General features: G+C 43.0%; 2 protein-coding genes across 4 annotated transcripts; both read left to right on the top strand.

Annotated features, from left to right (window-relative positions):
* The first annotated feature begins 1,084 nt into the window (after nucleotides 1-1,084).
* Rhod (ras homolog family member D) lies at nucleotides 1,085-13,977 on the top strand. Its single transcript, XM_051193576.1, has 5 exons — nucleotides 1,085-1,290; nucleotides 7,473-7,560; nucleotides 8,185-8,294; nucleotides 12,867-13,001; nucleotides 13,390-13,977. Exons 1-5 carry the CDS (start codon nucleotides 1,159-1,161, stop codon nucleotides 13,555-13,557), a joined length of 633 nt encoding a protein of 210 aa, XP_051049533.1. The 5' UTR covers nucleotides 1,085-1,158; the 3' UTR covers nucleotides 13,558-13,977.
* Nucleotides 13,978-44,378: 30,401 nt separating this feature from the next.
* Kdm2a (lysine demethylase 2A) lies at nucleotides 44,379-116,522 on the top strand. Of its 3 annotated transcripts, none has more exons than XM_051193572.1 (21): nucleotides 44,379-44,397; nucleotides 47,297-47,403; nucleotides 74,333-74,471; nucleotides 75,352-75,430; nucleotides 75,831-75,877; nucleotides 79,262-79,440; nucleotides 82,457-82,563; nucleotides 83,049-83,142; nucleotides 84,217-84,370; nucleotides 85,413-85,528; nucleotides 87,937-88,063; nucleotides 90,583-90,977; nucleotides 102,621-102,704; nucleotides 104,522-104,791; nucleotides 105,201-105,332; nucleotides 106,184-106,273; nucleotides 108,106-108,812; nucleotides 110,400-110,563; nucleotides 111,746-111,904; nucleotides 112,566-112,781; nucleotides 113,770-116,522. In XM_051193572.1, exons 2-21 carry the CDS (start codon nucleotides 47,362-47,364, stop codon nucleotides 113,949-113,951), a joined length of 3,483 nt encoding a protein of 1,160 aa, XP_051049529.1. In that variant the 5' UTR covers nucleotides 44,379-44,397; nucleotides 47,297-47,361; the 3' UTR covers nucleotides 113,952-116,522. The 3 variants fall into 3 exon arrangements, with proteins under 3 accessions (XP_051049529.1, XP_051049528.1, XP_051049527.1); XM_051193571.1 differs by lacking the exon at nucleotides 44,379-44,397 and adding an exon at nucleotides 45,127-45,145; XM_051193570.1 differs by lacking the exon at nucleotides 44,379-44,397 and adding an exon at nucleotides 45,916-46,020.
* Nucleotides 116,523-124,123: the final 7,601 nt, after the last annotated feature.

The following is a 124,123-nucleotide window of genomic DNA, read 5'->3' as shown; positions in this document are numbered from 1 at the left end:
TTTGACTTAAACAGTGCAGGGTCTCCAGACTGTTTGTTTGTTTGTTTGTTTGTTTGTTTGTTTTCGAGACAGGGTTTCTCTGTGTGTATCTCTTGCTGTCCTGGAACTCACAGAGATCCACCTGCCTCTGCCTCCTGAGTGCTGGGATTAAATGTATGCGGCACCACTGCGGGGGCCCCCAGACTCTTAGAAACTAAGGACCATCTGTGTTGACTAAATATTATATCAAAGATCCCAGAGGTTAAGATGGCCCAGAGGTTAAGAGCATTGGCTGCTATTCCAGAGAACCCAGGTTCTCCCACGTGGTGCTGCATAACTGTAACTCCTTATTTTCAAGACTTCCGAGGGCAGAGGGCAGCAGGTACGTGGCGCACAGACATACATGCAGATAAAACACCCACACACACAAACATTTTAAAGTAAGTATTATACTAAGAACCACTCGTGGCATCAGCCATATGCCACAGCTTGCTATGAGCTCCATAGTTTTCCTTAGGTCACTGCCTTCCTGGGTGAGAGAGTAGTAATTCACTTTCATTGAATATTGCTGGTGATGGCCAAAGAGGTCTTGTAGTGACCCACAAGAGCATGCCGGGGCTAATCCCTTCTCATCTGACCTACATTTGGAGGAAGCCTGAATTGTTAGGTCCCCAAGCACAGAAACTCATATTCATTCATTCATTCATTCGTAAAAGATCACCTCCCTCCAATAGCGATGGGCCAGGCCAGGTGCTTCTTCCCTCCCTGTCCCCAACTCCTCTCCAACTACCTGTCTACTTATTTTTTTCTCCCAGAAGCCCTGGGTGCCCTTTGGAGGCATAGGTCTCCGCCCACCCCTGTGGCCTGAATGACTGCGCACAGTAGGTGCTCCAAAAGTGTTTCTTGAAAGGCCAGATAGGACGCCAGGAGACCGTACCCTAGGAGCGCTCTACGCCTGGCTGGCCGCCGCACCACCAACCTGGCCAGAGCTCTCACCTGAGCTGGGTGTCCCCCGCCCCCCCCAGCCGCCTCCTGCCCGGGCCGCCCCGCTCCCACTTCCTCCTGCCGCCCCGCCCCTTCCACATTCCTATCCCGCCGGGCCAGCCCCGCGCCCGCCGCAGCCAGCCCGTCGCGCACCTCCCGCTGCTCTGCGCACGGCTGACCGCTCGCCCGCCCGGGATGAAGGCGGCCCAGGCTGCGGGAGAGGAGGCGCCGCTAAGCGGGTGCTCGGTCAAAGTGGTCCTGGTGGGCGACGGGGGCTGCGGGAAGACATCGCTGATGATGGTCTTCGCCGACGGGGCCTTCCCAGAGGTGAGTGCCCTCACCCTTGGCCTTGCGCTGTCCCCGCGCTGGGACACGCCAGTGTGCGGGACTGCCGAAAGCTGCGTCGAAATACCCAATTCCAGCCTCCTGGAGGGTTCCCAACAGAGCCTGGGGTCGAAGGCAGAGTTTTTCAGATCTAGCCAGTAGGATCGAAATGAGACTAATGGCACTTAGGGGGAGGGGTGTCACAGGGACTGAATTAGGCCACTTGGGAAAACAGCAAATCCTAAGAGATCAATTGGTGTCGCAACTTGGCTAAGAGAGAGTGAGGACTTTGGAGCCAGACTGGCAGCAGTCAAACCAAGCCTTTGCCTCTTACAGCTGTGTGCCGTTGGGCAAGTCCCTTACCCTCTCTGTGCCTGTTTCCTTATCTGCATGCATGATAGGGCTGACAGTCCCTTCCCGAGTTCATAGGAAAGCTAGCGGGTAGAGAGAGGTCAAGAGCTCAACTTCAAGTCCTCATGCAAGAAGGGCTCACTGAAAGTAGATATATGATGTCCCTTGTGAGGCACAGCTCTTCTCCAACCCTGGCCACTATGGTGCAAATCCCATGCTTCACCATGGACAGGAAAATGGGGAACACAGACCCTTTTCTGAAGAGCCCTGTTCACCTCAATTTGCTTTGACTCTAAGCCTCAGTTTCTCAGAGCAACCTCATGGGAGGGAAGGGAGTAGGGAAGGTGAGGCAGAAGGCTGATGGACAGCTCAGTGCAGTACCTGGTATGGCCTGGGCTTGTGACTGGGACTGTGGGGTCTCCAGGACAGGCTATCCAGGCAGCTCAGCAGGCCCAGTGACCAGAGCAGTGCCGGAGCCCACTTTCTGTGCCCCCATGAGGAGTGGGATTTCTAGGTGCTCCTGAGTTTGCCTCCAACTGCACTTCTTTTCCTTCCCTTCCCTACATCATTCCAGCCTCTGGGATTGCGCAGAGCTGGGCCGTCTAATGGAAGAGTCCGAGAAGCTGGTTGGCAAATGGTGCCACAGCTTGCTTGCCACTCTATACCAGTTTTTATGTTTTTGGACCTTAGTGGTTTCTGTTTTGTTCTTGAGACAGGATGTTACTGTGTAGGCTTTGAATGCTCAATCCTCCTCCTGAGGGTTGCTGGGATTACATGTATGTGCCACCATACCCAGCTCGGAGCCTTTGGTTTTGTGGTTCGCAAAACTGACATCACCTCCTTTGAGCAGTTACACACTTTTTTGAAGTTAAGGAGATAGTTTCCAGGTCTCTAGGTGCTGCTCATGGAAACCCGACTAGTGTGGTAGCTGGGAATCAGAGGAAGGCAGCTGGAGACAGAGGGTGAGGGCTCAGCATCATTGTCCTGGATTCTAGATTGTGACATTGACTGCGGGGGGGCCACACTAATTTCATATTGAAGAACCTTTGAGCCCATGAACTATGTATGTTTTACCCGACACCTTGGAGTGACAGAAGAGCAGAGTAGTGACCATGGGGGTGGACCAACCTTGTCCTTGTTCTCCTTTTGTCCGGGAGTTCCCTAGCATGAGAGAGCGAACTCTTTTTAGTTAGTTATCAAGCTAGTTTTGTCTTTGAGACAAAGTCTCCATATGTAACCTTGGTTCATCTCAAATCCTCCTGCCACTGCAGTGCTGGAATTATAGGTATGTAACATCACCACATCCAGTTGTTGTTTTGTTTTTCTGAGACAGTGTTTCTCTGTGCATGTAGACCTAGCTGTTCTGGAACCCCATCTGTAGGTCAGGCTAATCTCTGACTCAGAGATTCACCTGCCTCTGCCTCCCGAGTGTTGTTTGGTTTTTGTTGTTGTTGTTTGCTTGTTTTTTTGAGACAAGGTCTCAAGGAGTCCATGCTGACCTCATATTCAATGTGTAGCCAAGGATGCCTCCTAATCTTCCCTCCACTTCCCCAGTGCTGTGATTACATGCAGCACCTTTTGAGGAGAACATGGGGATAGCTCAGACCTGGAGCTCAGGTTGTTTTGCCCTCCCTAGGGCACTTCATGACCTCTGAAGTCACTACTGCTATCTGTTGACCCAGCCTCAGCCTCTTCTGCCTCAGGCAGCCCTAAAAGCCCAGGGAGACAGCAGCCTGGAGGCTTTAGGTCCTGTAGTCTTGTGGCTCTCAGATTGCAGCAAAGGGCAGAGAAGAGAACACGCTGGAAATGTGGAGCAGCCTCTGTGACCCTCACTGGCTGTAACCAAACTTAAAATTCAAGGCAGAAGGGGTAAAATAGAGTTTATGGGTCGCCAGGCGTTGGTGGAGCACACCTTTAATCCCAGAACCTGGGAGGCAGAGGCAGGTTCATCTCTGTGAGTTTGAGGCCAGACTGGTCTACAGAGTGATTCCAGGGCAGGTTCTAAATCAATACAGAAAAACCCAGTCTCGAAAAACAAAACAACAAAAAGCTTATGGGGCAGGGAAAGACATCAGTCCCCAAAAAGTCTCAGCTGGCATTGAGAAAGCAACCATTCCTAGTAGCCTACAAGACTGGGCTAGGAGATGGGAGAGAGCACATAGCCTGCAGAGCCAGCCAAGTCCAAAGTCCTTCTCAGTCTGCTCCTGTTTCCATAGGCGTCCTGCCTGGGGAACCCTATCCTCATTCTATTGTGGTCACCTGTCTATGAACCCCAGGAGGGCAGGCCTGGGGCTGAGTCATCTCCATCCTGGGTTAACCTAGGCCAGCCCTGTGTCTCTGACTGAGCAAAACTGAATAGATAAGATTAAGCACTTCTGCCTGGGGGGGGGGGGGTCAAAGACCACCACAAAAGGTATAGATAAAGTCACATTCCAAAGCAAGGGTTGGGACAGTGACACTTCCCAGTGACTGGTAACACAGCCCCTTCCAACTCTGTATGATGTCAGAAGCAAATATTGATGACCTCAGAAGAGGCAAGTGGCTGGTGTAGCCCCTGAAGGCCAACAGCACTGACTCTGCTGCCCGTGCTGTGCGGATGCCTAGCCCAGCTGGTGCATGGCCCCAGGCAAGTCACTTTCCTCAGAGCCTCTGGAAGTCTGCTGAGGTTGTAGGACTCCAGGAGAGCCTTAGGGAACAGTGGGCTGGGGCCATCTTCACAGGCTTGTGAAGCACTGGCCTGTGTCTCCCAACAGCTTTGTTATGGGCCATTCTGAAGCTGCCTCAGGAGAGGCTACAGTTGGGGGTGGGAAAGGGAACACCCATCCTGGGTGGGCTGGTGTGGATACTGACAACCAGGTAATTAGTGACCATCCATTGTGGACCAGGTCTTCCCTTTGCAGCCTATGGTGACACTCTTTTCTCTTAACCAGTGATGGTGCAGGCCCAAGGCCACACACAGCTGGTGGCTGTCAGAACTGGGAAAAAATGTCCAAGGGAAGAGGAATCCAAGCATGTAAAGAGGGGTAGGAAGGCAGCTTGAGCCCTTGTCTGTTCCTATCCACTCCTGTTGGCTTAGGGGGTGACAGAGTAGCCATGCCAACTTCTCCCTTTTTCTCCCTCTACTGCATTGCCTCCCTTGCCCTAGAGAACATACTGACCCATCACTATGACTGCCCCTCCCAACTGACTAGGGCCTGACTAAGAGCACTGGCAGGCAGTCTGGCCATCAGAAAGACAGGCATGAGGTCCTCCTGAGTCATAGGCAGGTAGAAACCCTGCCTGACATGGAAAAAGAAGAGACTGGGTATCCCCATATTGTGACCCTACCAGCAAGCCCTGGCCATGTGATAGAAGCCTAAGAGGTTCGATACAGGAGGTTAAACCTGGAATGGTGGCTCATGCCTGTTACCCCAGCCCTCAGGAGGCTGAGGTAGGAAAATTGCAGTAATTTCCAGGCCATCCTGGGCTACACAGTGAGAACCTGTCTAACAAAGAAAGAAAAAGGAGAGAGGGAGGAGAAGATGGCTCATCAGGTAAAGGCACTTGTCACCAACCATGACAACCTGAGTTCCATCCTCAGGACCCACATAGTAGGACATCACAGACTCCTGAGGGTTGTCCTCTGGCCAGTGGGTCCTCCGTCATGTGTGCCTTTCCCCCAGTAAATAAATGTAATTAAAAATGAACAAACAAATGGGCTAGGGATAGAGCTCAGTTGGTAGAGTGCTCACCCAGCATACATGAAGTCCTGGGTTCAATCCCCACCATCACATAAACCAGGTGTAAACTAGGTGCCTGCCTGTGTTTGTAGCTTTCAGGAGGTGAAAGTCAGAGGGTCTTAAGTACAAGGTGTTCCTTTGCTATATAAGACCCTGATTCATATAATAAAACAATAACAAGACCAGGAGGTCCTGGGCTGCTCATAGCAAAAGGGTCCAGATGTAGCAGAGGGACATGGCAGGTAGGTGTGGGGCCTTGGGAGGGACAGGAAACAGAAGGGGGGCCCCAATGCCTTCTGAACCAGGGAGGCCAGCCAGTTTCCAGGGGACGCCTAGGATGGGATAAGGGAGTATCGTCAGGGTTTCTATTGCTGTACCAAAACACCATGACCAAAAAACAAGTTGGGGAAGACACTTCCATGTCACTGTTCATCATTAAAGGAAGTCAGGACAGAAACTCAGTCAGAATAGGAACCTGGAGGCAAGAGCTAATGCAGAAGCCGTACTGACTTGCTTCCCATGGCTTGCTCAGCCTACTTTCTTATAGAACCTAGGACCACCAGCCCAGAGATGGCACGATCCACAATGAGTTGGGCCCTCCCACATCAATCACTAATTTTAAGAAAATGCCAAGCCAAGCATAGTGGTACATGGCTTTACTATTTTTGTTTTATTGTTGTTGTTTGTTTTTGTTTTTTTGTTTTTGTTTTTTTGAGACAGGGTTTCTCTATGTAGCCTGGCTGTTCTGGAATTCATTCTACACACCAGACTGTCCTCAGTCTCACAGAGATACACCTGCCTCTGCTTCCCAAGCGCTGGGATTAAAGGCGTGCTCAACCACATCTGGGAGACAGGAGGATCACACTTGAGTCTGAGATCAGCCTGAGCTAGAGTGAGACCCTGTCTCAAAAGGCACAGGGCCTGGAGATACGGCTCAGAGGGTATAGGTTCCAACCATCAAGCCTGGTGACTCCAGTTTAATGTCCACATCACATGGTGAGAGGACAGAATCGACTTCTGTTCCTCAGACTTCTGTTCCAGGCGTGTGTGCGCACTCTAAATGTTAAAAAGAAAAGAGACCGAAAACAGCAGGGTATGGTACTGCACACCTGCAACACCATCAGTTAGGAAGCAGATGGGAAGGTGAGGAGGTCAAGGTCATCTCAGGGACACAGTGAGATTAGGGTGTCCTTAAAGACTACACAAGACCCCATCTCAAATAAAACATAAGCCCCACAAGACCCCCAGTACTCCGTACATGTACATACCAAGAGTTATGGTGGGCACAGTAGTGCACACCTGTAACCCCGGCAGGCTAGTCTGAACTACAGTGTTAGACTCTGTCCTAGGAAAAGAATAACAGGACTAGAGAGATGGCTCAGTGGTTACGAATACATACTGCTCTTGGAGGACAGTGGTGTGGCACACCTTTGATCCCAGTCCTCCAGGGGCAGGCAGATCTCTAAGTTGAAGGCCAGCCTGGTCTATAGGGAGAGTTCCAGGATAGCTAAGGCTACACAGTGAGACCCTGCCTGGAAGAAACAATGAATGAATGGGTGAAATAATTTTTTTTTTAAAAAAAGGGATAGTCATGTTAATTCCAGCACTAGAGAGGCAGAGGCAGATGGATTTACACACTGAGTTCCAGGATAGCCAGGGATATGTAGAGAGACCATCTCGAAATAAATGAATAAATAAATAAATTTTAAAGGAACTAACTGCCTTAGTCACTGTTCTTTTGCTGTTTAGAGACCCCATGACTAAGACAGCACCTATAAAAGAAAGCATTTAATTGGGGGCAGAAAGCATTTAACACATGGGGTGCTTGTTTGTACCAGGCTGTGTGCTAAGTACTCTGCCTGAACCATTTCACTGATTCCTTGTAGCGATATTCTACCCCTACCACAAGCACTTCATCTCTCCCTTTTATAACGGAAAAAAATAAGACCAGGGATGATGGGGACCTTCCTGGCACCAGGCCTAAGCCTTTCCCCAAGGCTGGTCACTGACACTGGGATCCTTCTCAGAAACAATCACAATGAGGGGTTGTATGTACCCAGGGGTCTGTCTGGCACCAGATCCCTCAAAAGTTTCCTAACTGTTCTCTTTCTCCAGAGCTACAGCCCCACAGTGTTTGAGCGCTATAATGTCACTCTGCAAATGAAGGGTAAACCTGTACACCTCCAAATCTGGGACACAGCAGGTAGGTGTTGGCCTGCAGGAGGGGCTGGAAAGAGAAGGGGAGTCCTAGTGCCTTCTGAACCAGGGAGGTCAGCCAGTCTCCAGGATATAGGCACTGGCATCAGAGGGTTCCCAGGAATCTGAACCTTCCGCCTGTATGTGCCCACTCCCCCAACCCAGGGCAGCCTCAAGAGGTCCCAAGCTTTGCATCCTGAATTTAGCTTCTCTAAGACCCCCTGACCTTGATCTGTGCCCTCCAGCCTCCTGGCCTTGCCCATACATGGGGTTGTTAGCTCAAAACTCATGGAGACCCAGCAGCCTCCTTATAGCCGACTGCTAAGACCCCTTTGTTGGGGTCATATCTGTCCCTGCCCTCGCTGCACAAGCAAAGGCAAAGTGGGTTCCTAAGCCTGGCCTCTGCCTCACGCTCACTCCTTGAACAGAGTCTTCCAGAAATTATTTCACCAGGCCAAGGTTGCCACACAGACAAGCCGTAAGAGCCACCCCGAGGGGACATCCACATGCCACACAAAACTCGACTCTACCCTCTAAAAGCCCGTATCTGTTAAGGTGCCTTCCCTGATGCTGGGGAGATGCTGAGAACAGAAGGACTAGAGAGGGTGAGTGACTCCTCTCCTTCACCTAGGGCAAGATGACTATGACCGCCTCCGGCCCTTGTTCTACCCTGATGCCAATGTCTTGCTCCTCTGCTTCGATGTGACCAGTCCAAACAGCTTTGACAATGTCTCCAACAGGGTAGGTGCTGGGGTGAGGGAGTTGTAGCTTCAACATCCAGGCTACTGCTCATCACCTTATGAGTTTGAGAGGCCAGCCTGATTTATGTAGTGAGTTCCAGGGCATTTGGGGATACACAAAGACATCCTGTCTCAAAAGCTGTGTGGTGATAGTGAATGTCTTTAATTCCCAGTACTTAGAAGGCAGAGACAGGCGGAACTCGGTGAGTTGGGCCAGCCTAATCTACACAGTGAGTTCCCGGACAGCTGGGACTGTTACATAGAGAAACCCTGTCTTGGAAAAAAGAAAAAGAAAAGAAGCGAGAGAAAGAGAGAGCATGTGCTGTTTGTACAACCAGTTCCCAGCACCTACTCCCAGCTCAGTCACCTGTGACTCCAGCTCCAGGGACTCCGACGCCCTCTTCTGGACTCTATAGCCACATACATAAGCATTATTTTAAAAAATACTAGAGGAGCTAGAGATGGATGTCTCAGTAGCTGAGAACACTCATTGCTCTTGCAGAGGACCCATGCTCAGTTCCCTGCATCTGCAGCCATCTCTAACTCCAGCTCTAGGGGATCAGACACCCTTTTCTAAACTCCACAGGCATCAGCCATGTATGTGTTATATACATCCAGGCAAAACATTCATACATGAAAGGGGGCAGCATACATCTTTAATTCCAGCACTTAGGAGGCAGAGGCAAACAGATCTTTGTGAGTTTGAGGCCAGCCTGGTCTACTAAGTGAGTTCCACGGTAGTCAGGACTGTTACACAGAGAAATCCTGTGTTGACAAACCAACAACAAAAACCAACAACAGCAACAATCATACATATAAAATATACTAAACATTTTAAAATAAATATATTTTTTTAAATTGCTGGGGCCTGGAGATGGCTCAGAGGTTAAAAGTGCTGGCTACTCTTCTAGAAGACCAGGTTCAACTCCCAGCACCTACACAGTGGTTTATAAAGTGCCAGGCATGGTAGTGCACACCTTTAATCCCAGTACCCAGGGAATAGAGGCAGGTGGATCTCTAGGAGTTTGAGGCCTGCCTGGTCTACATAGTCAGTTCTTGTAGTTTATAGTAAAACCTGTCTAAAAACAAAAACAAGCAGGTGAATCTCTGTGAGTTGAGACCAGCCTGCCAGCCTGGTCTACTAGTGCTAGTTCCAGGACAGCCTCCAAAGCCACAGAGAAACCCTGTCTCAAAAAAAAAAAAAAAAAAAAAGAAAAGAAAAGAAAAGCTTGGCAGGCCATAGATGAGTCTGCTGGGTTTTTATATCCATAGATGATGTGGGGTCCAGAACAGGGCACCGACTTGTCCAGGGTCATGTGTCTTCTGACTCTCTCCAGTGGTCTTTCTCTTCTGACTCTACTGACAATACTGGGTGACTCAGAGGCTATCTCCCTAGCCTGGGCCTGCTCGAGATCACGTGAACTATCAAGTCTAGCAGCTCTCAGCACTCTGCTGCATGTTTTCTACTGCTGATGGTCAGCAGCATCTCATGATGCCCTAGAATCAGGAGGGTTCCCAAGGCTGCCTACCCTCAAAGGTTAAAGAGGTAATACTCTGACCAGCTGTGGCACAGCTCCTCACCCACTTCTTGCCAAGAACTCCAAAGAAGCTATACATTGAAAGGTTCCCTTAGGCGATAAAAGCATTAGCAATGACAAAAATAAAGATACGGCAAAAACATTAAGAACTTGACATGTGAACCAGGCTTTGGTGGTGCATGCCTTTAATCCCAGCACTCAGGAGGCAGGGGCAAGCTGATCTCTGTGAGTTCCAGGCCAGCTTGGTCTACAAAAGCAAGTTCCAGAACAGGCTCCAAAGCTACAGAGAAACCCTATCTGAAAACAAAACAAACAAACAAAGAACTTGCCATATTTTCAGTAAAAGTGGGGAAAAGGACTTGCCAAATAATGGGCACTGTTCTGGCATTTACATGGATTTGTTCACTTAACCTTTGTGACAACCATATAGAGCCAAAACACTGTCACACTGTCATTCTTGGATTTAATCACTTTCGTGTGTGTGTGTGTGTGTGTGTGTGTGTGTGTGTGTGTGTGTGTGTGTGGTTTTTCAAGACAGGGTTTCTCTGTAACTTTTGAGCCTGTCCTGGCTCTCCCTCTGTAGATCAGGCTGGCCTCAAACTCACAGAGATCCGCCTGCCTCTGCCTCTGCCTCTGCCTCCCCAGTGCTGGGATTAAAGGCATGCACCACCACTGGGCAGTGTCTGCATGCATTCCTTCAGAACTGCTTGAGCACATCTGTGAACCATGCCACGTTATGGGCATGAGGGATGGAGAGTAGTAGTGGTTCCTGTGATGCAGTGGCAACAGTGGGTAGGCTCCCAATCCTCCTAGTAGGCAGAGCCCCAGATTTGCTGATGGATGAGAGAGAAGTTGGACCAGAGCAAGCAGAAAACAGAGTCACTATTTCCCCAGGATGAGGAGCAGCCTAGGATGGGGGGGGGGGTGTCACAGGCCTATGGTAGCTGGAATCTTTGTGTTCCCTGGAGGAAGTGTGGGGCTGGCCAGTTGGGTAGGGTACAGCCAAAGGACACGAGGAGGCCACCCAGAGAGCCAGACCAGCTAGGAAGAGAGGAGACCATAGGCTGATGATAGAGGAGGGACAGGATGGGATGGAGCCAAGAGAGCCAGAAGAGCAGGTCCTGGATCTAGTGCAGACTGCTCTCAAGGAGATGCTCCTGGTCTCTAGGTTCCCATAGGCTCAACCTAGCTGAGGCCTCACAGTTGGGTTCATGGAGCCACTCTGTAGCCCCTTACCTAGGACAAACTTGGTGGATTGTAAGTTTTGGAGAGCCTCTACCTGGGTGCCATTAGGTCTTAGAACCCAGAGAATGTTAGGAGCTTTTCCTGAGTGGCCCACCAAACAGCCACGTACTCCTGAAGATGAAAAACCTCCGCATCCCTGATGTGTCAGATATGTGGTCAAAGCTAAAATAACTTAGCCCTAGTGTCTTAAGGGCCCTCCCTCCTGTTGATGCAAACACGAGGTCTTCTATGTAGTCCTGGCTGATTTTAAACTCAGAGATCTGCCTGTCTCTAACTCCAGAGTACTGGGACTCATGGGGTTAAAGGCATGTGTCATCACCACACCCAGCAAGTTTTTTCCTTCCTTCTGTCCTTCCTTCCTTCTTCCCTCCCTCCGTCTCTCCCTCCCTCCCTTTTTTGTTTGTTTGTTTGTTTTGTTTTGAAGCAGATCTCTCCATCTAACCCTTGCTATACTGGAAATTCACTATGTAGGCCAGGCTGGCAGACCAGGCTAGCCTTGAACTCACAGAGATCCTCCTACTTCTGCCTCCCGATTGCTGGTATTGAAGGCCTGCGCCACCATATCTGGCTTACTTACTTTTAAATAAATGCATATTTGGCCCATTTTGGAAGGTAGCCAAAAAAAGCCCTTACCTTCCTAGGGATGGAGGGAGAAGTTGAACTCTGGGCCCCACCTCCTGGGCTCAGATCCCTTCATTTCCAATTGAATGACCAAGGATAAGTTATAAAATCCTCTGTGCCTTACTGACTGCATATATAGAGCAAGCTCAACTACAGAACCTGCTAGTGGGGAGGGCTGGAGGGGCACTAGCTGCTCTTCTAGAGGGTTTGATTCCCAACACCCACATAGCATCTTACAACTGTCTGTCACTCCAATTCCAGAGCATCAGACACCCTCCAAGGGTACTAGGCACACATGTTGCACAGATATACATGCTAACCAAAAATAAAATTATAGCCAGGCATATTGCCACACACCTTTAATCCTGGCACCTAGGAGGAGGCAGAGGCAGGCAGATCTATGAATTCCAGGCAGCCCTGGTCTACATAGTAAGTTCCAGGACAACCAGGGACACGTAAAGAGAACCTGTCTCAAGAAGAGAGAGAAAGAGAGAGAGAGATCCTGGTCAATGGTGGTGAATACCTTTAACCCCAGCACTCCAGAGGCAGATCCCTGTGAGTTTGAGGCCAGCCTGGTCTATAGAGCTAGTTCAAGGGTTTTGAAAAACCAAACATAAATACATACATACATACATACATACAAAGTATTTTGTCATCCCTATGTGTTTTTGTTTGTTTGGAGACAAGGTTTCTCTGTGTAACAGCCCTGGCTCTCCTGGAACTCACTTTGTACACTAGGCTGGTCTCGAAATCAGAGATCCACCTGCCTCTACCTCCTGAGTGCTGGGATTAAAGGTGTGTGCCACAATTGCCCAGCATCCCTATGTTTTCTTGATACAGTGTCTCAAGTCTTGAACCCTCCATGTAGTTGAGGATGAATTTGAACTTCTGATCTTCCTATCTTCATTTCTCAAGTGCTGGGATTACAGGCCTGGTTTATGCAGTGCCATGATTCTAAACCATGGCCTTGTGCATGCTAAGCAAGCACTCTATCAACTGAGCTACATCCCAAACCAGGGCATGGCAATTTTAAATGAGAGACTACTGAGTACTTGCTTCCTAAATGTTAGTTCTGCTCATTGTCTTTGTTAGAGTTTTATTGACAGAGCAAAGTGTCCCACTGAGGGTCAGAACTCCCCCTGGCTCACACACAGCTCTTCCCTCTGTAGTGGTACCCAGAGGTGACACACTTCTGCAAAGGAGTGCCCATTATCGTCGTGGGCTGCAAGACAGACCTGCGCAAGGACAAGGTGCTGGTGAACAAGCTTCGGAAGAATGGGTTGGAGCCGGTGACCTACCACAGGGTAGGAAGCTAACCCTCACTCGGGCCTGGGGGAGGGAAACTAAAGATACTGCTCTACCGCGCTAGGCGTGTGACACACTAGGCAGGAAGTCAGCAATCAGGAACCGCCAGCACTTGGAAGCAAAAGCAGGATACTTTCCAGAAGGTTCTCTCAGGAAAAGGATGAATAGAATATGTATAGCACAAATGGGGCCCCTGAAGTCCATGTTATTTGGTCTTGGGCCCTTCTCTGCAACACACAGGTTAGTTGCCCACTAAGGGTACCTTAGAAAAGCCCCCACTTCCTACTATTATCCTCAAGACTCCTGGCCAGAAGGGCTGAAAAGAGATCAAATGTGAGTTTCACCCTGCACCTCCAACTCATCGTAGCGTCTGTTTATCTCTGGCAGGGCCACGATATGGCAAGGTCAGTGGGAGCAGTGACCTACCTTGAGTGTTCGGCTCGCCTCCATGACAACGTGGAAGCTGTCTTCCAGGAAGCGGCCAAGGTGGCTCTCAGCAGTCGTGGTCGTAACTTCTGGCGGCGGATTACCCGGAGTTTTTGCCTGGTCACCTGACTGCTTTGGAACTCACCTTGCCTCCCACTTCCCTCAGCTGGAGAAAGACCCGGGAGCTGATCTGCTCTGTTGGCTGGGCAGGACCTAGTCCCCAGGCTGAGCCCGTAGAACCGCACCTCCACAGATGGGCTCTACTGAGGCCTGGTCCCTGGTCCCAGGAATTCTGGGACTGAGACAGAAGATTCCTAGAACCTTAGCTCTGGGACCATTAATAGACTCCCTGTGCCCAGTCCTGGACTTGCATCCTGAGTGGGGTTTGTGCAGTCTGGTTTGGCGCCACCTTGTGGCTATTTTGTGAGATGTACCTACAAGACCTACATTTCTTGGGACCATCCTGCCAGGGACAAAACTCTGCCCCTTTCCTGGTCATCCTATTCATCCCATTGATAAGTATAACAATTAAAATAACATCACTTGTTATTTGTGTCCTGACTCTTGCTTCAAAGTATCTTTTCATATGACTAGATAGGGAAGAGCCCACCCTCCTAGACCCTAGGGTAGGACTGCTAAGAATCCTATCTTTATCACTTCTAAGACCTTGTCAAGATGGGAAGCAGACACTGGAAAGCCCCTAGTCTCTTGGAAGCTTAAAGGCTCACAAGCCTGAGTATGTATGTAGGGAGCCTGCAGAAACAAGAGGCAGCCTAGCAAGGTGGAAGAACTGATTCCCCAAAGTTGTCCTCTGACCTCTACATATGCACTGTAGAGCATGTGTGCACGTGCGCACTCCTGTGCACACACACACTCGCACATACACACACACATACACGAGTGTGTGAATACTGTAGCTTAAGAAACCTGCTCAAGCTGGTGTGCTTGTGGGGTCCGGTCTGGCAAGGCTGATATTTGTGAGGCAAATGAGTTGGTGTTGACATGCAGAGTTTGAATTTGCAGGGCTGTGGGCTGGAAACTCGGGCAGGGTTTTTGGATTGCTAACTTGAGGCAGAATTTGTCAGGAAACCACAAGGCCCACACATACTGAGCACCACCTGCTTTTAGGCTACCAATTTAAAATTATTTTCTCATGTATTTATTTGTGTGTGGGGGGCATGCCATGACTCACATGTGGAAGTAAAAAGATAATCCTCAAGGGTCCATTCTCTCCTTTCACTATGTAGGTCCCAGAGATCAACTCAGGTAGTCAAGGCTTGGCAGCAGTTTCCTTTCTCTGCTGAGTCATCTCACTGGCACCCAAAGTCTACCAATTTAAATGTAATTACATCTACTCTTTCTTTTTAATAGAAATGGGTTTTTGGGGGCTGGGCGGTGGTGGTGCATGCCTTTAATCCCAGCACTCGGGAGGCAGAGGCAGGCAGATCTCTGTGAGTTCAAGTCCAGCCTAGTCTACAGAGCAAGTGCCAGGATAGGCTCTAAAGCTACACGGAGAAACAGAGAAATCCTGTCTTGGGATAAATAAATAAATAAATAAAAAGAGGTTTTTGTTTGTTTTCAAGACAGGGTTTCTCTGTAGCTTTGGAGTCTGTCCTGGACTCTATCTGTAGATCAGGCTGGACTCAAACTCACAGAGATACTCTTGCCTCTAATTCCTGAGTGCTGGGATTAAAGGTGGGTGACACCACTGTCTGCCTGTTTGCATTTTTCTAATTTAAAATGTTTGTTTTCTGCTGCCAGCAGGCTCTCAGCAGGTCAGAGAGACAGGATTTCTCTGTGTTTTGCCTACATTATATGTGTACCATGTGCAGGCCTGATGTCCACAGAATACAGAAGACTGTCAGTCAGACACACCACACACACACACACACACACACACACACACACACACCCCCGCCCAGACTGAAGTTACAGATGGTTATGGACTGTATGAGGGAGCTGGGAAACCACTCCAGATGCTCTGGAAGAGTGGCCAGTGCTCTTAACCCCTGAGCCATCTCCATCTTTTTTGATTTTTTTTTAATTCTATATGTGCTTATCAAGTTAATTGTTAACATTATATATATGTGTGTGTGTATGTGGGCACATATTGCCATGGCAAAAATGTGGAGGTCAGAGATCAATTTTGTGGAGTTGGGGCTCTCCTACTTTTATGTGTGTTCTGGAGATAAATATAAGGCAAGAGCTTTTCTGTTACATCATATGCTTATGTTCACAACGACTTAGGAGGCTGGAACAAGATGAAGGAAGAGCTATTTCTGTAGCCCAACAGTGGGTTTGGGAGGAGGATTATATATGAGTGTGCTTAGAACTGAACTTTTGTCTTCACACATTCAAGGCAGTACTCTACCACTGAGCTATATTCTCAGCCCTGAAAGGTGAGCAATTGGATTAAAAACCCAAAGTGGAGCCAATCAGCCCACTGGACTTTTCCACATGAGCCCAATAGTGCTCACCTGCTATGGCTCAGCCCTGTTACCTGAACTGTGATCCCTCACCTGGAGGCCTTTTGAATAGAGCTGCTGAACTGGATGCTGGTGGCTTGTTCTCACTGAGTATCATATATATAAACCCAAGGTTTAGGTTCACTACAGAATGTGATGTTCCAGCTCAGGGCTCAGCAACGTTAAGAGATACGTGCTTGGATTTAGTTGATGGAGCTTACCAAAAGCCTTGACTTTCTTCAGATTACAACAGAAGAAACTCAGATTTCAGCCCAGAGCACCTGGACAGAAAACAGACCAATTTCTGCTCTGACTACTGTTTCATGGTTGGTGCAGAAAAAGACTTCAAGCATGAGAATTGCTCATTCAAACCAAACATGTAGATGGGCCAGAGAAGTGGACAGCAGGGGCTCAAACCACATTCCAGCTGGACTTCAGGCCCTCTTCAGCCCCTTGCAGGCATCTCAGTGCTATTTGGAGAGCACTTTCTTGCAGAATCAATTGTAAAACTAAAATTGAATTCACATTTACTTAAGGCCTTAGCACCAGGTGCCAGACACTATGTACAGTCCTTTTCTACGATATACCTCTTGTAAAGCTCATGGGTAAATAAGATGGAGCCCCTACTGCACCCACCTCACAGATGAGGGGGCAGAGTTGGGCCAGGATTAATCTCAGGACTGTCCAATATACCTGCATCAGACCTGCCAACCCCATCCCTGGGACCCTCAGCTGTCTACCCTTTACCCCAACCTTGGGCCTTGTCTATACCAATGTGTCTTGACCCCAAGAAGTTCACAGTTTAGGGAGAAAAATCCCAGATCTGCCTTTCTTCAGTTGAGAGAGCCCCACCTTGGCTCACCATTGTCACCTGGAAAGAGCAGGTGATTGGGCCCAGATCCCAACCAGTTTGGGAAGTTTGGGGGTGGGCAGAACAAGAAGTAAGGACCTTGAAAATAACATGCCTGAATTTTAAATTCAGCTCCCAAGCTAGGCACTGGTGGCGCATGTACGTTTTTAATCCCAACACAGCACTCTATTCAGGAGCAGAGGCAGGCAGATCTCTGTGAGTTTGAAGCCAACCTGTTATACAAAGACAGTTCCAGGACAGTCAGGGCTGTTACACAGAGAAATCCTGTCTCAAAAGACCAAAAAACAACAACAAAAACACCAATTCTCACTATCCCCATTCCCCCATCCTCCCGGGCACACACCAGGGAGACAGGACTGTCTCAGGTTCAAGACCAAATTTGCTACAGGGCAAGATCCTGTCTTTAAACAAACAAAAAAATTAGAGACCATCTAGATGATTCACTGGGCAGAGACTGTTGCTGCCTCCATGTGGTAGAAAAAGAATCAAGTCTTTGACTGCCACAAGCTTGCCCTCAATAAACGTGTGGACACACACAAAGAAATGTAATTTGAAAAACAACAAAAACACTAAATAAACAAATAAAAACAAAGAAACCCAAAACACAAATAGTTCTAGCCATGTCCAAAGGGTGAGTGGGCTGGAATTTACCAGGATTCTACCAAACCCCAGGCTCTGAGGAGGTGCCTTGTTATATCCCCTTTAGAGAAGAAAGTAAACAGGGTCTTGGGGCCAGAGCATATCAAACTCAGTATTTGGAATCCCCGATTCCTTAAATTCCTGGTCCTCAAAATACCCCATGATACATTACCTTATTTTTGTTTTTCAAGAGAAGGTTTCTCTCTATTGTTTTGGAGCCTGTCATAGAACTAGCTCTGTAGACCAGGCTGGCCTTGAACTCACAAAGAACTGCCTGCTTCTGCCTCCCGAGTGCTGGGATTAAAGGTGTTTGCAACCAACGGCAAGCTTGATATATTATATTTTTGTTTTGTTTTTGTTTTTCAAGACAGGGTTTCTCTGTGGCTTTGGGGGCTGTACTGGAACTAGCTCTTGTAGACCAAGCTGATCTCGAACTCACAGAGATCCGCCTGCCTCTGCCTCCCGAGTGCTGGGAATAAAGGCGTGCACCACCACCCGGCCGATATATTACCTTTGTAAAAATATTTTTTTAGTACTTTATGTGTGAGTATTTTGCCTGTATGTATGTCTGTGCACCACTTGTATGCAGTGCCTGAAGAGGCCAGAAGAGGGCCTCAGGTATGGCAGTTAGAGTTGTGAGCTGCCTTGTAGGTGCTGAGAACCAAACCTGGGTCCTCTGGCAGCACAGCCAGTGTTAATCGCTGAGCCACCAGTCTACAGCTTCTTGAACTTCTCATCCTTCTGTCTCTATATCCAAAGTATTGGGACTACAAATTTCCACTATCACCTGGTTTATTCTTTGCTGGACATCGGATCCAATCCAGGGTTCTTGGTATGCTAGACTAGCAGGCACTACACCAATAGCTACAACACCCAACTCTTGAGTTTTTGGGTTGTTTTGTTTTATTCTAGGCTGGTTCCAAGCTACTTATATATTTTAGGATGATCTTGCACTCTCACTCTCCTTATTCTACTCTGGAAGTGCCAGGAAAACAGGTGTGCATCACCCACCAAGTTTTTTGTTGTTGTTTTATTTTTGTTTATTTTTGGTTGTTTCTTTTCTTTTTCCTGTTTTTTTTTTTTTTTTTTTTTTTTTTTTAATTTTTCAAGGCAAGGTTTCTCTGTGTAACTTTGGAGCCTGTCCTGGAACTAGTTCTTGTAGACCATGCTGGCCTCAAACTCACAGAGATCCTCCTGCCTCTGCCTCCCAAGTGCTGGGATTAAAGGCCTGTGCCACCATCACCTGGCTGTTCCCCCCTGCCTTAGGATTTACTTTTATGTTCATTGATGTTTTACCTGCATGCATGTCTAATGGAGGGTGCCTAATCCCTCAAGTTACAGACAGTTGTGAGTTGCCATGTTGGTGCTGGGAATTGAACCCTGGTCCTCTGGAATAACAGCCAGTGCTCTTAACCCCTGAGCCACCTCTCCAGTACTGATTGGTTGATTTTTAAGATTTTTAAGTTATTATTTTTATGTGGGATGTTTTGCATGAACATATGACTGTGTACCATGTGAATGCTTGATGCTTACGGTACCCCTGGAACTGGACTTACAGATGGTTACGAGCTGCCATATGGATTCTGGGAATCAGACCTGGGCTCTCTGGAAGAGCAGTCAGTGTTAACTGCTGCCTGAGCCATCTGTGCAGGCTGTGGTTGTGCCACCATACTCAGCTGTGTCCCATTACTAATGTCTACTGCATGGTAAGAATGAGGAATGCTGAGGAGCGGCATTCCTCTAGCCCTTGCCTCCTGTGGCCTAGGGCATGCCAAGTCCCTAACCTCCAGGTTCTCACCTCAAAAAGGCAAAGCTACTACCAGAAGAAGCACAAAATCCAGACAGGAAACCATAATGCACCAAGCCATACACAGCCTCCCCACCCAGAGCAGACCCAAAGTCCCCAGCTGTGCCTTGGGCTGTCCTGGGTCTGGCTCCAGCCCACTTCCTCTGACCTTATCCCAAGAGCACCTGACCACACCTATTCCAGCTGCACACACAAGGCCACACTCACAGGGCACTGACCTTTAAGCCATGGACCAGGCTGCCCCCACATCCTCCTAGTGATAAGGTACCAAGGTAGTGTGGTCCTAACTTCTCCCTATCACCAAATTCTTTAGGGTCCAACTCAGACACCATCTTCTCCATTTTCTCCCCCTCTGAGCACCCATGCATAGGCCAAAAAGAGTGGTCTCTGCAAAGCCCTTTGCTAAGGATTCTGGGCCTTTCTTCCCATGCTGGATCCCCTTGGATGACAGCTCTGGCTTCAGGGCAAGGCAGAGTGTCTGGGAGGGTGGAGGAAGACGCCAGAGACAAGCTGGGCAACTGCGGCCATCTAGACAAAAAGAGCAAGTCACTACAAGTCAAAACTTGGTGACTTCTGGGCTGGGAAGCCATCCGTGACAGTGGACTGTGAGAAGGGTGGGGACTGAGAGTGAGGGAAGAATGTGGCACAGGTCAGCCCCACCCCCGCCCCAGTGCTTCAGCTAGTCCCCTATGGCAAGCTGGCAGGACCAGTGGGCCTGACGGTGGGACCCAACCTGAGAGGGTACTACCCCAAGAGCCACAAACCACAGTTCCTCGGCCCAGCCTTGGGGTTGTCTGCTGGAAGGCAGGAGGCAGGGGTAGAGACCTGGACATCTCCAGGACAGGCCACTCCCTGGCATCCTCTGGGTGGAGAAGGCAGAGCCTACACTGAGTCACAAAGCTCTCTGCCCAGGCTGAAAGTAATAGCTGCAGATCATGCCACCCTTCTAAGCTCTCTGGCCTCCTTTTACATCCCAGGATGAACACTCGCAGCCCCAGGAAGGCATTCTGAAGCTGAAGGCCAGGGAGGGAGTCAAAGAACCTGTGATCAGGCCAGAGAACAGCAAGATTGAACATGGGAGAAGCCTACTACACACCTCTACACTGGGAGGGTGGGGTGAGGGTGTTCACCCTGCAGTTAGATGCTTCTGAGGAACAGGTTAGGTAAAAGAAAGGGATTTTCCGAGCTTCAAATCCTGACTCTGGAGCAAAGCATGGTAACACAGGGCTACAGTCCTACTACATGAGAGACAGAAGCAGGAGGACAGCTACAAGTTCAAAGTCTGCCTTGTCTCCTTATCTGTGTAGCAAACTGGAGGATAACTAGGGCTACACAGTGAGACCTGCTCTCAAAGGATGGACTAGAAAGATGGTAATGACCCCAGAATCCCAGATCTCCAGAACTCACATAGAGGAATAGACTCAAGTTGTCCTCTGATGGACACATGAACATCATAGTGCGCACACACACACACACACACACACACACACACACAATAAAAATTAAAGAAGTCATAGCTTCACAACTGACCAACTGTGAAACCTTGCTTGTGTTATTTTGTGCTTTTGTTGTTGGTGGTGCTTTTCTATGCTTTTAAAGATGTATTGTGTGTTCATGTTGGAAATATATGCCTAAGGTCAGACGAGGACATTAGGATTTCTCTATCGCTCTCCATCTTGTCCATTCAGGAAATATCTCTCCTTAAATCTGGGACTTGCAATTTTTTTTCTTTTTCAGCTAGGTGGAAAGCCAGCAAGCTCCAGATAGCCTCTTGTCTCTGCCTCCTCTTAGAGCTGGGGTCACAGATGTGTGTGAGACATCTGGCTTGTTATGTGGATTCTGAAATCCAAGCTCTGTACAGCAAATGCTCTTAACCCGAGTCATCTCTCTAGCCCCTCTTATTTCTTTTTTTTTTTTGAGATACTGTCTCACTATGTGTAGCTCAGACTGGTCCTGTAGCAGTTAAGAACACTGGCTGTTCTTCTAGAGGACCCAGGTTCAATTCCCAGCATCCACAAGGAGGCTGACAACCACCAGTAACTCCAGTTTCAGAATATCAAACACCTCTTCTGGCCTTAGTGAGCCACAGACATACATGCGGTACATAGACTTGAATGCAGGCAAATCACCCATATACGTTAAAAAAATATCTAAGTTAATGCTAATAGTGTTCACTTACTCACCTGGTGTACACTGGTGACCAGTTATGAAATACAAAATAAATGTAATTATTTATTGTGCAAGGTTGCTCTGTAAGCTAGAAATCATAGCAAACATGAGTATGTTCAAGGCTGGTCCTCTCATCCCAGCCTCGGAGAAAGGACACTCTGATGCTTCTGGAGCCTCTGGGAGGAGAGGACATGAGGCCTTGCTTCCTGCTGTAGGTACTGAACGCTGACTGTGACAGGGATGGCAGAACATACAGCAGCACGTGTCCCTTGTCCTCCAAGTCCCATCTTCAGTTCTGCATGACAGCTTTGTGGACAAGATCACCATCGGCAGGAGATTGGCCTGTGACATGACATTTGCTCTGCAGTCCATAGCACAGCTGACTTCTGGTGCTGAAATCAACAGGATGGAATGGAGGCACTTCCTACTGAATAAAAGGACTCCCTGTATCTGCACCAGGGCTGTTCTGGAACTGCTGTTCCTGTTTGTCTCAAGAAGAGTATTATTAGTTGTATCTGGCTGGGCAACCTCAGTGACATTTTGCCTTCCTGCCTCCACTGGTACCCACAATTCTTTACAGATGAGGAAACCAAGATTCAGGGGGACCAAGAACAATATCAAAGGCAGTGTGAGGCCAGCCAGAGCTGGGTGCTTATTAGACTCTGCACAGGGAGTCATAACTCCTCCCCGCCAGTGTAGCTGGATCTTGACCACTAGGGGGCAGCAGGGCCCAGGAAGAGCAGCATTTCCTGGTTACCTGAGGCCAGCCTGTACAGGTGTGATTTGTCCCAGCATTCCATTTCCTAGCATACTATTCCCACTGGTTATCATCAGAGGGGCAAGGCTCACCACCAATAGTTTATTGAAGAAAACTACCCAAGGTCCAGAGTGACCCTGTGAGTTGACTATTTGGTCAGTCCAGAAGAAACCTAGATCCCCTAAGTCTACAGGGCCTCTCTGCATTTGAATCTGAACCCTGTATTTAGCTACTACAGACAGCCCAGGTAACTCAGTGTAGTCTCAGATCTGTCCATGTAAATTAGGGGAGTAGTGACTGAGGGCCACTAGTCCTGCCCACTACCAACTCATCCCAGCATAAGAAACATAGGGAAGATGATTGAAATATTTGTATACTTTTACTTTCTGTTTGTTTGTTTGTTTTGCCAGACAGTGTTGCTCTATGTAGCCTTGGAGCCTGTCCTGGAACTTGCTCTGTAGACAAGGTTGGCCTAGACTTCACAGAGATCCAATCCACCTGCCTCTACCTCCTGAATGCTGGGATCAAAGGGAAAGATTTGTATTAGGCAGGGGACGTAGGTCAGTTGGTAAAATGCTTACTTACTATGCGCTACAGTTTTGGATTCAATTCTCAGCACCACATAAACCTGTGTTGGGAAAGTCCCCTGGACTGGTCCATGGGTGTTCTTTCTTCTGTACTCCCACCAGTGTTGGTAAAGAGCACGTGCCAGGAGGTAATGCTTCTCATCTGGCCCACTACAACTGGCCACTTCAGAAGCCTCCAGGTTTCCAATGCTATTCATTCACCATCCTGCATCCTTCCTGCTAGTCAAAAGGGAACTGCTTGATGAATACTGTTGTCACTGCCATACCCCAGGTCCAGCTCTTATAAAGTCCCCATTCTTCCCCACACCCCTGGCCCAGGGGTGTGAACCTGTGGTCAGATCTCAGGTTTTAGCAGGATCTCAGTAGGGCCCCTATTACCCTGTTTTGTTTTGTTTTTTCAAGACAGGGTTTCTCTGTGTAGCTTTGGAGTCTGCCCAAATTCACAGAGATCCACCTGCCTCTGCCTCCCCAGTTCTGGGCTTAAAGGTGTGCGCCCCCCCCACCAACGCCCGCCTCCATTATCTTGTTATCAGTTCCCAACTCTGTGTAACACCACTGTGAGCCCCACTTGGATGGCCCCAGACCATGATAAAAGATCCTGGTGACAGCAGCAGGTCCACAGACAGCTTGGACCTTTGTTCCTTTCCTTTTGGAGACAGGATTTCATGTATCCCAGAAAGGCTTTGGATATACCCAGAGGATGACTTTGAACTCTTGATCCTTAGTTGGCTAGGATTACTGGTGTGTTCCACTATTCCCAGTTAGACCTACTTGATTTTTTTCTGCTGAAACTAGCCACAGTAGATATATGAAGCCTATTTGTTTTGTTGGTTGGTTGGTTGGTTGGTTTTTCAAGATAGGGTTTCCTATGTAACTCTGGCTGTAGACCAGGTTAGCCTTGAACTCAGACCAGGCCTGTCTCTGCCTTCCCAGTGCTGGGATTAAAGGCCTGTGCCACCACTGCCAAGCCTTGAAGCCTATTTGGGATAGGAGCTACAGGGCTGGCCTTTTAGGATTTGGGATTACATCTATGCACCACCATGCCCTGGTTAGAGACCTGGTTGGGGTCCTTGCAGTAGCCTGATGGACATGTGTGAGCCTGTGGTGGGCTCAGCAGCAACATGCAGGAAAAGAAAAGAGTGAGTTCCAGACCAGCCTGGGTTTCGGTGGGACCCTGTCAAAGAGAAGGAAGAGGAGAGAGGACAATGAACACCTTTGTAAATAATTTGACTTATTTAAAATTAACCAAAGCACTTGACATGTGTTAGAATCTTCCCTACTTGTCAGGCTGTGGTGGCCAAAGCCTTTAATTCCAGCAAATCAGGAGGCAGAGGCAGGTGAATCTCTGAGTTTGAGGCCAGCCTGGTCCACGGAGAGAGTTCCAAAACAAACTGAGCTACACAGAGACACTGTCTCACCACAAATTAAAAAACAAAAACCTTCCTCCCTAAACTCCAAGAGCCTTGTCCAATTACAAAAAGAATTTCAAACAAATCCAGCCCTCTTCATAGCTGTTAAGGTCATCCAAACCAAGTCAGCCAGGTGTGACAGTGTGTGCTTCTAAGTGTAATACTTGAGGAGTGCAGTGTTCAAGGTCAGCATGGGCTACATAAAGACATTTCTCACCACCAAAAGACATGGGGGGGGGGACAACAAGCCCCATGTTTGAGAAATTATGACAAATAAAAGGAACCAAAAAGAAAACAAACAAAAACCATGAATGCAGACAAGTGTGATGTAGTACTGGAAATGAATGATGGAATAGAGAAAAATAATAAGTTCAAAGAAAAAAAATTCAGGTATGGCAGCTTATACCTATCATCTCAAACATGCGAGGCAAACACTCAACCCCTTAGCCACTTGATCCTCTTGTGGCAGCCCCTCCGTCATGGGTGTGGCAACTCAGCCTTAAGGCCCACTCCAGAATAGAGCTCTAGGAAGAGCTAGAGTACAAAGCAGAGCAGGAGTTCAAATCAGAGCAGTTTATTCCGAAGAGTTCAGTATGGAGCCTTGGGGACTGTCCTGCCCATGGCACATGTAGCAGTCTGGATATAACCCTAGGGTTCTGGGCTACTGGCCCCTTAGTTTCCCAACGCCTTCAAAGAGAAGTGGCCCTCTTATTAAATCCAGTCATTAGGTGACTAAATTATGACCGCTATTAAAAGCTTGCCAGAAAGCAAGTCATCCAGACAATCCAAGTTCCATCCCAGGAATGACACACAGCGTAAGAGAACTTCAAGTTGTTCTCTGACTTAGATGTGAAATTGTATGGTGCACACACAAAACCCTGAAAATACATATATATGTTCTATAGACCAGGCTTACCTCAAACTCAAAGGGATCCATCTGCCTCTGCCTCCTGAGATTAAAAGGATGTGCCATCACTGCCAGACATTTTTTTTTAAGATTTATTTATTGTCCGGCGTTGGTGGCACACACCTTTAATCCCAGCACTCAGGAGGCAGAGGCAGGCAGATCTCTGTGAGTTCAAGGCCAGCCTGGTCTATAAGAGCCAGTTCCAGGACAGGCTCCAAAGCAATACAATGCCCAGCCTGATTTTTGTTTTTTGAGTCAGGGTTTTACTATGTAGTGCCTATGTATACCTGGCTGGTCTCAAACTCAGAACTCAGGGGTCTACCTGCCTCTGCCTCCCCAATGCTGGGGTTAAAGGCATGTGTCACCATGCCCAACTTTCAAAAAAAAAAATTTTTTTTTTAAAAAGGACCCACTGGAGGGTAAAGCTGGTAATACAGGGTAATAGAGGGTGAATGTAATCAAAATATATTACATGCATGTGTGAAAATGTTACAATGAAGGTTGGAGGGTGTGGCTCAGTTGTTAGAGTGCTTGCTTAGCCAAGTTAGATCAACACAGTTACATCTGAGTGTGGTAGCACACACCTGTAATCTTAGCACACAAAAGCTTGAGGTGGGTACCTGTGTGCCTCTGTGATGTCTACAGTCATCTGTGCAAAAGTCAGGCTCCAAGACTGTGGTGGGAAAGTGGCTATGGACGTGAGATTACTGACTGAGCCAGGAAGGAGCATGCAGCAGGGACTGTGAAGCAGGGAGAGGATAAAACAGGGTAACCACGTGTGTGTGTGTGTGTGTGTGTGTGTGTGTGACGGGCAGCAGAGCTGGGTGGAGGAGATGGACACACCTCGAGTCTTGTCCAGATGGAGGATGGTCAGAATCCAGAGCATGGAAAGTTGCTCCCACAGAAAGGGAAGTGCCTCACTTACAGAGGAGGCTGCTAGGGTGAAAGAGAAAGGTAACCACCTTCCCTTATGAGTAACTTGGGGTTCTGTGTGGTTATAATCTGCTGGAATTAACTCCTGTGAATGGTTACCATCTAGCACCTGCCAGATGGACAGCCTGCCTTGTCTCCTGCAATCTCTGGCCCATCCAGCTGTGATCTTTGAGTGGGTTAGAGAAACGGTGTGTGGGCTGGTGTGTGGGGCTCCATTGCTAGAGCAACCAGAATTTAAGTTGAATAAAGTGGTCTCAGGGCCTTGTCAAGGAGATTCCAGGTTTTTCTGAACAACTAGCTTTCAGAGAGGAAGCACTGTTATCTCTAGCAGTCATCCCAGCTTGCTCAGGGCTGTGGTCCAGTTGAAAAGGCCACACCTTCCTGCTCTTTACAAACTTAGTGCTGGCTGTGCCCCATACAGGATGACTCCTGCCCCTGTGCTCCACCCTTTCACATGGGGCAACTCATTTCCTGGCCAGCAGCTGTGCTTGTTCCCTTCAGCTCTGCTCTGTCCCAGTCTGGTGCCCAGAAAATCTCCTTCCGTGTGTGAACTCTTGCCCTCAACTTGCACCTGGCCAACCAGGTACTCAGAACATTGGCAACACAGCACCAATCAGCAGCCCCAATTCCTTCTGTTACATTTTTCTTATGTCACTTATTTATTATTTAACACACATAGCCTTCTTATGTTCATAGAGGAAAGACATAACCCTCCCCCCCTCCTTTTTTTTTTTTTTTTTGGTGGTATTGTTTTTTCAGACAGGGTTTTTCTATGTAGCCCTGGCTGGCTGTCCTGGAACTCTGTAGACCAGGTGGCCTCAAACTCAGAGGTCCACCTGCTTCTGCTCCCCTAGTGTTGGGATTAAAGATGTGTGCTACTAAGCCTGGCTATGATGCCCAGGCTGTTCTTTTCTTTTCTTTCTTTCTTTTCTTTTTTTTAACTCACAGAGATCTGCCTTCCTCTACCTCCCGAGGGCTGGGACTAAAGGTGTGCCCCATCAACGCCCGGAGATGCCCAGTTTTTATATGCAGTGATGAGGATTTAATCCTAGACTTCATGAATGTAACATAAGCACTCTAATTTGCTAAGTTGCGTTGCCAACCCCTCCAACTGAAGTTTTAAATAACTTTCTGGGGAGCACACTAGCTGGACTCAAACCCTAGTTCTTCCTATGGAAGTCACATGATCTCAGGCCCTTGGTAACCTCACATTTCCTCAGTCTGAAATGCGGAGAAACAGCAGCAGCAATGATGGAATGGTGGTGGGAGCATCAGAGCGGGCATAGGCAGAAAGCCAAGGACTTCTGTAGTTCCAAAGCTAATGGCTTAGCAAGATCAATCCAATCATGAGGTGGACAGGATCCTTGTTGTTCTGTATGTACTTCCTCTCAGTTCACCTGCTTGGGAGTTAGTGTCCAGAAGGAAGGGACTGTTGGGTCAAAGCAGTCACAAGCTGGGGCTGGAGAGATGGCTCAGTGGTTAAACAGCAGCACTGGCTGCTCATCCAGAGGTCCTGAGTTCAATTCCCAGCAAACACATGGTGGCTCAGAATCATCTGTAATGAGACCTGATACCCTCTTCTGGCCTGCAGGCACACAGAACATCCATGTACATATAGTACATAAACAAATCTTTAAAAAAAAAAAAAAAAGTCACACAGGCTATACCTGATAAGGTCAGGAGGAGCTAGCTTCCTACCATACACAGAGGGAGGTGACTCTAAATTCTGCCCAGATCATCTTGGATTGGATCTGCAAGAGAGACCTGGGCACAGTTAGGGACTACACCACCAAATGAATGGCATTGATGGGAACCAAGGAACAAGGCAAATGAAGCAAATACTCCAGCTTTGATCCTTTTTTCTAAAAATTTCAGTGTTTGTTTTGTCTGCATGTATGTCTGTCACTATGTGTGTGCCTGGTGCCCCTGGAGGCCAGGAGGGGGTTTTGATTCCCTGGGACTGGAGTTACAGACAGTTGTGAGTTAGTTTCATATGGATGCTAGGAAAGGAATCTGAGTCTTTTAGAAGGCTCTTCTCACCTCTCTGTCTTTGTCTCATTCTAGTTTCTTTCAGCCCTGCTCATTAGCACCTCTTCCACCCCAGCAAAGGTCTGCCAGGTGGCCAGCATTGGGCCAAGACTGTCACTTCACCTACTTCTTGCCTTCAGTTTGAGACTGTCCCTTCTAGAGACTGCGGAGGCCATTGGTGACCAATATGTTCCCATCCTGAACCTCAACTCCCACCAGCTTCGACTTTTCAACCTTTTCCTCTTTTCTTCCAACTTCATTTCTGTTGGTTGGCCCTTCCCAGCAGCGGCCCAGAGTTAAGCATTCCAGCTACTCAGCATTTCATTCAGCTCAGATGCAAATACTTGGTATGGGGGCATATCAAAATTTGAAGGAACAAGAGAGGGCTGGAGAGATGGCTCAGCAGTTAAGAGCACTGCCTGCTCTTCCAGAGAACCAGGGTTCGATTTCTAGTACCCACATAGAGGGTCACAACTGTCTGTAACTCCAGTTCCAGGAGATTCAACACCCTCTTCTGGCCTCCGTGGGCACTGAGTGCAGATGGTACACATGCAAGCAAAACACTCATACATATAAAAATAAAAATGAATTAACAACACTACCAGTGCTCGGGAGGCAGAGGCAGGTGGATCTCTTGTGAGTTTGAGACCAGCTTAGTCTACAGAGTGAGTTCCAGGACAGCCAGCCAGAGACACACACACACACACACACACACACACACACACACACACACACACACCCCAAAAAACAAAAACAAACAAAAAAAACCACAACCCTGTCTTGGAACCTCCCCACCAAAACAACAACAAAAAATAAAAAAAGAAAGCAGCAGCAAATGCCACGAAGGAGAATGGATCTGCAGGGCTAGGAGAACATAAAAAAGCAGCAGGGAGGCCTAAGGGCTGATGTTTGGAGATAGAGGAATAAATGGGTAGAGAATGGCTCAAGCCTGTTTGAAGATGGTGAAGGATGAGTGTAGGTGAGCCCATGCTTCACAGAGACCAAGGTGATCTCAATCTGACCATGTGGTGACTTAATGGTGGGTTCAGGAGTCAAACCCACAGAGAATCATAGTATTTCATTGGACTAAGAATATAAAGATGAGAACCAGATTATGCAGAAAGCCCCTGCAAAAAGGTACAGGTTGGCTCAGAGGGAGACATGAATTCCTACTCATCAGTTGCTAAGAACTAAAGAATCCTGCTTTGAATTTGGCTCTCCTTCCTGTTTGGGGTCCCTTTGTACAGCCTGGACCTGCCCAAGCCTTCATGAACCTCTGACACTAGCAGTTTCCTATGACCCCTTATACTGAGTTTCAAACCTACCCATGCCTTTCACTTCAGCAGGGTCCACAGACTATGGACCGAAAGTGAGAAGCTACCAAATGTGATGATGACATGGCTGTAGAGAACAGAATTGCCAGAGCTGGAAAAACAGCTCAGCAGTCAGGTATTTACTGTTGTTGCAGAGGTCTGGATTTGATTTCCCAGCACCCACATGATGGCTCACAGTTTCCTGCAAGGGGAGTTCCACGAGACTTGAGGCTTTCTTCTGACCTTGGGCTTCCATCAGGCACAAGGTGAATATGTATCACTCAGGCATACACAAAGAATATATATTTTTAATAGAACTGCATTCTCCACAGGGCATGGTGGCACATGCCTTTAACCCCAGCACTTGGGAGGTAAAGACAGGTAGAGCTCTGAATTCAAGGCCAGCCTTGTCTACAGAGCAAGTTCCAGGACAGCCAGGGCTACAAAGAGGAACCCTGTTTTGGCCTGGGGCTGGGAGAACTTTGTTCCCTTTCTACCTCAGTCTGTTCATACTGATTTATGAAGAACAGGAAGTTATTTCCTCATAGCTCTAGAGGACAGGAAATACAAGATCAAGGTGCCAGCACCTGAAGGCCTTCTTGGCATGTCTTTTCATGGCAGAACAGGGAAAAGAGTAAGTTCACTCCCTTTTTCTGACACCGATTTAGGAATATTCCAGGCAGAAGCTTCCAAGGATAAACTCCTTCAATCTCCCATGCCATTACCTTCAAAATGTGCTAGCCATGGCAACTTCCTCCCAAGCAAGGACAATTTGTCTATTCTTAGTTGGTGCTGCTCTTGGCTCTCAGGGCTCCCAACTCTTCTGTATGCTCAACAGTGACTATCTCCTGCCCTATCCCCTGTTCACACTTCTCTTCCCTCTGCTTTTCACAGACAAACTCCTCTTCCCACTCATTTGATTCAGACTTCTCTTGCTACTGTGCTCCCCCACCCCCTTTCTTCCTTTTCTTTTGGAGAGAGTCAAAATAGCCCTGGCTGTCCTGAAACTCTATCTGTAGACCAGGCTGACTTTGAATACAAAGATAAACCTGCCTCTGTTGGGATTAAAGCAGTGTGACACCCACCACACCCAGCTTGGGGAATTTCACAAGTGATATCACAATCATTCCAGCCAGACTTGGTCTTCTTTATCTACCTGACTCTCCTCTTCCTCCTATTGCCCTCTAGGTACTTTTGTCTCTCCTATCTCTCTGGTCATTCCTTTTTAGCTGTTTCACAGGTTTCTCTTCTCCTGGTGGCCTCTTTGTATAGCCATTATTTCCTGAAGCAGTTACAGGGCATCTGTAATTGGTTCTGTAGCCCCACCCCAAGGATTCTGGCCTGCTTCCTTTATCCATACAGGTCATATTTCTCCTGTGATTTTGATCTGCTTATGTTGTCTCCAACCTCCTACTCTATCACAGACTATTCTCTTTTATTCTAATCTTTGTAAAACCAGCAGGTGTTTCAGAGTCCCTCAGATATATATGGGATCTTGTCCTTTGGGTAGAAATTGTTGCTCATGTTCCTTCCCTCTCCTTCACATTTGATACAACATATGTGTGAACAAAAAAAAAAAATTTTTTTTTTTTTCGAGATAAGGTTTCTCTGTGTGTAGTCATGATTGTCCGCAATCTTGTTCTGTAGAACAGGCTGGTTCCAACTCCCAGAGATCCTAAAGGCATGTGCCACCACAGCTGTCCTGTGTGGACAAATCTCGTTGAGCTCTTTTCCTTCTCTCTTTCCACAAGAGAGGATCTCACTATGTTGCCTAGGCTGACCCTAAACTCCTGGGCTCAATGATCCTCCTGGCACTGGTCTATGCCAGGCTCTTATTTCTTCCCTTCTCCTTTTACTGTCCTGTGTGAGGCCACTTTCTGGCTTCCCTAGTGGGAAGAATAGGAGACCTTTTATATCAGAGTTCTGAGACATAAACTTGCCCTTGTCGTTTCCTTGTATCTAAGAGCATAGGTTGTTCTGCTTTGAGGTCCACTCTTAGCTGGCTGGCTTCAAGCCTCCTTCAAGCCTCCTTCAAGCCTCCCAGCCTCATGGTCAGGCCACATGGCAACTCATAGGAGTATTCCCTTTCAACACTTTACTCCCACCGCACTGGACAGCTGCTTTTTGAGTGTACCAGTATCTTTTTTCTACTTGGAATGTTCCTTTTTGTCATACAGTTTCAATGTCTTTGCCTCAGATAAACTATCAGTTCCCTGGTAAGATTTATAGACCCAATCATTTGCTATAGTTTCTCCAAGTTAAGTAAGCTCAGTTTTTTTTTTTTTGTTGTTGTTGTTGTTTGTTTGTTTTTTGAGACACTGTGTAGCCCTGGCTGTCCTGAAATTTGTTATGTAGATCAGGCTGGCCTCAAACTCAGACATCTGCCTGCCTCTGCCTCCCTAGTGCTGGGATTAATGGCCTGAGCCACCACCTCCAGGCTTTTTAATATTCTTTCTGAGACAAGGTCTCACTATGCAGCTCTGGCTGGCCTGGGAATCAGGCTGAATTCAAACTCCCAAAAATCCTCCTGTCTTTGCATTCCAAGTACTGGGATTAAAAGTTTTGTACTACCACATCCTGCCCAAATGAATGTTTGATCTGTGGGTGAGAAAATGATATCAGTTTGAGGAAGAGCATAAGTGCAATGCACCAGGCAGGTATCAAGACATGGTTTATGGTTACAACTGTATCACTAACCTAGCTACATGACCTTAGCCAAGAGTCTTAACACATTGGGCCTCAAACTGTAAGTTTTAAAAATGAGCAAATTGGCTAGGTGGTGGCGGCTCACACTTTAATTCCAGCACTTGGGAGGCAGAGGCAGTGAGTTTGAGGCAAGCCTGTTTTACACAGCAAATGCCAGAACAGCCAGGGATACACAGAGAAACCTTGTCTCAAAAAATAAATAATGCCAGATCTAGGCTGGCATTTGTGAAATTAGTCTTTTTGCCTCTCTCTCCAACACAAATGTACATTCCTTAAGGACAGGATCCACATGTTGTATGTCTTATATTTTAAATCCTGGGCGCCTGATAGGCACTCAGATATTGGCATGTACTGATGCTAATAGTCATTAGTTTTCCATCAAATGGTAGTCAGTGGCTAGCAGATTTAAGTGAGGTACCCTAGGGAACAGAGAGCCAGTCCTGGGAATTGGGCATCACTATACCATCTGCTGTACCCAGAGCAGGTGCCTGCAGTTAGGAGCAACTTAAGTGCATGGATAGGAAGAAACAGTCTCCGGGAATGACTAAGTCATTCCCGGTTCAGAAAAGAGAAGTTCCACAAATTCTCTCAGTAATTTATCTGTGAATTCTATTCATCTACTTTTCTGACAAAAACTGGGGGGAGGGACAGCTGGAGAGGACATTCAATTCTTCACATGTTGAACAAGTGCTCCACTACTGAACTAACATCTCCAGACCACTTTTTTCTGCTTTTGTTTCTTGGGACAGGTTTCTCTATGTAGCCCTAGTTGTCCTGAAATTTGTTCTGTAGACCAGGCCGGCCTTGAATTCAGAGATCTGACTGCCTCTGCCTCCAAAGTGCTGGGATTAAATGCATGTGCCACCAAATCCCAGCCTCCAACCCATTTTTATTTTACTTTGAGACAGGGCTTTCGGGGTTAGCTTTGAAATTGCAGTTCTCTTGCTTTGGCCTCTGGAGTAGCCGGAATTACAGATATGCACCACTACATTCAATACAAACTTTTCTGGATTTATTTATTTAATTTTATTTTTTTTTAATTTTTCGAGACAGGGTTTTTCTGTATTGATTTGGAGTCTGTCCTGGAACTAGCTCAGTAGATCAGGTTGGCCTTGAACTCACAGAGATCTGCCTCTGCCTCCTGAGTGCTGGGAATAAAACAAAACAAAACAAAAACAAAAACAAACAAATAAAACTCTTAAAATAAGACAGGAGATGGTGGCACACGTCTTTAATTCCAGCACTTGGGAGGCAGAGGCAGGTGGATCTCTTTTAAGTTTGAGGCCAGTGTGGTCTACAGATCGAGTTTCAGGACAGCCTCCAAAGTTACAGGGAAACCCTGTCTTAAAAAACAAACATACAAAAACTCTCTTAAAATATATTTTAGGTAGGCCAGAGAGATAGCTCAGAGATTAAGAGCACTGGCTGCTCTCCCAGAGGTCTTGAATTCAATTCCTAGCAACCACACGGTAGCTCACAACCATCTATAATGAGATCTGGTGGTCTCTTCTGGCCTGCAGGGATACATTCAGGCAGAACACTGTATGCATAATAAATAAATCTTTTTAAAAAATAGGTGGTGATGGTGCATGCCTTTAATCCCAGTGCTTGGGAGGTAGAGACAGGCATATCTCTATGAGTTTGAGTCCAGCCTAGTCTACAGAGTGAGTTCTAGGCCAGGCTCCAAAACAATACAGATAAACCCTGTCTCGAAAAACAAAACTCTCTCTATATATGTATGTATGTATGTTTATACACATATATATTGATTATATATTTTAGGAAAAAAATAAAATAAATACTAAGATGAATTAGATATATTATAGAAATCAATATTTACATAAAGCATATATTTTCATTCACATCTTCATATATACTCTTACAAAATTGATAGGTTAATCCTGTAATTAGCTCTAAAAATAAAAAAAGTGAGGTATAGCAGGGCGGTGGTGGCACACACCTTTAGTCTCAGCACTCGGGAGGCAGAGGCAGGCAATCTCTGAGTTCGAGGCCAGCCTAGTCTATAAGAAGTAGTTCCAGGACAGCTTCCACAGCTACAGAGAAATCCTGTCTTGAAAAACAAACAAACAAACAAACAAAAAATAGTGAGGTGTAGAAACTATGTAGCTCTGGGTGGCCTGGAACTCTGTAGTCCAGGCTGGCTTCCAACTCCCAGAATTCCATTGACCTCTACCTCCTGAGTGCTGGCTTTAAAGGCCATGCCTGGCCTCTTAATACATTTTTATAACAAATTAACTTTTTTCCTACATGAAGGATTTTCATAGCCACTGAGTACCTTATACTCAACACTAATTAGTTGAGTGGAGAAAGATTTAAGAAATGAGTAGGGTGTCATGTAGCCAATTGTGGTCTAGACCTCTAGGTCTTCCTGCCTCAGCCTCCCTATGACTTAGGAATTCTATTGCTGTGAAGAGACACCATGACCACAGCAACTCTTATAAAGAAAAAACATTTAATTGGGGTGTCCAACATTTTCAGAGGTCCATTAACATCATGATATGACTTGGTGGCATGCAGGCAGATATGGCGCTGGAGAAGTAACCAAGTGTCCTACATCTTGGCTTGCAGGCAATTGAAAGTGGTCTCAGGATACCTCAAAGTCCACCCCCACAGTGTCATACTTCCTCCAACAAGGCCACACCTACTTCAACAACCTCTTATACCTCTTAAAAGTGCTACTCCCTACAGGCTTATTGGGGCCAATTACTTTCAAACTACCACAGGTATCATGGAGCTAATAGTGGTCTAGAACTCTAGATTCTCCTGCCTCAACCTCTATAGTATTAAGATCATAGATATGTATACCACCTAGCAGAAGGCTTTTTGTTTGGTTTGGTGGTGGGATGTTGTTGTTTGCTTTATTTTTGCTTTCTTTTGAAACAAGAGTTCATTGTATAGCTTTGGCTGGCCCAGAACTCACAAAGATACACCTCCTAAGGCCGTCCAAGCCCTGGGATTAAAGGTGTGCACCACCATGCTCTGCTTAAGATTTTTGTTTTAAATGTGCATTGGTGTTTTGCCTGTGTGTAGAGGGAGTCAGTTCTCCAGAACTGGAGTTACAGACAGTTGTGAGCTGCCATGTGGGTGCTAGGAATTGAAGCTGAGTCCTCTGTAAGAGCAGTCAGTATTAACTGTTTACCACTGAGCCATCTCTCTAGTCCCCAAGACCTCCAATCTTGGAGACTTCTTGTCCTGGAGAAGACACTATGAATATGTGACATACTTGGAGAACAGTCATCATTGTAAGGAGTTACTGGAATCTGATGTAATCAGTAAGAACTGGACTGAATGAAAGCCGCATGGTGGGTAAGATGTTTAGTTCATGGGTGTATTCCCAGTACCTGTTACCAGTGTCCAGCTGAGCAGACACCTATTCCTGACTGTATAGTGAACAAATGGCACCAGTGAGAAAGAAGGAACACAAAAGTAGAGGGATTTGAATATCTGCCTGCAAGGAATGTCATATGAACCTGATACAATAAGAGAGGCACTTGTGTTCTAGAGCAGAGTTTATGCACTACTATTTCTCCAAAGAAACTGTCCTCTAGTTCCCACTGCAAAAGGAGGAGAGCTGTCAGCAACCAAAAGCCCCACTCCTATAACCCAAGCCAAGAGGTGGGCTTGTGAATCTTAGGCCAGCCAAGGTTTGTTTTCCTAATGAAAAAAATTGGTTTTGCCAGGCATTGGTGGTGCATGCCTTTAGTCCCACCACTTGTGAGGCAGAGGGATCTCTGTGAGTTCAAGGCCAGCCTGGTCTACAGAGCTAGTTCCAGGACAGGCTCCAAAGCCACAGAGAAACTGTCTCGACAAAACAAAACAAAAAACCTCTTTTTGTTTTACCTGCAAGTATATCTGCACATACCACATGCTTGTCTGGTCAGAAGTAGGTATTGAATGCCCTGGAACTGAATTGGAGTTATGGATGGCTGTTTGGCTGTTAGCCATCATATGGATGCTGGTAACCAAATCTGGGTTCTCCGAAAGAACAATGCTAATAACTATTATGCCATCTCTCTATTCCCAAGCCCAAGTTCTCCACTGTCATTTTATCTCAGCTTCTCAGCTTTTCTTCTGATGTAGTCTTTTTTTGTTTGTTTGTTTTTGTTTTTGTTTTTTGTTTTTGAGACCCTGGCTTCTCTGTGGCTTTGGAGGCTGTCCATTAGCTCTTGTAGACCAGGCTGATCTCAAACGCAGAGATCCGCCTGCCTCTGCCTCCCAAGCGCTGGGATTTAAAGGTGTGCACCACCACCATCTGGCTAAAATGTTAATCTTTAAAATCTACACCAAAGCCATTCTTCCTTCTGTCCAGGGAATAAACACAAGGCCTTAGGCATGCAAGGCAGGTAGGTGTTCAACTAGTAAGCTAGTCTCCAGTCCAAAGACTCAACTTTGCTGTTTCTGAGTTTTAAAATAGGATCTCAAGTTACTCAGGCTGGCCTCAAACTGGTTTGTGAATGAGGACACCTTGAATTTAACCTCTTCCTGCTAGTATTACAGGTGTGGGCCACCACACTTGTGTCATATGCAGTGACTCAAAATGCTAGTCAGCACTCTACCACTGAGCTACACCCCAGCACTTTAGAGCACAGCTTTCACTATTTTGTTTGAGACAGGATCTCATTATGTAGCTCTGGTTGGTCTGTATCTGGCTATGTAGACCATGGTGGCTTTGAACCTCAGTGATTCACCTGCTTCTGCCTCCTTAGTAGTGTGATTAAGGCATACACTATCATGCTCAGTTTTGTTTTTTGAGATAGGGTCTCATGTACCCCAGTCCAATTTCAAACTCAATAGATAATTGAGGATGACCTTGAACTTCTAATCCTCCTGCCTCTACGTCCTGAGTACTGGGATTAAAAGTATGTGCTACCACATCAAGTTTCATGAAGTGCTTTATAAAGATGGAACACAGAGCTTTGTGCATGTCTGGTAAGCACTCTTCCCAACTGAGCTCCATCCCCAGCCCAGAACATGGCTTTTACTATGGTAGTATAGACTTAATATCTCTATAGTCATTTGCCCCCAAACTGCCTCTTTAATTAATAATATTCATTATATTTGAAGTATATAAAATGCCCCCTACACACACACAATTGCTTGCTAAATGATATAACTCTGGAATTTTTTTTTGTTTTGTTTTGTTGAGACAGGGTTTCTCTGTGGCTTTGGAGGCTGTCCTAGAAATAGCTCTTGTAGACCAGGCTGGTCTCAAACTCACAAAGATCCACCTGTCTCTGCCTCCCAAGTGCTGGGATTAAAGGTGTGTGCCACCAACATCCAGCAAATCTGGAATGTTTTAAGTCTCCTTTTTTTAGCTCAATCTCTCTTTCCCACTCTCTGGAGTGGGACTGTAAGTGACTGAAAGACAGTATTGACTATGTTTAAGATGAAATTTTTGTATTATGGTTTTTGCAATTATATGTGATTTGCTGCAGCTTGGAGCTCATATTCTGATTTTGCCTTCCTTTAGATCTGTTGTCTTATTGGTGAGTTGCATCTCCTTAGATTTCCATTTCTTTCTCAAATAAACAAATAAAATATGTTAGAGGATTGGTCTGGGTATGTGTCAAATGTAGGCTGGGGGTGTTTCACAGCTGCCTAGCATGTAGGAGTTCCTAGGTTTGATCCCTAGCATCCAAAAAAGGAAAAGAATACAAAAGCACCAGCCATTCTTTTTGTTTTTTGTTTTTTTTTTTTTTTTCTTCTTCTTCCCCAGAAACAGGGTTTCTCTGTGTAACTAGCTCTGTAGACCAGGCTGGCTTGGAATAGAGATCCACCTGCCTTTGCCTCCTGAGTGCTGGGATTAAAGGTGTATGTCACCACCACCAGGCAGAACCAGCAATTCTTATAAGCATGCTGTTTTCCAGATTCCAAGGGACAGTTATGTCTTTGTCTACTGACTCTACAATGATACTGAAAGGAAATGGCAAGCATTAGAATCTGTTTTACTGAAGAGAACTGAGGCTAAGGCAGGTTAAAAACACAAAGCTGGTAGGTAGTCCTTGAAAAGCAGCTGAAGCAGCCTTAGCAGAAGCTGAGGACAGGTGGTTTGTTCCCTTGAATGTACACAAAGATCTGACCTGCTAGGAGGGTCTGGATACAGATAAGCACTTGCACAAGTAGCCTTTAGGGGATATGGCTGAAATGGGAAGTAAAGGTAGCCTCGCTCTAAAGCAATGCCAAAATTGTAGAAAGGACAGGTGGCTCTCAGATGCTGGCCTAGCAGCTCCAACAGCCAAAGTCAATCCACTTGTCAAGAGAGGCTAATCTGTAGAAAAGGTCAAATGCCAGGAGATAGTAGCAGAGAGACACTGGACCAGGGAAAGATGAAGTCTCACGATCCCATGTAATTTATGAGTTTCATGTATGTCTTAGGGTTTTTATTGTGTGAAGAGATACCATGACCAAGGCAATTCTTAGAAAAGAAAGCATTAATTGGGAGTTTGTTTACAGCTTCCTAGTTAGTTCATTATTATCTTGATGGGGAACATGACCATGGTGTCAAGCACTTGGTAGTGCAGATGTTGCTGAGAGCTACATACTGACTGGCACACTAAGAGAGGGACTCTGGGCCTGATAAGGGCTTTTGAAACCTCCAAAACTACTCCTAGTAATACAAGTCCTTCAATAAACTCACCCCTTCTAATCTTTCCCAGACAATTTACCAACTGGGACTAAGCATGCAAATATATTAACCCATGGGGACCAGTCTCAAACCACCACAACGTGTCATCCACATTCAACAATACAGGGCATTTTGGGCTTTTTTCTCCCCAATCCTTTTAGATTCTTTTTCCAGACACAAAAGAAAATTACCCATCATTCCTTTAGGTCACGCTCATCCAACATCCAGTTTTTATTCCTAGTGTCAATGCCTCTGAATGATACTCATGTGGCTCAGTTCACCTCCAAAAAGAGCTTGTCTGCTAGAAAGAGATAAGAGGGGGAGGTTCACTATGTAACAAATCTAAAGAATACTTGTTTAAGTGGACCAAGTAGTAAAAGAGAGTAGGCACACAGGCCTGTCAGATGACAGAATGATGGAATGAAGGATGGCAGGGAAGAGAACAAAATGGAGACCAGACACAAGATATGGGGAGGAAAGAGAGACCGGGACTGACTGAAGAGAACAGCTGTCTAGAAAGGCATCATATGAACCCTCTTCAATTTGCTTAAATTCTAAACATCTTTACTCATCACTGGTTTTCTGTTTGTTTTGTTTCAAGATAGGGTCTCATGTAGCCTAGGCTGGCTCTCTATATAGGCAATACAACACTGAACTTCTGATCTTCCTGCTTCTATCTCCTGAATGCTGGGATTATAGGTGTGCAATACCTTACCCTGTTCTAACAGTGCTAATATGGATTCTTGAACTTTGTGCTTACTAGGCAAGTACTCTTCCAAAAATTCCCAAACTATTATTAAATTTAGATGTCAGAAATATAATGCCTACTAGATGACTAAGTGGGTAATGTTGTTTACTATCAAGCTTGATAACCTGAGTTCCATACCTGGGACTCACATGATAGAAGGAGAGAACAAACAGACTTTTTTGTTGTTGTTGTTTTGTTTTCTTGAGACAAGGTTTCTCTGTATCTTTGGAGCCTGTCCTGGAACTTGCTCAGTAGACTAGACTGGCCTCAGACTCACAGAGATCCACCTGCCTCTGCCCAGTGCTGGGATTAAAGGCATGCATTACCTCCATGTGGCTGAGAACAGACTCTTTAAGCTATTCTTTGACCTACACACGTACACAGGCATACACTTGCATATACACCCATGAAATATAAGACCTCTTCCCCCCCCCCAAGAGGAAAGAAAAATAGAAAGAAGCTGAGTGTGATGGTGTATGCCTTTAATCCAGCACTCAAGAGGTCTATGTAGTCAGATCTGTAAGAGTTCCAGCCTAGCCTACATAATGAGGTCTAGACCAGCCAAGGTTGCATAGTGAGATCCTGTCTCAAAAACGAAGGAAGGAAGGAAGGAAGGAAGGAAGGAAGGAAGGAAGGAAGGAAAGAAGTGCTTGCCTGTGACCACTGAGAAGGCACAACAGGTAAAGATGACCTGTACAAGTCTGTCAACCTGAGTTCCATCTGTGGGAACTACATGGTGGGGAAAAAGAGAATCTTCTTCCACAGGTTGTCCTCTGATAAACAAAATCTAATTTTAAAAAAGCACATGCTTGTTATAGTTTCTTAGGAAGCTGAGACAGGAAGATGTTTTGAACCCAGGACTTTGGGGCTAATCTTCGTTATATAATGACACTCTAGCTGACAGAGAGAGATCATGAACAGTAGCTATTATGTGGCAGACACTACACTTTAACATGTGATTCATTTCACAGCTGAGACCTAGAAGGACTCATTAGGAAGGAGTATCAGAAACACACAGGGTGGCCATTCTGTCTCTGAGCTGTTCAGCCACTAATGATCATGTTGCCTCCTGGGGAATCCTCAAGACCACCTCTGTTCTAGAGCAGATATACTATTTTGGGAGCAGCCTTCTTTAAAATTTAAAAATAAATTGGAAATACCTTAATACAGTTAAAAACAAAGCTTTTGTTTCATCCTTAACCCCCCCATTTTCCCAAAACACACAAAAAAAGTAGGTGGCCTTCCCCCCCCCCAAGTCAGGGTTTCTCTGTATTGCTTTGGAGCCTGTCCTGGAACTAGCTCTGTAGACCAGGCTGACCTTGAGATCCTCAGAGATCCACCTGCCTCTGCCTCCCCAGTGATGGGATTAAAGGTATGTGCCACCAATGCCCGGCTTGGCCTTCATATTTTTAAGATTTTTTTTTTAAGTAAAATAAAAAATTCTCTGGATGCCTCTGTGTCTTGGGAGGTTGTATGTGTACATGAGTGCAGTTATTGGTAGAGGCCAAAAATGGATGTCAAGATACCCTGAAGTTGTAGTTACAGGTTGTCATGAGGTAGCCAACATGGGTGCTGGGAATCAAATTCATGTCCTCTGCAAGAGCAGTACATGCAGTAATGCTCTTATCAGCATTTATTGGACATTACTTTTGCAAAAACAAAACTGTGTGGTGGAACACATCTGTTATCCCAATACTTCACAGGCAGGCGGATCTCTGAGAGTTCGAGGCCAGCCTGATTTACAAAGGAGTTCCAGGTCATCCAGAGCTCTGTTATACAGAGAAACTCTGTCTCAGAAAACAAACATGCAAGCAAAGAAAGACAGACAGGCACTAGAGCGGGCAAGACGGTTCAGTTGGTAAAATACTCACCTGTGTTTGACTCCCAGAACCTATGTAAGAAGAGATGGGTGTTCAAAGTGAACACATATTTATTTATTTTGAGACAAGGTTTCTGTGTGTAACAGTTTTGGCTGTCCTGGAACTTCCTTTGTAGAAGATCAGGTTGGCCTCAGACTAACAGAGATTCACCTGCCTCTGGAGTGTTGGGATTAGAGTGAACCATCAATGGGCCATAGTGGAGGGGCACAGACAAGCACATCCTTAGGGTTCCCTGGCTAGCCAGCTTAGCCTACTTGGGAATTCCAGGTCAATGGGAGACTTTGTAAAAGAAGAAAGAGACAAGGTAGATGGTGTCTGAGGAATGACACCCAAGACTGCCCTCTAGTCTATATATTTCCTGCCACTATACACAGGCTCACAGGTAATTGTGCATATAGATGTGCATACTTTCTATGAGCAAATGTAGACACAGACACTGGCACACATGTGCATAAATAGCAGAAATGAATTCACAGATTAAGACACCAGATTATTCCAGATGGACTGTTTTCTCAAGGCTTCTAGATTTTTTTTTCCTCTTCCTTCCCATAAACCACTTATCTCCTCTCCCTTTAGTTGAAGCTGAAGCTACATAGTTCAAAGGTCTTGTGGCCTTCTTGGGGGAAATGCCCCAACCCTATAGACTTTCTGGAATGGTTCTTTAAAGCCAAAACAATAATCCTCATAGATCTGCCCCTACCCATCAAGTCACTATGATTTGGGGTATATGACTAGCTCTTTGCCTACCTGTTATTGCCTATCTCTATCTTCACATCTGCTTTGGTAGAGAAAGCCAGCCTGTAGAGAAATTATTAGGTGTATTTGTTTAAATAGTCAATTCCCCTATTACAGAGTAGTTAACAAATGGTTTTCAACTGGAAAGAGTTGGGATGCAATTTGGCAAAACTTGTTCTCTTTGTAGTTCTGTTCAAAATAAATACTATGGGTTGAATTTATTCTGGAGCCTTCCTTGGTTTTCTTACAGTACATCTGAATTAAACTTGCAAAAGGTCCCTTACAAGGGCAAGGCAACATTGAGTTACATCTAGAGATCCTAACCACCTCTGAGGCAGGATCTTGCTTGCAGCCTGTTAGTCTTGAACTCATTATGCAGCTCAAACTGAAGATCCTTCTGCATCACTCACCTCCCAGTATTGGAATTGTAAGTTGTATGCACCATGTGGGGTCTTCCTTCCTTTCTTCCTTCCTTTTCTTTCTTTCTTTCTTTTTTTGCCTCTAAGTACTAAGTATTTCTGTATAAAGAGAACTAAATAAAGTGACTCTGCACCCGGGAGGCAGAGTCAGGTAGATCTCTGTGAGTTTGAGGCCAGCCTGGGCTACAGAGCAAGTTCCAGGACAGGCAACAAAGCAACACAGAGAAACCCTATCTCTTGTAGACCAGGCTGGTCTAGAACTCACAGAGACTCTGCCTGCCTCTGAGAAAACCTATCTCAAAAAACAAAACAAAACAAAACAAACCAACAAGTGGCTGAAATTTTTGTTTTATAACACACAGAAAGTCAGATGTCTTTAGGGCTATACCTGGCATTGAATGTAAAAGCCTTTTGTTGAGACAAGGTTGCACTATGTAGCCCAGGTTGGCCTGGAACTCATTATCTACTAGGTTGGCTTTTAACTCATGGGAATCTTTCTGCCTCAACCTCGGAGAGTCACCACACCTAGGTAACAGTACTACTTTTAACACATATTTTACTGTAGCCTAAAGACTGAAAGAGGCATTAAATCTGGTAAAGTTTCAGCACTTATCTCTTAGTGGAATATCCTAAAAAATTAAGTCTTAAAAGCAACTGGTATCAGAATAAAGAACAATTTTGCCCAGTAACTGGCTGCAAGATGACGAGTGAGTCCATACTAACCAATCACTTTTCAAGTGAGAGGTTTCTGTTACAGTTGCAAAACGGTGGACCTCTTTCTTCCAGTAATCACGCACGCGGTTTAATCTTATATTCCAATTATCTATCTTTTAAAACAAGTTTAAAAACACAAAGCTCTTTCCCTTGTCTACTAAAGATGTGAAACAAAGCAGAGAATGTCTGTGAAACTCCTCTGTGCCTTAGCAAAACCTTGTGTTTTATTAAATAATACTTTGGGTTTAAAGAGTGTTTTTACCTCAGTACAAACTGTGATATGAAAAGACAGTATCATTTTTCCAACTGTCGATCACTAACGTCTTCCTAAAAGACCTAAAAGGCTGTTTATGAACGTTTTTTGATTGATACACCGTGCTCTTCCTCTTCCATTCCAGATTCATCAGGATCAGGGTTAAGAATCGGAAACTAAGGCTGGGAAAAAAAGATTTGTGTGACACAACTCAGCAAGGGGAAGGTGCCAACCTCAAACACTTGGATGTGTAGCGTCCAGGCCACCGTCCTTTGTGGGATTTACAATTTAAACGGGCCTCAAAGCACGAGATTGGCTGGGGAACTGCCCTGAGCGCAGTTCGGCTGGCATTGCTCTGTTACCTCTGGCTGGGCTCCGTCGACGTCCGAAGCCTGCTAGCCCGTCGGGCAGCTGTCGAGCCATGGGAGCCCGTTCGTGGGCAGGGCCGGGCAGCTTGGGCCGCCGCTGCCCCATCGCTGACCCTCGCGCGAAGCTGCGCGCACAGACTGGAGACATTTTCCAGGCTGGGCCTCCGTTCACGCCGCGGCCCTGGGGTTAGGGGCGGCCCGCGCCCCTCTCAGTGGGGGGCGCCCCGACTCGCCGGGGGCGGGGTCACGTCCCACCCGGGCCGCCGAGGGCACCGGCGTTACGGAAACCTGAGCGTGGCCAACAGCAGGGGCTTCCTGGGCCACCTCCCCAGGCGCCTGCGGCCCGCTGTGGGTGCGCTGGCCGCCGCCGCCCCCGAGCCGTCGTGGATCCCACTCTCGCGCACAGCACCTGTGGACGCCCTTGTCAAGCGTCTGGAGCTCCCCCGAGGGAGCCGAGCCCAGGACAGACATGCTACTACTCCCGTTTCCTGCCCCTTCGGAGCGGCCAGGAGTGGGTGAGGCGGAACCGGGTCGCTGCACAGAAGAGCCCCCCGTGCTAAGGGCGGCCAGGCCCTGCAGCGGGGGTGCTGGGGCCTACTCCGGGATGGCGAGCAGGTGGGCCTTGGTCCACCGACCGGCGCGTGAGGGAGGGCGCCCGGCCGGAATACGCCGCTTCTATACGCCCCTTCGGGCTGAGCAGGCCCGAGCGCGGCGCCCGGGTCTAGCCCACTCCCATGGCATGACCCCGGGGACCCCGCGTTGAGGCGGCCAACGGCTGCCCTGGCCCAGGCCGCCTGGCCCTCAGTTGTCTGACTGACTGGCCGCCTAGGGCAGAGGTGCCTGTAGGGGAAGGGGAGATGCTTCCGACTGCTTGTGGGGGGGATGTTGTGTTTTGTGGGGGTCGGGGGTCACAGCCCTCCCTAGAGTGGTGGGGGAGGGCGGCTGGCGCAGCTGGCCGGCGATGGGCGGAGTCATAGGCGAAGTTTTGTGTGTGTGTGTGTGTGTGTGTGTGTGAGAGAGAGAGAGAGACAGACAGAGAGTGAGTGCGTGCGTGCGTGCCCGCCCGCGTGTGCGTGTTGAGTGCGGGTGTGGGGGAGGGAGCTCGCGGAGGAGGCTTGCAGCTTGTGCGCAGGCGCAGGCATCCAGCCGTGCTGGAGACCTGGAAGGAGGCGGGCAGAGAGCGGGGGCGGTAGGCCGGCCAGAGGGCTTGCGGGCTGACGCGAGGTGGGGAGGGCGGGGAACCGCGTCGGCGTCGCGGGGCGCGGGCGATTCGAGGCCGACGCATCCGCGCGTGCGCGCGCCGGCGGTGTGTCCGCGTTAGAGGGGAGTGACGCGTGCGCGTTCACGTGTGTCCCGGAGAGCGGTAAGAAGCGCTGGGAGGCTTGAAGGAGGTGGGGGTGGAGAGACGACGGGGTGGGGAGGGTGAGGAGACGGCGCCTGCGCAGTAAGCTCGGAGGAGCTGTGTGTATGTGAGAATCTGACGGGTTCAAAATGGCGGCGGCTGCTCCAGCGGATCCTCCTGTGTGAGGGAAACAACACCCCTCCCCAGCAGCAGCGGCGGCAGCGGCGGGTCGCAAAGCACCTTTCCAGCTCCTGGGCCTGTCGCAGCTGTTTCTCTCCCGGGCAGCGGGCTCTTCTGGTGGAAGAGCAACGACAGGGGGCCCATCCCCCGGAGTCCCTCCTCTGCGACTGGGGAGTAGCCGGGGGGTGGGGGGGATCGTCCCGCAGCGCGGAGCCCCGGCTTAGGGGAGGACGCAAAGGCAGCCGGGGGCCCCCAGTCAGAGCACTTCGCTGCACCCGCCCCCTCCGCCCCCCGGGGCCGGGGCCCGCGTTCCGGGGGGCCGGGCGGCGCGGGGAGCGTCGGCCGGGTGGATCTCAGCTGATCGGCCGCGTCTTCTGGGCTTCGGAAGCGTCTGTGGTCCGCCGGGGGTACCCGGAGGAGGGTGTTCCTCGCGACCGGGTTGACCCGGGTCTCGGGCTGGTGCTGCTGACCGCCGGCCTGGGGGAGTCGCCGAGTGGTCTTGCTCTCCTCCACTAACGCCTCGGACGCCGAGTCCGTAAAAACAGAAGAGGTGGTTTGATTCAGTAACTGTTTCCTCTTTTTCGGGTCGCTTTGACCCTTCTCTGGATACTGGGTTAATACACAGAAAAACCGAAGACGACGTTAGGGATTTAATTTTTTTTCTTTCTGTTTTTGGATCTTCTCTCTTGGACAAGAACTCAAGAACAAAATCCCCGGTGAGATTTCCCCTCCCCCCTCCCCCGCCCTGGGAAGTTTGGTTCCCTGTCTTATCTAATGACTTGGTGTAAAGTTTTTATTTCTTTGCAAGGGGTGAACCATAGAAACGCCTTTTCCCTTGGGGAGCAGTCGAGATTTGCCGCTTTCCTGTGTCCAGCCGTAGCGGCACTCGTCCAGGGGGTCGAACTGTGTCCCTCGCGACGGAGGCAGAGGAGGGCAATACCACGGACTGCTCTCGCAAACTATGTCATCGGGTCCTCTGAAAGGATTCCGTTAACATGGTCGTAATATATTTAAAGAGAGAAAAACATTTGCATTCCCAATGGAAGCCATTATCCAGGAGAAAGAATATTCAGAGAACTGAAAATCCTTTCTTGGTATTATGGATTGATTGACGCGCCAACCTGTCTTTAATAGGTGTTTTGGTCGTTTGATTTATTATTTACCCATCTAGATCAGATGGTGTTTTTGCCTCCGCATTTAGCAACTCTCAAATTTGTTTCCGAGTTGTACACCTTGTGTTGAAGTGGAGGTAGTTCTGGATAGGCAACAATTGTGCACAGACTTACTAGAAGGATGTGGGGCATTGGTTTGGAGTCTTTTTGTAAAACCTTATTTTTCTTGCCCTCTTTTTATGAAAGTAGCCTGACCTTTTGGCTGGTATTTTGTCATTACTTGTTTGAGAACTCATTTGTTTAGTAATCGGATTAGTTTTGTTCGTATTTTCAACTGGTCATTCATGCTTTAGAAATGAAAGTTCTTGCTTGGTTTGGTAGCCAGCACCTATGATCCCAGCACTTGGAAGCAGAGGCAGTCAGATCTCTCGAGTTTGAGTCGAGCCTGGTCTACATAGAAAAACAACTTAGGCTATGTAGAGAGATCCCATCTCAAAAAAAAAAAAAAAAAAAAAAAAAAAAGTCCTGAGTCTTTATCTCTTTTCTCCATTTATTTATTTATTTCTCTATTTATTTATTTATTTGTTATTGCTAGTGTTGCCAGGAAGGAGAGTTCTGCTAACTACAATCTCATGGGCAGAAACAAACGATGTGGCTTGGTCCTAAGGAACTGATACCAACGTGTCCTTTTCCTTAGGCTTCCTATAGTTGTGATGTGATGATGTGATTAATGTTGACAAGACATGGCACCATTTGCCCAAGAGGGTAAAGGTTCCAAATTCATAGAAAGTATTCTCAGCCTTTAACTTAAGGAAAAGAAAGGATAAATTGGAGAATGAGTTCTTATTTCTGTTCTTTCCTTTGTAATTTGGTTCCTAAGGAGGAAGAAGAGGAAGGCACCCCCAGAGTGGTTTCTTTACAATACTTTCATTTGAAGAGTAAGAGATGGAACCTGAAGAAGAAAGGATTCGGTACAGCCAGAGATTGGTTAGTATTTTCAACTCTCTTCTCTTGCAAGTAATTATTTTAGATGGCTTTTCTTAGAGGAGGGGAGGTATATTATCTTTCTTTTTTCTTTTTTTGTTAAGTAGTTAGAACTTTAATTCATCCTGTTTTGAAATGGAGTTACAGCCTAAACTTTATAGAAATCATTGCAAATATTGAAATCAAAGGTTTTTGTGGATTGCAACTTGACAAATATTAACTTGGAATACTGATATTATAGTAAATTTAATTGAATACGTTATATTAAAATTAAATTTTAGGAGCAAACCAAAAGTTAGTTTTATTCAACATATTAGTGTTACTTGACTATTAAACATTTTTGAGGGGAGGTGTTAATAATTAGCTATGGAGTTTTTTTTTTGGTAAGTTAGCAGTAGTTATTTTAATAAGTTAACAGTTTGGACATTTGGGGATTGATTGAGAACAATACTGGATGCTGATAAAGTTCTGTGTCTTAATATTTTGGAAAGAATTTATGAGACATGTTACTGAAAGAAAATTTTGTCATAGTTTGGAGGGATTAGCTTGTACATGCATTTGGATATTTTTAGTTCTGCTTTCCTCTCAGGGTTTCTCTGTTGGAGTTTAAGAAATTGCTTTTTTTTTTTCCTCCTTAGTCATAGAGACCTTTATTAGTATTATTCACGATGTATTTATTTTGAACATTTGAATTTGTTTGTAGAGTGGGATTGGAGGAGAGCCACAAAATGGTATAGAAATCTGCTAACTGAAAGGCTTAGAATATTAACTGAAGGATTTATGTGGTTTTATTTGGCTCTATGTTTAGACTGTGTTTGGAAAAGTGAGTAAATAGTTCCCTGATCTATTTTTCTGGTGCTCTTCACTCTTAGAGAAAAGGTTATAGCTTTTTTTTTTTTCTTTTCTGAGATACTTTCTCACATTGTAGCCTAGGGTGACCTGGAATTTGTGACAGTCCTCTTTTCTCAACTTCATGAATGCTAGGATTTAAGGTGTGAAACTACCTTGCTTGCTTTCTTTTGGTTTTTTCTTTTGTTAATGTTCTTGTTAAAAAGGTTTGATACAGAAGACTGCTTATACAGAGGACCTGATTTAATTCCCAGTACCACATGGAGACTCACAACTAACTATAACTCAGTTCCAGAGGCTCTGATACCTTCTTCTGTTCACTTGGTATCAAAAAGGCAAAACACTCATAAAAAATAAAATATCTTAATTTTTAATGGTTTGACCTGTATTGGCAAGTATATTTAACATATGTATGTTTTGGTCAGTTATGTTTTAGGGATTTGTTTTATATCCCTAAATCTATACCCCTTTATATGATTTTATGTTGGGTGGTGGCGGCACACACCTTTAATCCCATAGCACTTGGGAGGTAGAGAGGTGGATATCTTGAGTTAGAGATAAGCCTTGGTCTATAAGAGTAAGTTCCAGGACAGCCAGGACTATACAGAGAGGAAAAAAAAAAAAAAATCTATCTTATCTACCTACCTACCCATAAATAAGTATTTGTATAATATATAGGTAAATTTTTTTTCTCCCCCTCCCCAGACAGGACTGGGTTTCTCTTTGTGGTCTTGGCTATCCTGGAACTCACTCTGTAGACCAGGTTAGCTTCAAACTCAGATCCACCTGCTTCTGCCTCTTGAATGCTGGGATTAAAGGCGTGTGTCACCACACCCAGTCAAATATTTGTCTATAAATACTTATAGTTAAAATAAATATGTATGTATGTGTATGTATGTATGTATGTATGCGTACTGCATGCATTCAGATGGCCACAGAAAAGAGCACTGGACCCCTGGAATTTTGTGAGCCACTGTGTGGGTGCAGGTTTGTAGTGATCCTGCTTCTCCCATTATGAGTCTTGGGATTACAGGCACTATACCTGGGGTTTTTGTTTGTTTGTATATTTAGTTTTTCCAGACAGGGTTTTTCTGAATTGCTTTGGAGCCTATCCTGGAACAAGCTCTGTAGACCAGGCTAGCCTTGAATTCACAGAGATCCACCTGCCTCTGCCTGCCGAGTGCTGGGATTAAAGGTGTGTGCCACCAAGCTTGTCTTTTTTCTTGTTCTTAAAGAATTACAGATAAAGATAAAAAAGGTATCACTGTGATAGGAAATATGGCTCATTGTTACTAGCTAATAGCACACATTAGTTGAATGTGCAGTTGATCCTTCATGAGTTCCTAATTCAACCAGCCATGGCCCACTAACACTTGAAAACAGAATGTATCCATGTTGACCATGTACAGACATCTTTGTTAATGATTACAGTGATATGTCATATAATAACATTGAGGACAAACATACTATGTGTATTGTATACCTGTCTCATGAGTTAGTCATGTAGTAAGTTGTCTAGATTGTGTGCTCTGTGATGTTAGCAGAATAGTGAAATTACCCACCTAAAGGTGCATTCTCAGTGTATCTCTGTCTTTAAGTGATGCATAATGATTTGCTAGTTTGTTTTTCAACAGCCTTTAAGCTGGAATCTCTTTTTTTTTTTTTTTTTTTTTTGACAGAATTTCTCTGTCTTGTCCTGACTGTTGCTCTGTAGACCAAGCTGGCCTCACACTCAGATCTGCCTGCACCCTCCCCCACCCATTGAAAGCATGCACCACTACTGCCCAGCTAAGGTGGATTCTATGATTCCCTTTTACAGATTTGGAAACAGGCATAATTAATGCCTTAAGTAATTTCTCCTGGGTTATCTAGCTAAGAAGGTACAGAGCTACAATTCAAAGATGACAGTCTAGTTAAGCTCTACTAAACTGTTCAACTTTGTTGGTGGTACTTTTATGTTTTGCTGATGAATGAATTTCAGGTATTTATCAAATTATCTTTCCAACTTGAGAGATGCATTCAATTAAATGTTTGTTGAGTTCTTATGCTGAGCTAGACACTTAAATTTTCAAATACTGTAGTGTCAGGTACTGCTGAATACTTTTGATAAGTTATGAGGGGTGATGAGATGCTTGTAGACTTGGAATGCTTTTCTAGATTGGGTAGTCAGTGAAAGGTTCTCTGAGAAAATGGCATTTTATATAGAGACTTAAAGCTACTCTTGTGGAATTAGCTAATTCGAAGTCTTAAATAGGAATGAGACAGTATCAGTAACATTTAGCCATGTATACAAGGCTCTTAGGATAGAGTAATATAAATTGTTTGCCTTGGGATTTCTACTTTGGTTCAAACATTAAGCAAATGTATGTACTAGTCATGTTAATTATGGTTATGCAGAGGGCTACAAAGAAATGCAGCACATAGTCAGTGTATATAATAGTGACATAGTGTAGTCTACACTTAGTAATGGGGCTGAGACATCAGAAGACACTTGCTAAGAGTGTTTAAAGTTGAGACCTGAAGCATGGGCGAGAAAGAGGTAACTAGGCAAAATGGAGGAGTGATGTTGCACACGCAAAAAAATCCTGAAGCTGGAAAAGATTTGACATTTTTAAGAAACATTTCAAGCAGTTAAATGCTAACTAACAAGGTCAGTATAACTATAGAGATGTAATTGATGGAGTTAGAATATTGACAAAGTATTGTGGATATGGTGGGAAGACAGGGACTCAACAGATTATGGTATCTTACTGAATTGCAGAAAGGATTGGAATTCTATACTTAGACAAACCCAAGGAGAGTACAGGAATGGATTTGTGATCATTTAGGACAGTGGTGGTTCAAGCAGTATGTTGGTATGGGATTGTTGAGAGCTTATAGGAGATTTAAAGGGAATGATTTGAAAAATACTTAAAGAAAATGTCATAGGCTTTTCATTTTTAGATGTTTTGAGGATGAATGTAAAGGAGGTAGGTGTAGCTGTGGCTCCTAGGTTTTCTCCTATGTGGCTTATAATGTAGTGCATTTATTAAGGTAGGGCACACTTTTTTACCTTCCTTTGTTTTCTGAGACAGTTTCTTTGTGTAGCCCTGGCTGTCCTGGAACTCACTCTGTAGTTCAGGCTGGCCTTGAAATCACGGAGCTCCACCTGCCTCTGCCTCCTAAGTGCTGGGATTAAAGGTGCATGCTTCCATGCCAGGCTCTGTTTTATTTTCAGTAATTGTATATTGAAAGAAACCTCTTAGATCCTTGTTTTCCCTGTGCCTCATGATATCTAACTGAATATAAGATGGAAAATTCAAGTTTTGTCTGTGTAGTATATTCCTGCAGCCAAGTATGATTCTTTTTCATGGCATATACATAGCACGGTACCATTTATATCAACTCTCATATTACTGACAACTGAATACACCAAGGGAAAACTAGAATGTAACACAATTAATTTAATCTGTTCTCTGGTAAAGTGCTTGGTAGTAGTGCTACCAAAGGGAGTGCCATGGAATGATAATTTGTTGTCTTTTGCTTCATTTCTGATCATTAGAGAAGGAGACTGTTCATGTTGTTTGAAGCATTGAGTTACTTTTGCTCTGTTATTATGTTCTTCAGTTTACTGTCATAATTAATTTGGTTACCCTGGTTCCTTGATGCTGGAAAATGGTTTCCCTGTAGAGCAGCAGGCATGACTGAAGTACAAGACATCCTGAAGATATTAATATGGCAGTCTTTTGGTCTTGCAGAGCTGAATGCTAGTCTACCAAGATCTTTCCTTTGTACTTTATCCATTGCGCCACAGAGCCCACCTTCCTGTGTATTTAAAAAGAGAAAATAGTGTCAATTTAACAATAATTTAATCTTTAAATACTTTTCTTAACATGCAAGTATCCTCCTGTTTCTTCAAAGACTACTTGAATTTGTATATGGACTACTAAGGGATTATGCTTACTTAACTTTTTCTCTGGAAAACATTTTACTACTACTGTTATTTTATTTAACTAAAGTCTATCTGTGTATCTATCTATCTATTTTTGCTGGGCTGTGGTGGCCTTTAATCCCAGCACTAGAGAAGGTCTCACTGTTTGGTTTTGGCTGTCCTAGAAATGACTGTGTTGACCAGGCTGGCCAGACTCTGCCTTCTGCTTCATCAGTGCTAGAATTAAAATTGTATATCACTGTGCCTAGTAAGCAATTTTATTTATGTATATATTTTGGGGTTTTCGTTTGTTTTGTTTTGTTTGGAGACAGGGTTTCTCTTTGTAACAGCCCTAGCTCTCCTGGAACTCACTTTATGGGCCAGGCTGTCCTCAAACTCGCAGCAATCCACTTGCCTCTGCCTCCCAAGTGCTGGGTTTAAAAAAGTGCTCCACCAAGCCCAGCTAAGCACTTTATTTATTTTGGTTTTTCGAGGCAGGATTTCTCTGTATTGCTTTGGAGCCTGTCCTGGAACTAGCTGTCCACCAGGCTGACCTCAAACTCAACAGAGATCTGCCTGTCTCTGCCTCCCAGGTGCTGGGATCAAAGGCGTGTGCCACCACCGCTCTGCTAATTTTTATTTTTTTAACAGATACAAAAGAACATACTTGGTAAATTCACAAGAATTGGCATTTTAAAGCACAAGTGTGATGGTACACGCCTTTAATCTCAGCACTGGGGAGGCAGAGACAGAAGCAGGTAGATCTCTAGGAGTTTCAGACCACCTTAGTCTACATAGAGTTTTGGGATAGCCAAGCTAAATAGTGAGAGACCTATCTCAGACAGGCCCCCTAACATCTTAGAGAATGTAATTTAATTATGTGTATGTGCATGTAAATTCAGGAGGCTCACAGATGAGGCTGTCATCCAGAGGCCCCAAATTCCTCTGGAACTGAAGTTACATATGCTTGTGAGCCACTCAACATGGGTGCTGATAAGCAACAATGCTCTTTTTGTTTGTTTTTGTTTTTTTGACACAAGGTTTCTCTGTGGGATAGTCCTGGAACTCACTTTGTAGACCAGGCTAGCCTTGAACTCACTGAGATCTGCCTGCCTCTACCTCCCTAGCGCTGGGATTCAGGCTGCAGAGTGCTCTTAACCTCTGCTTTCTCTCCAGCTCCCAGTAGTTCTGGGATTAATGGCATGCACCATTACCACACCTAGCTGCCTTCTTTTTTTTTTTTTTTTTTTTTAAGATATGAGCCCTCTCAGTCAAGCAGTGGTGGCAAACGCCTTTAATCCCAGCCATTACTTAAGAGGCAGAGGCAAATGGATCTGAGTTCAAGACCAGTTCTATCTACAGGACAGCCAGAGCTTTTATTCAGAGAGACCCTGTCTCAAAAAACTAAAACAAACAAACAGACAAATATAAATGGATTTAAAAAAAAAAAAAAAAAAAAAAGGTAAGAGCTCTCTCAATAGCCCAAGGTGGCCTAAATTCATGGTAATTTTCCTGTCTCAGCTTCCTTGGTGCAGGGATTATAGGCATGAGCCACCATGCCTAAATTCTGCTTCAGTAAACATTTTAAAGAATGTTTCATGTGTATGGTTATGGTATTTTGCCTGTACTTGCTTACAGAGGAGAGTATTAGATACATTGGAACTGGAGTTAACAGCTAGTTGTGTGGAGTTCCTTGGTTCATTACTGCTGTGTTCCAGTTTGACTCAGGATAGCACAGACATAAGTAGGGACTTTTAAAAATGTATTATTAGAATGAACACATGGATTCCATAGAAGGAAATGTTTAGGGAACATTACTTATTTATAATTATTAAAACAACAACAACAACAACAACAACAAAAAAACAAAACAAAAAATCCAGAACCACCTGGAAGGAACCTGAGCCAGATTTGCTGGGTCCCCATTTCCAGAATTTCTGATTTAGTCTGGTATCTGGCACAAGATTTGAAGAGTCTATTTCTACCTATTTTCAAGATAATGGGGTCAGGGACCACATACTGAAAACAACTGGGTATAATGTCACATACTTGTAGTCCTAGCCCCTGGGAGGAGATTGAGGCCAAAGGACAAGATTTGAGGCCTCTTAAGGCCATATGAGAATGTGGGAAGACTGTGGGGAGGAAGAGAAAAAGAAGGGAATTTTAAAAAAACAAGAGTCAGTTAAATGGTTCAACAGATACTTGCCACCAAAGCCTCATAACCTAAGTTCCATCTGATGTCTTATGAGGCAAGCCTATATTCATTATAATACAAATCTCAAAAGTCCTGGAACAGGAGCTGGAGAGATGGCTCAGTGGTTAAGAACTCTAGCTTGTCTTAACGAGGTCCTGAGTTCAATTCCCAGCTACCATGTGATGGCTAACAACCATCTGTAATGAGATTTGATGCTGTCTTCTGGCCTGAAGGCATACATGCAGACACAACACTGTATACATAATAAATTTTTTAAAAAGTAGAAAAAAAAGTTGGGAACGGAGCATATACTTGAGATGAAAGCCTGAGGAACAGGTGTTCAAAGGGCATTCTTGACTACATAGTGATTTCAAGGCTAGCGTGGGCTATATGAAACCCTGACTCAAAAAAAAAAAAAAAAATTAAAGTGTTTTTGTTGGTTTTCTTATTTTACTGGTTATGTTTTTATATATTATTTTTGTTGTTGTTGTTTGCTTTTCCAGACAGGATTTCTCTGTGTAGCTTTGGATTCTGTTCTGGAATTCACTCTGTCAACCAGGCTGGCCTTGGAATCACAGAGATCCACCACTGCCTCTGTTTTTCAAGTGCTGGGATTAAAGACATGTACAACTGCTACCCCGTTTGCTTCTTTTTAGTTTACTTTTTAAATTCCCCCCCCCCAAGGACAGGGTTTCTCTGTGTAACAGTCATTGTTGTCCTGAAACTCAGAGATCTGCCTGCCTATGCCTCCTGAGTGCTGGGTTTAAAGAAAGGTATGGGGCATTTCTCCCTCCCTCCCTTTCTTCCTTCCCTCCCTTCCTTCCATCCTTCCCTTGCCCTCCCTTCTTTTTCTTTCTGTTTTTTGAGACAGGGTTTCTCTGTGTGGCTTTGGAGCCTGTCCAGGAACTAGCTCTTCATACATATTTACTTGACTCTTTGTTCTATTTACTTCTAGTTCTTTCCTCACACTGCTTGTATACCCTTGTTCTAGTTTACCCTGCTTTGCCCCTACTCTTTGTGTTTCCCTTCCCTTATTGATCTTTCTACCTCTAAATTATATCCCCTTCTGCTTTCATGTCATGTCAGATTCTATTGACCTCTTGTTTCCCTCCTTTTAGACTGTAAACTCCGTAGTTTTTTTGTTTTTTAATTTGTAAAATTTATTTGTTCTCTCTCCCCCCCCCCCCGCCCCCCACAAAGACAGGGTTTCTCTGTGTAACAGCTTTGGCTGTCTTGGAACTTGCTTTGGAGACCAGGCTAGCCTCAAAGAGATTCACCTGACCCTGCCTCCAAGTGCTGGGATTAAAGGCGTGTGCCACCACCACCTAGCTGTCTTTCTACTTTTATGCTGTCTATCTGGCTTTCTACCTAAATTTAAACTATAGATTTTAAAAATGAGAGAAAACATGAGATACTTGTCTTCCTGAGCCTATCTTATTTTTCTTGTCTGTTATAATTTTATTGTTTTGTAGCTGAAGAAAAAGTTTATGTGTCAAATCTTTGTCTTTCAACCTGTTGATAGATATCTTAGTCTGCTTCTGTATTTTGGGTATGTGAGTTAAGTGCAGCATGTTGATGGTCTTAGATTTGAGAAGCCATTGTGTCTAAACTACTTGGTTTATCTATTCTATGTATAAATAGGAACCTTGGCTAGAGAATGGTTCAGTGGTTAAGAGTTTTTACTTCTATTGCAGAGGACCCAAGTTCAGTTCCTGGCACAGTAGATGGGACTCTAATTCCATCTTTGGAGTTTGTGTGCAGGGGTTGGGAGGACAGAGGTGGGGGTAGAATCTGATATGCTCCTAGAGTCCTCAACCCTCTGTATATCCATGAGTACATAACCTCACACACATCCATATGCACAAAAATTTTTTAAAAATTAGTGAATAGAATGCTAAGCTGATATATATTTTGTGATAGGATTGTAAATAGGTAGTACTGTCTTATAGCCCCTGTTTAGTTTCTGAGGAAAATTCCTTTAGATATAATTCTTTTTGTATATTGCTCTATTTTAAAGATTATATATTGACTAGTAGTATTACAGAATTAATTTTTTTATTATTTTTTCTTTTTGAGATAGAATCTCATGTAGCCTAGGCTGGCCTACAACTCCCGATCCTTCTGTTTCTAACTCACAAGTGCTATGATTACAGGTTGTGTCACCACATCCAGCCTAAATTAATTTGATATTAAATAGACTTTCTTTCTTAGCATGTGGGAGTATCTTTTTCATCTTTAATTTCATTATGTATATTTGTGTGCTGGAAGGACAGTTTGTCAGAGTCCTTTTTCACCTACCATGTCAGCCCTAGGGTTGAATTAGGTTCATCAGACTTGACAGTTTTAACCAATGAGTCATCTTACTGGCTCCAAAAAGACTTTTTAAAAAAAAAAGATTTCTTATTTATATGTATGGGTCTTTTTTTTTTTTTTCTTTTTGCCTGCATGTAGATATGTGTTCCTTGTAAATTCATAGTACACTCAAGAGATTAGAAGACAGCATCAGATGGATGTGGTGGTGGGAATCAAACCTGGGTCCTCTGCATGAGAGGCAAATGCTCTTAACCATTCTAGCACCTAAAAGGACTATCCTTCAGTACACAGAAAATAGAAAGGACTTCAAAGAAATTAAAAAATATATTCTCTTGGCAATAATTATGTTTCCTTTTTCTCCATGCTCATTAATCAGTCTCTATCTCTTATTTATTTTTGTGAGACAAGGTTTTACTATGTAGCTTTTGCTGGCCTGAAAAACTCTGTGTAGACCTGACTGGCCTTGAACTCACAGAGATATACCCCTCCTCTTCCAGAGTGCTAGGCCTGTGCCACTATGCCCAGCACTGGTCTGTCTGGCTCCCTTCCATTAATTTGGTAAAATGTAAATATAAACATAAAACTGTTTATGGCAACTTAAGTGGATGAAGATTAAAGGATTTCCCGTTTCCAGCATCCTCAGTGATGGAAGTTAGGTAGTTAAATACACTGGTTGTATAAATACTAGAAAGATTGTTGTTTGAATATTTGGGACAGGGTCAGGCTTGCCTGGAATTTTTTGGAGGGTGGGGGTAGAGAGACAAGGTCTTTCTGTGTAGCCTTGGCTGTCTTGATAAAATTTCTATGTAGACCAGGTTGGAATTTTTTGATCCTTTTTGTCTCAGCCTCCTAAAAGCTGGATTCCAAGTATGTGCCACCACTCTAGGATACATGTAAGTTAAAGAAAATAAATCCAAAATGCAGTCATCATTACTATTTTAACCTGCTTCCTTCCAATTATTTCCCATACATTCAAGTGAGTGTGTACTTTTTTTTTTTTTTTTTTTTTTTTTTTTTTTTTTTGCTTTGTTTTTTGAGACTGGGTTTCTCTGTAGCTTTGGAGCCTGTCCTGGAACTAGCTCTTGTGACCAGGCTGGTCTCAAACTCACAGAGATCCGCCTGCCTCTGCCTCCCAAGTGCTGGAAGTAAAGGCTTGCACCACCACTGCCCAGACCATTTCTGGATTTTAAACAAAATGGTGTGCATGAGGGGGTTAATATCTATAACATAGTCACCTATACTGAGATGACTATACTCACACTGAGCACTCTGTGTTAATTCCTGTGCTTAAATCTCTTTAAAGCTCTTCCAGATAAATCCCTCTCTGCTTCATTAAAAACAAAAACAAAAGGCCAATTCAGCCATTGTGGTGGTACACTCCGTTAATACCAACACTCAGGAGGCAGGGCTACAGAGAGAAAGAAACCCTGTCTTAAAAAAAAACAAAAAACAAAACAAAGCAAAAGGCATAATTCTAGGGGGCTGCAGGGATGGCTCAGCAGTTACGAGCCCTGGCTGCTCTTGCTGAGATCTTGGGTTCCATTCCCAGAACCCACACACTGGCTCACAACCATCTGTACTATAGTTCCAGGGCATCAGGAGCTGCCTGCCATCTGGCATCTGAGGGTACAAGGTACGAGGTGTATAGACATGCATACAGTGAAACACTCTTACTTACACACATTAAAAAAAAAAAAGTTTATTTAAAAACAATTCTATTACCACTGAAAAACAGGTAATAGTTGTTCAGATTTCTCCATTTGCCACTTTTGTGTGACTGGTTGGTTCAAACCAAGGGTCAGGGTCTATCTACTTAATCTGTGTGGTTGATAAATGCCTCTATCTCTTCTCAAGACAGGGTTTGGAGGGTGTGTGTGTCTGTGTCTGTGTGTCTCTCTGTATATCACTGGCTGTCCTGAAGCTTGCTTTGTAGACCAGGCTGGCCTTGAACTCAGAGATCTGCTTGCCTTTGCCTGCCAAGCACTGGGATTAAAGGTGTGCACCATCAATGTCTGATACCTCAATCTCTCTTTACCAGTAGATGCTTCCTCTCTTTTTTCTTGGGTATTTGGCTAAGTAGTCACCTGTCTGTAGAACTTAATCTTTTCTGGATTTCGTTGACTACGTATCAGTGGTGTGGTTTATTTTTTAATTTTGAGGCAATATCTTAGTATCACTGTGTAGCCTAGGTTGGTATTGAACTCATGGTGATCCTCCTGTCTTAGCCTTGCAGCTACTGTAATTATAGGTAGATGCCATCATTCTTGTATCTGGTAAACAGAAGAAATCACACTTTTCCTTTTATGGTTTTGTCGTGTGCTTTTAAAAATTTGATCTTAAAGCTGTCTTTTTGAGGGGAACTGTGATAATACTCCATTTCGTTAATCAGAAAATGGCTTAGAGAAGTTAAGCACCTATTTAATGACAAAGATGAGACACTAGGTCTTTTTACTTGGATGAATTTCTCTACCATATATCCGTTTCTCTTTTCCCACTAACTGAAAATGATACTTTATTCAGCAACTTTTTCCTAAAGCTCTCTACCTGGTTTTTTTTGGATCTTTATGTAAGCAATTCCTTCTTATTGACCATATTTCCTTCTTTTAACTGTATGCATCAAGCCTTAGCTAAGATGTTACAGTAGCCTCTTGAGATTTTTAACATCTTCATTCTTACAGATAAAGGTTCCTCTTATTTTAATGTAGGTTTTCTTTTGTCTATTTTTGGTACTGTATATTTAGGCCTCAAAGTGTATTTAACTTTAAAATTTCTGTGTAGCATCATAATGTCCTGATGGGGGAGTACTTCTGGATGCTGTGAATATATGTTTATAAAGTTTTTCATTTAAATGGGGTTAGTTATAAATGGTTAATGATCACGGTCAATCTTTAAAGAAGGGATGCGATATGGATTTTGGTTTATTGATACAAATTTAGGGTCAGTTTTGTTGTATGTACTTTTCTATTCTTGTTTAGGTATTGTTATTCAGCTCATTTAAAAATGTAATGTAGAGCCGGGCATTGGTGGCATATACCTTTAATCTCGGGAGGCAGAGGCAGGTGTATCTCTGAGTTCGAGGCCACTCTGGTCTACAGAGCTAGTACTAGAACAGGCTTTAAAGCACAGAGAAACCCTGTTTCAAAAAACAAAACAAAAACAAACAAAAGTGATGTATAATTAAATAGATTGTAGGTAGTTACCTATAATAGTCAAAACATATATATATATATATATATATATATATATATATATATATATAGAGAGAGAGAGAGAGAGAGAGAGAGAGACAGAGAGACAGATACATTTCAAATGTTATAAGAGTTTGCCTTTAATGTGGCAAAACTGGCCTATTGGGCAAGGAACTGCCCTTGCCTCAACTGCTGTCAGTAGGCATGCTGTCTAAACTGGACAAACAGGTTACAAAGGAAAGTGAATGCTGAACTTGCCAAGAGACAGGATGGTCCTTCAGAGTTCCTGCTTCACAGAAGAAAGCAACTGACGAACTTTGCCAATACAAGACAGAACAGGTCTTCAGATTTCCTACTTCATTAAAAAGTCTGCTAGACACTATATAGCCTATGGACTGAAGATGGATACCCCAACATTACAGGAAACTTTGGGTGGCAGTCCAGGAATTGAGATGTCTCTGTCAATTCTAGAGTTTATGTATTATCTTTCTGGGGTCTTTGGAGTTGAAGACAGTAGAAGATATGGTTTTCCTTAGTTATGATAAAAGATAAGTTACATATACAACTTTAGACTCACAAAAGTAAACGATAGAATATTTTCTTTAAATTTTGCCAAATGTTAGTGAACTAAATGTTGTTAACTATAGTTCCTGCTTGATAACTGTTTTGGTATGTATGATGTTAAAATTAAAACCTTTTTATTTAGACAGAAAAGAGGAGATGATGGGGGATGTCCTTCTGTATCTGTGAATGTGTTTGTCTTATTGGTTGATGACTAAAGTTGTTTCAGCCAATGGATAGGCAGGATGTAGTCAGGCAGGAAGTATAGGCGGGCCTACAAGACTAGGAGAAAGCTGGGAAGAGGGAGTCTTGAGAGAGATGCCATGTAGCTGCCGAGGAAGCAAGAGGTCTGGGCATCACCACTTGAAGATACACAGATTAATAGAAATGGGTTAATAATCAAGAGAGAGCTAGCCAATAAGAAGCCTGAGCCATCTGCCAACAGTTTATAATTAATATAAGCCTCTGTGTGTTTATTTGGGGCTAAATAGCTGCAGGACCAAGTGGGACAGGAACTTCAGTCATCAATGTTCCATATGTGGTAGTTTTTGTTTTGTTGTTTCATCTTTGAGAAAGAGCCACATGTAGTTCATATTGGCCTTGAACTTGTTATGCAGCAAAGGATGACCAAGAATATCTAATTTTCCTGCCTTCACTTCCTTAGTGCTAAAATTACAGTCATGAATCATCATACCTTATGCCTTATTTTATGCAGTTCTGAGGATTGTCTTGCATACCAGGCTATATCTACCCAGCCTTTATTGTTTAAAAACAACTCTCTCTCTCTCTCCCCTCCCCCCTTTCCCTCTCTCTTCCTCTCTCCTTCCCCCTCCCTCCTTTTTCCCCTCCCCCTCTCCCTCCCCCTCTCCTCTTTCTCCCCTCCTCCCATGTGTTCTAGGGATTGAACTCAGGTTGATATGATTGCACAACAAATATTTTTACACACTGAGACATCTTGCTAGACCCTAAAAAGTATCTTGAAGTTTTTCCCATTGATTAATTTTTTTTTAAATTAGTATTCAGTGTAGTGGGTGTCATAATCTTTATGTATGTATGTATGTATGTATGTATGTATGTATGTATTATTGTACTTTGTTTATATCCTTCTTTGTATATCCTTCCACAAAGAAAATATTCTGGGCATGCTGGCTCACACCTAAAATTCCATCACCTGGAAGGCAGAGACCAGTGTGTGTGTTGGGGGGTGAGCTGCCATGAGTCCAAGTCATCTTGTACTACACAGAGTTCCGGGTTATCCTGGGCTACAGAGTGAGTCTGTTTCAAAAGACAGAAAAAGAGCTGTACACTGGCAGATCCTGTTAATGTCATTTCTAGATCAGCCAAAACTACATAGCCAGACCCTGGTTTGTTCCCTTCTATGGTGGCAGAGGTGCTTCTTGACTTTATTTATTTATGTAAGAATGCTCTGCATTCCAGAAGAAGGCATCAGCTCCTATTATAGAGGTTTGTAAACCACCATGGGCATGCCAGAAGAGGACATCAAATCCAATTACAGATTGCTGTGAGCCATCATGTAGTTGCTGAGAATTGAACTCACTCAGAACCTACGAAAGAGCAGCCAGCAGTCTTAATCACTGAGTCATCTTTCCAGCCTCCCCCAACAGAGTTTCTCTGTAGTTTGTAGCCTGTCCTGGATCTAGCTCTTGTAGACCAGGCTGGTCTTGAACTCACAGAGATCTGCCTGCCTTTGCTTCCCAAGTGCTGGGATCAAAGGCCTGTGCCACCATAGACCAGCTGCTGCTTTGATTTTTTTTGACAACAGTAGTTAAAAATCTTTTTCGGAGTCAAGTGGTGGTGGTGCATGTCTTTAATCCCAGAACATGGGAGGCAGAGGCAGGCTGATCTCTGTATTTGAGGCCAGCCTGATCTACAGAGCTAGTTCCCAGACAGCCAGGGCTCCACAGGAGAAACCCTGTCTCAAAAAACAAAATTCTGTTTCTGCAGATTTCTTTAACAGTGCTATATAGTCTGGCTGGTATTTTTCTCGGGCCACATTTTATGTGACCTTAAACTTCAAAATTTGTATGTGTATGTGGAGGGGTGGGGCATGAGACCAGAGGCCAACTTTGGTGTCATCCCTCAGGAGCTATCTGTTTTTAAAATTCATGTTTGTTTGTTTATGTATATGGTTTTTTTGCCCATGGATTCTTCAGTATATTTGTGTTGTTTTTATCATTAAACTATTGCAATTTAGTATTTTTTGTTGCATGCTCACATTAGAAAATGAGTCCCAGGCCACTTAGCAGAAGAGATTGATTTTCAAGTGACATTACTGTCTCTGAAGCTAGCTGTTCTTTCAGAATTTTCATTTAAATAAGGGAACATCAAGTGGAGGCTGGTAAAGCCAGGCATGGTGGTGCACATAGTTAATCCCAGCACTCAGAGGCAGAGACCAGCCTGGTCTACAAAGCAAGAGGAGGCTGGTAAGATGGCTCAATGGGTAAAAAGTACTTGCTGCCTAGCTTGAGGACCTAAATTCAATCTTTGGGCCATAACCTTATAGAAGGAGAGAACCAACTCCTGCAGGTTGTCCTGTGGCTACCACACAAAATAAACTAAATAAATAATGCTATGAGTATTTATAATAACAAAGTAAGGAGCATTAAGAGGAAGAGGCCAAAAAGCTGGGCAAAGGTACATACATATAATTCAGCATTCTGGAGGCAAAGCAGATCTCAAGTTCAAGGCCAGCTTGGCCTACCTAGTGAGTTCCAGAGCAGCCATAGCCAGGGATGTAGAAGGAACCCTGTCTCCAAAAATAAATAAGTGGATGGATGGATGGATGGATGATAACATAGAGGCCTGGATTTCTTCTGAAGCAGATATTTGTGAATTTGACATGGTTTCTTCTCTGAAAAATTAAATCAAAACTGTAGGAAGTTGGTAATAGTAGGTAAATGTGCTAATTCTAATCATTGGAGAGTGAGGATGGCATAGAGCAGAAGATTCAGTAGGGTTTTGCAAGCTGGAGTGGTGCTGAATGAAGCCCCAGAGGGCACGAGTGGAGGGAATGTAAGGTAGCATCATCTTGTCTAGTGATAATGATTTCCTTTGTTAGAGGATACAGAAGTAGGTTGCATTTAATTTGTAAGTTAGACCTTGAAAAGTACAGGTTTGACTCAGTTATTGTATTGAAAACCTTGGAAGATTTAGATATATTTCTTACTTGATGACTGGTTTTATCAGTTTTGGTTCTGTTGTGTCTTTGAACAGTTTAGAATTGTGCTGTTCAGGATATTAATCATTAGCCCCAAATTTTAGGAGATGGAGGCAAGGGGATCATAATAGAGAATTTGAGGCTGCCATTCTGAAACCCTGCCTCAGAATACAAAAGCAAACATAATACAGGTCCTAGAAAGTTTAAAATTGTGGATGTGGTTCCATTGTTTTTCTGTCAAACCCCAGTGGCCTAGAACAACTTACCTTAGAAGTATTTTGCGGTAGAACATCTTCTGGATCCTCCAGAGATGATATGATTTCAGTAAAATTGATTTCAATAGTAACATTTGACTCAGTTGGTAAAGTACTTGTCTAATATGCATGAAACCCAAACCAATTTCTTTTGTAGCCAACTAAGGTTCTTGTAGCCAAGACTGACCTTGACCTCCTCCTGATCTCGTTTCTCCCTCCCAAGTGCTGGGATTATAAGCACTATCACCTTGCACTTTGTCTTCAAACTTTGTGCTTTGTTGTAGAGAAAATCCAGTTGCTACATTTGTGCAATGTTGTCCTCCCTCAACTTTTTCATTCTGAAGTTCATATAGCAAAGATAAGAGTAGTCATTGTATATGCTTTACCTTTACTTCTCAACTATTAGGGAAGCAATCAATATATTTAAATATTTCTTAGTTGTTGGTTTGTTTTTTGTTTTTTTTTTTTTTTTTTTTTTTTGGGGGGGGGAGACATGGTCTCTCTATATAGACCTTGTCCTGGAACTTGCTCTGTAGGCCAGGCTGGCCTTGAACTCAGAAATTTACCTGCTTCTGCCTCCCAAGTTGTCTGATTAAAGGTATGCACCATCACTCCTAACTATGTATTACGTATTACTTTCGATTGAATTGTTTGCAACTAATTTGAACATCATGGTACAATATCTCTATTTTAGCATTCAAAAGTCTCTAGATTGGGGCTGGAGAGATGAGATGGTTTACAGTTAAGAACACTTTTATTGCTTTTGTCTAAGATCTTGGGTTCATTTCCCACATGGTGGTTCAAAACCATTTGTCACTCCAGTTCCTTCTTCTGACCTCTGTGGACACAAGATATGAATGCTGTGCATATAGATAGATAGATAGATAGATAGATAGATAAAGATAGATATAAATATCTGCAAAACACATAAAATGAATGATAATTTTAATGAAATTTCTTTAGATTCTCAAAAAATAAATGTCTCTAGGTTGTATTTACTTATTAATTAAATTTTTGAGATAGTCTCTTGAGTTAAAGCTCTTTTTGGATTTATTTTTATGTATTTGAATTTGTTTTGTTTTTCAAGACAGGGTTTCTCTGTGTAGCTTTGTAAACCAGGCTGGCCTCAAACTCACAGAGATCCACCTGCCTCTACTTCTCAAGAATATATGATTCATATATGAATGTTTTATCTACACGAAAAATTTCTGGGTCACGGAACTGTAGTTACCGATGGCTGTAAGCTACCATGTTGGTGTGGGGACCAAATTCAGGTCTCAGCAAAGCAGCAACCCCTCTGAATCATTTCTCTGGTTCCCACCTGGTAACTCTTAGAATTGGCTTTGTACAGCAGTTTGGCCTTGAACTCAGAAATTCACCGGCCTCTGTCTCCTGAGTTTTGGGATTAAAGTCATGTGCCACCACTATCCGATTCCACCTGGTAGCTCTTGATCCCTTCCCTTAGCCTTGTAAGTGCTGGTGTTACAGATGTATACCACTATGCTTGACTTACTATAGGATTTCTTGCCAAAGAATAAGAACATGATCTTACCAGAAATATATTATCATTGTTAGTATTCAGGCCATCTGTACTGGCCTGTCCTAGGGTTCTGACAGGATACTCCCTCAGCTGCAGTTTTGTGACCATCAATTAATTAAGCATCTCAAAGAGAAACTTAGTATTAAACAGCTACTCTCCATTACTCCCCTAGTCTCTGAAACCCATTGTAATTGGCTTTTGAGTCTATAAGCATTTATTCATTGTAGATGTTTCATGTCAGTAGAGTCGCACATGATCTTTAATGTTTGGGTTCTTTGACACAGCAGGTGTTTGTACTTCACTTGTGAGTTTTGTTCCATTTGTAGTGACTGAACAGGTGCTGTACAGCTAAATCACATCTTGCTTATTCATGTATCCATTGATGGACATTTGAGTAGTTTCTCTTCTTTCTGATTGTCTTTAATGCCACCATGAATTTTTGTGTATATGTATTTGAATACTTTCCCTTCTTAGGTTTTGAAGTGGTTGTGGGAAAATTGGTATTTTGTGGTATGAAAACTATATGAAATTGAAATTTCATCATCCATAAAGAAAAAGCTATACTTGTTTATGTTGTCTGTGCTGCTTTGCTTTTTGGTACAGTGGCTGAGTTAAAGGTTGTGGTAGATATTACATAGGCTATAAAGCTTAAAGTATTTATTTTTGTCTCCTTCCCTTGGTATTGACTTTTTCAAATTAATAAACACTATTTTCTTTGTTGTTTGAAATAGAACCCATGGCCTTACTCATGGTAGGCAAGTTGATATACCATTGAGTCATACTCTCCAGCCTTAAGTTGTTTTATTTTTAGTACATATTTTTAATTTAAAAATTTATTTTATAATTATGGCTGTTTTTGCCCATTTGTGTGTCTGTATATTGTGTGTACATGGTGCCTGAAGAGAACAGAAGAAGGTATCAGATTTCCCAGAACTGGAGTTGTAGCCAGTTGTTAGCTGCCATGTAGGTGCCGGGAATTGAACTCAGGACCTCTGGAAGAATAGCCAGTGCTCTTAACCACTGAACTCTCTCTCCAGTCCCCCAGTAACATTCTTGCATTAGTGTAGTACATTTATTAGAATTGATGGGCCAACAAGGATAACTTTTGTGTGTATGTTATGGATTTGTATATGCTTATGTGTAAAGGTCAGAAGTTTCCCTTGGTTGTTACTCTATCCATTTTGGTTTCTTGTTTGTTTTGCTTGCTTTGTGTTTTTGTTTTTGCTTTTTTGAGACAGGGTTTCTCTGTGTAACTTTCCTGGCTGTCGGGAACCCATTTTGTAGACCAGGCTGGCCTCAGATTCACTGAGATCTGCCTTCCAAGTGCAGGGATTTAAGGTGTGCACTGCCCCCCTTTTTGAAACAAGAGTCCCTCACTGGCCTGGAACTCACTGGTTAGGCAAATACCTCCAAGGATCCACCTATCATTGGCTTCCATGTTGCTGAAATTACATGTTTACACCACTGTGCCTATCTTTTTGTGTATTCTTGACTTCAGTCCTAATGTTTCACAGCACACATTTTACTAGCTGGACTCTCCACAAACCTGATAAAAAGTTACTAACTAAAGTTCACAGTATTTACTCTGTTGTACAATTCTGTGATTTTTGGCAAATGTATTACTGTACTACAATACAGAGTAGTTTCACTCCCTAAAAAAAATGCTTTCCCCTTCCTCTCTCCATCAGCAACTGTCTTTTAAAATATATAGTCTTGCTCTCTGTCTCTCCTTTCTCACTCTCCTCTGTCTTTTCTTTCCATAAACAAAGACATTGTGTAGTTCTGAACGGCCTTGAGCTTCCTCTGAAGCCTACCTCCCTCTGGTTTCCAAGTATTGGAATTAAGGGATTGTGCTACAGTTTCTGTATAGTCCTCACTCTTCTGTAACTAAACTCTGTAGATTAAAAGGTGAGATTAAAGGCATGTGCCTTCACACCTGGTGTAGTGTTGCTTTTTAACAAAAATGTAGTCAGTCAGAGGCAGACACCTCTCAGTTCAAGGCCAGCCTGGTCTACAGAATGAATTCCAGGACAGCTAGAGCTACACAGATAAACCCTGTTTCAAAAACAGTCAGAATCATCCTGTGTCTTTTTTTTCCCCCTATTCTTTTAACCTTTTTTTTATTTGTTAATTATAGCCATACAAATGAATTGATTATACATTAGTGTTGATTGTATCCTGTCTGAAAAGTTTTACCTGTGTTGATGGGAACCACTGAGGGTTTGGTTTGTTCCAAGTAAGGAGTAGAGACAGTACCTTTAATTTGGGTTGGGACTTGGAAAGGCAAGAAGAATTCTTTGCTTAGGGCTGGAGAGATGGCTCAGAGGTTAAGAGCACTAGCTGGTCTTCCGGAGGTCCTGAGTTCAATTCCCTGGAACAACAAGGTGGCTCACAACCATCTATGATGAGATCTGGTGTTCTTTTCTGGCATGGAGGCAGAACACTGTATATATAATAAATAAAATCTTTAAAATTCTTTGTTCATCTCTTTACTGGGTATATTTTTTATACCCATTTCTTTGTATTTTTTCTTAGATATCTAATTTTATATGTGTGTAAATTTGCTGGCCTTTCATTACTCAGTAATGGGGTAAAACTAATGTAAAATGTTAAAAAACAAAAATCACATTTCTTATTAAGTTTGTCTTAACTCCATAGTGGGTGAAATCTTTCTTGGTCTTCTAACCTATAATTCTCATTCTGTTGAAATACCTCCTACTTCAGTCTAGCTCTTTTCTGTTTTCTGCTTCTCTCCAGTTCTTTGTTTTGTTTTGGGGTTTTTTGTTTGTTTTTTGAGATAAGGTTTTCTCTGTGTAACTGGCTATCCTGGAACTTGGCACTGTATACCAGGTTGGCCTTGAACTCATAGATATCCACCTGCCTCTGTTGAGTGGTGGGATTAAAGGTATGTGCCTCCACTTCCCAGGCTTTTTGTTGTTGTTGTTTTTGGTGTTTCTTTTTCTTTTTTCATAACTGGCAGGTTGGTGATGGTTCACACCTTTAATCTGAGCACTGGGGAGTCAGAGGCATGTGAATCTCTGAGTTCCTGGCCAGCCTTTTCTTCAAAGCAAGTTCCAAGACAGAGTGTTATGCTGTCTCAAAAAAACAAAAAAACCCAAATCAGTAAATAAATAGCCTTTTTGACAGTGTCTTTGGCAATGGAAGAAATTGTTGATTTTAATAAACTTCTACTTATCAGTTATTTCTTTCATGGGTCATGCTTTTGGTGGTGTTTCTGAACTAAGAAACAGTGTGGTGGTAGACATCTGTAATTAGAGCACTGAAGGATGTAGAGATAGAAGAATCAGGAGTTCAAGGTGACCCTTACATAGATACACAGCCTGGATTAAGTGATACCTTGTCTCACAAATAAAATCAAAACCCAGACTCCTCACTGTATAGTTTTCTCCTGTACTATCTTTTAAAATTTGCATAGTTATATAGTACACATGCAGGCCTATGGACCATTGCTTCCAGATAACGTAACAGTATTTCAGGTATCTGTTTTCATGTGAATTTTGAGTTCTTCTCGCACTATTTGTTAAGAACACTGGCCTTTCTGTATTAAATTGCCTTTGGATATTTGCCAAAGAGCAATAGACAGTATTTGCATGGGTGATACTACTTCACACGTTCTCATTTCCTCATTGAAGACCTTTCCGTTCGTTTTCTAAATAGTTTCCTTTTAAATTGAAAGTTCAGTCCAGAGAAGACAGAGATGAAAAATAGATTTCTGTTCTTATAGAATGTACCCTTTGCCTTCATTGAAGTCAGTCGTAAGTATGTGTTTATCTTTAAGGGATGAACATTTGCATTTTAAGTTATGTTATCAGAAGAGGATGAGGGACTGGTGAGATGGATGGTGTAACACTTGAAGGAGCATGCCAACCGTGATCATCAGAGTTCCATCTTGGGAATCTGTATGGTAGAAGGAGGAACCAACTTTACAAGTTGTCCTCTTGACTTCCAATAGCTCCAGTGCCAGACATGCTCATTCACTTTCTCTCATCCTGTGCAACATGTACCTCTGTGTGTGCATACTCACACAATGTAAAAATAAAAGGATCAGTGAAAACATACATGCTAGTGAGTATAATTTTCAGTGTGGGTTGTTACAAATAGATATTTTTAGGTTTTTGAGAGATTCTCACTAGCCCAGCTTGGCTCAAATTTGAGTCCCAGTGCAGTGATTATAAGCTTTAATAGGCTTACACTACCATGTTGTACATGAAAAGCAGCTTTGAATATGGGTGGTGATGATGGTTGTATTACAAAATGAATGTACCTAGTACCATTGAACTGTCCACATACAAATATTTGCCACTGTGGTGTATTGTTAACCATAAACCCCGTCTCATTGTCTTTTCTCAGATTTTTTATCAGGCTTTTCCCCCAACAGTAGAATGTGGTTTTGTAGCCTCAAAGGGAAATTGTTGTCTTTGGATCCTAAATTATGTCCAAGCTATGTGATGTGAAGAGTCAGCTGCTGGTAAAGACAGGCTTTGCCTCTGACCATGTGCAGTTTCTGCTTGTTGCAGTTTTCCAGCTCATCTGATGTGAACCTACTTATTTTTGCCAAGATAACAGCAAGCAACAGATCTACAACTGGAGCCACTGTTTAAATGTTACCTAAAAAAAGAAACAGAAGGAGGCAGGGGTCTTGCTTTGTATATCTGGATAGCCTGTACTCATCCTGTAGCCCAGGCTGGCCTCAAACTTGATATGCTGTCTACGAAAGGCTGGGGATTGATTGTACTACACATGTTCTACCATGCCTGGTACTTAAAGTTGCTTTTACCCAAGAAATTTTGTAAGATCAGGATGGGAAGAGTAATCCTAATGCTAGCTCCAAAGTGAATTAGTTGATCTGTTTGCTGGCAAGTCAGGCCCTTCATGTATGGAGTGAGCTTCATGGTGAATAGCAAGATCTGTATGGAGGGGAGGAAAGAATGCTCATATCTGTAGCTGATGGTTTGGACGACTGCATTTACCTTTTTTCCCCCTGAATTGGCTGTAGATGAGATTGTGGCAGAAAAGATTCAATGCTCACATTAATTAGAGCATGATGATATAATAAGGTGAATTGACTTCTTCAATGCTTAATTTTTAGCCTTTAAATTATAGATTGTATATATGTAATTTTGCTTATAGATTAGGAAGATTAGTGTGCTATATTACAATGTATTTCATTAATTTGTTGTAGCAGAAACTTTTTTTAACCCCCAGGTAGTGCTTGGGATGGAACCCAGGGGCATGCCCATGTTAGAGGAACTCTTTAGCATTGAATTACACCCAGCCTGGAAATAGTCAGCTGTAATAAAAGTTTCCAGAAATGGTGTTTACCTATACCATTTTCTGGTTTGATTTTTATTTTATGTGTATGTTTGTTTTGCCTGCATATATGTCTGTGTATTTGTGTTCGTATATGTCTGATGTCCAAGTAGACCAGAAGAGAGGGTGTCAGATCCACTGGAACTAATGTTCTAGATTGTGAGCTGTTGTGTGGGTGCTGAGAATCAAACCTAGGTACTCTGCAAGAGCAATTCAGCTATCTCTCCATTCCTCCTAATTAAATTTTTTACTATTGCAAATTGTAATCAGTACTTTTCTATTGTGATAGAGCATGATGACCAAGGGTTTATGGTTTCAGAGAGATAAGGATTTATCATTATCATTGTGGGGAAATGTGGCAACAGATAGGCATTGTGACTGGGGCATCAAGATAAGTACTCACATCTTAAACCATAAGCAGGAAACAGACAGAGCAAACTAGAAATGATACCAGTTTTAGTGCTTTGACTCTGTATACCAGATTAACCTTGAACTCAGAGATTCACCTGCCTCTGCCTTCCAAATTCTAGGATTTAAAGGTAATATGCTACCATCATCCAGCCAGGGCTTTAAGAATTTAAAAGACTGGTACCATCAGGTGGTGCACCAGCACTTGTCTCTGAATTCGAGGTCAGCCTGGACTACACAGAGAAACCCTGCCTTGAAAACAAAACTCCTCATGAGGCTATACCTCCTAAACCTACCCAAACCCCATTACCAGCTGGAGATCAAATATTTAAGAGCCTCTGGGGACATTCTCATTAAAAGTGCCACATAAATGCATAGCATTCATTTCTGAAATGATTTCTGAGATTCACAGAAGCACGTGCAAGCATATGTCAGTTATCTTTTTTATTCATTTTCTTTTGTTTGTTTTGTTTTTGAGACTGGGTTTCTGTGTGGCCGTGGCTGTTTTGGAACTCTATAAACCAGGATGGCCTCTAACTCAGAGATCTCCCTGTTTCTTCCACCTGAGTGCTAGAATTAAAGGCGTGCTCCACTTCCACTCTGCTATGTCAGTTATCTTTAAAGGCAGGATTTAAAGTGTTCGAAACTTTTAATTTTTGTTTGGTATACCTCTTTTCCTGAAGTAATTCTACCACATAAAGCAGGGTCTTTTTAAACACCTTATCAGGATGACAACTTCATATTAAATCACAATTGGTAGATTTTATGTTTGGATTAGACATGGTACAAGGATACTTTAAGATGCAGCTTCATGGGGCTGGCAAGGTGGCTCAACAGTTAATTGTGACTGCTCTTCCAGGGGACCCAGGTTTGATTCCCAGCACCCACATGGCAACTCAAAACTGTAATTCCAGGGGACCCAACACCCTCACATAGACATACATCCAGGCAAAACACCAATGCTCATAAAAAAATAAAATTTAAAAAAGCAGCTTCATAAAAGGTCTTCACAGAAGGTAAGGGCTTGACTTAGAAGTATTAGAGGCCTACTGGGGAAGGAGAGACATCTTACCTGCTATTTGAAGAGACGATGTAGGGCTTGTTTCTAGACCACTAAGCCATTCTTTTTGCAAAATAGAAGAGTAGTACAATATTGGTTCGTGTTCAGAAGGACAGTTGCTAATATATTTGAATGTTGGGAATTTGTTATATAGATTGAGTTTGTTTTGTTTTTCAAGAAAAGGTTTTCTCTGTAGCTTTGAACCCTGTCCTGGCACTCACTCTGTAGACCAGGCTGGCCTTGAACTCATGGAGATCTGCCTGCCTCTGCCTCTGCCTCTTGAGTGCTGAAATTAAAATTGTGCACCACCACTGCCCAATTTAGATTGGGTTTTATAATATAGCCCAGGCTAGCCTTGAACTTTGTAGCCAAGAAGACTCTGAATCCTGATCCTCCTACCTCTACCTCCTAAGTTCTGGATTGGTTTTATTTGGTGCTGGGGCTGGAACTCATGTTTGATATATGTTCGGCAAGTTACTTTCCCAACCGAACCACTTCTGCCCAAATATATATTTATTTTAACATTGTTTTCCTCATTTAATCCTAATACAACTCTATTTTATGGTCTCTTTTTTATCATCATTATTAAGTAGCTTATTGATAGACAGAATCTAGAATCCAGGAATTGTAGGCCAGCCAGATGAAACCTTATTTTGAAGATAAAACAAAAATTTCATTTTATAAACAATGTAAAAACAAAAAAAAATTCAAAAAATTCTTAGGTTCATTCAGAAATGAAGCCATAGTTTTTACCTGTTTTAACTTTAGTTGGTATATAGGGTGACACAAACACAAGGAAACTGAACTTGGCTGGAACGCTGATGTGAAAGTGAGAGGGGCAGGAACAGGAGTGTGTGTGTTTGCAGGAATAATTTAAAATGCAAATCTTAATTAAATCTTTGTTTGTTTTCGAGACAGGGTTTCTCTGTGGCTTCGGAGCTAGCTCTTATAGATCAGGCTGGACTCGAACTCACAGAGATTCACCTGCCTCTGCCTTCTAAGTGCTGGGATCAAAGGCATGCGCCACCACCGACTGGCTGCAAATCTTAAAAATCTTAAGTCATTTCTTCTAAGGCTTCTGCTTTCAGACCTGAAATTTCACAATTCTTAAGGGTTTTGTTTGTTTGTTTAGTTGGTTGGTTGGTTGGTTGGTTTTTTACTCCAGGGTTTCTCTGTAACAGCTCTGGCTGTTTTAGAATTAGGTTTGTAGACCAGGCTGGCATCAAACTCAAAGAGGTTTCCCTGTTAAGTATTGGAAACAAAGGTGTTCACCAACACCATTAGGCAAAAATTTTATTTTTAATTAGGTATATAGGTGCGTGGCTTTCAGCATGTGCCACTAGATTATCCCGTAACTGGACTCACAAGTAGTTGTTAAGCTACCTGATTTAGGTTCTGGGAATTGAATTTGTATACACTGCAAGAAACAATGCCTGCTCTTAACTGCTGAGCCATTTCTTCTCCTATCCCTAATTTAGACTGTTTTAGATTGTTTTACAAATCTAATTTTAGATAAATTTTTTTCCTAAATGAAGAATTTTGTCTATATTTTAATGTCTTTAAAATTGTGTAGTAATTTATTTTTAGATATGGAGGTATGTGTCTGCATATGAATTTGTGTATGTGAGTGCTGGTGTATGAGGACAGAGACAAGCATTAGATCCTCTGGAGCTGGAGTTAAAAAAGCAGTTGAGCTATCAGACCTGGATAGTAGGAACCAAATTAAAGTCTTCTGAAAGAATAGTATGCAGTTAAACACTGAGTCATCTCTCCAGCCCTTAATTGATTGTCTTTGCCTTTAATCCCAGAGGCAAAGGCATGCCTCTTAATTCTGAATTTGAGGCCACCCTGGTCCATAGAGTAAGTTTCAGGGTAGATTAGGCTAAACAGAGAAACCTTGTCTCAAAAACAAACAAAACAAAGTGTAAACGTAACAGTTTGGAAGCCCAGTAGTAACTTCTTAAAACTTTTATTTTTTATTTTGTGTATCCTGAGAATATTATTTAATCTTGAGCTTGGAGAAAGGAAAGTGGATGACTTATACTAGCAACTAAAACTGGAAGTCATATTCTACATCTAGGGAGCAGTGACTTCTTGGTAGAGAGGAAGGAAAAGTACATGATTTCATCCTTGTGTCCTGTTACAGCGTGGTACCATGCGACGTCGCTATGAAGATGATGGCATTTCAGATGATGAAATTGAAGGGAAAAGAACTTTTGACTTGGAAGAGAAGCTCCACACCAACAAATATAATGCCAATTTTGTTACTTTTATGGAGGGAAAAGGTCGGTATCATTTTGGTTCAGACCCTGAGCCTCTTGATGTAAGATGCCATCGACTGAAAATTTAGCATCTATACAACTTTAAAATACTGCCTGTTGAGGATATTTACTTATTTTGTTTCAGTGCTCATTCTCTGCTAAATTTGAAGTAATCTTTTATTAGAATAAGAATGCTACTGGGGAATTAGGCCTTTTTCTCATGTCTTGGCTTGTGATTAATTAAAAAATAGTACAGGTATTGTAGCACATGCTTGTAATTCTAACAGTTGGTAGAGACAGGAGGATCAGGAATGGATAAAGACTGGCCTGGGGTACATGAAACTTTAGTGAGAGGGAAGAGGGGAAAAGGTACAATAAAATCCCTTTTATGAGGTGGAATTCCTCATGTATTGTATAGTGTTGATCCTTAGCAGAAAGATATTGGATGTATAACATTCAAACTATTTTGACTGTTAAGAGACATGTTGATGATAATTTCTAATTAGGATGTATGAAGTGTCTCCTTAACAGTACTACCTTCAAATGCTGATTTTTGGAATGCTTTCTGTATTTCCTAAGAGGTACTTCTTAGTAACATAAAAGTTATATATGCTCATAGCTGTGTGCAGAGAGTAACAAATGCCATCAATACATTTTTTTTACCTAAAATTTCTTTTACAAGCTAGGTGTGATGGTGGTACACATCTTTAATCGCAGCAGGTGGTAGTCAGAGGCAGGTGATCTTTTCTAGTTTGAAGCCAGCCTGGTTTACAAAGCAAGTTCCAGGACAGCCAGGACTGTTACACAGAGAAACCTGTCTCAAAAAAACCAAAAAATTATTACATAATCTTTTTTAATATTTTTTCAGTGATTTCTCTCTAATATTTTCCCCCTGTGGTTTCAGATTTTAATGTAGAGTATATCCAGCGGGGTGGCTTGAGAGACCCTCTGATTTTCAAGAATTCTGATGGACTTGGAATAAAGTAAGTGCTTTGGTGCTGGCCTAAGATGATTACAAAATGGCTGTTACACTCAGGCATTCAGACAATGGCAATGTCTAGAACCCAGAATGGTAGCTAGTTGAAAATAATTTCCCAGTTACTTTGTGAAGTATGTCTCTTGTTTCAAAAGTGATTCATATATCCAGAAATGAAAAGTGAAGATGAGCTTAAAAGAAGCTTAAATCTGTTGAAGCTATTAACTCTTAGAATTTTTATTGACATTTTGGCTTTTCTTCATGCATGCATGTATGTATGTTTATTTAAAAGCATTTAAACCGAAACATGAAGATTGATGTTTTTGTGGAGTTCTCCATATTTTTAAGAAAAGATCTATACTAATTAGAGAAGTAGTGCTTCGCATTTACTGGTGTTTATTTCATAGGATGCCAGATCCAGACTTCACAGTGAATGATGTCAAAATGTGTGTGGGTAAGTAACAAACTTGGCCTCTTAACAAACATAGTAAGGGAAAAAGGAATTATCTGATACTTGTTATTTTGTGGTATATGATAGTGCTGTTCCTTAGTTTGGAAATTAAATATTGTAGCACCACTTAGACTCTTGTTAGACTGCTGGGTATACTTGGCTAATCTGAGAAGTGAAAGTCACAGACAGCCTAAATTCTCTGATTCCTGCATTTGTATCCTAATGCTCTATCTTATTCTAAGCACCTGTCAACCATGTATTTCCTGGTACCTATCACAACTTGTGTACCAAGTACTCAGTAAATATGTTGAGTGATCAATATCCTTACCACACCTTTCAAACAGAGCTCTTTAAGGAGGTCTAGACACTCTGTTAGTACTTAACCATTATAGAAGTTCACTTGTTATCCCTTTTTACTGTATTTCTAGATAGAGGTTCATGTATACTAGACTAATCTCAAATTCCCCATGTAGCCAAAGGATGACCTTAAACTAATTATTACTTATCTGTCCCACCTTTTTGAGTGCTGCAGTAACAGGCATGTGCTACCATACCCAGATTATTTAGAGCTGGGAATCAGATCCAGGGCTTTGTCCGTGCTAGGTGAGCATACTTTCAGCATCTGAGTTATATCATCAGTCTGTCTTTTCTTTCTTTAATTTATTTGCATTGCTGTTTTGCCTGCATGAGTATGTTGGGTAACCTGGAACTGGAGTTACAGACAGTTTTGGTCTCTGTCGTGGATGCTGGAAATGGAACCTGGGTTCTCTGGAAGAACATCCATTTCTTAACTAACCACTGAGCCATCTCTCCATCCCTTCTTATTTCTTAGTCAACTTTTAGGAAAGTAAGGCAATAGACAGTCATAGCTTTCCTGTGTTAGCTTTTAAGATTTGTTTGTTTGTTTATGAGTCAGGGTCTCTCAAATGTAGCCCTAGCTGTCTTGATAGACTGGCCTCAAACTCAACCTGCCTCTGCCTCCCCAGTGCTGCCATTAAAGGGCTTGTGCCACCACCTCCCAGCTATTCCTATGATTGTTAATATTCTTCATCTAAATGATCTGTACATCAGAGTTCTGAATGCTCTGGTAACACTGAGAGAATAAAATTGCTTTTGTTCTGCCCAGAGAGTTCTTGAAGGAAGACAATCACTTTTATCTATAATGAGAGAGAGTTTTTTCTTGGGTTCGTGCTTATGTGCATATGTGCAAGTGCCCAAGGTGGCCAGAGGCATCAGATACCTTGAACTGGAGCTACAGAGCTGTCCCTGATACATGGTGTTAGAATTTGAACTCAGGTTCTCTGCAAGAGCAGTACATTCTCTTGACTTCTGAGCCATCTCTCCCATCTCATTTTTTTTAAATTGTGATTACATATAACATGAAAATCACCTACTATAATCACTAAAGTGTACAGTTCAGTGGCATTACATCTATTCAGTGCGCATACATTATCACTATCTACTTGCCGAACTTTATTATCATTCAAAACAAAAGTCTATTAAGCAGTTGTTTCTCGTTTTTTAGAGCTCCACTGACAACCACTGATCTGATGCTTTCTAGGTCTAGATTTATCTAATATGTGTATTTCATATAAATGGAATTCTGTGATATGTAGCCTTTTACCTAATTACTTATCTCACATATTTTCCACTTTTATTTGTGTGGTAGTATGGATTAATACTTCCCTTTTTTTTTCTTTTTAAATTTTGAGACAGGGTTTCTCTGTGTAGCGATGGAACTTGTTCTGTAGACCAGGATGGCCTAGAACTCAGATCTGCTTGCCCCTGCCTCCTGAATGCTGGGATTAAAGCATGCAGCTTCATTGTCCAACAGTACTACTTCTTTTTATGTCCCTTTTATTGTATAATTCACCATTTTCTTTCATATTCATTCATATAGTGATGGATCTTAGAATTTAAAAAAATTTGGGGGGAGCACACTGTGTAATTCCTTTATTTTCTTCATGTTAGTGCTTCAGCAACACTACAACCATAAAGAACAATTCCAAGTACTGCACTTTTTAGCTGGGGGAGGGGAATCACAGTCTACAGATTCATTTACTTATATTAGACAAGATTAACCTCATTCAGAACTTAGTAAGTTTATAAATTCAGACAAGCACAGAAATTTATGCTATTAAACAAAATTTTTATGACCTTTTTTTTTTTTTTTCTTTAATTTATTTTTTACATCCCAATCCCAGTACCTCCTCCATCCTCTCCTGCTCCCTCCAATCTTGGAATTATTTTAACCTTTTAGTATACAGTCTCTTTTCTTATGCTACTTGGTGTAGTATAGTTTAGTTTTAAGAACTGGGCAACAAGCCTGCTGTCTTGTCTTTTTTGTTAGGTTCTCACTATGTATCTCTGGCTTGGAACTATGTAGATCAGGTGGCCTCATTTATAGAGATTTTCCTGCCTCTTCTGAGTGCTGGGATTAAAAGTGTTCACTAGTACTCCACAACGTGCTATGTTTTGTTGTTGTTAATGTTTGAGGGAAACTGACATGGAACTTTGTGTCTACATAGCAACTTTATCAGATTGTAAATATGGAAAAATATAAAGAGGGTTTATATTTAAAAAAATATTGACAGGAAAGAAACGAACTCTGTTAAACTGAAGGGTAGAAATTTAAACACTAACAAGAGGATCCGTAGCTCATATTGTTTTAGTTTTTACAACTATTTGGTTTTTCAGAACAGGGTTTTCTGTGTAACAGGCCTGGCTGCCCAAAAACTCTGTAAACCAGGCTGGCCTTAAACTCAGATCTGTCTGCCCATGCCTCCCGAGTGCTGGAACTGAGGGCCTGTGCCACCACCGCCTAGCATTTAACTGACATTCTTGAGACAGAGTAAGTCAGCCTTTGTTGTTGTTGTTGTTAGTTTTTTGTTTTTCCAGTCAGGATTCTTCTGTGGCTTTAGAGTCTGTCCTGGAACTAGCTCTTGTAGACCAGGGTGGTCTCGAACTCACAGAGATCCACCTGCCTATGCCTCTCGAGTGCTGGGATTAAAGGCATGTACCACCAATGCCTGCAAGTAGGTCAATCTTTAAATCCTCCTGAAGCAGTATATATTAATTACTTAGTCTTTTGTCTTGAAAGTTTCCTGATTCTAGTTTTATCACTTATGAAATAAATATTGACATTTTACTGTGTATAATTGTAGGATTATGTGAGGTATTGAATAAAAGATTCAGGACTTGACAGTGTAGTAATAAACAGGGGTGAGTATTTCTAACCTTGCCTGTTCTTTTTCTTATCTGATATGGTTATGACCATCCTCAAGTAATTTCCTTATGTCTATTTACTTTAAGTAAAAAAGGTTAGCCTATTTTGACTTGTATTTTGTATGTGAGTAACTGTGGCTTAATAGAGCTTCTTTCATGTAGGGAGTCGTCGGATGGTGGATGTCATGGATGTGAACACACAGAAAGGCATTGAAATGACCATGGCTCAATGGACACGATATTATGAGACCCCAGAGGAGGAGCGAGAGAAACTCTATAATGTCATCAGCCTAGAGTTTAGCCACACCAGGCTTGAGAACATGGTGCAGCGACCTTCCACGGTTAGTCATTATTATTTTCCCACATTCTCATTTTCACCAGAAGGTCTTTATACTCGGGAGAATTTTTATAGTTTTGCACATGCCAAGATTAAACTAAATGTGGAAAAGATTATTGGATAATGGCAACTTTCATTTTTAAAAGACTTCATTTTCCAAAACCATTTAATTTTTATTAGAATCATTCTGATTTATATCATCAAGAACTTAATTTGGGAACTTGACTTTTCTGAGATAGAGAAGATTTTAAAAATGTTACTGGGGGAAATTTGTTTTAGGAATTTCTGTCCTGGAGGTTTATGTTTGCTAAGAAACTTAAAGGAATTATTGGGTGGGGGTGGGGGTTGTACCATGTGTGGTGGCATAGACCTTCAGTCCTAGCACACACAAAACAGAGGCAGGTGAATCTCTAAGTTTGAGGCCAGTCTGGTCTACATAGCAAGTTCTAGAATAACGTAGGCTTCATAAGACAGAACCTGTCTAAAATTAATAATAATAATAATAATAGAGAAACTAAAGGAAAACTGGCTTAGAGCAAGATAAAATTTGTACTCCCTGCCCATCCACTTTTCCAGGTAAGCTGTTGTTTAAGTAGGTAGCTCGTTTCATTTGTTTTTGATATTCTACTCTCCTGAGTTAATTTTTATTTTTACCTGTGGTAAAGTTGTTGCTTTCTGCTCAATATTGGGACACTATTCAAGAAGTGGAATTGGCTTCAATTTTGGAATGTGTCTATACATAGGCCTTTCACTTAAAAAATAGCTGGGCAGAGTGGTGTGCTTGCTTGTAATTCAGTCCCAGCATGTATGAGCTGGAGGTAGGAGGATTGGAGGTTGAAGGTCATCTTCAGCCAAGTGAGACACAGTCTGAAAAACAAAACAAAACAAACTTGCCAGGCCTGGGACATACGAGGAGGCAAAGGCAGGTAGGTCTCTGAGTTCTAGGCCAGCCAGGGGTACATAGAGAGACTCTTTCAAAACACCAAACCAAAAAAAAAAAAAAAAAAAAAAAAAAAAAACTCACTTAGGTATTCAACCTAGTACAACAGAACTTAGCTGTTTTAGTCTAAGCTAGTATCTCAGTGTTTTAGTCTGTTTCCGTTGAAGTCCTGATTATACCCTTTGATTTAGAAAATTAATACATGTTAATTACGTATAATTATTGTAGGATATTTGATCACATTGTGAATCCTGAGATTTCATTACTTTCTTGAAAAACACTCAACTTTCATCTAAGAGCTTTTATCTTATTGTTATTGTTAGTAGGATCTTATTAAGTCAACCATAGGTCAAGAGCAAGGAACCAGCTGATAAGAAGTGAATATAGGATTATTAAGAAAAAACTATAGGGAGAAGTAGGGGAGTCAGGAAGAGAGACACACAGGAAGGAGAAGGGAGGATTGTTCACTTTTGAGGGGGCTTGTTAAAAGACAGGCCTCTGGGATGTCATCAGAGGAGGAAGGTCAGCTAGGCTCTTCACCCCAGCATCTGGCTCCTGAGAGTCTTTATTGGTAAAATCAAATGATTGAAATTTTCTTAAAAATGACATAAAAGTATCTTTATGTAATATATACCTCCTAATAATTTGCAATATTATTACTGTAGATTATTGGTATGTGGCAGGGTGTATGGTAGCCCTTTATGTATCTTTATGTAGCCTCTGCCCCCCCCCCCAAGAGCTAAGATTAATGATAAGTGCCTGGAGGTCCGTGCCCGTAATCCCAGCATTGCAGAGATAGACAGGAGAGTTGTCTGGGCTACAGAGTAAACTTCTATCTTATAAACAGCAGAAAACAAGTGTTGAGAATTATAGTAGCATTGCATATAAAGGGATTGCTTTAATGGTTCTAGTCTTTTGGTGTGTGGGTGTGTGTGTGTGTATCCGTGTCCGTCCGTTTGTCCGTCCCCAATTCCTTTGTGTATCTCTGGCTGTCCTGGAACTTGATCTATAAACCAAACTGGCCTCAAACTCACAGAGATCTGCCTGCCTCTGTCTCCCAAGTACTGGGATTAAAGGTGTGCGCTAACATGCTTGGTTATTTTAAAGATTTTAATTACTTTGATCTCAACTTGATAAATCAGGAGCATATGATTGATAACCCCGTAGTTTCTATATCACATACTGAATTTCTTTCCTTTCTTTTAGATACTCTGTTTTTTTTAATATTATTAGGTATTTGTTTTTTTTGAAACTGGGTTTTTCTGTGTAGTCCTGGCTCTTTGGACCAGGCTGGTCTTGAACTTAGAGAGCCATGTGCCACTGCCTCCCACCATTGCCTAGTAATACTCTTGGTTTTTCGAGACAGGGTTCGTTCTGTGTTGTTTTGGAACCTGTCCTGGAACTAGCTCTGTAGACCAGGCTGGCCTTGAACTCACAGAGATCAGCCTGCTTCTGCCTCCCAAGTGCTGGGATTAAAAGCGTGCGCCATCAACGCCTGACCTTATTTTTTAAATAAACTTATTTTTCAAGGCCAGTCGGGTGTACAGAGTGTGATCTAGGACAGGCAAAGCTACACAGAGAAACCCTATCTCAAAAAACAAAACCTTATATTTTTATATGTGTTTGTGTGTCTATGCTTGTGCATATCATGGTACATATATAAGGAGCTTGGTTGTCTTTTTCCACTATGTAAAACCCATAGTCAGACTGATGTTGGGATTGGTGGCATGTACCTTTATTTCTACACCATTTTGCCAGCCCAGATCTCTTATATTTTAGCTGCTCTAACAATGAGTTTCCAGTTATTAAAAACTACCCTTTAAAATTTTTATATATTCACACAAGTTTCAACCTACCATACTAGTATTGACAGAAGAAAGTTCCTAGTTATAGTCATGTTAACATAACCATTAGTCTTTGTTCTCATTTTTTATCTCTTTCCAGAATGTTTGTCTTTTGCCTCTAAGGCTCACAGATTTTTAAGTTTTCTTGTGTGCTGTTTATATTTAAAGAAATTGTTTTTTTCTTAACTTTGAAATTCTTTAGAACCCTCTCTTAAATGTCTCTTCCCTTTTTGAAGGTGGATTTCATTGACTGGGTAGATAACATGTGGCCAAGGCACTTGAAAGAAAGTCAGACTGAATCAACAAATGCCATTTTAGAGATGCAGTACCCTAAAGTGCAAAAGTAAGTTATTCACTCTTGTGTACTGTCCCAAGTGTTCTGTGGGGTCTAAAAGTGATAACAAGGAATAGTCTCTCTCCCTTTCAAGCTTTGCTCTGTGCTAAATCATTAGATTAATAGATTATTTAAACAGTGGACTTTGTAGTATCAAAAGTTGTAAGAAATTACATAGCACATGATCTCATAAGTAAGGGAAAAAGCTGTATGTGCTGGAAATGTGCCTTAGAATAGCATTTCTTTAACAGGATATAGTGGTCCATGCCTTAAGGCAGAGACAGCTAGATCTCCTGAGTTTCAAGGCCAGCCTGGTCTCTAAGTATTGAGTTCCAAGACAGCCAAGAAGCATAGTAAGACCTTACAACAACAAAAATCCTACTGGGAGTTTATTAATTGCAAAGTAGGGAGAATTCACTAGGGCGGAGAATGTCATTTTGGTTGGTAGTTTCTCTTTGTCAATGTACTAATCCTGCTGCTTCTCTTTGGGTCAGGTACTGTCTTATGAGTGTTCGAGGCTGCTATACTGACTTCCATGTGGATTTTGGTGGTACTTCTGTCTGGTATCACATCCACCAAGGTGGAAAGGTACGATCATGGTTGGGATTGGAATTAGAAGCAGATTATATGATTTGTGTACTTAATATAATCTGGAAACCATTCTATTAGGAAGCATCCCCCATTCATATCTAAAGAGAATTGTAGATTCAATTGCCTTTGTTGGCTAGTGTATTGGAGTTTTGGTATTTCTGTAGACCAGTGTCATTCCACCAATATTTGCCCAGCACTTGGGAAATCTCAGTAGTACTATTTCTAGACTGCAAAGCAGAATTCTCCAGGTAGAATTGAAAAGGTAATTCTTGAAGGACAATATCCTTTTGTACCAAGAAGAAAAGTAAGGTATAGGAAGGGAACATATATTGACTAAAAATCCAGCAAATTAGGATTCAGTCGGCTATAACTGTCTAGAGATACTGGTCTGAAATGTAACCAAAGGAAACATTTTCTTTTTTGAGAATTTGAAAAGGTACCTTTAGTCATAAAGAGTTAGTTATATTCTACTAATAATAAAATATATTCTATCCTCTCACAAGTTTTTCTAAACATTATTTCAGAATTGAAATCTACTAGCAGAGGTTTGTAGTGTTAGCCTTTCTTCTACTTGGAGTGACTGCATCTATTAGTAGAAGCTGAACTGGAATGAAAATAAGTACAAGAATTAAACTAGGACAACTGGGTCTCTATCCAACATCCTTTTTTTTTTTTATCATTGAAGATGGATCATAAGTTTTGTTCTATTGATTTCAGTTACTACTTTGGGACAGAGCAGTCCCAGGCCAGTTTCTTAGAGTTATTAATTACACCTATATAATGGGACTACTTAAGCCTCTAGCCAGAGATTTTATGAAACTGTCTAGGTAATAAGCCCAAGGCCCTTTTTCTCTTGGTGTTCTAGATGGGTTCTTCTACAGCCATAATCCCAGGAAGTCCGGATGTTGTCAGACCAGGTCCTGAGTTACCCAGATAGTCAAGTCTATTAGGGTGGGGGAATTGCTCACCTGTCTTCAACCTTCCAGTCCTTTTTATACTTGTTTATTAGTTGAGGGAGACGACTGGATCATGTCAATGGCTATTAACAGACTGAAGTTTTTTAACTCACAGGTCTTCTGGCTCATCCCCCCTACAGCCCACAACCTGGAGCTGTACGAGAATTGGCTGCTATCAGGGAAACAGGGAGACATCTTTCTGGGTGACCGGGTGTCAGATTGCCAACGAATTGAGCTCAAGCAGGGCTATACCTTCGTCATTCCCTCAGGTAAGCAAAGTATGTAGCTTTCTAGCCCTTAGCCCCTTTGATTCCTTTAAAGGAAATTAAGAATGCACAAGGCTCTGAATTCAGTCCCCTGAAACACATACATGTATGTGTGTGCAAATCAGCAACAAACAACAATGTGTTTTTTCTATTTTTATGAAGTGCAATGCAGGGAATGTATATTTTAAAACAAAAATAAAATAAAAGCGGTGCTTTTATTCTGGACTACATAAGCCCAGTAATTCAGAATCTTTACGTGTGATGTATCCTTTCTAATGAAGAACCACATTTCCCCACCTGAATGGGGAGTACTGAATCAGTGATATTTTAATTGTATCACTAATTCTAAAATAAATGCATATAAAGAGTACATATTTCGGGTCCGTGGTCTGTTTGAGACTTCTGGCTGTGCAGTTGCTTGCTCAATACTACTTTGAACAAATAATTAAATCTGTTTTTTTGTTGAAAAGACTACATGAGAATATTAATAAACTATGTTATGCAGAGCTGGTACACAGTTGGTATAGCATTTATTAAAAGTTTCTTGAATTGGGGAAGTAACTTTGATGGTAGAGCACTTGCTTAGCATGCATAATAGCATGTGTTATATCTTTAGCAATTAAAAAAAACCCACACATCTAATGCTTAGTGTGGAATCACAATTATAGTCCTATTTGCATGTGTTTGAGACTAGCGTGAACAGCAGCATTTAAGACCCTGTCTTTAAGTAAATAAAACCTGTTTCTTGGTTATATATTCACATTTAATGTTCACTACCATATGAAGTACAATATATCCTAGTTTTAAATAGAAAATTGAGGCTTTGAGAAGTAACTTGACCAACCATTAAAGGAGCCTGGGTTATTCATCTAGATCTTGTTTCAAGAGAGAGAGAGAGAGAGAGAGAGAGAGAGAGAGAGAGAGAGAGAGAGAGAGAGAGAGAGAGAGAGAGAGAAAAGAATATAATCTAGAAGACTTGGAGTGTTCTGAGGAAACCATATTGCAGCATGTTTATTCAGCCCTGCCTCCATTTCCTGTCTTCCAGGTTGGATTCATGCTGTGTATACTCCTACAGATACATTAGTGTTTGGAGGCAATTTTTTGCATAGCTTCAACATCCCCATGCAATTAAAGATATATAGCATTGAAGATCGGACACGGGTGAGTAATTTTATGTAACAATTTTATATGAAGACATTTCCCTGTGTAAGACAGATGTTAGATGAGCGTGGTAACACATGTCTCTAATCTTTGTAGCACTCAGAGACAGAAAGATTGTGAGTTTGAGGCCAGCTTGGACTATGTAGCAAGACTGTGTATCAAAAGGGGAAAAAAAAAAAAAAAAAAACTAGTTTAAAAGGGATTCATGGGGTGAGATAGCTTAGCAGGTCAAGATACCTTGATGCTAAGCTTGATAATGAAAGTTCAAGCCCCAGAACACACATGGTATAAGAATAGAACCTGTACTGCTTTCTTATGTGTGTACTGCTATCATCCTTCCCCCAATACAGTAAATAAATCAGGAAGGGATTTATGGATAATTTGTCAAATTTTCAGATTTTCTTTGCATTTAAAAGCAATTTCCACCTATTTGGAAGGCATGACAAAATTTACTGGACTCTTGTTTTGAAGGGCTTTTAACTCTGAAGTTCTTTATATAGACATTTGTATAATCTTTGGAGCCATGTTTTTCATTTTTATGAATAATTTTTGGAATGTGAATAATCACTTCAAATTTCACAACTTTTAATGTTTCTGTCCTTGTCCTTATTACCAGCTCTCTCCTTTTTCCCTTTCTCATTTTTAAAAATATCAACCCCTTTTAAAAAGTAAAATTTATTTTGTCATGTATGTTGGGTTCCTGTGCCAAGAGATAGGTGTGGAGGTCAGAAAACAACTTGCAGAAGTCAGTTCTCTTGTCACCACATTCCAGGGATCTAATTGAGGTCATCTGGCTTGGCAACAAGCACGTTTACCCACTAGTAAAGGCCGTCGTGTTGGGTCCTTCCCTCTCCATCCTAAGTGTCCTGGAACTCGATTTGTACGCCAGACTGGACTAGAATCTGCCTGTCTCTGCCTCCCAAGTGCTGAGTAAATATATGCACGCATCACCACAGCTGGCTTTAATTTTATTCTTTTAGACAGGATCTCACTGTGTAGCTCTGGCTGTTCTGGAACTCACTATTTAACAGGCAGGTCTCAAATTCACAGAAATTGCCTGCCTCTACCTCCTGGGTGCTAGGATTAATTAAACATATGCACCAGAAGGTAGTAGATATATTTAGAATGGTACCTGGCACTCATCATCCTTGTTCACTGATTTATGGTAATTTTAATTAATCTTTTCCCAGCAATGGTATATCTAAGGGACATTCTTTATATTTCTGAAATAATTTTTAAAATGCTCTGAATGGAAAGATTAATGGTACAAAAGTAGTGATTTGTAAAACCACAAAGCACAAAACAGGGAACCTGAGGGTATATGTTAGACATAGGCTCAATCTTGTCTTTTAAAGAGCATACAGCTTGAGAATGAGTTTAAAATTATACTTTTATGCATATAATGAATGTGTTACTGTGTGTAACTTTATCTCCTGCCTATCTTCCATTAGATTCTTTGTCTTTTATTCTTTAGAATCAGAAAATAACAGCCAAGCAAGAATACTTGGCATGCCTTTATACTCTAAAACAGTTTTTCTGTTTGTGTTTTGGTTTATTGAGACAGAGTCTCTCTAGGTAGCGTGGCTGTCCTGGAACTCTCTTGTGGAGACCTGCCTCTGCCTCATGAGTGCTAGGTTTAAAAGCATGGGTTACTACATTGGCCTAAAATAATTTTGTAAATATGTAGCACCTTTTTGCCCTCTCTTCATGCTCCTACACCTTTCTTCTTTTTCATTTGCCTCTTAACCTCCTGACTGTAGAAATTACAGATGTGTGTGTGCCCTACACGTAGTTATTGTGTCTTACTGTAATATCCCTGTAATCAAACCTTAAACTTACTTTTTTATTTCTTACTTAACCAAGCCAGCTTTTTAGTGGTAAAAGTTTTAACAAATCCTTTTTGTCTATAGTTATTGTCTTTGTAAAACATTGTTTTAAATTGTGCTTTTGTTTTTGTTTGGTGTCAGGTTTTAAGTATATGTCATGGTACCCAGTTGTATGCAGTTCCAACCCTAGCCTCTATGTATGCTAGGCATGCAATTTGCCAGCTGATCTACATCTCAGTCTTTGTTTCTTCTTTTTTTTTTTTTTTTTTTTTTTTTTTTTTTTAAACAGTGTCTCACTATGTAGTACAGGCTGGCCTTGAACATGTTCCTTGCCTCAGTCTTTTGAGTACTGGGGTTGCAGATACAAACTACCTTGCCAGTTCCTAAAATCAACATTCTCAAAATCGACAGATTGACTTAATTTCATGCTTCAAATGCCAGTTTAAATTTATAGATTGACTAACAAGAGTTTTTAATGGGTTAATAATTATCACAGTAGTTGAGATTGTCTTTCTTATTCTCTTCCCTTGAAAATTGTCATTTTTCTGGTTTTCTAATGATTGTTATCGTTATCCTGTATAGGTTCCAAATAAGTTCCGTTACCCATTTTACTATGAAATGTGTTGGTACGTGTTAGAGCGATATGTATACTGCATAACCAACCGATCTCATCTAACTAAGGAATTTCAGAAAGAATCCCTTAGCATGGGTAAGTGTTTTGACTTTATGAACTTTCAAAACACACTTGAGCTGTCACTTAGTAGTTGTAATTTAGGAAATTTTGACTTTTGTACTTGTCTGTTTGAAAATTCCAAGTTGATTTACTGCAATTTAACACTAAATGCACAACAAGATATGAATTGCCAAGCTGAATGAAATACTGTATGTCTACACTTTGACTGGGTTGTTATATTCATTTCCTCAAATTAAGTGATATGATATATTGTTCTGTTTTTGTTTTTTATTATCTACGGGTTTCATTTGATATTTTCATGTGTGTATTGTCCCCTATTACCCTCATGTCTAGACTCCACCACCTACAGATCTACTTTCCTCTTCCTACCTAGTCCCCTTCTACTTTTTTTTGGGGGGGGGGGGGGAGACCGGGTTTCTCTGTGTAACAGCTCTAGCTGTCCTGGAACTTGTTTGTAGACCAGGCTGGACTCAAACTCAGAGAGATCCATCTGTTTCTGCCTCCTGAGCGCTGGTTAAAGGCATGAGCCACCACTGCCCAGCCTTGTTTTATATTTTTGAACATTTATTTTTTTATTATGTATACAGTGTTCTGCCTGCATGTGTCCCTGCAGACTAGAAGAGGGCACCATCTCAATACAGATGGCAGTGAGCCACCCTGTGGTTACTAGGAATTAAACTCAAGACCTCTGGAAGAGCAGCCAGTGCTCTTAACCTCTGTACCATCTCTTCAGCCCCTTTTTCTTTTTTAAAAGAGAATTTAATTTTCATGTGCATTGATGTTTTGCCCACATGTATGTCTAATAAGGATGTTAGAGACCTTGGAACTGAAGTTTTAGATATCTTGTGAGCTGCCGTGTAGATATTGAACCCAGGTCCTCTGGAAGAGCAGCCAGTTCTTTTAACAGCTGAGCCATCTCTCCAGGAGAGCCTCTCTGGGGAGGGGGGGGAAGAGGTCAACTAATATAAATAGACTTATTATACACCAATAAGGAAAATTTCTTTCCTCCCCACCTCCTAACCATGAACTGCCAAAAGATCTTCAGTGAGCCCGTAGCAATAATACTTGACTCGTAGGGCCTTGTTTTTGGGTTTGTTTGTTTGTTTGTTTAATTTATTTTATGTGCATTGGTGCTTTCCCTGTATGCATTTCTGTATGAGGGTGCCATATTCTCTGGAACTGGAGTTACAGACAGTTGTGAGCTGTCATGTGGGTCCTGGAAATTGAACTCAGGTCCTCTGGTAGAACAGCCAGTGCTCTTAACCACTGAGCCATCTCTCCATCCCAGTGGTGCCTTGTGATCCTCTCCTATCCATGGTAGAAGTTGATGGCCCTGTCTTTTAGTTATTGTGTATTATAAATAATAACAGCCATTGATATTTCAAGATTCTATGTCTTTCTTGGAATATAGTATTGAATAACACACTAGCCCTTCCTCCAGCCCTTGTATGTCTGTAACATAATTATATAACCCAGGTTTAATTAGCCTGATTTTACAAATAAGAATTGAGGGGGGGGGTGTTTTTTGTTGACTTGTTTATTTTGGGGGTTTTGTTTTGTTTATTTCGAGACAGGGGTTTCTCTGTGTAGTCCTTGCTGCCATGGAACTCTGTAGATCAGGCTGACCTCAAACTCAGAAATCCACCTGCCTCTGCCTCCCAAGTGGTGGGACTAAAGCATGTGCCACCACCACCCAGCACAAATGAGAATTTTAACTCTTTTTTTATTTGTGGGGGGGCTTTTCAAGACAGAGTTTCTCTGTGTAGCTTTGGTGACTGTCCTGGAACTAGCTTTGTAGACCAGGCTGGCCTCGAACTCACAGAGATCCTCCTGCCTCTTCCTCTGAGTGCTGGGACTAAAGGTGTGCGCCACCAATGCCCGGCTTTAACTCCGTGTTTTTATACTTTTTATGAGCCATACGGTGGACTAGACTGATCAGACTCTAGTATCTTTGTATTTAACCTCTGTGCTTTAATATTTTCCCAATGTCAAGAGAAATGGTTAATTGGATGATTGGTAGGGTTTTTTGTTTTGTTTTTTGTTTTTTAATTTTTTTATTAGATTGATGTGTATGTATGTATTTGTACCACATATGTAATTGATGCCTGCAGAGGTCAGAAGAGCCTGTCAGATCCCTTGGAACCAATGTTCTAGATAGTTATATAATTATGTGGGTACTGAGGGATCCTTTGCAGTAGGAACAAGTTTCTTAATCACTGAGCCATTGCTCTAGCCCCAACATGGTAGTTTTGGTTTGTTTTGTGTTTTTGAGGCAGGATCTCAACTCTAGCCCCAGCCTGGCATTCACTTTGTAGACCAGAGTAGATTGGAAACGACAAGAGATCCTCCTGGCTCTGCTTCCTAATATGCTGGGAATAAGGGCATACATTACCACTCCCAGCCACTCCAGGGATTTTTGTATTTGTAATTATGTTTTTCAGCATTGACCTTGTCTTTTATAACTTTGGGTGTACTGTGTTATTTCTCTAATTAATCAACTGGCCAACTGGCACTTACTTCCTTTGCATTGGTAGATATGGAATTAAATGAGTTGGACTCTGGAAATGGTGACGAGGAAGGGGTGGACAGAGAAGCCCGGCGATTGAACAGTAAGCGATCTGTGCTTACCAGTCCTGTTACTAATGGAGTCAACCTGGATTATGATGGACTAGGCAAAACCTGCCGAAGTCTTCCAAATCTGAAGAAAACTTTGTCTGGAGACTCTTCCTCAGACTCTAGCCGGGGATCCCACAATGGCCAAGTTTGGGATCCCCAGTGTAGCCCTAGAAAGGATAGGCAAGTACATCTGACCCACTTTGAGCTTGAAGGTCTTCGCTGCCTTGTAGATAAGTTAGAGTCGCTGCCATTGCACAAGAAGTGTGTTCCCACAGGGATAGAAGACGAAGATGCTCTGATTGCTGATGTAAAGGTAAGCAGCTGTTGACCTGTCTAAGAGAGTTGTTCCTGGATTTGGAGAGAGAAGGTATTGGGATTAAGGATGCATGAAATCAGGATAGTTAATATATACTTGTGTCAGTACTGCTCAGTGTTTCAATTTCTAGATTGACATTATGTCACCATTTGGAAAATGGAAACATTTGTGTCTTCAGGGTTGATTTAAACTTAGTATTAAAAACTTGAAACTTACCACCAAAATAGAGAAAGTGTGGAGAGCCAAATGAGATGGCTCAGTGTGTAGACCTGATATATAGACCTAAGTATAATTCCTGGAACCTTCATGGTGAAAGGGGAGAATCTGCTCCCATAAACTGTTGTTTTACACACAATGAATCAACTAAAATGTAATGAACATAAATGGTCATTTGGGACCTGAAGAGATGGTATGGCAGGTAAATTTCTTGCTGCACAAGCATGAGGACCTTGGTTCAAGTCATAGAGTCCATCTCTACTCATATATTCCTATTGTGAAATGGGAGGCAGACATAGGAGAACTGGACAGAAGCTGATTCCCTAATTCTCCACCGTACCCTCTGTAATTTCCTTCCTACACCAGATAGTCCCCCTTTCTGCTTTCATGTCACAAATATTTCATTACTCTCATGGTTTCCTTTCTACCCTATCTTCCCACACACAAAAATAGATTCCACATAATTTTTTGCATTTTCCGGAAATGCCATGATTTTATTTTTCATTACAGTTAGATAAAATTTTATTGTGTAATTGTGCCACATTTTCATTATCTGTTTATCTCTTGATACACATCTAAGCTGGTTCCTTTTCTCAGCTATTGTGAATAGTCCCACAGTAAAAGTGTATATTCAAGTATCTGTAATATGATGACTTGGGGTCTTTCAGGTATATACCCAGTGATGTGGCTGAGTTCTATAGTCCCTATATTTTTAGTTTATTGAAGAACTCCCATACTGACTTCCAATATCCATGCCAATTCATTTTCCATAGGTCCTCCATATTGCCATTGTTTTGTTTTGTTTGGTTTTTTTTGGTTGATGATTATTGTAGAGAGGGCACATGTGTGGTTGTGAAATGGGGATTGAATTTATGCAATTAGCTCCAGTCATTGGGTGTTTGTTTTTGATAGCTATTTTGAGTGTGTGTGTGTGTGTGTGTGTACATGTATGTACTTTATATTGATGACTGAGAATTTAGACACCTTTTCAGATATTCATTGAGCATTTGTATTTCTTTCTGGGTTTTTCTTCTTTTCTCTTTTTTTGGGGGGTGACTGAGTCTCATATATATATATAGTTACAGCTGTCTTGGAACTCTGTGTAGACCAGACTGGCCACAAATTCACTTTGATCACCTGCCTTTGCCTCCCGAGTGTGCCACCACCATTGGGTGTATGCAGTGTTCTGCTGGAATATGCCTACATGCAGAAGAGGGACATCATATCCCATTACAAATGGTTGTGAGCCGTTGGATTGAACTCAAGACCTGGAAGAACAGCCAGTGCTCTTAACTTTTGGGCCGTCTCTCCAGCCCCCCAAGTTCCCCGCCCCCAAGACAGGGTTTCTCTGCATTGTTTTTGAGCCTGTCCTGGCACTCTGTAGCCAGGCTGGCCTTGAACTCAAAGAGATCCGCCTGCCTCTGCCTCATGAGTGGTGGGATTAAAGGTGTGGTCCACCAACACCCGGGCCCCCAGTTCTTTTTTTTTTTTTTTTTTTTTTTTTTTTTTTTTTTAAGTATACTATTTGAAGCCAGGTGTTGGTTGCGCACACCTTTAGTCCCAGCACTCAGGAGGCAGAGGCAGGAGGATCTCTGTGAGTTCGAGGCCAGCCTGGTCTACAAAGCTAGTTCCAGGATAGTCACCAAAGCTACACAGAGAAACTGTGTCTTGAAAAACCCAAAAAAGAGTTAAAAATTCTCATTTGTGCTGGGTGGTGGTGGCATATGCCTTTAGTCCCACCACTTAGGAGGCAGAGGCAGGCGGATCTCTGTAAGTTCGAGGCCAGACTGGTCTACAGAACAAGTTCCAGGACAACCTCCAAAGCAATACAGAGAAACCCTGTCTCGAATTAAATAAATAAATAAAAGTATACTGTTTGGTGGGTGTGAGGGTATGTGGTCACATGCATTGCAGCACACATGTAGAGATCCAAACACAACTAGTGGGAATCACTTCTCCCTTTCCACTACATGAGTTGCAGGGATCAAACTCAAGTCCCCAGGCTTAGTAACAGGTGCTCTTTTTTCCACTGAGCCATCTTACTGGCCCTTACCCATATTTTATTCTATCAATTTTGACATTATAGATCTTTGAGCCATTTCAAATTTATTTTTGTGCATGGTAAAAGAGTATGATCTGTCCCATTCGTCTACAGAATCTAAACTAGTTTTCCAGTATTTTGGTAAAGCTTTTTTTTCTAATTTATACTTTTGATATCTTTGTCAAAAATTGGGTAACTGTACCTTTGTGAATTTATATCATTGGTCTGTAGGACTGTTTTTATGCCAGACCCATACAGTTTTTGTTATTATAAATAGTAAATCTCTTTCCAGCGCCGTATTTCTTTTCTCCTTTCCTCCCTCCCTCCCTTCTTCCTTCCTTACCTTTCTCTGTCCCTCCTTCCCATCCCTCCTTTCCTCCTCTATCTCTCTCTTTCTTTGTGACAGGGTCTGTCTACATAGTCGTGGCTATCCTGGAACTCAAAGGGATCTGCCAGCCTCTGTATCCCAAGTGCAGGATTAAAGGCATGCACCACTAAGACTGGCTAATTCCTCAATTCTCATGTACACTAGTGTTTTGCCTACCTGTATGTATGATGGTGCCAGATTCCCTGGAAGTGGAGTTATATAGACAGTTGTAATCGGTCTGCTGCATGGGTGCTGGGAATTGAACCAGGGTCCTCCGGAAGAACAGTCAGTGTTCTTAGACACTGAGCCATCTCTCCTGACCCCCCATTCACAATTCTTAATTCAGGTTTTCTTTGACCACTGTGTCACCTAACTAGGATGCTCTCCAACTTCTGCCACTTGAGGAAAGAATTCCAAAAACTTTGGATGAGTCTTATGTTTTATGCTTTCTTTTCACAGTTCACATTTTAATTACATCTTATATTTTTAATGTATTAGTAAAAAGGGAAAAATTACAGAAGCCAAAGCGGGGTGTTAAGTGTCTTGCTATATAGATAGATGTGGTGGAATTACAGGAGTGGTGACAGTTTGAATTTTAAAGATTTTCCAGCCAATGGTGGTGTCTCAAAGCCTATAATTCCAGTACTGGGGAGGCAAAAGCAGAGGGATCTCTGTGAATTCAAGGACAGCCAGGGCTGTCTTAAAAAATCAAAGAGCTTATTTAAAAAAAAAGAAGAAGAAGGGGGTAAGATTTGATCTTAAGCTGGACATGGTGGTACATGCCTGTAATCCAAGCATTCAGGAGGCTAAGGTAGGATGAGTGCTGCAAGTTAGTGCTAGTTTAGCTACAGAATGGGTTTCAGGCCTGGGCTATAAAATAAGACTTTGTTTCAAATAGGAGGAAAAAACCTACTTTGCTGTTTCAGAAAAAAAGCAGGTCTGTTGTGGCTTTTATATAATGAAGTAAATGACAGGGCTTTCAGGTTGGTGTGGTCCTATTTCTAAAATTGATATTGTATAGCAATATCTTTTCTTGACTCTCAAGTTAGATTGCAATTCACTTTATGCCTTTGAGTAAAGAAAGACTTTTGGATTTTTTGTTTCGTTTTCTACTGTGGTGAGTCTGTCTACCTGCTTTATTTTTTAGGCATCATCTGTATAGCCCTACCATGGAACTTAGATAGAACCTGTCTCTACTTCCCAGTCCTGAGATTAAAAGTTTGTGCCACCAAATGCAACTTCATTTTCCTTTATGGTGACTGATTATGACCTCATTTTCTACAATAGTCTCTTTTTATACACATGATTGTTGTTCACTATAATAACAGCTACTCAAAAGATAGAGGTAAAAGGACCAGTTGAGCCTAGGCTTTTCAGGCCAGCCTGGGCAACAACCACTTTCAAAAGTAAAAAGAAAGTACTTAAGCTAGTGTCAGAAAACAGCAGATTCAGAGCTCAGAAACTGGTGGTCTTATTTCAGAGAAGAAAATGGGTTAATTCTGTATTTCATCAGTTATTTGGAGCTCTGAGCATCACCTTAAAAAAAAAAAGCATTGAGCCAGGTCAGTGTCTATGAGTTCAAGACTAGCCCATTCTACATAGTAAAGTTCTAGTCCAGTCAGAGCTGCATATTAAGATTCTGCCTTTTTTGTTTGTTTGTTTGCTTGTTTTTTTTTTTTTTTTTTTTTTAAGGGATAGATTGCCTAGCATTTAAGACCACTTGCCACTCTTGCAAGAGGATCCAAATATGGTTGTTAGTACCCATGTTGATTGGCTCACTCCAGATCACTCACTCTAGTTCCAGCAGATCTGGTGCCCTCTTCTGACCTGAACTCTATAGGTGCCTGCTTTCATGCATAATAATACATAATTAAAAGAAAAAAATACTTTAAAAAAAAAAAAGAGACTAGCTGGTGGCTGGTGCCTATTAATAGCAAGGTTACAGAAGAAACAAGGCTGAGTTTGAGGCCAGGCTAGCTATGGAGTGAGACCTTGGTCTCAAAAACAAATACCATTAGAATAATTAGGTTGGGTAGGTGTCAAATTGCTGCACAGATAGGGACTCTGACAGTGGGGAATTTAGCACTTATGCTTGTGGTTGTGTTGCAGTGGGAGGACAAAAGGAAGCAGTTTACTCTTCAGAAAGGAATTCTATCCTGTTTATAATCTATCTGCTTCTCAGAAATAGAGTGAGTAGGATAGATGAAAGGAAAAATGATGAGATGAGATAGCCATAATTATATATTTTCCCAAAGAAAAGTCCATTTTAGTGAAGAAAATCATAGAATTAGAATGGGATTACATGGAAAAAAAATAGAGCATTTAAAGAGTATTGACTTATTGGTAAAGTGAATCAGCATAAGTAAGACTGGAAAATGTATGAGTTACTTCAACTGCTTGAGAAAACCTAATAAAGCTCTCCTACTATGAGATATTCATAGTTTCTAAAGTAACTTAATATATACTGAATAAAAGGCAGAGCATGATGCAGTGTGTATAGTACAGGTCCATTCATAGAAGCAAAGTTTGCTCATTGCAAAGGGTTTTTAAGAGGTATATCCTAAGCTGCTTTAAACAGTCAACAGGAAGAATTTAATTGAACTTTATTGCTTTGTTTGTATGTTTTGGTCTATTTTACTGATAAAGAATTCCCAATGTATATGCACATATGGAAGAAGCTTTTTGATCAACTTGCCAATCATACTTTGTGACATTAAGTTACTAGAGACATGAAAGCTAGTCTCTATGGAATTGTTAAAATTAATGATGGAGGCTGGAAGTGGAGCTCAGTGTCAGAGAATGTATTTCCATATCAGCACCAAAAATTGAAACCTTAGTGTTAGTAATTAAAAAGTGGTAACATTATATATTTGTAGTTACAAATCTATGATATTCATTTATTCCAGTGTTGGTTTTGTCCTCTAGAGCCTTCAAGTTCATTTGTAGAATGGGCATTGAAGTAAGCTAAGTACATACAGTCTGCATTTGCACCTTACTTATAGCCAACACTGAGGGGAAGTGGGCTTATCCTAAGTGTGGAGGAGGTGCCAGTCTTCTCATATCCACTAAAACTGTCCTGGTAGATAAAATAAATTGATTATAATGATTCTAATATTTTATCTAAAAATTTACACTAGGTTCCACCTGAAGAGTGTGATAGTACTGAAGCAGAGTTATAGTGGCAAATAACCATAGAAATAGTAGTTTTCTGGGGTTGAAAAGATGGCTCAGGCAGTGGTTAAGATCACTGGCTGCTCTGTTACCCATACAGCAGCTCATAACCAATCTGTAACTCTAGTTCTGTGGAATCCATTGTTGTCTTCTGTCTACTCTAGTTACCAAGCGTGTAAGTGGTATACATTGAGGGAAAACATACATACACACAAAATGAAGTTAAATTTTAAAAATAAAACACCATACAATAAAATTTCATTTGTCATTTTCACTAGCAGGTTATTTGTATGTACAGGGTATGTGTGTAAATTCCAAAGAACAACTTTCAGGTGCCCCCACTTTGGTTTGTGTTTGTTTGTTTTGGGTTTTTGAGAGAGGGTTTCTAGTCCTGGATGTCTTGGAAGTGTAGATGAGGCTGGCCTCAAACTCATAGAGAGATCTTCCTGCCTCTGCTTCCCAAGTGCTGGGATTAATGGTAAGCCCAGCAGGACTTTTTTTTTAAAGATTTTTTTTTTAAAACTTACTTTGTTTGATTGTTGAGACAGGGTCTCACTATGTAAACTTGCTATGTAGACCAGGCTGTCCAGGTAGATCATAAAGGTCCACCTGTCTTTGCTTTCTGAACGCTGAGATCAAACCTGTGCACCCACATGCCAGTCTCTTTTTTTTTTTTTTTTTTTTTTTTTTTTTTTTTTTTTTAACTTATGTTTGTGTGTTTGTGTTTATGTATGTCTTGGGGTGCCCTCAAAGGCCAGAAGAGGGTGCCATACTCTGGAACTGGAGTTTCAGGTAGTTGTGAGCCACCTGGTGTGGTGCTGCTAACTAGTCTTAGTCCTCTGAAGAGTGCTCTCAATTGCTCAGCCATTTCTACAAAATTTAATAACTCATACATTCTTATTGGAAAATAGAAAGTTTTAAATAACTGTTTTAAGCCAAACATGGTTGCATTTAAAAATAAGTGGGGGTTTCCCCCCAAGTTTCCTATGTCATAATCCCTGTTCTCCCTCCTTCGCCCCTTGAGATAGGGTCTCCCTATGCAGCTTAAGTTGGTTCTTCAGTTACATCCTCTTGCTTCACTTCCCTAAGTGCTGGAGTTATAGGTATATGCCACCAAGAACAGTTTACACATTCTTTGTTGGCCATTTTTTATTGTTAATTATAGGAGAGGGGAAAATTAGGCCTGTTTAATATGTAATTTGAAAATCTACTTGTAGTGTGTTTCCTGGTGGCATTTTGTCTTTCTATCTTTTCTGATAGATTTTGCTATGACTGATTTTCCTTGAAGTAGTAATATATTTTTCTAAAGTACTTTATCATATTTCTAGGATGAATAGATAAGCATTTTCTTTTTTAAAGTAATTTATTTAACCTTTTGTGTGCATTGTTGTGAATGTGTCAGATCACCAGAATTATAGCAAGTTTTAAACTGCCATGTGGGTGCTGGAATTTGAACCCCAGTCCTCTGGAAGAGCAGTCAGTGTTCTTAACCACTGAGCTATCTCTCCAGCCCCACCAGGAAAGTTCTTATTACTACAGAAAGTAAAAAAAAAAAAAAAAAAAAAACTCTTAATAGCTACGTCATTGTTAACTTTTCATATGAAATAAACTGAATATATTTGGTCTTTAAGTCTTAAAAATGGCACTTCACAAGCGAGATGTGAGGTCAGGATGGCCATATATGCATCTCCTGGAAGAACTCAATGAAGAGCACAGAAGTGCTTCTTTCCTTCTGTAAGCTACTATGGATATGAGCACATGGAGCATGTGCAGAGTCCCAGCTACTGGTGAAATCTAGGAAGATCACTTGATCACCCAGTAATTGGAATTCATCCTGGGTAGCAACACAGGGAGGGAAACTGACAAAAAGTGTATTCACAGCCAGGTGATGTTGGCACATGCCTTTAATCCCAGCACTTGGGAGGCAGAGGTGGATCTCTGAGTTCAAGGCCAGCCAGAGGGAGTTCTAGGACCACCAGGGCTAGAGACAGAGAAAACATGTCTTGGGGGGGGGGTGGCATTCACAAACACAGCCTTTACACCAGCCCAGATCCTAGGGAGCCTATTAGGCCACTAAATCTATTCCAGAAATGCATTGACATAACTATTCTTGAGGGGACAGCAAGATAGCTCCACAATGATGGTATTTACTGCCAAGCCTAACAACCTCCATTTAGGAACCCACATGATAGACTTATCTTCTGACCTCCATGATTTAAGGGGGAGAAGAGTGGTAGTGGGAGCTAGAGGTTTATGTCAAAGTAGCACTGGCAGTTATGAAGATATGGAAAATACAACTTTGAATCCAAAGTGCTGCTCCTTAGCCGCCTTTTCCTGCCCAGCTTCTCCCATGCTGATATAAAGTGTGTATAAGCCTCTGACCTGTATGAACCTTCCCGTTCTGCTGTAGCCCAGTAAGAGTATATTAACAAATTTTGAACTTCAGCCTAGCTCCAGGCCTTCTGGACAATGTAGAAGGTGTCATTGAAGTGTCAATAGGACTATTTTCTTCTTAGCTATCAAGAAGGTAGTTGTGCCTATAATTCCAGCACTGGGAAAGCTGAAGTAGTAGTAGGATTTGAATGAGGCAGGCTAAGCTGATCTAGAAGGAGAAATTTGGAAGTGGTATCTAGAGGGCAGGAGAGACTGTTGCAGCTGGGATAAAGTATTCTGACCTTTAAGTTGCACCTGGGCACCTTGATTGGGTCACAGTGCAACTGCTAAAATATTGCTGCTTATACAGAACTAGAAGTCAGTATGTATTGGTGTGGTTGATGGAACAGCCATATTTTATCTCAGTTGCCGGTGATTTACTTTTTCTGAAGGTGTTGATAGAAATACCTTCTGGTAGGAAGAAGCTGTGTGAGTATGGACAGGTGTGAAGCAGACAGGTGACTCAAGAAGAGCTGGAGAATATCAAGCTGCTGCCATTCCTCCCCAGAGGCTTGGCTCTTTATGGGGTCCCATAGAGGAATGAAGTCTGTGTACCATTCGTGAGAGCTCTAGTTATAACAGTAACTGATCCAGGGGGGAATGGTGTGGTGCCACTGTAAAGACACTGTAATGCCAAGGTACACAGGCATTAGTTGAAGCGTTCCCTTCCACTGGCGCCTCCTGAAGTCAGCTACCAAGAGCCCTCTGGGGGCTGGCCCTGGGTTCTCTGGTTGCAGTGTTGGAGGGAAGGATCTGGGGCCAACACCAGCCAAGCTCCCTCCCCGCCTGTGCTTCCTCCAATCACAAGGAGGCGAGCAGCTGCCAAACACACCCCCTCCGGGTGCTGCAGCAGAACGGCCAGGCCCTCTGCCTGGCTGGCTCACTCGAGCTGAGCTCCCCCTCCTGCCATCTTCCGTTGCAAAGCATTTCTGGGAGCTGCATGTGGGTGACGCAGCAGCATTGTTCGCAGGCACAGGAAGCCGCGGCTGAGCTGAAGGGCTTTAGAAGGAGCTCAGAGTGCTGCACGCTCCTCTGAGTAGCCAGAAGGGTTACAGCAGGACTGCCCTGCCTTACATGCTCTGGGAGATTCGGGATTTTCAAGTAAATCAGGATTTTCCTAGAAGCAGAAAAGCTAACTCCTTCCGCACAACTTCCAACACAGAAAACAAAACAAAGGCGCTGGGGAAACTTCACCCAAGAGCCTCTGCAGCTCCAGAGCAACAAGAAACGCAAGGTCAGGCGGTCGGTTGGCAAGCCCTTTCTGGTTTGGGGTGTGTTTAACTGTAGAGACTTTGTCTCTTGGAAGAGGCAGAACTGCCTGCTGGGCGAGTCCAGGACAATGCTTGTGTTTCTTGAGCCGTTCGTTGTTAACACTTTTTCTCTATCTAGCTGGTAAGATGTGCTTTGGAACTGGGTTGCTTGGTTTGGGGGGATACTTACTCCTTGACCAGAAGCCCTTAGTTTCTTTCTCTTCCTGTGTTCTCTGGGGTGTGGGCCTGTTTTTGAATGTTTTCCCAAATGCCTGGAACCTAGATAGGCAGTAGCCTTTCCGCACTCCACCCACCCCCACCCCTGCTCCTTGATCCTAAATCCCCACTGGCAAGGGGTGGTGGCTTTTTTATGATTTCTCATAGGGCCTCAGCTAAATCTTTTCTTTTTTTCTTTTTTTTTAATGAAAGCGTGTGGCCCCAGCAAATTTAAGCTGGGAAGGAAATCTGCATTTCCCTCCACACCCACACATACCCCAGTAATTGAGTGGTGTGTATGTTAACTGCCCCCACCCAGTGCAGCCCACACAGTATGTCTCTACCCTTCCCTATGCTCCCCACAAAGTCTCGCAGGTAGAAGAATTAGGCTGTTGCTGTGAACTTAAGTTCCTTTTCTACTCTCTTAATCATAGGTTTTTCTGTGCAGTCTGCTTTGCTGAAAGTGGAAAGTCCCTGTTTGTGGACAGCTCAGTTCTCTCCTGCAGAGGAAATGGGCAGAGTCCTACTCCTCCCCTATGCAAAGTGGGGGAGGGGAGCCATGCACTCCTCAGTGCACATTTTGAATGGACTTAAATTTTTCACCCTAGGGAGATTAAGAACTGGGACCAGAACCGTGTCCCACGTGGTACCACACCCTGCTTCTTCACCCCCACACAGTATGTCGCTAACATGAGGCTCTAGAATAGGATGCCATAGCAACTTGAAGTAAATAAAACGTCTGAAAATGAGATCGGTTTGGGGGAAGGTGTAAGGCATCTGGAGATTTGGCAAAAGGAGATCTTAATAGAGAAACCTTTCAGAATGTAAACAGGTTCTATTTCTGGAATTTGGAGCATGATCTTTAGGTTGAGGATGAAAACAAAAGTTCTGATTATGAAAGTGCTTGTTAAAGATAACCCAAGTATGCTGATCCTTCTAGGTCAAAGTTTAGTTTTTGCTTAAGGCAAGGGTAACCTAGTCTTGCATTCGTTTGTTGTAGCATTGCATTATGCTTCATGCCATCAAAAGGGGGATTTGTTTTACTAGGGGGTTTGGGATTCAGAGTTTCTTTCAAAGACAAAATTATTTGTCTCAAAATAAAGTCAGTCAGTGTGACACACTTAAGTGGCAATTTCTTACTGCCATGTTAATTCAAAGCAGATTCTGTATATGTCTGTAATCAGCCTTAGAACAAGTTTGTTTCTGGCTATATAGTGGTAGAGTAATATCCTAGAATGGGCATGTGTGAGATTGTGGGTTCAATCCCCAGTACTGCTCCCTCATCTCCCAAAAAAGCAAGTCTTCTGTTAAACCAGGACATTTAGCTTATGTTGTCTTGCTTAATCAATATTAGCCACTTATTTTGATGCCCCTTTCCCCACATCTACAAAACAACAAAACCCTGATAGGCCTGCATGGTGGTGTAGACCTTTCTTTGATCCCAACACTAAGAAAATAAAAGACAACTGGTAATAATTGCTGCTATAGAAAAGTGTAGGAGTAATGTAAAAGTTTTACTGTCCTGAATAGAGAGCTGCTTGACAAGTAACACTGTATCACCATAGTACCTAGTTGCTTCAATGTATTAAAAATATAAAGAAGTAGTATTGAGCAAGGAAGTCTTTGTCTGCAGTGGTTTTTGAGATAAGCCCTTACTGTGTAGCAAGGCTGGTCTGGAACTTGCTATATAGAACCTCTTCCTGAGTCATGGAATTAATTGCATGCAGCAGTACAACCAAGCCAAGGTTAAAGTCTTGATTGCAGCAGTCTGAGGTTTCTCTTTTGTTGTTTACTTGATTTGCAATAAGCCGGTATGAAGGGGAAATGCAGCCAACTTGTTCCTCCATGTGCCAAAGGGGACATGGGCTGAATCTAAATGCTGTTAAGAGTTCTTGACTTTTGCTTTCACCATACTTAACCTTTTCCTTTTACTGTTTGACCCTTAGATTTTGCTGGAAGAACTTGCTAGTAGTGATCCCAAGTTAGCCCTCACTGGAGTCCCTATAGTGCAGTGGCCAAAAAGGGATAAGGTAAGAGCCTCTGCTTGATCTTCAAGCCACTTTAGTCTATTTCCACTTGATCATTACCATCCATTCTGGAAAGAAAAGACAAGTAGAGATAGATAGGGTTCAGTGCCTTGATAGAGTTGAGCAGAGCAACACAGAGGGTGGTGGATGATCTCTGTGAGTTTGAGGCCAATATTGTAAGTTTAAGACAGCCAGAGCTACATATGAGACCCTGTATCACAAAAACAAAACAACCCTGGAAGGCCTGCATGGTAGTGAAGGACTTTCTTTGATCCCAGCACTCAGAAAATAGGAGAAAGATTTCAGTAAGTTCCAGACCTGTCTCAATAAATCAGTAAATAAAATACTGATAGTCATTACTTGGTTCTATTCGGACTCATAGTTCAGGGTAATTATCCCTCTCTCCAGGTTCAGAGGCTTTGATGTACATTGATTGACCACAGTAGCTATCTCCTATTCTTCTGAACCAGAAACTCAGCTAAATATGATTTAAAGCTAATTTAAATCAGTATATATGTATCTAAGACTAGAAGGTGGTTTGCATGTTTTTTTAAAATAGTTTCTCTGTGTAACTTGGGAGCCTGTCCTGGAACTTGCTTGTAGACCAGCCTGACCTGAACTCACAGAGATCTAACTAGCTGCCTCTGCCTCCCCAAGTGCTGTGCCACCACTTCCAGACAGACTAGCAGGTTTTTTGTTATGGTAAGAACATGATCCCAAGATTTACCACCTTTCCCTTTTTGATGTGGGGTCTCACAAAAGTATACAGAGCTGACCTTGAACTCATGACCTATCTCTACCTCTTATGTTCTGGGATTATAGGTAGGTTACCATTACACCAAGCTAAGATTAAAAGAATTTCCATCAGCTAATAAAATTTCACTTATCTTTTTTTTTTTTTTTAAATACCCTTGTAGCTTACATCTGTATAACTTTTACCTTACTGTCTGTGACAGAGTTGGTGTATTCTGTCTATGAGCCAAATTAGGCTCCTCTTCAGTATTTCCTAGCTGGCAGTTGCAAAGCCTTCACATTCCAGAGTTGTTTAGGCAGAACACTAATATTCTGGGGTTGAATAATGTCTTTAAAGGACCCTTCTTCCTCAGTGGAGAATTCCCACTTGCTGTGAGGACTTCCTCAAAACAATTCAGTCATTTATGGCTGTTGATTATTTCGTGTTAGAAAAGTGTTAAGAAATGAGAAATTAAAGAAACAGAAGATAAGGTTCTTATCCTTGGAAAGGTCCCTAGCAAGGTAAATAAACACAGGTGTTGAAATTATTAATAAACATTGGTGTTTATTCCACACTTAAATGTTATTATATGCACTATAACAAGTGGTGTGTGCTGCCATTTGGAATGATAAATCAATAAGACTAGTTTTACCTTCCAGGACTTTGCCATCCTGTTTGAGTATATTCTGAGTGATACACTATAGGAACTATAGGAAGTTTGGACCTTTTGATGATTTCAGTTCAAGGTACTTAACCCCTACAGTTTTAGAGAAGGGCAAGTCTTACAGCTCTCTAATTTGAAAAGGGGTATCAATGTGTTCGGACAGGGTTTGGTAGATTTTTCTATCAATTTTGAGATTCTGTAGATTGATATAGCAGTCACCATGTCATAGCTCTATAACATTTAGAAATAGCCATAGATAATATATAATAAATGAACGTGACTGTGTTCCAATAAAAGTTTATTAAAAATAGGCAATGGGCATATTTGCCTACAGACAAGGCTTTGCCAAGTTCTAGATCAGGTACATTGCCATGTAATAGTCTGTACAGATTTGGTTGACCTCACTGCTTTCTTTTTTTCCAGCTTAAATTCCCTACTAGGCCAAAGGTAAGGGTTCCTACCATTCCCATCACAAAGCCTCACACCATGAAGCCAGCTCCACGCTTAACACCTGTGAGGCCTGCTGCCGCCTCCCCCATTGTGTCTGGAGCCAGGCGGAGAAGAGTGCGCTGTAGGAAATGCAAAGCATGCGTTCAAGGAGAATGTGGTGTCTGCCACTATTGCAGGGACATGAAGAAATTTGGTGGGCCTGGACGCATGAAGCAATCCTGTGTCCTCCGACAGTGCTTAGCAGTAAGTGATCTTGGTAAAAGACTTTTCTGAAGTGGTGCTCGTGGCAGAGAGACTGTAATATTCTGCCTATGTAAGTCAGAGAGACTCAGCTGAGATGGAGTTCCTCTCTTTCTGAGTTCAGAAGAAAGGTATCAAGTAGTGAAAGTAATCTAATGTTTTGGCTGTACTCATCTAATGTTCAAACAGAGCACCAGCATTTGAAAAGTATTTCACTGTTTCTGTCCCCTCCTTAGTAAGAAAGAACATGAGACCAAAGACAAGCCAACAAAGAGTGAATTAATTGTCTCTGACAGTCTCTTCTTCTTACTACCTTGTCTTTGTGTGTCCCAGGTGAACCATGTCTCCCATCTTCATTTAAAGGGAACATGAAATTATTAAATCTGGTCTCCTGATCTTTGTCCTCTTGTAGCCCAGACTGCCTCATTCAGTTACATGTTCTCTCTGTGGAGAAGTGGATCAGAATGAAGAGACACAAGACTTTGAAAAGAAACTCATGGAATGCTGCATCTGCAATGAGATAGTTCACCCAGGCTGCCTCCAGGTAAAGAGATGCTTAAAGGCCCTCCCTTGACAAAAGGGTGGAACACCTGTCAGTAGAAGCTGTTACCATCTCTGCTGTGGACTTTTGGCTCCCTGGTTACAGGGGTGAGCCATTTAACATTAGCCCATTGTTCATATGTCTACTTTGATTCGGGCTGTTTGATAGTTCTTGAGTATAGACAAATAGACCAGTTCACATCCTAGTGAATAGTGGTAGTATGTTTGAAGTCTCCAGGCCATTGTATTGAAACTCTCAAGTGCTGAAATTACAGGCAAATGCTGCTATATTCAGCCATAAACATTTTGAATTTAGTTCTTATTACAGGCTAGGGTTTGTGTTACTATATCTCAAGCAATTAAGTGGATGCATTAACATGTATCTAAATTTTACAGTGGAGAACCCTGAGTCACAGAAACTAAACCATTGATCTCTGAATCTCAGTAGTTATTAGTTTGCCCAAATGAGCAAGGTAGGGTCTAGTGCCATTGACATGATATGTTTAGGGAAGGAAAATTCAACCCTGAAAAATCTTTGTAGGGAACCTAGAATCAAGGTGGGTGAAATTTGTCAGTTTACCAGTGGCTGGGAGTGGGTGTTATTACTGTCTTTAATTGCCATGTCGACCAGTATGTTTAGAAATAGGTAAATGGGGTTGTTACACACCTTTAATACCAGCACTTGAGAGGCAGAGGCAGGCATATCTCTGAGTTTGAGGCCAACCTGGTCCACACAGAGAAACCCTGTTTGAGAGAGAGAGAGAGAGATGACTCTTCCAGCTTCTTCCTACCTGTGTTACTGTGTGATATAGACCGCAGAGACGACTATTTTTTAACATCTCTATCTTCCTGTAGATGGATGGAGAGGGGTTACTTAACGAGGAATTGCCAAATTGCTGGGAGTGTCCAAAGTGTTACCAGGACGACAGCTCGGAGAAAGCCCAGGTAAAGAAAATGTTTGGTCTGGTAGGTTGCTGTATACTGGACTTGACAATAGTATCCATGGGCTTTCTCTGACCCAAGATTTTGTTTTGTTTTTTGTTTGTTTGGGGCAGTTTTTTTGTTTTTGTTTGTTTGTTTTGTTTTTAGTCTTGTAAGTTTTTGTTTTTTGTATTACTAAGTACTGTTCCACTTGGGATTCCTGGTGTCTTTTTTTATTCTGTAGGGTACTAGAAAGGCAGGAACCATCATCCCTGGGTTATTGAGTTGGAGAATTAGGTATGCAACTTTGTCCTGAGGAATTTAACTAGTGGGGAGGCAGGCTTTGTCTGTGTTGCTGTTGCATATTGGATTTATACACTAGAGTTTCCAGTTAAGCAGGTTTACTTTTTTGGGGGGGTGGGTCATCTTTCCCTCTTTGTCCTTCCTTACCTGCCCCATGCGCCCAAATGTGTAATTCAGAAGCACTTCCAAAGTCACTCCACTAGAGAGAGAGTGGGGACCAGCTTATGACCTTAGCCCAGGGCAGCTGAGGTTGTTGTCCTAATGAAGACCAGTAACATCAGAGAGCCAAAAGGACTCTTGATTATTTATGCTGGCAAGGCTAGACCTGCTGAGGTCACAGACAGCAGGAGATAGCTGCCTCCTGTCAGTTCTTCAAGGACCCTGCATAGGCATGAAGAAGAACCATGAAGGAAATTTCTTCCCCTTGGGCTCTGGGGCAGTTGAAATTTTAGTCAAGACTTTTTTGTTGTTTTAGTATTTTGAGACAAGATTATACTGAGTAGCTTTTGCTGGCCCAAAATTCAACTATGTAGATCAGGCTGGCTTTGAACTTAGATCCTACTACTTCTGCTTCTCCGATGCTGAGATTAAAGGTTTATGCACCATGTCAGGCTAGTTGCAATATTTTTGAGAATGAGGTTTTGTGGAACTGACTAAAGTTCTCATTCCATGTTCTTGAACTAGGTTTTGAATTTGTCTTCACTGGTGCAGTTGAAGGTAGCAAATACTGTCTCTATCGAATTTTAATATGCTGTAAAAGCTAGCTCCAGAACAAAGATGATCATTTCCTCCCTAGTGACCAAGAATGTAAAGAGCAAAAGAAAATAGACTAGGACTGTTGCTGTTGACAGAATGTCTCCTTATGGAAAATCTGATTTATTAATAGGATATTTAATGGCATGTGTTGACTGAATTTTGTCACAGCATAGCAAAGGTGGTCACAGGAAAGCATAGGCATCTAGAAAGTGCAAGTAGTACAGGATGAGGTAAGCAAATCTCTGCAGTGATCGGATTCCTCATGGAGAGCTGAATTGAGATGCTACAGAATTGACAGCTGAGAGGCTGTAAAGTCTGGTCTCTATGCCCCTGCTTCTTTGTCCATGGTTAAATGAGCTGTTTTCTCTCATCAACATGGATGCATTGTGAAAGAAACATTGATTGTGAAAGAGCTACATTAGAGACATAAATAAAAATGGTCAAGTTACATAAAAGATAAGAGTTACCCAAGAATTACCCAAAATTGAGGTGCAATGAATATGGTAGGGTGCAGAATCAAGAAGCCTCGTGTCCTAGATTTTATTTCTCTGTACTTGACACAAACCTTTTCTTGCAGATGGGTTTCCCAACTGACCATATAAGGATTTTGTTTTCTGAAATCAGCATTCTATGGCCTAGGTGTGAGTTCAGTTGCTGATCTTGGCAGTCTGAATCATAGGCTCTGAGGAAACAGCCCCCTTAGGCAGCAGTGACCTGGCTTCTCTCAGGTTCTCCTTGTTACTTTAGAAGGGTTAGAAAAAGGAAGCACTGGTGTTTCTTTTCTGGGCATTTTGCAGAAGCGGAAAATAGAAGAGAGTGATGAAGAAGCTGTGCAAGCCAAAGTCCTACGGCCCCTGAGGAGCTGCGAGGAGCCCCTCACGCCCCCGCCTCACTCACCTACTTCCATGCTGCAGCTCATCCACGACCCAGTTTCGCCCCGGGGTATGGTGACTCGGTCATCCCCTGGGGCTGGCCCCAGTGACCACCACAGTGCCAGCCGTGATGAGCGCTTCAAACGGCGGCAGTTGTTGCGGCTACAAGCCACAGAGCGCACCATGGTACGGGAAAAGGAGAACAATCCCAGCGGCAAAAAGGAGCTGTCTGAAGTTGAGAAAGCCAAGATCCGGGGATCGTACCTCACTGTTACGCTACAGAGGCCCACCAAAGAGCTCCACGGGACTTCCATTGTGCCCAAGCTGCAGGCCATCACAGCTTCCTCTGCCAACCTTCGCCCTAACCCCCGTGTGCTGATGCAGCACTGCCCAGCTCGAAACCCCCAGCGTGGGGATGAGGAGGGGCTAGGGGGAGAGGAGGAGGAAGAAGAGGAGGAGGAAGATGACAGTGCAGAGGAGGGGGGTGCAGCCAGGCTGAATGGCCGGGGCAGTTGGGCTCAGGATGGAGACGAAAGCTGGATGCAGCGGGAGGTCTGGATGTCTGTCTTCCGCTACCTCAGCCGCAAAGAACTTTGTGAATGTATGCGAGTGTGCAAGACATGGTATAAATGGTGAGCAGGGATACAGGGGGTCAGGAATAGGGGCAGGGGAGTAGGTGGCAGGTCTTACTGTATGCACCTTGGTTAACTGTAGGCATGGCAAAAGTCTTTTAAGGAGTAAAGAGACCTAGTCTGTGGATGCTGTTAAAGACGTAGTCCATTGTACTTCCAGATGTTAGGGGAATTTGACCCTTTCCTGCTTTGTTTCACTCTCTCTCTGCTGGGGTAAGACAAACTGATTTAAGGGATAGATTTGTATGATTTGTTCTCAAATGTAGGTTCTCAGAGGTTGTAAGCCTGTTGTCCCAACCCCTAACTTACTTTGTGCTGCTTGAGAGTGTGACAAGCTAGGTTCGTGGTCCAGTGTTCATGACAGGATTGCTCCAGGAGGAATGTATGGACTTTGCAAAATGAACCTTCCTAGTGGACCATTTCTCCTCCAGTAGGGACAATCCCTAGAGCTAATGATCTAAGAAATTGCTCTGGAGCATTGTGAGGTTTTCTATAAGGGTGTATAATTTTCATTTTGGTCATACTCTATCCTTATTACTGATTTTCCCAAAATCTGGTGTTCTGACCAGCACTATATATGTAGGAACTTTTTAAAGTATGGTAGTACACATATGTAATCCCAGCATTCAGGAGACAGGCAAAAAAGAAGGGTGTGGGGAAGAAAGGAAAGCAGATCCCCAGGCCTGCAGCCAGAGCCTCTGGGATGGGTCTAGCTGTGTACTCTGGCTTGTTGTGTATTTATTTATTTAAGAACTCCTGCCGTCAACATTTGGTGTGTCATCAGTGAGATTTTGTCAATCTAATAACTTTGCCAATGCAAAGCTTATTTATTGAATTAGAATTAATGTGTGATTACCCAAATTCTCTTAATTTCTTTTTGCCAAGTAACTGGCCCTGCCAGGCTCTACTCCTTGGTTTTCAGGCCAAGACACATAAGGCTCCTGTTAAATATTATCTCCTTGTGCTATGCCAGGCAGACTGAGCTCAAGGGCCAGGACTATAACATTGCATGGTGTGGTACTATCTGTAGACTGCAGTAGAAAGGCCTCTGTCATTCAGTTTTTGACTGATCTGCCTAGAAGATGTCAAGCTAGCAGGGAAGCAGATGTGGAAGAGGGCTGTCTAGACTAATAGAGAGTCCTGACCTGAGACAGTAATAGGCTCAAGACAAGATGAGATGTAGTGATGCTCAGTAGCACCCTTCATCTCCCTCAAGTGCAAGTGACAAGGTAATGGAGCAAGCCAAGGAGTTCTAGGCAGTAATAAATTTACAGATTACAAAAACTGTCTAAATCTTCCTGTACACCTTTTGACAGAAGCCATCCTGTTTTAGTATAAATGAAGATAATACAACATATTGTTGTGTGGACTAGCCAAATCATTCCCCACTTAACCGAGATTTGCATAATGTCTAGTTTTTTAAAGAACAAGGCAGTTTTTGCCTAATCCTGAGGCACAGAATGACAGTGATCCTTGGTTTTTTACAGTAGAGGAATAGCCTTCAGGTATTCTGCCTTTATCAGAGCCTTCTAGTAGAGTGCCTGTGACAGGAATATCAAGTTAGTTAAATTCTCTTTCCTCTTACAGGTGCTGTGATAAAAGACTTTGGACAAAAATTGACTTGAGTAGGTGTAAGGCCATCGTACCCCAAGCTCTCAGTGGCATCATCAAGCGGCAGCCAGTAAGCCTCGACCTTAGTTGGACTAACATCTCCAAAAAGCAGCTGACGTGGTTGGTCAATAGGCTGCCAGGTAGGTGAGCAGCCAGACCTAGAGGACCAGCAGGGAACATTAGATTCTGGTTAGCACTGCTTAGAACTGATGCAGTAGAGTGTGAGTCCTATACTATGGCTGTCTTCCTGAATAAAATATCTCCTTACCTAGGGCCACTGTGACTGCCAGTCTAGTCTCTAAAGCATTGCTGGAATGGTGACTGTACTAGATACAGAATGATTGGGTTGCCCTGCACATTTCCTGAGCCCCATTGAGGTCTCAGGAGGACAAGCCACACAGCATCTGTTGCTCTAGTAGAAACTAAGCAGTTAGGTCTTTCTTTTCCTTCTTTTAGTGTATATGAATGTGGGTAAGTGTACACTCCAGAGCTTGCATATGATTTGGCTAGTCTTGATATACAGTTTGTAGAGATCCTGTCTCTTTTCAATGCTGTAATGCAAGCTGCCATGTCTGCCTAGCATTTATGTGGTTTCTGGGGATATTCTGTTCTTGTTTGAAATGGTAACTACTTTTAATTGCTTAACTATCTCCCTCACCCCCTCCCACCACCACCCCCAGCATGTATCTTGTTTGTTTGTTTTGCTTTGAGATGGTCTCACTTTGTGTCCTTAAACTATGCAGAACTCAGAGATCAGCCTGCCTATGCCTTCTAAGTGCTGGGATTACCACATCCAGCTCTAGCAATTGGTTATTTTGTTTTGTTTGTTTTGGTTTTTGTTGGTTTTTTTCTCCCCCTTTCAAGACAGGGTTTCTCTATGTAGTCCTGGCTGTCCTGGAGCTCACTCTGTAGATCAAGCTGGCCTTGAACTCACAGATCCACCTGCCTCTGTTCCCAAGTGCTGGGTTTAAAGCTGTGTGCCAGCCACCATCCAGCTTTCCAGGAGTTGATTTGTTTGTTTGTTGTTGGGGGGGGGTTGTTGTTGTTTTTGTTGATTTGTTTTGAGTTAGGGTTTCTATGTAACTTTGGAGGTTGTCCTGGAAGTTCTGGAGACCAGCAGTTGATTTTAACACCAAAATAAAAGTTATAATTTGGAGGCCTAGACACTATGACAATCTTTAGACTTAATTACTAGATTAGAACATATTACTTCTCTTCCTTTAGACTGGAGAGCTATTCCTTTTTTCCAGAACAACTGGTAACTGCGGCTTTGGATTCTCTATATGCAAAGTATGTTTTATATCTGTTTACATTTGTTGCAGGACTAAAAGACCTCCTTCTAGCGGGCTGTTCCTGGTCTGCAGTCTCTGCCCTCAGCACATCTAGCTGCCCCCTTCTCAGGACACTTGATCTTCGGTGGGCAGTAGGAATTAAAGACCCTCAAATTCGGGACTTGTTGACTCCACCTACAGATAAACCAGGTATGATCTGGTCCTACCTGACTATCTGTGTCTGTCTTGAGGTACTTTTCTTTTTGGACAGACCTTGACACTTAAAGTCTCAGAATTAAACTGTGGAAGAATGCAAGAGTACACAGCTAAAATATAGAGGCTATGTACTACAAACAGGTGACAGTCCATTCTATGAATTTAGTTTGGGCCCAGAGAGTGTAAACCTGAGAAAGTCTTGCTCAGTGTAGGACATTGAAAGCTCTTTGCATACTGGATGGTATACAGAGATTCACAGGACTGTGAGGAAGGAGGGCCCATTCCACACATTACCTTGGAAGTGGGCATACAATCTGACACTGAGAACATAGAAAATAACCTTATTTTATAGAAATATTGTTCACTTGGGTTAAGTGTGGCAGTTTTGCTTAACCCTATCAAGGGGGTCCTAGCAAGCACATACCACATAGCTGCTGCCACCTTGGGGCTTTAGTAGATAATTAAAAGTTTGGATTTAAGCTTCTTAGTTTTTTCTAGATAGCTCTGGCTATCTTGGAACTTGCTGTGTAACCCAGGCTGGCCTTGAACTCATAGAGATTGCCTGTCTGTGTGCGCGCACCCCCATTCCTCCAAGTGCTAAGATTAAAAATGAGCGCCACCATTGCTCAGTATAAGTTCTTTCTTGCATGTGCAGGTCAGGACAATCGAAGCAAGCTCCGGAACATGACAGACTTCCGGCTGGCAGGCCTTGACATCACAGATGCCACTCTACGACTCATCATTCGTCACATGCCCCTTTTGTCTCGACTCGATCTCAGTCACTGCAGCCACCTTACAGATCAGTCCTCCAACCTACTCACTGCTGTCGGGTCTTCCACTCGATACTCCCTCACAGAGCTCAATATGGCAGGTATGCTGGTGTCTTTGTACTTGGAATATTAGGTGATATCCCTTCTTTCTGAACTAAACAGTGCTTACTTATTGATTGATCTGCATGGGACTAGAGTTGGCTCAGTGGTCTCCATCCCCCATGTCAGGGGATTCACAACCACTTGTAACTACTCTACTAGCCTTTGAGCACCTACACACATGTTGGCATACACACAAATCTTTTGAAAATGCACAGCTGGGCATGGTGGCACACACCTTTAATCTCAGTGTTTTGAAAGCAGGGGAAGATAGATTTATTGACTTTGAGGTCAGTGGTGAAGTTTGTGTAGTGAGTCTCTCAAAAAAAATAAGTATTAAAATTTTAGAATTTGCATCTGAGCCAGGCTGTGGTGGCGTATGCCTTTAATCCCAGCTCTTGGAAGGTAAAGTCAGGCAAATCTCTGAGTTTGAGGTCAGCCTGGTCTATAAAGTGAGTCCTAAAACAGCCAGGACTATACAGAGAAATCCTATCTCAAAACAGAAAACAAACAAATAATACCTGGCCAGTTGTGGTGCCACACACTTTTTTTAATCCCAGCACTTGGGGTGGGGGTGGGGGGAAATAGATATAGTCAGATCTCTGAAAATTCAAGGCCAGCCAGAGTGACACAGGCAGACCCTGTCTCAAAACAACAACAAAGAGTTTACATCTGTAGAACAAGAGATTTCTATTCCTTTTTTTACCCAAAAGATCTCTGAGGCAGGTAATAAACTCAGGTGCCTATGTGTATGGCTGCCATCCAGCTTCTAGTCTGGTTAACCAATGGCCCTTGTGCTGCTCACTTGCCCATGTTTCTTGGAGGAAGACAGAGAGCCACAGTACTTATGGCACCTCTGGTCTCTCTCAGTGTGACAAAATGGGCTTTGATTAACATTTTGGAGAAAGGTAGTTGGGTGAACTAAACATCAGAGATGGGCATTTGTGGCTGTGTTTGTGATCCTTGTTCTCTTGGCCATGTTGCCCACAGGTTGCAATAAATTGACAGACCAGACCCTGTTCTTCCTAAGGCGAATTGCTAACGTCACCTTGATTGACCTTCGAGGGTGCAAGCAGATCACTAGAAAAGCCTGTGAGCACTTCATCTCAGACTTGTCCATCAACAGCCTCTACTGCCTGTCTGATGAGAAACTGATACAGAAGATTAGCTAAGACATGCTCAGACCGGACTGAACAGGAAAATCTTCCCCTGCCTTCCCACCAAGGAGAGTCTCTCCCTGCGCAGGCTTGAGGCCAATGACACACTCCCTCTCTGCTCTCTTTTCTCTGAGCCCTTCTCCCACAGGTGGGGCAGAGAGGATGGTGGACACCAAGGTTACTTACCTGCTCCTCTCCCTCCCAAGGAAAAGAGAAGAGAGGTCGATCAAGGAGAAAGCACAGGCTGTGCTGTCCCCGGTGCCTGCTTGCTTGCTCGTCTGCCAGCTGGGAAGCTGGGCTCTCAGTTTTGGTGAATTTGTGCATCTTTCACCTGCACTGGGCCAAAAGCCCTTCCTTTCACTCATGGTCCCCCAGCAGTGCCTGGTTCTGAGCAAACTCCAGGGAGGAAGGTAGCCTTGCCTTCCTGGCCAGGTTCTCCTCATGGTGTCCGTTGCGTGTCTCTCCTCCGTTACACTCTCCCGGCTTCTGCAGGAGGGGCTAACAGCCCTAGGAACACCAGACCTGGCAGGTCTCAATGGTGCTGTGAGATGTCTGAAGCTTTGCTCCGTGTCTATACTAGCCCTTTTTCTTTTCCCTGAGCTTGATGCTGTCCAACACTCGTGCTCATTCACATAATATAGTCCCCATTCTGACACCACCCCCTAAATTTTCCCACTAGTCTCTGAGTTTGTTGTTGCACTTACTGGGGTTATTAAAAACGCTCTTCCAAGGAGCTGGAACTGTACCCCCAGAGATGCTCCATTTCATTGCCACCCAGGCATATTCTAAGACAGGCATCATCTCCCCTTCCCACCCCAATGCCTCTCACCAACTGCCCTTTTCCATGTGTCCTTTTCCTGCCCTAATAGGGCTTTCCTAGAATGTGTGTCCTCAGAAGAAGCAGCCTATTTCCTCAGGTTGGGGGAGTAGAGGACTGGTTGAGTCCCAACCTGCCTCCAGGCCAGCCTTCTAGGCTTCTGGTTTAGCATAGCTCTCTGAGCCCAGGCCTGTGTATAGCCTAGCAGCTCACTGACCTGGTGCCTTTTAAGGGCGAGTCCTGATTGGAAGCTAGTCACCTACCCTCTGCCTGCAGCCTTGGAAGTGTGTGTGTGCATGTGCCTCTGTGTGTCTGGCTGAGTGTGCTGCACATCTGTGCAGGGAAGGAGGGGAGCATGAGGTCTCTCTCTCCATCACCCTTCTTCAAGCCCCATCAGCTGCCCCCTTTTACTTTACATTGAATGGCCTGTCCAAAGATCCTCTCTCTAGGGCAGCAGAGAGCTTTTTTGCACTTTAAAAAAAAAAATGGAAAGAAAAAAGGTCGGAATTATTCTGGGTCAATCTTTAGAGTGTGAGGAGATGCTCAGCAGAGGCCTGTGGCCAGAGTTTGTCAGTGATACATGCAAATTTGCACTCTGCTCCCCATCTGTAGGAGATTGATAGCACAGCCTTGCCCTGCCTTCTCTTCCCCCAGCCATACCCCTTCCCACTTACCACCCCACTTTCCTGTAACCCAGCCTCAGGCATTCCCAAACTCCGGCAGGAGGGGACAGAGCCCAGGTACCATGAGTCTGAAGTATGAACCGCCAAGGAGAGATGCTAACTGCACCCTTGCCACTGCCAAAGCAATAGAGGCAGAAGTGGCCCCTCTTTGCCATTTAACCCAGCTTTGACCCTGGCATTAACCAGACTTCCTCCAGGGAAACTGGGCTCTGGCAAAGGGTGGCATTGTTTCTTCCAATCTGCTGATTCTCTTGTCTGCACCTAAAACACAACAGTCTGTTCCCATGACCCTCTGCCATTCCATTGGTCTTTAGGACCCAGGATTCTGGGGCTGAAATGTTGAGGAAATGCCAGTGACTTATTCCAGAGTGCCTCCGTTAGGGGAACTTCTGTAAAGAACCCTGGGTGTTGAGCAAAAACCTTATTAATATTAATGACCTATAATTAGAAGCTTCCTGCCTTTTCTTTTTTTTTTTTTTTTTTTTTTTTTTTTTGGTTGCTCCTGTGGAAATACTAAAATTACTAAGTTTGTTGGTCGTCTTTTTATAAAAGGGGAGGTGGAGAGACCCCTTCAGAGCAGGGATTGTGCCGGGAGAGTGCCTCTGACCTTTGGGAGAGTTTATCCACAGAAATTCTAAGCTGATGGCTTGTCTGGGGTTTTGGTCTTTGCATTTAGGTTTGGAAAAAGCAAGTGTTTTACACACAGATTCGTCAGCTGTAAAGGGAGCTCAGGGTGGTGGCAGATGGACTGATGCCCTTGCTGGGTGTTTCTTTTCTTTAGGACTATGAGGGAGAATGGTTCTTAGAGGTGAGGGTTGGTCCTTGCAAAGGAGAGAAGTGTCTCTGGGGGCAAAAACATGTAAGTTCACTGTCCTGCCTCAACTCTTAGCTATGCTCTTGCCAGAGCCTGGCTTCCTCAGACTGTAGGATCAGACCTCTGCCTTCATCTTTCCACATACTGGGGCAAAAAACCACAAAGGAAAGGAAGATAATTATATATATATATATATGACTATATATATATAATATAAAATCACTTGGTGATTAAAAAAAATAACTGCTCAATAAATAAAACTCCTAAAGTCACTATGTTTAAAGGGTTTGTTTTTTGGGGGGAAATATTGTAAATATATATTTTTTTGTTGCTTATTTAGAGTCAATCTCCAATGTTGTGCTAAGATTTTTAAATTAAATGTAAGCATTAAGGGAGTAAGTCTTTGGCCGCCAGCTGACACATTGACATTATTTTGGGTCAAGGAAGGAAGGAATCTAGTTGGACTTTGTTTTCTAAAAGTTCCCTACTTGGTTTTAGAAAGAGCAAAGATGTCTTTCTTCTGACACTTGGGAATGGGAGATATTTGTGTAATAAAATTTTTAAAAGACAAAAAAAGAAAGAAATAGCCTCCAATGGGAAATATTTTGATTTGGTTTTTGTTTTTGTTTTTAAATAAAAAGACTTTAAAAACAAAAACTAACCCCTTTCTCCTTTGGTGTATGCGTATGTCTGAAAGGGGGACTCAGAAGGCCATACAGGCATGTTCAGCCAAGGCCAGGGAGTGCTAATCCCACCACTCTGGGCAGAAACAGCTTGTCACTGGTAAAAATCAGTGTGTTTAACTTTCTTCATTTCAAAAAGGCATGCCTGTGGAGGTCAGAGGACAGTTTCAAAAAGTGTTTTTGTCACCATGTGTGTTCCAGTGCGCTAATGCTTGTCAGGCTTTCTGGCAAATGGCTTTACCCAGCGAGCCATCTCTCCAGCCCAAAACAAACTTTTTGGGGTAGAGGAATGAGAGGAGTCCTAGACCCACTCTGCAGACCAGGCTATCCTCCAACTCAGATCCACCTGCTTCTGCCTGCTGAGTGGTATTAAAGGTGTGGGCCACTACCGCCCGACCCAAAGCAAAGTTTTTTGCTTTTTCGAGACACAGTCTCTTTGTGGCTTTGGAGGCTGTCCTGGAACTAGCTCTTGTAGACCAGGCTGGTCTAGAACTCAAGAGATCTCCCTGCCTCTGCCTCCTGAGTGCTGGGACTAAAGGTGTGCACCACCACTGCCCCGCCTCAAAGCAAAGTTTTTAATGGATGTCTATTTTATGTGCTGAGGTTATCCAGCATCCCCAAAAGTAAACAGTCAATAATTGGAACAGCTTGGGCACTTCTCATCTTTCAGCCCCAATAATCAAGACCAACCTCTGCATTGCTGAAGCCACAGGCTAGGCCCCTGCTTGAAGTTGGTGCCAGTCTGAAGCCTCCAGATAGGCTGTGATTGGCATTTATCCCACTCTTCAGCTTAGCCACATGACCAAATCTGTTGTTAGTAAATTATGAACTAATTCTCACCTCTAGACAAGCACTGCCTGATGCCAGAAATCCTCTGTGTCTCAGGAAGATTGAATTCCTACTCATCCTGCTACCCTGAACTGACAGCTAAGCCTGTCTAGGTTTGCTCTATGCTCCAGAAACAGATGGGGCAATGGATAAACTGATCTGTAGTTAAGTTTCCCGAAGATGAGTTATTCGTGTGTTAGAACAGGAAATTGTTAGCTTTGCCTCCATTATATCATGCCCTCTGTTTCATATTCTTATGCTTGTCACCACTGTATAGGATCTCAAATCATCAACAACCTCTAGTCCAGAGGCTCTCAACTTATGGGTTGTGACTCTTTTGGGGTGCTGGACAACCCTTTTACTGGGGTCACCTAAAACACAGGTATTTGGAAAAGTTGAGAACTACTGTGCTAGTCCCAACTCCATTTCCAACTCAGTAGAAGAACATTTCAATGATTAGTCCAGGTGCTAGTTTTTCCTACTTAAAACCTTTGTATAAGAGATGGATGGCACCTGTACCTGAACTGCTTTTGACCTCTGGAGGCCATGTGGGAGAGAACTGACTCCTGCATGTATGTTGCCCACATATAAGCTATGCCATGCACACACATTTTAAAAGTACATTATTTGACTGGTGGTGGTGGTCCCAGCACTCAGGAGGCAAAGGTAGATGGATCTCCGTGAGTTCAAGGCCAGCCTAGACTACAGAATGAATACTAGGACAACCAGAGCTACACAAAGATGCCCTGTCTCAAAAGAGTGACCAAGCTTTGGTACATACCTTTAATCCGAACACTCAGGAGACAGAGATGGGCAGATCTCTAAATTTGAGGCCAGCCTAGTGTGTAAAGCAAGTTCCAAGATGGCTACACAGAATAACATGGTCTCAAAAAGTTTTTAAAAATTATTTAAGTTTTGTTTTGGTTTTGGGAGACAAAGGTCTCTATGTAGCCTTACCTGTTCTAGAACTCATAAATAGAACAGGCTGTGACCTCAAACTCAGATCCACCTGCCCCTACCTCCCAAATTGTGGGATTAAGGTCGTGTACCACTAAGTAAGTGTGTGTGTGTGTGTGTGTGTGTGTGTGTGTGTGTGTGTGTGTGTGGTCAGCTGGGAGGTGTTTTGTGCCAGTGTGTTCCGGAGCCAGAAGAGGACATCAGATCCCTTGGAGCTGGAGTATAAATTATTTCTAAGACTCTTGGCTTGTTAGATACTGAAATCTGAACTCAATGCCCCATGATTGTGCTGCAAGTGTTCTTAACCATTGAGCCATCTCTCTAGCCTGGAGGCTTACTATTTTATTTTCATAGGGCCCTTCAAATGATGTAATACTTTGATGGGTAGATCCCATGTCCCCCCAGGCCAACTTTACTAAGTGTGGCTTGGGTACTGGGTGCAACTTATGCTTCATACCCACTGGATGTACCTCTTCCGTACATATTTCCAGGACACAGATATAGGAGCCCAAGCGAATATGGAGCTCTGTCCAGGTTCTGATCCAGTCACCTGCCTCTCCCTGTCCTGTCGATCCCTTTCCAGAGGCTGAGAGCAGAGATCTCCAGCAGCTGATTCCAATGAATCAGTAGTGTGCTGGAAGACAGTAAAGCATCCTGAGAGACCAGAAAAGGAAAAGTAAGATAGAGGGCAGAAGAGAGGCGAGAGAAAAGACTTTAGAGGATGCCTGGAGAACAAATGAGACCGAAGATTCTAACTGGGGCGGAGTCAGCAGGCTGAGAGTCTACCTTATCCCAAAGCTTTGTGATTTATCCTGGTTCACCAATGCTGACCCAGAATAAGCAATTTGACCAAAGCACTGGACCGAGTTAGTAGAAGATAGCTCTCGGATCCAGCCCCCAAAGCATCACAGCACCACAGCAAATACCAGCTAGAGGGCTAAGAAAACGGTAACTCAAACATTCACAAGCCAGTTGCAAGTGTTAAGTGAGATAAGGGACAGCCAGAACACTATCTGGCGGGGCTGGGTGGAACCAAACTAGGACAGGGCTGACTGCCCAAACGAGTGATGTAGCCCAGGTCCAGAAGATTGTAGTTGGTATCCTGGCCTCTGCAAAAACTCAGAAAAGCAGATTGGGGCTAGGGCGGGGACAGGACTGGACTGAGTGACTTTAAGGGTCCCAAGGGAAGGTGCTGCTCCTTGGAAGAGAGTCTTAAAAATCTACAAAGAAGCTAAGAACCTGTGCCCTGCTGGCATAGATCTCTAATCCCAGCGTTTGTGTAGCTGAGACAGGAGGATCTTGAGTTTGAGACCAGCCTGAACTATACAATGACTTTGTCTCAAACAAATAGGACATGCCAGACTGGGGACCTAAATTAGGTCTCTGGAACCCATGTAAATGTGGAAGGAGAGTCAAACCCCACAAGGTTGTCTGCTCACCTTCACACATATATTTATGCCACACACACCCACATAAATGCACATCATGCACACATACACAATGATAATAACGATAACAAAACAATTTTTAAAAAGTATATTATGGTAGTCAGGTGGTGGCTCATGCCTTTAATCCCAGCACTCGGAAGGCAGAGGCAAGAGGATCTCTTTGAGTTAGCAGCCTGGTCCACAGAATGGGACCAGAGCTGTTACACAGAGAAATCTTGTCTTGGAAAAAAGAGTGTATGGTAACTCATGTTTGGAGCTCAGTTACTTCAGAGGCTGAGGCAGGAAGATTGATGAATGACCAAAACCACCTTGGCCTGTATAGCAAGCTCCAAGCCCACCCAGGGTATATGGTAACACTCTTTCTCAAAAACAAACATTTTTTTATGCTTCTATTACTGTGACAAAATAACATGATCAAAAGCAAGTTGGGGAGGAAGGGGTTTATTTGGCTTATACTTCCATGTCACTGTTCATCATTGAAGGAAGTCAGGACAGGAACTCAAGCAGGGCAGGAACCTGGAGACAGAAGCTGATGGAGGGGGGCTGCTTTTTTGACTTACTAATGGCTTACTCAGCCTGCTTTTTTATAGAACCCAGAATCACCAGTCCAGGAATGAGTTCTCCCCCATCAACCACTAAAAAATGTCTCTCAGCTGGATCTCATGAAGGCATTTAAGGCTCCCTCCTTTCCGTTATCCCCTAGGCTGGGAAGGTGAACAAAGAAGAGATTTGTTCAAGTGACAGAGAGGCTGGAGAGCGAAGGAATGGAGGGTGCCAAGTTGAGAGATGCATAGGCCAGGGCTGTTAGGTTCCATAGGCCACTGGAAGGGGGTAAGCATTATCCCAGGCCTTAGGACAGTCAAGACAGTGGAGAGACAGACCCTGAAAAGAGGCCAGTCACATAGATGATGGCTGGTGTGCATGTGGGTATAAAGGAAAGGTAAGAATACTTTAAAAAAAAGAAAAAAGATTTATTTATTATGTATACAATGTTAGAAGATGGCATCAGATCTCTTTATAGATGATTGTGAGCCACCATGTGGTTGCTGGGAATTAAAACTCAGGATCTCTGGAAGATCAGTCAATGCTTTTAACCTCTGAGCCATCTTTTCAACCAGATCAAGGAAAGGTAAAAGAAGAAAGGAATTGAAGAAGACTCATGGGGTTTGGGAAATGGAGGCTTCATGGGGAGGTAGGAGCAGGACGTGTGAGCTGATTGAGTTTTCAACACTTAAAACCACCCAGTGATGATCTAGATAAAACGGTGTCCTCTCCCCACTGCACTGCCAGCATCCTGGCTCTATTCAACACAATCTGGACACCAGACAAAGGTTTGTAGAAAGAAGGAAATGATTGAAACTGGCCTGAAAGGTCAAGATTACAATCAACCTTCCAAACACCACCAGAGGGCAGCACCATCTCAAACACTAGCCTTACCAGGCCAGGCCTCCTTACACAGACCTCTGGTTCTTGGCTTCCTTTGACTGCTTTCTCAGATCTCAGGAATCCCTGAGAGATGCCCTGGAGACCAGCTCCCTAGAAGGAGGTCTGGCTGGGGCAGTGGGTGGGGGCTGGTGAGTGGAATGGCCCATCTGGGTTTCCAGGTAGTGGTGGAAGGGATGGCAGACATTTCCAAACCCACACTCAGACTCTGGTCTGACAAGTTCTTCAGGCAGATTTCTTTTTTTTTTTTAAGTAGGAGCTGTTCCAGAAACCCCAGGCCAGGGTGGAGTTGTGCTTATAGGCCCAGGCCCAGAGAGTCAGGGCAGGGCTTAGGAGAAGGTCACAGGCAAATGGTCCTGCTTGAACATCTAGTCCAATTCTGCTTCAAACTTCAGATGCTCTAAGAGTGCAGTCGCTCGCTCATTCATTCGTGCATCAAACATTGATGCCTGTCTGAGTCTGGTCCTGAAATGGACACGGGGGACAAGAGATGAGCTAGGGGCACTGGAGAGATAATTTAGCTGGTAAAGTGCTTGCTGCACAGTGTGGATTCTTCCTCCAAGCCTTTATACCTGTACCCATAAAAAGCCTGTCACGATGACACACGATTGTGGTCCCAGCACTGGGGTAAGGGGTGGGGGTGGAGACAGGTGGGTTTATAAGGTTTCCTAGCTATCCTGACTAGCCTAATTGGCGTGATGTATATGTTCCACGTGAAAGACCCTGTCTCGAATTAGATGGTTGGAGAAATGGCTGGAGCGGTAGTTAAGGGTTAAAAGCATGTACTTCTCTTGCTGAGGACTCAGAATTCAGTCCCAGTACCCACAGCAGGTGGCTTATGACCTCTATAACTCCAGCTTCAGAGGATCCAACACCTTCTCCTTGATCTTGCTGTCACCTGCACTCATGTGCACAAACCCACGCTCAGACATGTATGTATAATACATATATATTTTACTTGTTTGTTATTTCAAGGCAGGGTTTCTCTGTGTAGCCCTGGCTGTCCTGGAACCTGTTCTATAGACCAGGCTGGCCTTCAACACAAAACTCCATCTGCTTCTACCTTCCAAGTGCTAGGATTAAAGGCTTGTACCACCACTGTCTGGCTTGTAATTTTTAAAAATTAAAATAATCTTAAAATTAACTAAGCTGGGCCGTGGTGGTGCACATCTTTGATCCCAGCACTCGGGAGGCAGAGACAGGCAGATCTTTGTGAGTTCGAAGCCAGCCTGAGCTATAGAGTGAGTGCTAGGATAGGCTCCAAAGCTACACAGAGAAATCCTGTCTCAAAAAAAACTAATTAACTAAAAGAAATGTACAGATGACTCCTGAAAATGATATCTAAGATTGACCCGGCCTCCACAAAAACACACATTTGAACATAACATGCACTCATACCCACATGAACATATACACATGCTTGTAACACACAGATTCACACAAGAGAGAGAAGAACCATGGAATTTCAACTACAGTGGAAGATAGTGGGTATCTCCCCCCCCATATATCAACATTTCTAACATGGATGTAGGCATTTAATAACATAGTGTCTGCCCTCCCCCCACTGTAAAACACAATAATGCATATTTTGATTGGTGATGGTTTCAAGTTAAAGTAATAGGGGCTGGTAGTGGTCAGAGTAGAATGGAGCATGTATACAGTTAGGATCAGGTTAGGGAAGAAGGCCCATAAAAGAACTTCCAGGTTCAGAGAAGAGCAGAGGCCCAGAACAGAGAACTAACAATGAGAAAGGGGACTCTGGGGGATGGTGGGAACCAAGCTAGAGAGGGAACAGGATTCCATCATCTGAGCTTCAGCTTGCAGTTTAAGAGGCTATTTGCCTAAGCCAGGTACTAGGATGGCAGATTTCTGTGAATTTGAGCCCAGCCCAGTCTTTATAGTGAGACTCCATTTCAAAAAACAAAATAGACCAGTCTCTGTGGCAGAGGCAGAGGCAGGTAAATCTCTGAGAGTTCAAGGCCAACCTGGCCTACAGATTGAGTTCCAGGACAGCTGTCTCAAAAAGCAAAACAAAAACAAAGACAACAAGAAATTGTTCATTCACCTAATCTGGCTTAGGCAGCAGAAGATTGGTGTCCAAAGTGGCCCCTTAAGACTTGACACTTGGGCTGGAGAGATGGCTCAAAAGTTTAGAACACTGGTTGTTCTTCTCCAGGACCTGGGTTCAATGCCCAGACCCGCATGTCAGCTCACAATTGTCTGTAACTCCAGTCCTAGGGGATCTGACACCCTCTTCTGGTCTCCACAGACATCAGGCACAAACATAATACACAGACTATAGACTACTACATACAGGCAAAACACTTGTATACATAAAATAATAATAATAATAACAATCACAATAATAATAATAAACTTGACACTCTCAGCCAGGTGTAGTGGTACACGCCTTCAAAATCCCAGCACTGGGGAGGCAGAGGCAGGCAGATCTCTGAGTTCAAGGTCTTCCTGGTCTATCAGAAACAAAACAATACTTTCCACTCTTGGTAGTCC

This window comes from Phodopus roborovskii, unplaced genomic scaffold (assembly GCF_943737965.1).
Source record: "Phodopus roborovskii unplaced genomic scaffold, PHOROB, whole genome shotgun sequence".
Classification (NCBI taxonomy): Eukaryota; Metazoa; Chordata; class Mammalia; order Rodentia; family Cricetidae; genus Phodopus; species Phodopus roborovskii.
This window is presented reverse-complemented; position numbering and strand designations above follow the sequence as displayed.

Excerpts from the sequence above, each read along its gene's own strand:
- Rhod (XM_051193576.1), top strand. The coding sequence starts at position 1,159 with ATGAAGGCGGCCCAGGCTGCGGGAGAGGAGGCGCCGCTAAGCGGGTGC. Across the intron at positions 1,291-7,472 it reads CCGACGGGGCCTTCCCAGAG|AGCTACAGCCCCACAGTGTT; the intron begins GTGAGTGCCCTC and ends CTCTTTCTCCAG. Across the intron at positions 7,561-8,184 it reads CCAAATCTGGGACACAGCAG|GGCAAGATGACTATGACCGC; the intron begins GTAGGTGTTGGC and ends TCCTTCACCTAG.
- Kdm2a (XM_051193572.1), top strand. The coding sequence starts at position 47,362 with ATGGAACCTGAAGAAGAAAGGATTCGGTACAGCCAGAGATTG. Across the intron at positions 84,371-85,412 it reads TACCTTCGTCATTCCCTCAG|GTTGGATTCATGCTGTGTAT; the intron begins GTAAGCAAAGTA and ends CCTGTCTTCCAG. Across the intron at positions 85,529-87,936 it reads GCATTGAAGATCGGACACGG|GTTCCAAATAAGTTCCGTTA; the intron begins GTGAGTAATTTT and ends TATCCTGTATAG.